Source organism: Schistocerca nitens, chromosome 9 (assembly GCF_023898315.1).
Source record: "Schistocerca nitens isolate TAMUIC-IGC-003100 chromosome 9, iqSchNite1.1, whole genome shotgun sequence".
In the NCBI taxonomy this organism is placed as follows: Eukaryota; Metazoa; Arthropoda; class Insecta; order Orthoptera; family Acrididae; genus Schistocerca; species Schistocerca nitens.
In genome coordinates this window covers 135,882,666-136,026,844 of record NC_064622.1, presented here as the reverse complement: position 1 = coordinate 136,026,844, position 144,179 = coordinate 135,882,666, and the positions used below count along the sequence as shown (strand labels likewise).

Genomic DNA, 144,179 nt, shown 5'->3' with positions numbered 1-144,179 from the left:
TGTAAATTGCAGCTGGCGAGATATGTGCAGCGGAGGTGAGACATGGAAGCGGCACATGTGAATTGATGCAGCCACAAAAGTCAAAAGTTTGTGGTGATCCTAATAACTGCAGCCAGGTCAGAACGATTCACCATCCTGATTCTATGGGACATGTCAGTGGGAATACCCTGTAAGAAGACAATGAGGGCCCTATTCTCTGCTCCACACAAAGGGCCTGTACCAGCCTCTGTACTTCATGTCAGCTCATATATTTGTGCATTAACTTTCTGTATTCTGTCTAAGAAGGATTCCATTGATTCACTGGGATCAGGTGGATGGAATGCAATTTATTCTCTACCAGAGCCCTGAAATCAAGGTAATTACAGTGTGACACACCTGTTTGCTGGTCGTATCAAGGACCAATTTGGCTCACTTATATGACAGAGCGCACGAGGATACCAAACATCAAGACTAGTAAACCAAAAACAAATAAGTATGCCCTCGACAAACAAGCAGTACGAGACATTTGAAGTCACACTGTCAGTAAAGTAAGAACTTCACCACAGGCTCCTCAGTCTAAACTACTTGCAAGTAAAGTCAGTCTCAGGACAGGTCCCAAGTACCAAACACACATGCCAGAGCCTTGTCTAGAAGTGCTTACGTGCTTACCAGACCAAAGTCACTCATCCGAGTGCTTCGCACCTCTCAAAAAAAAAAAAAAAAAAAAAAAAAAAAAAAAAAAAAAAAAAAAAAAAAAAAAAAAAAAATTCAATTTTCTCCACAAAGCACACGAATGACGCCACCTTCACACCATATTGAGCCAATCACAGAGCTCTAGAGGCACTAAATCTCCCCTCCCACATGACAGCACAAACTCCTGTTGAACCAGGGCAAGAGTTAAGAAACCTGCATCTCAGGAAAAAAAGAAACCACCAATTACCACCTTTTTTAAGTTTTCATAGAGGGGGAAGATAATTTTTCTTCAAAGTCATGTCACTTCCCACGGCAACAAGTGAACAGATACAATCTCAAAGAACTTTATCTAAATCGCCTGTGCCTTGGAGTTTCTTAGTCCTAGCTATGAGGTGTAAAAAGATTCTATCTCCAATCGTTTCTCAGACGCCAGATTTTTCTTATACAACTGAGATGGCCAATGGAAGTGGTTCACAGGCCTATTTGCAGTATTGGTGAACATGAAAACAGGTGAATTTGTATTACACATGGCTCTGCACACAATGCCCAGCTTACGAGTCCACTGTGTAGATGCGTTGCTTCAGACCATCGCCCCCAGCCCAGGCTTTAGCTGGTGCCACGGCAGGTATTGCGGCATTGTTCTGCTGGAGACCTGTCTCGAAGAGGGGCCGCCCCGTCTGCCCTGAATGGCTGTGGGCCTGTCCAGGAAGATTTACTAAGGGATGGGCTCACCGCCAATTGCAATCGACTCCCAACATGCCATTTCTATGAGATAAGAACCACAAAAATACCTCATGCTTTTAGCGCCGTACCAGGCTCCATCAGTGTCTGCTCAGGCCATTAACTTCATAGAGTCTCACTCAAGGTGCGTCAGGTTGTAATGAAATCTTTAATAATTTTCCATATGTGAAAAATAGGTGAGAGAGTAACTTGTCCTCTCTCACTGCCCTCTACCTGCTGTTGATTTCTGCATGGGTAGTGTCTCACTTCAATATTGTTTAGAGTGACACAGACCAGAGGAAATCATTGAAAATATCAGGAGAATCTCATCCTTATAACCGATACATATGTGAAAAAGGTAACTTTGCCAACCAGGATTGCCCATGGCTAAAGCACATCCTAGCTTGACCTCATTCATTTCAGGGGTCATTCACTCACATGAAACTGAAAGCCAGCAAGAGTACATGAAAACATTGGTGTGAGTAGTATGAATTATGTTAGACCCAGGGGTCATTGCTACATCACAGACTTCTGTTAAACACTTGATAGGCAGTTAAAAGGCCTTGCAGCAAAGAAATATACCTATTCACATCATATCCTGAGGTCAGAGATGTCTAATATCCCTAATCATTTACAATGTTCTGGAGTATAAACTGTTCTTTGCTCATCGATTTACACCTGCTCTATCACTCATATGGTCTCAATCATTAAACACATACATTCTCAAATTCTCAATGAACAAGGAAATCACATGTGTAATCTGTTTGTCTTATTTCCTAAGTTGTGCAAATTTGTGTATTATTTTCTATGACATGAAAACAAATACAGGCACATAATCAGTGTCAAGAGCATTAATAAATGTGCAGAACAAACACAGCCCTCACAATCAAGACAGTTCAATTGATGGACACAGAAACACAAAAAATTACATAATGAGATTACAGAAAGGTATCCTGTTCCTCCCTCCACAAGCGTCCCTGGGGAGACACATTTTACAATTGAAAATGTCACACAAATTGACAACATGGCACTTATCCAAACGCATAAACTGTGACTGGTAGGACTGAAGAACAGCAATTTGCACCAGAGTGGAATGGCCTCTCACTCAGTGCATGACGTGGCGGAAGTGGTGACAGACGTCTCTGGCGTTCCCTCTTGTCTCAGGCAGCATCTGGTGTCGGGGCAGCAACCGGCATCTTGGACAGCTTACGGATCGCAGCTGGACCCTTGGCTTCATCCTGGTCAGGCAGCAGTCAGCCATCCGGGACTGGTGTGACAGCATTGTATTTAAAGTGCAACACACCCCCTGGTGTAGAAATCCATTCAGCGTTAGTGGGACATGGGACAGCTCTGCTCTCCCCGTTCACCTCTGCATTGGGATGCATGCCTGCCAACGTGGGACATTGGGCTAGCTCGCCTGTTTATGGGACACGTCACTCTTGGCACCCTACTTCAATGGTATGGTGGGATAAAGAGGTGCCTGCATTGCCATAGTGACGTGCTTTGACTTCTGGCAAGCTTTGCAGACAGCCAAAACCCTCCAGATTCTTCTGTCCATATTCTTGAAATAGCACAGTGTGAATAATTTTAAGTAGCACTTCCTGGGTCCAAAATGTGCGTAACTCAGGTGCTTGTGCCAGATGATCTTGTTTACCATTTCATCTGGAATGCAAACACGCCAGGGCGCTCCTTCTCCCTCACGTCAAAAGAATAGAATGCCTTTTTGTACTAAGTAAAACTGACTCGCTCTTGATTCTGTCTTGTCTTTCGCCCTCTGTTTTAGAGCAAATGGACCTGGATCCTTGTCCTGCTCCTTGATGATGTCCTCGAGGCTCGAGGTTACATAATTCTCAAATGCAATTTTCTTCATATAGAACAAGCTGAAGTGTCTATCTTCCAGTTGGCTGTCCTCAGTTGTTTCTAGCCCCACAGGTGAAGGTGACAGCGCATCCTCAGTGGTGTTCTCCTTCCCTAGTATGTGTGTGATCGACAAGTCATACTCCTGGGGCGAGAGTACCCATCTCGTTAGACGTTTGTTTCAGAGTTTCACTGTGGGTAGGAATTCCAAGGCTTTGTGGTCGGTGTACACTCTTGTTTTTCTCCTGCAGAAGAAACAACGAAATTTCTCGAAGTCGAAAACAACCACCAAAGCTTCTAATTCAGTAATCGAATAATTTCTTTCACACTTGCTGAGAACTCGGCTTCCTAAAGCAATTGCCTTGTTTTCCCCTTGCTGATATCGTTGGAAAATCACTACAGCAATCCTGTAGTAGGAGCTGTCTTACGCCATGCAAAAGTCCTCCTCCAGGTTGGAGTGCGAAAGAATTGGCGCGTTAATCAGTGCGGTCTTGAGGCCTTGGAATTCATCTTCCTTCACGTCGTCCCATTCCCACGGCGTCTTTTTTCCTGTGACGAATCGTTTATATAAATTTGCAATGCCAAGGAAGCCACGTAGTTGTTTCCTGGTTGTTGGCGTAGCATATTTCGTAATTGCCTCTATTTTGTCCGGGTCTGGTGCGATTCCTTCTGCGGTAATGATATGTCCGAGGAATTTTACTCGCTAGGTTCCTATGGATGATTTCGTGATATTGGCGGTTACACTGCATTGTTTGAAGATCTGTAGGACTTCTCTGAGGATCGCATTGTGTCCTCTCCACGTCGGTTTCGCTATCAAGAGGTCGTCCAAGTAGTTGGTGATCCTTTGCTTGATGGAATCCTTTAAGATGCTATCGAGTCTTCTGATGAAGGCTGTTGAAGACACGTTTAGCCCGAATGGTAGACGTTTAAATCGATAGCATTTCCTGAATGGAAGGAACGCCGTGTATTACCTGCAGTGTGGGTGGAGCATAATTTGCCAGAAACTGGACCGCAAGTCGAGAGATGAAAAAACCGTAACACCATGGAAATTCTGCAGGAGTTCCTCCAGCTTTTCCAGACGATCTGTCTCTGGCTCACTGATTGTATTGATTTGGCGCGAATCCAGGACCAAACGGATCGCGCCGTCAGCCTACTCTACCACTGTGAGTGGGTTGTTGTACGTGGAGCTTGCTGGTTCAATGATGTCCTCGTCAAGCATCCTCTTGATCTCGAGAGAAATTTTCTGTCTGTAGGCGTGTGGGATTTTGTAGGGGGGCACGAAGAATTTAGTGTGTTCCCACACCCGAAACGTATACATGAAATTTCGGATTGCTCCCGTTTTCGGTAGAAAGGCATCCAAGTTTTCCTTTAATATTCCCCCTAGCTCATCTTTTTCCTGCGTCGGGATCTTCACGAGATTCCCTAGCATTGATTCTCTCGTCGAATTTGCTCAACATCTTTAGTGTTGCGGCTACACTCATGGTGCCACGATTGATTTTTCTCTTGCCCTCTTTTTTCTGCATAGTTTAGACTGAGGCATTCGACAGGGTTTTCCGCACGTATTGCGTGGTCTGCAGAGGAAATCTTCATGGCACCGTGTTTATGTAAAGTCAGTTCTCCTCGTCCTACGCCCAATAAGGCGTGCTGTTGATTTAGAAAATCCATGCCAAATATTATCTCAATTGCCAAAGAAGGGACGATCAGAAAGTTCGCTTCTAAGGTGTGCCTCTGGCAGCTGAACGTCAACGTGGTTTGTAACTGCACTTCTATATGCTTCCCTCTCAGAGAGCCGGTGATTCTGGTTTTCTTCAGCGTGAGTGCCGCCCAAGGATGATTCGCAGTGCATTTCTTGTATGCCGAATCCGATATGGCCGTCAATTGGCTTCCACTGTCCACAATCCCGGTTAGATTGGCTTTGCAGACTGTGATGTAAATGATGGAGTGTAAATCGGGTTGTGTCGTGATCTCTTTCTCTTCCCGTAGCAGTTCTCTTGTATCTTCGTACTCTAACGGGTTGATATCGTTCGTTCCGTTAGTTTCTGCGGCATTGTTTTGAGCTGAGTCCGCGTCGGCTGTGTGTCAAATTCCTGTTTGAATTTTCTCTGCGTGACTCTTGCGATGGGTTAGGTGGCCTCAATTCCACAAAGACGCTGTCGGTCATTCCATTAGCGGCCTTTATACGGACAGTTCTGCCGGCGCGATTTGTGACACGCCATGCAGGTATGGACTCTGGTACCTCCGTCTACTCCAAGGGCTAAGCCGGTAGAAGGGGATTTGCCCACTCCGTTACTCAGCAGAGCTGCTGCGCCGATCGTCCACGTATTTACACGGGCGCACTTGCAGTTCAAAACCATGGCAGATTCACGCTGCTGGACGAAGGAATTCTTAACTGAATTTATTAACGCATACCGACAACATCCTTGTTTATGGCGCATCCGGAGTAGGGAGTTGTTGTGGTCTTCAGTCCTGAGATTGGTTTGATGAAGCTCTCCATGCTACACTGTCCTGTGCGGGCTTCTTCGTCTACCAGTACATACTGCAGCCTACATCCTCCTGAATCTGCTTGGTGTATTCATCTCTTGGTCTCCCTCTACGATTTTTACCCTCCACGCTGCCCTCTAGTACTAAACTGGTGATCCCTTGATGCCTCAGAACATGTCCTACCAACCGATCCCTTTTTCTAGTCAAGTTGTGCCACAAGTTCCTCTTCTCCCCAATTATATTCAATACCTCATCATTAGTTATGTGATCTACCCATCTAATCTTCAGCATTCTTCTGTAGCACCACATTTCGAAAGCTTCTATTTTCTTCTTGTCTAAACTATTTATCGTCCATGTTTCACTTCCATACATACTTTCAGAAACGACTTCCTGACACTTAAATCAATACTCGATGTTAACAAATTTCTCTTCTTCAGAAACGCTTTCCTTGCCATTGCCAGTCTACATTTTATATCCTTTCTACTTTGACCATCATCAGTTATTTTGCTCCCCAAATAGCAAAACTCCTTTACTACTTTAAGTGTCTCATTTCCTAATCTAATTCCCTCACCATCACCCGACTTAATTCGACTACATTCCATTATCCTCGTTTTGCTTTTGTTGATGTTCATCTTATACCCTCCTTTCAAGACACTATCCATTCTGTTCAACTGCTCTTCCAAGTCCTTTGCTGTCTCTGACAGAATTACAATGTCATCGGCGAACCTCAAAGTTTTTATTTCTTCTCCCTGGATTTTAATACCTACTGCGAACTTTTCTTTTGTTTCCTTTACTGCTTGCTCAATATGCAGATTGAATAGCATCGGGGATAGGCTACAACCCTGTCTCACTCCCTTCCCAACCACTGCTTCCCTGTCATGCCCCTCCACTCTTATAACTGCCATCTGATTTCTGTACAAACTGTGAATAACCTTTCACTCCCTGTTTTTACCCCTGCCACCTTCAGAATTTGAAAGAGAGTATTCCAGTCAGCATTGTCAAAAGCTTTCTCTAAGTCTACAAATGCTAGAAACGTAGGTTTGCCTTTCCTTAATCTTTCTTCTAAGATAAGTCGTAGGGTCAGTATTGCCTCACGTGTTCCTACATTTCTACGGAATCCAAACTGATCTTCCCTGAGGTCGGCTTCTACCAGTTTTTCCATTCGTCTGTAAAGAATTCGCGTTAGTAATTTGCAGCTGTGACTTATTAAACTGATAGTTCGGTAATTGAGTAGGGAGTATACGAACAAAAATCTAAAAAACGAAGCGTACGATAAACTAGTCTCTTTATGCAAACCAATTTTTAAAAATGCTGATAGAGATTTCGTAACCATAAAGAGTTTGCGTGGTTCCTTCAGAAAGGTAATGAAAAAGATTTTGGACAGCAATCGATCTGGTAGGTCGAGTGATGAAATTTATGTGCCGAACTCTTGGTATTATGATCTTCTCGAATCCATTATGGACCAGGAGCTTCCATCGTCAGCTACCTCAACTATGGATGCAGGAGACTGTGAAAAACATGCAGGTGCCACTGATGAGCGTGCTGTAAATCCAGAGCATCACGATAACGACAGTATTGGTGAGGAGGAGCTTCTCGCAATGGACAAGCAGCAGCGTATCCAAGGCAATGAACAGGTTAGCGTTAGAGTGTTTTTGACGAGGTGTAACATCAGATAATTAAAAAGAGTTGAAATTAAATTAACAATGGAAAGCAATAAATTAAATCTGAGTGCGTAATTATCTAAATAAAAAGTTTTAGGCTCTTCCTGATCTCAACCGTTCCTCCTGTCAAGGCACACTCCTTTCTGAAACAAAGTATTTCTTGTACGACTCTCTATTCTCTTTGGCATTTTCTTTTTTTGATTTCTAGATAACATATTTTGCAAACTATATAATTCGGTTGTTTGTCGCCAGTCTGCTTTGCGCAATGACAAGGTTTCGGTGTCTTCTGTATTCACAGCTGATGGTGTTAGATAGCCACGATTATTTTTCCTAAGTAAATTGTGCAAAACACAGATGGCCAAAACAACATAACATATTTTTGTGGTTTCATATTAATGGCCGTCTTTAGCACTCGAAAGTGTGAAGAAATAATTTAGAACGCATTTTCAACTACATTCCGAGCACGAGACAACCTATAATTAAAAATTCTTTTGTCATGGTCGAGTTCTCATTGCGAATATGATTTCAAAACATGTTCAGTCAACGGAAATGTTTCATCTCCAATGAAAACAAAATTCAAATTTTTTACGGTCTCATGATTTTCAGGCAAATGCAGCTGTCTTTTCCTTAATTTACTGTAAAACTGTGTGTGCTCAATTACTCCACCATCAGAAATTCGTCCAGTTTTTCCTACATCGGTCAGTACAAACTACACTCATGCTCATAAATTAAGCATAATGCTGATACATAGTGAAACAACGCTCTGGTGGGCGGTTTGCGGGTTTAAATCACCTCGGGGTATGACCATGCGGTGCATCTGACCTGCGGTCGTCGCACAATGGCGCTGGCAGCAGTCCACATATGCAGAGGTGTGTTGGTGCATATCAGAGTACGGTGCAGCGAGTAAGTGTGAATACGTTTTCAGACGTGCTAATGGTGACTGTGTGTTGAAAATGGCTCAAATGACACATATTGATGGCGTTATGAGGGGTAGAATACTAGGGCGACTGGAGGCTTGTCAAACACAGCAGGTTGTAGCACGGGCCCTCCGTGTGCCACAAAGCCTGATCTCAAGATTATGGCAACGATTCCAGCAGACAGGAAACGTGTCCAGGCGCTACAGTATGGGACGACCACTGTGTACAACACCACAAGAAGACCGATATCTCACCATCAGTGCCCGCAGAAGGCCATGGAGTACTACATGTAGCCTTGCTTGGGACCTTGCCACAGCCACTGGAACAGTTGTCTCCAGACACACAGTCTACAGACGACGGAACAGACATGGTTTATTCGCTCGGAGATCTGCAAGGTGCCTTCCACTGACTCCTGGTCACAGGAGAGCCCGTAAAGCCTGGTGTCAAGAACACAGTACATGGTCATTGGAACAGTGGTCGCAGGTTATGTTCACGGACGAGTCCAGGTATAGTTTGAACAGTGATTCTCGCCAGGTTTTCATCTGGCGTGGACCAGGAACCAGATACCAACCCATTAATGTCCTTGAAAGGGTCCTGTATGGAGGTCGTGGTTTGACGGTGTGGAGTGATATTATGATTGCTGCACGTACACCCCTGCATGTCTTTGACAGAGGAACTGTAACAGGTCAGGTGTACTGGGACATCATTTTGCACCAGTATGTCCGCATTTTCAGGGGTGCAGTGGGTCCCACCTTCCTCCTGATGGATGATAACGCACGGCCCCACTGAGCTGCCATTGTGGAGGAGTACCTTGAAACAGAGGATATCAGGCGAATGCAGTAGGCTGCCTGTTCTCCAGACCTAAGCCCCATCGAGCATGTCTGCGATGCTCTTGGTCGACATATCGCTGCCCGTCTTCAAACCCCTACGACACTTCTGGAGCTCCGACAGGCACTGGTGCAAGAATGGGAGGCTATACCCCAGCAGCTCCTCGACCACCTGATCCAGAGTATGCCAACCCGTTGTGCGCCTGTGTACGTGTGCATGGTGATCATATCTCATATTGATGTCGTGGTACATGCACAGGAAACAGTGGCGTTTTGTAGCACATGTGTATCGGGACGGTTTTCTCAACTTATCACCAATACCGTGGACTTACAGATCTGTGTCGTGTGTGTTCCCTGTGTGCCTATGCTATTAGCGCCAGTTTTGTGTAGTGCCACGTTGTGCGGCACCACATTCTGCGATTACCCTTAATTTATGAGCATGAGTGTAGCAATTCGCGTTTGCAATAGCCATTAAAATAATACTGTAAAAGTTTTTGTAGTTCTAGTACTGGGCTCCTGAATGAGGCGGAAGTACAATATCTATATTTTTTCCATCCACTGCTGGGCCACAGTTTATAAATTGCCATCTGTCTTGAAATCCCTTTGAAATTTCCGTCCATTCGTCTTTCGTTGTAGGAAACTAGAAAACAAAAAATACAACTAAGTTTTGTTTTAGAGATGGAGTTATCACAACAAAAACCAAAACAAGCTGCAGAGAAGGGAAGTAAACGGAAATTAGATCTAACAGGGGCTACATGTGACTTCATGACTATTTGCAGTCGTGCTTTAATTGAGTCCGGTTCCAAAGACACAATGGACGAATAGGATGCAACTGGAATAAGCGTTGCAAGAAAACTGAGGAAAATGGACCAGACACAAGCAATTAATGCAAACACTTTAATAGCTGCAATACTGGATCGAGGACTGTACAACAAATTGCACCCTCATATTGACGTGTGTAACAATAGGTGCAACATGCTGGTTCTATCTCTCCCCATCGACATCGACAAAGAGTCAGGAAGGCCATGAAAGTGGTGGGACTTGTTAAGACATACATTAAACGGTGGCGCATCCAAAAGATGTTTAACAAATAATAAAATTATTTCTGTACATATTTTTCTTTCTTTGAAAATCAAATAGATGTAGCACTAGAATTGTGGAAAATATGAAAATCGTTTTCACTTACTTTTGTGTAGTCTGACCTCAAAACATGATATATTGCTTTGCATGTCCCTGGAACAATATCACATACTGGTGGTACTGAAATTCCTGTGCTAAATTTCAAATCCTCAAATGAGCGAACTGTTACTGAAAACCTAAGCGTGGCTGTTGGGCGTTCCTCCGCTGAAATGCTTTTATTCATCACTGTATCTGTGTTGCTAATTTTATGCTTAATTAAATCCAGTAAAAAGTTGTACGAGGCACAGTCCATCCGTAAATACATTTTAAAATCGTCTGGGAAATTATCACGCAGTTCACTAATTAAAGGCAAATGACTATAACGGTGCCAATATTCTTTTACCCAAAGACTTCTTTCGGCTTGCTATAACTGCTACACACATCCCAGCTGCAGCAATCGCACGAACACGGTTTCGCTACACTTGCAACATGCTGACTTGGTATCGCGCCACGCAGAACTGTCAGACTGGAGCCACGCTCTTGCGCGGCGAACGAGATGTACCAGCGCGCGAGAGCCGGTTAGCCAACTTCCGGCGACGCGCCACGATTCTACGCGACGTTGCTGCCGGCCGGCAGGCGCGATCATTCAGGCGTGCCCGTGTAAGGGCCACTAATACACTACTGGCCATTAAAATTGCTGTACCAAGAAGAAATGCAGATGATAAACGGGTATTCATTGGACAAATATATTATACTAGAACTGACATGTGATTACATTTTCACGCAATTGGGATGCATAGATCCTGAGAAATCAGTACCCACAACAACCATATTTTGGGGTAACTCTTCAAGTCAAACAAAAGTTTTCAGAGTCCAAAAGCGTGTAATACGTATTATTTGTGGAGTAAATTCACGGACGTCCTGTAGAAACCTCTTCAAAGAACTGGGTATACTAACTACTGCCTCTCAGTATATTTACTCATTAATGAAATTTGTCCTAAATAATATATCTCTTTTTCCAACAAACAGCTCAGTTCATACACACAATACCAGGAACGAAATTGATCTGCACAAGGACTTGAAAGCACTTACTTTAGTTCAAAAAGGGGTCCACTACTCAGGAACACACATCTTCAATAATTTGCCAGTAAACATAAAAAATTTAATTACAAATAAAGATCAGTTTAAAAGGAGCCTGAAAGACTTACTAGTGGCCAACTCCTTCTACTCCACTGACGAATTTTTTAATAGAAACAAATGATGTATTGTATATATTCATACTATTAGTATTGTTATTTCAGCTTAAAAAAAATAATAAATTGACATGTTCCACATCCACGAGGATCTCCTCAGCACGGATCTATGGAACGAAAAACTAATCTAATCTAATCTAATCTCCATCTCTGGCCGCAATAACGGCCTTGACACGCCTGGGCATTGAGTCAAACAGAGCTTGGATGGCGTGTACAGGTACAGCTGCCCATGCAGCTTCAACACGATACCACAGTTCATCAAGAGTAGTGACTGGCGTATTGTGACGAGCCAGTTGCTCGGCCACCATTGACCAGACGTTTTCAGTTGGTGAGAGATCTGGAGAATGTGCTGGCCAGGGCAGCAGTCGAACATTTCCTGTATCCAGAAAGGCCCGTACAGGACCTGCAACATGCGGTCGTGCATTATCCTGCTGAAATGTAAGGTTTCGCAGGGATTGAATGAAGGGTAGATCCACGGATCGTAACACGTCTGAAATGTAACGTTCACTGTTCAAAGTGCCGTCAATGAGAACAAGAGGTGACCGAGACGTGTAACCAATGGCACTCCACACCATCACGCCAGGTGATACGGCAGTATGTCGATGACGAATACACGCTTCCAATGTGCACTCTTTCAGTGTCCACAAGAGTGCCCTAGTAAAAAACCGGCAATGATCTGATTATCAACGCTACTGTACAAACCGTGCCCGCCACCCTCTGCAGTGCATGGCACCTTATTGTGACATGAACACCGGCGATGAAGAAAACTGCTTCGAGAATCTGCTGAGGTGGATGACTCAGTACCTTCCAAGGCTGGGTGCTCCATCCGCTGCCCTCGCCACAGCCACAGAGAAGATGATTCAACTGTAATAATTAAGTCAAATAAATGTATATCTTACTAATGGTACTTCATTAGCCCACAGAGCACCAACTGGTCTTCACCATTATAATGCTTGCTACGCCGTCCTGAAACCACAAGGCTCCCAGTCGTCGCCCTTAAAACATGTGTATCGTGTCTCGTGATCCAGTGATTGCATGAATTTAGTTCTAGTTGTCCCGATCACGTCAGAAGTGCCACCTTGGAACATCGACAAAATCTGTAGAATTATTTAATTATTGTTGATGCAAATCCTGATTCAAATCACGTTGATCAGACAACGGTAATCCTACATTATATTTACTTCAATACTGAAATAGTGCAGCATCATCGTCATGACTGCTTTAGAATATCTACAGAATAGCGTGAGATCTCTTAAGGAAAAACTAAATAGTTAGGTGCAGAATCCCAGTGAATCAATGGAATCCTTCTTAGACAGAATACAGAAAGTTAATGCACAAATATATGAGCTGACATGAAGTACAGAGGCTGGTACAGGCCCCTTGTGTGGAGCAGAGAATAGGGCCCTCATTGTCTTCTTACAGGGTATTCCCACTGACATGTCACATAGAATCAGGATGGTGAATCGTTCTGACCTGGCTGCAGTTACTGGGATCCCCACAAAATTGGAAGAAATCGATATTGCTAATAAGGGTATAATGACTGTTGGTCTTTGCCACTGAAATAAAGTGCTACAGATGTGGGTGTATGAATCGTATGAGAGGCAGTGTCGGCAGCCAGAGAGTTATGAGTGTGGTCAAGTAAGTCATAAGAGCGCAGGGATAAAAAACAGAGGAAACATCACCAGAAAAAGATGTCATTAAATACAAATGGGAATGCGTCGCCCATCAAAAGGTATCCCCAGTGGACCAAACACTACTCATATGTATTCAGAGACGGAATGCTGCTTGTTAGTTGTAGCACAGGCAAAGGAACACAAGTTTTTAGTAGACACAGGTGCGCACATGTCAATCGTTAGTCTGGGTCTCTTAGACAAGAAGGGATTTACGTCTCTATGGTGCAGTTTATGTGGGCTAAGTGACAATGACGTGAAGTGATAATGGACAACACTGGTCGATTTCAAACGCTGGAGCTAAGAGTTTCTATGAGTACACTGAACTGTTGCCACATGTTGGTGAAGGTTATTCTGCAATTCTCAGAGTAGACTTCTTTGATAAACATCATGCTGTAATGGATACTTTGCAATATACAGTTGAACTCAGTGGAACTTTGTTTCAGCTGTTTCAGCTGGGAACAATGACTGCAAGCCAGGTAATGTCGCAGGTAAATCGATCATGAAGGTAGTTGTACTGAGAACACATACACTATAGATTAGTTCCCATGGTAACTTATCACCAGGTACGAGAAAGTTAGCTCGGATTTCTGTGGATAGTGATGCGCCACAAGAAATATTGTATGTGGTAGAATCACTACAAAGTAAGGAGGAGTTAGATAATAAAATGCACTGTTTTGTATGCAGAAGAATGGCGCGCAGTAACAGTATAAATGGAGAGTTCATGGCACCTGTCAGTGTTGTTAATTTTGGCACCTATGATCTGTTCTTCCACAATTCGTATCGTTTTTTCTTTATTTTCTCACAGAGTTGAACAGGAAGCTCAAGGTAGTAATTTTGATTAATAGTTTGATCTCCAGGAACCCTTACAAGATACACAGTTCAATGAGTATGATATTTGTGTGTGTGTGTTGTGTTACGATTTTTTGGAGGAACTTGTGGCATTGTCTACTGGAGAAACAAAATACTATTTCAGAACATCGTTTTAGGTTTTGACAGAAAATTAAACGTATATCTAATGGTGAAACTAAAATAACTAAAATAGGGTACCTACAGTGGTCACAGGTTCCTTTCACTGTCATTACACGTCACATGTATACTGTCATACACTCCTGGAAATTGAAATAAGAACACCGTGAATTCATTGTCCCAGGAAGGGGAAACTTTATTGACACATTCCTGGGGTCAGATACATCACATGATCACACTGACAGAACCACAGGCACATAGACACAGGCAACAGAGCATGCACAATGTCGGCACTAGTACAGTGTATATCCACCTTTCGCGGCAATGCAGGCTGCTATTCTCCCATGGAGACGATCGTAGAGATGCTGGATGTAGTCCTGTGGAACGGCTTGCCATGCCATTTCCACCTGGCGCCTCAGTTGGACCAGCGTTCGTGCTGGACGTGCAGACCGCGTGAGACGACGCTTCATCCAGTTCCAAACATGCTCAATGGGGGACAGATTCGGAGATATTGCTGGCCAGGGTAGTTGACTTACACCTTCTAGAGCACGTTGGGTGGCACGGGATACATGCGGACGTGCATTGTCCTGTTGGAACAGCAAGTTCCCTTGCCGGTCTAGGAATGGTAGAACGATGGGTTCGATGACGGTTTGGATGTACCGTGCACTATTCAGTGTCCCCTCGACGATCACCAGTGGTGTACGGCCAGTGTAGGAGATCGCTCCCCACACCATGATGCCGGGTGTTGGCCCTGTGTGCCTCGGTCGTATGCAGTCCTGATTGTGGCGCTCACCTGCACGGCGCCAAACACGCATACGACCATCATTGGCACCAAGGCAGAAGCGACTCTCATCGCTGAAGACGACACGTCTCCATTCGTCCCTCCATTCACGCCTGTCGCGACACCACTGGAGGCGGGCTGCACGATGTTGGGGTGTGAGCGGAAGACGGCCTAACGGTGTGCGGGACCGTAGCCCAGCTTCATGGAGACGGTTGCGAATGGTCCTCGCCGATACCCCAGGAGAAACAGTGTCCCTAATTTGCTGGGAAGTGGCGGTGCGGTCCCCTACGGCACTGCGTAGGATCCTACGGTCTTGGCGTGCATCCGTGCGTCGCTGCGGTCCGGTCCCAGGTCGACGGGCACGTGCACCTTCCGCCGACCACTGGCGACAACATCGATGTACTGTGGAGACCTCACGCCCCACGTGTTGAGCAATTCGGCGGTACGTCCACCCGGCCTCCCGCATGCCCACTATACGCCCTCGCTCAAAGTCCGTCAACTGCACATACGGTTCACGTCCACGCTGTCGCGGCATGCTACCAGTGTTAAAGACTGCGATGGAGCTCCGTATTCCACGGCAAACTGGCTGACACTGACGGCGGCGGTGCACAAATGCTGCGCAGCTAGCGCCATTCGACGGCCAACACCGCGGGTCCTGGTGTGTCCGCTGTGCCGTGCGTTTGATCATTGCTTGTACAGCCCTCTCGCAGTGTCCGGAGCAAATATGGTGGGTCTGACACACCGGTGTCAATGTGTTCTTTTTTCCATTTCCAGGAGTGTATTTTGTAAGCAAATATGGCGTCTGAAAAGTATTAAGGTGCAACGATCGTATAGCAGGAGAGAAAACTTTATTACAAAGTACAAAGAATATACATCGTAATAACATTATAACAGTATAAATTTTTAAAGGATTTTGGAGATGTTTGTTTTGAGGTGCCGAATGCATGTGTTGGAACAAAATATTTCAGGTGGTGAATAATCCAATTTCGACAAGTTAACATAGCTTAAACTTCATATCCGTTTACATAATGAGGTGGCATGTCACAAACTTTAAGTACAATAACTATGTTGGCTACGGAGGTAAAATTATACACAAATTTAACAATTTTGGTTGGGATTCACATTTAGGCTGGAGACATAGGGAGAGAAAGAGAAAGTGAGAGGGAGGGAGAGGGCGGAAGAAGTATTTGTGTGAGAGTAAACTTTACAAAGCAGGGGGTCTGAAGATTATATCTGTTACATGTAATAACTGCCTAAAGATTGGGGTAATACATTGGTCAGTGCTTTAAAATATGCAGATGGATGCACAATGTGTACCAGTACTTGATGTACATATAGTTTCAAGATGACAGGTGGTACAAGCTGTTGGGGTCATGATATATTTGTAAATGAGGTCAATCCCTTGAACGTTTGGGGGCTGTCATGGTAAAATAATGTAACGCGCCTACTGGCGGTACCCAACATCGAACTTACAACGACAATGGATCGTACTGTAACAACTTCCCTATGCCGTTAATGTATGGCTTCCTGCCGCGCAAAATACTTGGCGAACCAATCGACCACTACAGCTTTAATTAAGTACAGTTTTTAATTTCACAGTCGATGTCATGACTGCGGATCGCTATGTGATTTTAGAAGATTCCGGTCGTAGTGGAGCGCCTGGCGACTACTCGAAGTCTAGCTCGTACCGTGATCGCACTCTCAAGGAACAAATTGAAGACAGGTCACCCTTAGTATAATTACTACTGTGGCATCCTCAACCACTGATTATGCAGCCAGCTCGAATATCGAATAATGAAAGACAGCACCCTTACTTTACACAACGTCGAGATAGAACAATGACACGATTGCACTACGAATAGACACATCCAAACATTGTAATGACAATGATCATCAATATCAAGTAGTAATTACGAGATAGGCCAATTTAGATATCAACTCTCTTTATCTAAGCTACTAGTCGAATCCAAGCATCAAATTTCTTTAAATACAGTACCTGTTTATATTATGTCAAGGTAAATGCCCCATCTAGCTTTCAATTGTTCTCGCACACAACGAAATTCTCACAACACAGTACATTATCTCTGGAAAAGACTCGTAACTTTTTAATTACTTACAAAATTCCTATTCCATATACCGTCGTGTTATGACCAGTTTGTATTAAGACGCTTCCACCAATATCGATAAGAATTGAAATAGTTTATGCTACCACTAAATCTCTTTCCACTTCGCCCAGCGTTGCTATGTAAATAATACGATTCACATTCTTCACTGATTTACTAATCTTTGTCCTTGGTGTAATCGTTGACCTTTCTGCAATAAATTACAACTTCAATTCTGCTTGCATTTACTTAGACACTCTTTCCCGCAATGAAATCGTTTTAACTTTTTAGAATATCTACCCTCTGTAGGTTTATCGTGGTTCCACTCAATCAATTAACTTTTGATTAGGCAAACTTACAAATACCAGCGTATACTTGTGTCCTGCAACGCGGTAGTAAGATATGTGGGATTCACCCTTTTCTTTTCTCGTAAAATATATATACACACACCAGATACTAATTAAATACACGTAAGATTTATGTTAAGCCAAGAAAACTTGAATTTATTTTCTCTAGTTATTTCAATACAATTTCATTCACGTTAGTGAGCGAGTGCCATCAAAGACTACACCCCACAACACGGAAATTCAGTAATAAAAAATTAAACAAAAACCCTAAGTGCCACCGCCACTTGAAATCTAACTTTAAGTGACAATTTAAACAATTGTGAACCCCTTCAGATGTTGACAATACGCGACCCGCTAAGTTCCCTACTTGAATTCGACCACTCGTCACTTTGGTTAATCAAGTTTTTGTTTAGCTGTGTGCTGCTTGTAAAATGGTTCCTTTGTTTTCTTGTCGCTTATCCACTCTATCACAATCTAGTGAAACATTTGGTATTTATTCGAGCCAATTCTCTGTCAGCTGTAAGATAGTGGTATGTAAACAACAACTATGAACATGTTTTTGAGGGTTTCCCTTCTTGACACACACACCAACCACTACCAAACCACTTCAAAAAAACAGCTAACAACCCAATTACCTCTGGGCGAGCCGCGACCACTAATCGTACAACACGAACAGGTTAGCACTTACAATCTACTTCTCTCTCTAACCAGGCTCACGCTGGATTTACCACAGCAAACTTTACGGCCGAAATTGTCCACAAGACGACAATCAATTGATAGTTCGTGCACCTAAATTCGCCAAAACCATTGTATCACCAGCGACTCTTCAGAAAATCCCACGGAATATCTGTATATTCCGTTGCTCAGCGTTGGTAGGAAACAACCGTCAGAGCCACGTATATGAGCAGGGGCCTAACAGACGCCTAATAGCCACGCTGCCTCCACGAACTGTACCCAAATTGAAATACTGGTACTACCAATCAAAACTCCTTTCCCTCTCCCAAGCCTTAACCGCCAGCTGCGGTGCCTCACTACACCTCGCAGTTGGTCGCTCTATTATCAGACCTAGAAGCACACTGATATATCCACTTAGTCGGTGAGAGGTTGAAAGGTGGCTACACTGAGTCACAGCGCCAGAGATTGCGCCAAAGAGTATTATTCAGCCGCCTCCACTGGCAGTGCTTGTCAAGAAGTCATCGTGTAGAGTGCTTATTGAGAAGTGGGCAGTAGGAGTTCTGATGTAGCCGTGATTAGTTGTGAGCATGTTGTATGCAGTTGTTCTGATGGGCTAGACAGTCGATGCTGTTCGATTGCGGATGTTGTAATGATCAGAGTGTATGTTTCGTCAATATACAGGGTGATTAAAAAAGAATACCACAACTTTAAAAATGTGTATTTAATGAAAGAAACATAATATAACCTTCTGTTATACATCATTACAAAGAGTATTTAAAAAGGTTTTTTTTTTCACTCAAAAACAAGTTCAGAGATGTTCAATATGGCCCCCGCCAGACACACAAGCAATATCAACTCGATACTCCAACTCGTTCCACACTCTCTGTAGCATATCAGGCGTAACAGTTTGGATAGCTGCTGTTATTTCTCGTTTCAAATCATCAATGGTGGCTGGGAGAGGTGGCCGAAAAACCATATCCTTAACATACCCCCATAAGAAAAAATCGCAGGGGGTAAGATCAGGGCTTCTTGGAGGCCAGTAATGAAGTGCTCTGTCACGGGCTGCCTGGCGGCCGATCCATCGCCTCGGGTAGTTGACGTTCAGGTATCATAACTAACCTTTTTCGTAGGACTCTCCATACAGTTGATTGTGGAATTTGCAGCTCTCTGCTAGCTCTGCGAGTCGATTTTCCTGGGCTGCGAACAAATGCTTGCTGGATGCGTGCAACATTTTCATCACTCGTTCTCGGCCGTCCAGGACTTTTCCGTTTGCACAAACACCCATTCTCTGTAAACTGTTTATACCAACGTTTAATACACCACCTATCAGGAGGTTTAACACCATACTTCGTTCGAAATGCACGCTGAACAACTGTCGTCGATTCACTTCTGCCGTACTCAATAACACAAAAAGCTTTCTGTTGAGCGGTCGCCATCTTAGCATCAACTGACGCTGACGCCTAGTCAACAGCGCCTCACGCGAACAAATGTACAACTAAATGAAACTTTATACCTCCCTTAATTCGCCGACAGATAGTGCTTAGCTCTGCCTTTTGTCGTTGCAGAGTTTTAAATTCCTAAAGTTGTGGTATTCTTTTTGAATCACCCTGTATATGAAGGTAATAATTTTTTTTATTTTTATTTCAAATGTCTTAAACAATAAAGCCTCTTGGTCACAGGTTCAGTCAACAAAGCATCTGGCTTGTGTTTATGTATTAGAGTGTAATTCTGGTTTCTATGTGCAAGTATAGTATTTCAGTTTTATTTAATTAATTCAGTGTAATTGGTATTTAAAATATCTTGTCTTTTTGAGGAAGAACCGTGCCAGATGTGTACGTTGAATCACACTTCCACACACAGAACAGTTACACTTGTGCTTTGTTGTTCGTAGTTTTTGTTTCGTAGCTTTTATAGTTGCTGGGGACATAATTAATTAATTGCGTTAACGGAAATTTCCTTTCATTCTTGGTTGTTATTTTATGCAGTCAGATTGCGTACTAATACTAGTCAGGGCCAACCGTTTACGAGATTGCGTAATCGGACATACAGCGACTAAAATTAAAAGTATTTGCATAATAAATAATTAAGCCCCCATGCAAGGTCTATATGGGAGCTAACTAACTCTTTATGTCATACCATTAGGGACCATGTAAAAAGAACAAACACGCAGAGCAACGATAACTTTTGACAATTAATTAATTATTCTTTGCTGCTGTCGGTTCTCTACGACAGAGGCCGGCAGCTGCGCGTCGCTCAGGCGGCATCTCTGGACCCAGCGAAGGCGTGTTGTTGCATCGCTGAAGTCGCGCGCGTTCACCACCTGTTTTGTCGTCGACGTTCGCGTTGCATCTGCAACATATTTTTTTTTTCTTAATACATCATACACGTGTATTTACAGTAACCACCACGTGTTATTATTAAGTTATCGTGTAGGATGTTTAGCACCAGTAAGGGAGAACGTAACCTGTGCGTTTTGAGGCAGCACAATAACTAAATATTTGTGGTGAATATTAAGATGTGTGTGTGTGTGTGTGTGCACTGCAAATTTAATAACGTAGGCAACTGGTGAAAACAAAGATGATACTATTGTAATGTAAGGTGGATTCAGGTTGTTTTGTTGGGTGTTTGTATATTTGGAATGTTTCAAGGATGTCTAGTTTTTTGCCTTTTGGTTGTATGTGTAGGATGCTGATACTTCTGTTGTTCACATTGTGTCTTGTTTCATGCAACAGGGTTGCTATTGCTGATGTGTGGATTTTTTTGTTTTTTAGTGGTGCCACGTATTCTTTGAATCTGATCTCAAATAATATGCCTGTCTGGCCTATGCAGAAGCAGTCACAGTCTAAACATTCAATTTTGTACACTCCTGAATGGTTAAGTGGGTTTCGTGTGCTGATGTTGTAGCGTAACTTCTGTCCAATCTTGTTGTCTGTGGTAAAGGATATCCTTATGGCTTTTCGTTTGAAGACATTGGCAATCTGATATGAAATGTTCCCTAAAATGAGATTGTATAGAAGATGTTTTCTTTTAGTTTCTTGTGATGTGATTGCTTTGTCACTATTGAGTGTTTTAGGGTGTCTACTGTGGAGCTGTTATAACCATTTGTACTGGAAGTACTGTTTACAGTTATGTGTATTAATGCAGAATATAATTTGAAGTGAGTTATATGCTCTGAAGATAGTGTCTTGTAATTTATTATTGCGCCAGTGGGCCGTCTTCCCTAACCCATTGACGCTAGTGCAAGTCAGGATGTTTGACATCTAGTATGCATGTCTCTCTTGTTTACAATTCATTGGTTGAAGTGGTACTTGGTTGCACTGTGGAGACACGTGCACTGTCCAATACAATGATTGTTGACAAGTAAATTGCTCGCACTATCATGGTCAGCTGCCAAGTGGCGTTGTGACCGTCATAATTCACTGGTCTGCAGCAAGGTGGCGTAGCTATATGTAGTTCGAGGGTTTTGTCGCTGGAAGTCGAGCTTGCCCCCCACCCCCTGCTCCCAGTGAGCTCAACACTAAACTTGAGCTCACTGACTGTTCCCAACTTGCCATTTGTTGCCGTTGCTATCACCATCTGGTATGGCTCTTCTATGTTGCAGAATTCCTTGCATGTTTCGCTATAGCAGCATATGGAATCGCCTTGTTACCCACTACTCTTTGACTCAGTTGCTCCACGAGTCTGTGGGATGTTATTCAACGAACACATCATCGGAATTTGTGTACATATTGTAGTTTATAGGTCCCACATAAAATCAAATCAATTTTTGTCACTCAAAAGGCTATTTCGGACATAAAATCATTGGTAAGCACTGCACTGGTACTTTGATGGTGAATTTTTGGCTGGTTTCGTCTCCATGCCTTCCATTAGCATCTAGATTTCATAGCTTCTTGCACCAATTTCGCATTTTAGATACTGTTTGCTGATATCGTTTCTATTGCCTGGTATGGTGACAATAAGTTTATTCACAATATACAATATGTTGTTGCACTGTGAAATTAAAACTGTATTGTTCCTTCTGGCGGTTTCTAACTTAGCAAATTACGTTACGTTACACTCTCAAGAGTTCAGTATTCGTTACTGTTCAGTTTTACAAACAAACTCTAGCAACCATGGCGAAAATGGGCCCTGTGTATCGAATTGATATCCTTCACTGATGATCAGCTACACTTTCACATGAGCCAATATGAAATACACTACACTCTCACTAATCTGGCCATTCCTGGCACATATAGGGTGCTGGATTATTGGATGTCTGAAATTTGTCTTATTCATTTTGTAGTGTCGGCAGACTTGCCAACACTACGCACACTAATTGAAAGAGGCGGCCAAGATGCACGCGCTAACTCACGAAGGATGGAGTGAGGTCTGAAACAGGAGACTTAATGAATGTGATAAAGAAAATACGTATCTTTGGAATATACTTAACTTTTAATACATCCTTGTATACATCGTTCTTGATGAGACATCTGGAGATTGTGGCGATACAAGTGACTCTTTATATACAAGCTATTTAAGGCTAATGGCGCCTTGCTAAGTCGTAGCCATTAACTTAGCTGAAGGCTATTCTAACTGTCTCTCGGCAAATGAGAGAAATGGCTTCGTCCGTATAGTCGCTAGCAACGTCGCCGTACAACTGGGGCGAGTTCTCGTACGTCTCTCGAGACCTGCCGTGTGGTGGCGCTCGGTCTGCGATCACACAGTGGCGACACGCGGGTCCGACATGTACTAATGGACCGCGGCCGATTTAAGCTACCACCTAGCAAGTGTGGTGTCTGGCAGTGACACCACACATTTAATTTGTTTTTTATTTATTTTGGAAACATTGGGGATATAGAGTACTGTAATTTATTAAACTGAAGGACGCAATTTTAAAGCATAGAGGATATACATTATTAAATCCAAAAATACATTAATTTTCAGAGAAAAGTTAGTCCTTGAGTGTATACTGTACATAATTATACAGTCGTATCACTCGCTATGAAACAGGTCCCTAATTTTTAACTGTCGCAATGATTTTGCGCAACGGTGGCATGTTTTATCACACAACTGCTTTACAAGTATTACATCAGTACTGGAGGTATGTGGTTGTTGCATATTGTACTCCAGCAAGATGTCGGCAGCTTCAGCACCAGCAGTGTGAGGAACATTTATGCTGTCTCCTCCTGTGTCCTCTTCTTCATCACTTTCATCGTTACTTTCTTGCACGGTTTTGATTATGCCTTCATCTGTTAAAATTTGGTCCGTATTACAGTTTGCCTCATTCAGCCACATAGTAACATCTTCATCATCAATTTCTTCTCCTTCTGGAAGGTTGTGGAACATGTCAGTGTACAAAAAAAAAAGCACTCTGTCTTCAGTCCACGGGTTGCCTACCAGGACCATCCGACCGCTGTGTCATCCTCAGTGGAGGATGTGGATAGGAGGGGCGTGGGGTCAGCACACCGCTCCCCCAATCGTTATGATGGCATTCTTGACCGAAGCCGCAACTATTTGGTCGAGTAGCTCCTCAATTGGCATCTTGAGGCTGAGTGCACCCCGTAAAATGGCAACAGCGCATGGCGGCCTGGATGGTCACCCATCCAAGTGCCGGCCACCCCTGACAGTGCTTAACTTCGGTGATCTCACGGGGACCGGTGTATCCACTGCGGCAAGATCGTTGCCTTCAGTATACAAAGTAATTGATAATTCCGAATTGACTGGCTCATCGCTGTCACTCACAACTGGATCCATGGATCCAACTTGGAATCAATGGATGGCTACAATTTTCTCTTCATTATGGTAGCGCTCTCCACTTTATCCCATGCTTTTGGCTGCTTGGAAAACAACATCATGTATGTTAATTGCTTTCCACGCCTTCAGCATAGTCTCGATAGAGTCGTTTTCACCTTTGTACAGCAAGGTGACGAGAAGTGAATACCGGTAATGACGTGTAATTGATTCCAAAATTGCCTGGTCCATACGCTGAGTTAGGGCTGTCACATTGGGTAGGAGAGGGAGTGCTTGTATACCATCAGACTTAAGAGAAAGATCTGAAGGATGACTGGGAGCATTGCCAGTTATAACGATAGCTTTCAGTGGAAGCTTTTTCTTCTTTAGCTCTTTTCTCACTGTTGGTACAAAAGTTTCATTGAACAACCGAGAGAATATTTATCTGCCCATTCACGCTTTCTCATGAGCGCAATACTGCACTGGTACAGTATTTATGTCAAAGGGTTGAAAACAACGTGGATGTTGGGATTTTACAATCACCATAAGCGGTAGATTATGACTCCTAAGGAAGCATCTTGTGAAAGAGTCCTGTTTCATCAGCTTTATACAAGGCATCAGCAGTTAAATCTTCTTCCTCTATTATCTTCCATTTCTTGCTTACAAACTCATCAGTATCCTTATCGTTAGCTGAGCGACTTTCCCCACTGACTGTCAGCTGCCGAATGCTATGTCATTTTTTCCAGTTTGATAGCCAACCTTCGCTCACTGCAAACAAGTTACTGTCGCCAAGTTGTTTGTTAAATGCAGCTGCGTTTTCCTTTATAATCGGGCCACTGACTGGAATTCCTTTACTGCATTGTTGTATGAACCATCTATAAACAGCTACGTCCAGGTCCTTATTCTCACTCTTTTGCATAACCTTCCGTTTTCCCAACTCACTATCCATTTGTGGTGAGTACTGTCGAATAACATCTTCTTTCTTTTCGATGTCACAAATAGTTGCTCATCCAACAATGAATTCAGCAGCAATGGCTTTCTGCGAAGAACCTCGATTTAACTTATCTAAAATGTCGAGTATCTGCTTGATGTCTAGCGTAATGAGTTTCCTTTTAGAAGACATGATTCCGAACTGTAAAGAAAGCTACAATTTCAGATACAGTATATAAAGCATTGTTCAACTAAGTATTGTTGCCTACGATATTTCATTTTGCACTTATTTCTGGATGTGCGCTGGATTACAGAGAGGCCAGACTACTGAGGGCCTAAATGAAATGTTGCATTGTGTAGTCTATTCCTTGTCGAAAATTACAATTGTCCTATCATGGTCGTCAAGATGAAACACTCCCAGTTAAATTTCGGTGATTGTTAATAAACAAATAGCAGCCTGAGTGCTAATTTTTATGTGACTTAATGGATAAGTGCTGACCGGTTTTCGCTGTTTTGGGTGTCTTTTCTAATAAGAATGCTCTTGCTCAACAGTCTTAGACACAGTGATGAGGGATTTCTGCAGTGATCAATCTAAAGATATTTTACACTATTTGAGCGATATATTCTGGTTAGGCGCAATGTGTTGCAAACACTAGTTTCGTCCTAGGCTGGTAATAACGGCTCATCTCATTTCTATATCGCCACGTGCTATAACAGTAGTTAGCACACACAATCCTCACTGGAGTTCAATTTGTGACTGGCATGGTTGACGCAAACGCGTATTTTTCGCACTCCAGAAACTTTCTGAACACTTGTCAGTAATTTCACTTGTCACAATTCGGTATAATGTTTCACTCGGGGTCAACCTGTGGTGTCTGGAGCACTCTCAGCTGATATAACATTATGGGACACTTTCTCTCCCCCCCCCCCCCCACGTTCAAATCACGATATGCTCTCTGACTGATAAGCTACACTCTGACTACTATCGTATTTACCCATTTTGCCCACTTTGTGCTCGCTGCACTTGAGTGCGCCTACCATTGACCTATGTATTTATCTCTGGGCAAGGGATTGTGAAATCATTACAAACTCACATTAGATGGAAACAGTCAGTATATGCAGTATATGAGCAATTGATCACGCCAATCTGTAACTCCTTAGTATATGTAGAAATATAGTTGTAGTAAGTAGATCACATGAGATGTGTGGGGAAATTCCAGAGAAATATGTCTGCGGAGCCAGCTATTAAATGTAGCCCTACCAATAGATTAAAAATAGTAGATTATGGCATAATTCACCATTACCTTAAATGTTGTTGTTGTTGTGGTCTTCACTCCTGAGACTGGTTTGATGCAGCTCTCCATGCTACTCTATCCTGTGCAAGCTTCTTCATCTCCCAGTACTTACTGCAACCTACATCCTTCTGAATCTGCTTAGTGTATTCATCTCTTGGTCTCCCTCTACGATTTTTATCCTCCACACTGCCCTCCAATGCTAAATTTCTGATCCCCTGATGCCTCAGAACATGTCCTACCAACCGATCCTTTTTTCTAGTGAAGTTGTGCCACAAACTCCTCTTCTCACCAATTCTATTCAATACCTACTCATGAGTTATGTGATCTACCCATCTAATCTTCAGCATTCTTCTGTAGCACCACATTTCGAAAGCTTCTGTTCTCTTCTTGTCCAAACTATTTATCATCCATGTTTCACTTCCATACATGGCTATACTCCATTCAAATACTTTCAGAAATGACTTCCTGACACTTAAATCTATACTCGATGTTAACAAATTTCTCTTCTTCAGAAACGCTTTCCTTGCCATTGCCAGTCTACATTTTATATCCTCTCTACTTCGACCATCATCAGTTATTTTGCTCCCCAAATAGCAAAACTCCTTTACTACTTTAAGTGTCTCATTTCCTAATCTAATTCCCTCAGCGTCACCAGACTTAATTCGACTACATTCCATTATTCTCGTTTTGCTTTTGTTGATGTTCATCTTATATCCTCCTTTAAAGACACTGTCAATTCCGTTCAACTGCTCTTCCAAGTCCTTTGCTGTCTCTGACAGAATTACAATGTCATCGACGAACCTCAAAGTTTTTATTTCTTCTCCATGGATTTTAATGCCTACTCCGAACTTTTCTTTTGTTTCCCTTACTGCTTGCTCAATATACAGATTGAATAACATTGGGGAGAGGCTACAACCCTGTTTCACTCCCTACCCAACCACTGCTTCCCTTTCGTGCCCCTCGACTCTTATAACTGCCATCTGGTTTCTGTACAAATTGTAAATAGCCTTTCTCTCCCTATATTTTACCCCTGCCACCTTAAGAATTTGAAAGAGAGTATTCCAGTCAACATTGTCAAAAGCTTTCTCTAAGTCTACAAATGCTAGAAACGTAGGTTTGCCTTTCCTTAATCTTTCTTCTAAGATAACTCGTAAGGTCAGTATTGCGTCACCTGTTCCAACATTTCTACGGAATCCAAACTGATCTTCACCGAGGTCGGCTTCTACCAGTTTTTCCATTCGTCTGTAAAGAATTCGCGTTAGTATTTTGCAGCTGTGACTTATTAAACTGATAGTTCGGTAATTTTCGCATCTGTTAAAACCTGCTTTCTTTGGGATTGGAATTATTACATTCTTCTTGAAGTCTGAGGATATTTCGCCTGTCTCATACATCTTCCTCACCAGATGGTAGAGTTTTGTCAGGACTGGCTCTCCCAAGGCTGTCAGTAGTGCTAATGGAATGTTGTCTATTCCCGGGGCCTTGTTTCGACTCAGGTCTTTAAGTGCCCTGTCAAACTCTTCATGCAGTATCGTATCTCCCATTTCATCTTCATCTACATCCTCTTCCATTTCTATAATATTGTCCTCAAGTACATCGCCCTTGTGTAGACCCTCTACATACTCCTTCCACCTTTCTGTTTTCCCTTCTTTGCTTAGAACTGGGTTTCCATCTGAGCTCTTGATATTCATACAAGTGGCTCTCTTTTCTCCAAAGGTCTCTTTCATTTTCCTGTAGGCAGTATCTATCTTGCCCCTAGTGATATATGCCTCTACATCCTTACATTTGTTCTCTAGCCATCCCTGCTTAGCCATTTTGCACTTCCTGTCGATCTCATTTTGAGACATTTGTATTTCCTTTTGCCGGTTTCATTTACTGCATTTTTATATTTTCCCCTTTCATCAATGAAATTCATTATTTCTTCTGTTACCCAAGGATTTTTACTAGCCCTCGTCTTTTTACCTACTTGATCCTCTGCTGTCTTCACTACTTCATCCCTCAGAGCTACCCATTCTTCTTCTACTGTATTTCTTTCCCCCATTCCTGTCAATTGTTCCCTTATGCTCTCCCTGAGACTCTGTACAGCCTCTGGTTTAGTCAGTTTATCCAGGTCCCATCTCCTTAAATTCCCACCTTTTTGTAGTTTTTTCAGTTTTAATCTACAGAATAGATTGTAGTCAGAGTCCACATCTGCCCCTGGAAATGTCTTACAATTTAAAACCTGGTTCCTAAATCTCTCTGTTACCATTATATTATCTATCTGATACCTACTAGTATCTCCAGGATTCTTCCATGTATACAACCTTCTTTTATGATTCTTGAACCAAGTGTTAGCTATGATTAAGTTATGCTCTGTGCAAAATTCTACCAGATGGCTTCCTCTTTCATTTCTTAACCCCAACCCATATTCACCTACTATGTTTCCTTCTCTCCCTTTTCCTACTCTCGAATTCCAGTCACCCATGACTATTAAATTTTCGTCTCCCTTCACTACCTGAATAATTTCTTTTATCTCATCATACATTTCATCAATTTCTTCATCCTCTGCAGAGCTAGTTGGCATATAAACTTGTACTACTGTAGTTGGCATGGGCTTCGTGTCTATCTTGACCAAAATAATGTGTTTACTATGCTGTTTGTAGTAGCTTACCCGCACTCCTATTTTTTTTATTCATTATTAAACCTGTAACGCCGGAAATGCATATCCTCCTATTTCCATCTATTGTACTATAATTTTTTCCCTTGTTTTGTTACTTCAAGATATGACATTTCTGTGTCTTTCTATATTGTAATTGTTTTACTATTTGTATGTATATATTTATGCATTTATGTCGATGTATAATTGGTTTGTTTTGTAAAAATTATTTGTATTTTTACGCTGGGTCTGGCCTAGGGAAAACTATGCATTTATATTGAAAATTATTAGAATGAGTGAAGGCAACAATTACCAAAATTTGGTAGACTTGGAATACGGAACAATCGGTCGAACAGTGGGAAACGCGCACCGCGGTACCCATTGTTCAGGGCAGACGGCTAGCATGAAAGACGCGACCGCCGAAACGCAACAAAGAGCAGAAATGGAATTCCAAACTTTAGAAAATGTTTCGGAATCGGAAGTGAAAATCAAATGTGAATCCCTTGATGACGAATACGGGGGGACAAGTAAAGTGGAACCAGCTACGAAAGTAAAACCGGTAGTTTTCGGGAATTTAACTGATTTATTGAATGTTTTGATTAACGAATTCACGAGTCAGTCTGAAAAAATTGAACGGAAGCTAGACAATCAGAACAAAGCTATTAATGTTGTTAACAACAATGTTGGAGTTGTTAACACAAATGTTGATAAAATCAAAGAAGATATTGTGATTAATACCGAAATCGGTAATCTTAAACAGGAAATGATAGGCGTTCAGGCGGAAGTTGCGAGCATAAATACTCGGTTTTATTCCGAAATTAGCAGAATCGAGAAGAGTGTAGGAGAAGCAGTTGCTCCGATCATCGAGAATAAGGTGACGGAACAAATTCAATTAGTGAAAAAAAGAGGATCAAAAGAAGGTGGAAACTTTAAAGGCTTTAGTATCGGAAGTAGATACCAAAGTGACGAAGCAGGCTAATACCTGCGAAGAAAAAAAAAAGGGAAGTAGAAACGCTTGCGACAACCACTTGCCAAGTAATTACGAGAGTGTCGGAATTAGAAAAGAAACTTGACGAAAAACAGAGCTATGTGCCAATCTGTGCACATAGTTCGGAATTGTTGACGAAAGAGGAGCGGTTCGACCCCTTGAAAAAAGGCGGTATACACGCTACGGATTTCATTAAAAATTGTGAAAGAGTTTTACCCAGATCATGGACTAATGAGACAAAAATTAATGCAGTTATTGATGTGTTGACTGGTGATGCCAAGCGTTGGGGCTTAAACCTCAACATTACCAACCTGACTTTTGACGAGTTTAAAAATTTGTTTCTGGCTGAATACTGGTCAGAGCAAAAACAGCAAAGTGTCTGGCGCGAATTTGTCTTATCGAGGCCATTCGATGCGAATTCGCGCGGCTCGATGAAGGAGTTTTGTGAGGGCTGGATCCGCAATTTGGAATATTTGCGTGATCGCCGCACGGAATCCGAAATAGTCTGGGAACTCTACAAGAAGCTTCCAGATGATACAAAACGCTACATAGGAAGCAATTACAGGACAATCAATGATTTCCTGGAAAGAGTTGAGGACGAGGACAATTGGCGCAATAATCGCTATAGTGGTAGAGGCCGTGGTAACAACAACGGGTACCACAGCAACCACAACGATAACCATGGGAATAATGCATACCGCAACCATGGCAGCAATAACAATAATGGTTCGGACCGTAATAACAATCGGTACAATGCAAATAATAACAGGAATGACGGAAACCAGTATCATACTAACGTGATACGGGCTTCACAGGATAGTAATAACGCCAGAGGGTGCGATAAGCCGCCTCAGCAGCATCCGGGGAGCAGATCTGCTGGGACGCGACAGGGAAACCATTAGCCGCGCCGGTGAGGGGCCCACCGGGCGTGGAGAAATTTTGGAGGCCCAATAACAGGAGAAAACCCAGGTGTCGCCGTTATGAAAATTCCGTATGGAATATTCAACGGCGGTAGAGTGTGCCAGTGTTAAGAGAAAGGAGTGCGCCCACAAGTAGTAGATCAGCTGTAGACACGGCGGTAGAAAGTACATTCACTGTCAGTGAGAACAATTTAAGTAGTGTTGCGGAAATCGATTATAAAGTGGCAGCTGTAACACCCACAGCGGAAATGAAGATTGAGTTTAAGAATGATTCGCAATTGTTGAGAGAAGATCAGATGTCGGATAACACGTCCGTCATCTAGCGAGGGGATGCAGAGAGGGATGAGGTCTGGTAGAGGCAGTTCGGTCGCTTATACGACGAACTAAGAGATTATAGGGGCCTGTATGGGAGAAGTGTTTATGGGGAGCGCGGGCAGGATTTGCCGCGTCTCGTCCCGCAGGAAGGTAGTGTTTGTGAAGTGATAGAAAGTTCTGGCCATAACCGGCAGACTTTACCAGAAATAGTTGATGTTAATGGGGAGCACGAGCAAGATTCGTCGTGTTTCATACCGCAAGAGTTGGATGTTGAAGTAGTAACGGAAAGTTCTGGCCCTAACCGGCAGACCTTACCGAAAGCTGTAGTGGTATAAGTAGCCGACGCATCCGACGCAAACCTCCAGCTTAAGCATTGCGAGAGTATTAAGGAGAAAGATTACGAAAATTTTAGTGATAGCCGGACACGATTGGTAGAAAAGCACATAGATTACAGCGTGTATGAGGTTAGAGCTGACATTATACGGTCAGACGATAGCAGTGTGGGTTGCGCAGATCTAGAGGAAGTAATTGCAGATACTACTGGGCACATTTCTCCAGGTAGATTGGCAGATGAGATCAATCTGGCCAAAGAGGAATCAACGAAGGTGACAATTAGTGAATTGATAGCAAAGCAACACTCACTAGTTGACGAGTTACAGGAAAAGGTTTCGGTATTGGAGGCGAAGCTACAGACTAAGCCTCAGGACAAACGTGTTGAAATTAAAACGGTATGTGAACAGAGGCTGAAAAAGCCGCCAGATAAGCCGGATTTAGGATCAAAGCCGGATGGTTTTTTCTGGAATGACCTGGATATAGACGAGGATTTACTGTGGGAAAATAAAGAAACAGTCGAGGATAAGTGTAGACAGATAGTAGTGTCTGTTAATATGCACGACCTACAACTAAACGTGTTGATTGACACCGGTGCAGAATTGAGTGCTGTGTCTGGGAAAATATTTGAGTTGCTGAAAGACAGACCTGGCATCGTAGTTATGCCAGTAACAGGAGTGAAAATTATCGGTGCCACTGGGAAGGCCAGTAAACCGGTCACAAAACAGATTTTTGTCAACTTCGAGATATGTGGGGCACGATTTGAACAAGAGTTTGTCGTCGTGCCAGACTTAACTACGGAAGTAATTATCGGGTTAGATTGGCTTTAAAGTACCGTGCAGTGATTAATTGCGAAAGCAAAACTTTGACATGTACGTCACAAGATAAAACAATAGTAGTTAGTTTTCAGGAGGCAGGAGACGGTGTGCATAGTCAATACCAGCCTATACACATTGTTAACTGGCCAGATGGTATTGACACAGATATAAATTTGAACTACCGTAACGTGAGGAATCTCGGCATTGAAAAAAGTGTAGAAAGTGAATTGGAAGAGATAACCAAATTGCCTCCACGGATTGACATTAGTATTGGTGTGAAAAAAGATCGTTTGCGAGAAGTAATGAAGCTAAAAGCCGATGCTCGCATACGTCGTCATGACGCTAAAGCGCGTTTTGCTAAGTTTGCAATCGGAGACTTAGTACTTGTGAAAGCTCATGAGAAATCGAGCGAGATAGACAATGAAATCTCTAAATTTAAGTTTGTTTATAATGGACCATATAAAGTCATTGGTATACCTCACACAAATGCTTATTGCTTAGAGTATCCAAGCTCTGGGAAACTATTAGGTATACGGAACATTAGGGACTTGAAATTGTACCAACCTAGGGTTGATTAATACCACAGAATGGGTAATTTGTACAGTATGTAGATATAGAGTGTAAGATTTAAACGATTTGCTAGAGTGCCATGCTTTTTCCTGAGCAAGAGGACATTAAAGAAGTTGTAATTAATAAGTAATTAATTTTACTAAATGATTTAAGAGAGAGTGACTATTTGTCAATTGAAAAATCCAAGCTGCTAATTTAAGTTTCCAGCTGAGTCACAGTAGATTAAGGAATGTAAATATGGTTTAGTAACTAGCTGTAAGATTTCATAAATATGTGATTTACTAATCATTGCTGATGTACTTAGACGCTGTTTTAAGTTTCAGAAGTTTCAGGCTAGTACATGCGTGTGATGATGGACAGTGTTGAGTTATCCACTGTGATAGTGTTAATGGACTCCTTGAGATTACTCGGGAGTGAGTTTTTCCGAAAGAATTCAGTGAAACGGACGTTCTGGAAGTGCCGTTACAAGGGCGAGTGAGATCAAGCGTGCCGCACAGGCGGGCGCAACAATACTCGCGAGGCGGAGTCGCTGTCGGCTCTTGTGCCGCTGTCGGCATTCTTTGTACTTGCGGGTACGGAAGGTGGAGTTGTTTTTCTTCCCGGACAGCTGATGTGAAAAAATTCTGCTGTCAATATTTATGTTTTTTTTCGATCTGCTGAACATTATTTTCTTGTTTAGCGTTAAGTGGACTCTCATGACGAGAATATTAATTATGAAAAGGTTATATAAAAATGTGTATTCTATGTAATTAATTATTAATTTGCGTATTTTGATATACCTGTTTTTTTATGACCATGTACTCTGGTTAATTTTGTAAACAGAATTCCATTTCAAGATACTGTTAGGAATTTTGATCATTTTAGAATAGCTAAACCATTTTCTATGTTTTCTATGAATTTTAATATGTTGTCAACCTGTTTTTCTTTTGTGCAAGATGACAGAGTGGAATAAGGTTAGGAGTGTCTCCACTCAATTATTATGGTCTAAAAATTGATTTATGTTTAATCAGACGAATACTAAATTTTGTTGATGTTTTGAGCATATGCATTTCCGCTGTTGCTTTTTTGGGACATTTTCTGAGTCTGTTTAGGTTACACAAACATCCTCAGACAATGTGAGGCACGTGTAACGCCGGAAATGCATATCCTCCTATTTCCATCTATTGTACTATAATTTTTTCCCTTGTTTTGATACTTCAAGATATGACATTTCTGTGTCTTTATATATTGTAATTGTTTTACTATTTGTATATATATATATATTTATGCATTTATGTCGATGTATAATTGGTTTGTTTTGTAAATATTATTTGTATTTTTACGCTGGGTCTGGCCTAGGGAAAACTATGCTATCGAACGAATACATCGATAGGTCGTGTGGAGAACCAAAGTGTTTAGGATCTTTGGGAGTGTTAACTCTGTCGCGTGGAGAGCGGGCAGAGGGAGTCTGGCTGGGGTAGTGCAGTGGAGCAGGTGTGTTGTGTGACGCTCCCGCGAGTTGCCGCGCTTTCAGGGTTTGGCAGCATGTAATTGCGCTGGACTTGCTATGATAGTTTCTGACACGGTGTCGCGGACGGGAAGCATTAGCTGGCGGACATCAAGAGCCCGTTTCACCTGGTGACAGTGTCGAGAAGGAGGCGCGCCAACATCCAGTTTCTGCAACAGCGACAGCCGACAATGAGTGACTGTCGCCACCTCCTCGATCGACGGCTTCAAACCTTCAATCAACCAACAAGGAAGACTGGAAGCACGTAAAGTTTTAGAACTGTATGGCAGACCTCAGCTTTTAAAACTGTTCAAATCAAAAAATTACAGCAACGTAGCATGAACTTTTGTTGCTCATTGTCCCAATTGCATTACCAAGCAGGGTCCCTTCCTTTTCTGAAATGAACCCGAGTGTCATTGAAATTCAAACGCCAGCATCATTCGATTTCACTGCTTTAATTTCAAAGTTCAGTTAAGGTATTCATAGCTGGCTACAATATTTAGATTGCACAAGCACAAATTAAGAGTGCGAGTTTTGTTACCGTATTTTAGTTACCTGTGACTGCAGCTCAGCTTGGTACGTACTAAATTTTACTATTGTTAATTGTTCAGAATCATTTAATTCAAGTTCAAAGTTAAATCTCTTATTTCTAAATTGCGTAGATTCAAGTAGCTTTTGAAATGATTGTTGAGGTAGTCCAAGACTAACCGTATTTTACTGAATTTCGATGTGCTTCGGAAAGAAAGCTCACTATTAACTTCAGTCACTAAATTAACTTTCGATTTTCCTGTTTTATTAATTCTTTTGCTAAATTAAGTCAGAGTGTAGCGAAATTTATTACTTCTGACAAACTTTCAGTTTTCACACTACACGTGTCAACCTTCAGTTGCCACGCTTCTAGTGCTAATTATATGTGTAATAACCTTTCTTTTTCAGTTACTATAGTAATTGTCCTTAGGATTGGCGACCGTAATTTCCCCCAAATCTCGAATATCTAATTACCGCTAGTTAATTGTTAATGTAACGGCTGCACATTTACTTTCTTTATTAACTTTACCCCTTTTCAAAATTAATTTCCACCAGTTTCATTTGCATTTTTCCTTTCATTAAGATGTAACCCTTTCCTCCCTCTTTACCGACAGATTTACTTCGGTGACGATTGCTTTTCCCAAATTTCCATTAGGTACAAGCGGATTAATTTTTCACTGTCATTAAGGTCGATAAGTGAGGCGGAGGTTACAAACCTACTCTTGCATTACCTCTATTTGATTTTGTATTTGTAACCCTGTATTCACCTGACCAAAAGTCTTGTTCCTCCTGCCACTGAACTTCACTAATTCCCACTATATCTAACTTTAACCTATCCATTTCCCTTTTTAAATTTTCTAACCTACCTGCCCGATTAAGGGATCTGACATTCCACACTCCGATCCGTAGATCACCAGTTTTCTTTCTCCTGATAACGACGTCCTCTTGAGTAGTCCCCACCTGGAGATCTGAATGGGGGACTATTTTACCTCCGGAATATTTTACCCAAGAGGACACCATCATCATTTAGCCATACAGTAAAGCTGCATGCCCTCGGAAAAATTACGGCTGTAGTTTCCCCTTGCTTTCAGCCGTTCACAGTACCAGCACAGCAAGGCTGTTTTGGTTAGTGTTACAAGGCCAGATCAGTCAATCATCCAGACTGTTGCCCCTGCAACTACTGAAAAGGCTGCTGCCCCTCTTCAGGAACCACACGTTTGTCTGGCCTCTCAACAGATACCCCTCCATTGTGGTTGCACCTACAGTACAGCCATCTGTGTTGTTGAGGCACACAAGCCTCCCCACCAACGGCAAGGTCTATGGTTCATGGAGGGGTACCTTAAATACAGAATAGAATTTTGTAGCTGTGCTACTGATATACATTGTGTAGGATAGAGAGAATCCAGTCATGCTAATTTTTAGGATATAAATGTCTAATAATACATTCTTAGTATTTATATAAAGGAACAAGAAAGTCTAGGTATGTTCATGGCTGCAAAACTACACTCCTGGAAATGGAAAAAAGAACACATTGACACCGGTGTGTCAGACCCACCATACTTGCTCCGGACACTGCGAGAGGGCTGTACAAGCAATGATCACACGCACGGCACAGCGGACACACCAGGAACCGCGGTGTTGGCCGTTGAATGGCGCTAGCTGCACAGCATTTGTGCACCGCCGCCGGCAGTGTCAGCCAGTTTGCCGTGGCATACGGAGCTCCATCGCAGTCTTTAACACTGGTAGCATGCCGCGACAGCGTGGACGTGAACCGTATGTGCAGTTGACGGACTTTGAGCGAGGGCGTATAGTGGGCATGCGGGTGGCCGGGTGGACGTACCGCCGAATTGCTCAACACGTGGGGTGTGAGGTCTCCACAGTACATCGATGTTGTCGCCAGTGGTCGGCGGAAGGTGCACGTGCCCGTCTACCTGGGACCGGACCGCAGCGACGCACGGATGCACGCCAAGACCGTAGGATCCTACGCAGTGCCGTAGGGGACCGCACCGCCACTTCCCAGCAAATTAGGGACACTGTTGCTCCTGGGGTATCGGCGAGGACCATTCGCAACCGTCTCCATGAAGCTGGGCTACGGTCCCGCACACCGTTAGGCCGTCTTCCGCTATCGCCCCAACATCGTACAGCCCGCCTCCAGTGGTGTCGCGACAGGCGTGAATGGAGGGACGAATGGAGACGTGTCGTCTTCAGCGATGAGAGTCGCTTCTGCCTTGGTGCCAATGATGGTCGTATGCGTGTTTGGCGCCGTGCAGGTGAGCGCCACAATCAGGACTGCATACGACCGAGGCACACAGGGCCAACACCCGGCATCATGGTGTGGGGAGCGATCTCCTACACTGGCCGTACACCACTGGTGATCGTCGAGGGGACACTGAATAGTGCACGGTACATCCAAACCGTCATCGAACCCATCGTTCTACCATTCCTAGACCGGCAAGGGAACTTGCTGTTCCAACAGGACAATGCACGTCCGCATGTATCCCGTGCCACCCAACGTGCTCTAGAAGGTGTAAGTCAACTACCCTGGCCAGCAAGATCTCCGGATCTGTCCCCCATTGAGCATGTTTGGGACTGGATGAAGCGTCGTCTCACGCGGTCTGCACGTCCAGCACGAACGCTGGTCCAACTGAGGCGCCAGGTGGAAATGGCATGGCAAGCCGTTCCACAGGACTACATTCAGCATCTCTACGATCGTCTCCATGGGAGAATAGCAGCCTGCATTGTTGCGAAAGGTGGATATACACTGTACTAGTGCCGACATTGTGCATGCTCTGTTGCCTGTGTCTATGTGCCTGTGGTTCTGTCAGTGTGATCATGTGATGTATCTGACCCCAGGAATGTGTCAATAAAGTTTCCCCTTCCTGGGACAATGAATTCACGGTGTTCTTATTTCAATTTCCAGGAGTGTAGAAATGAGTTAAGAATAGCAGACTGTAGTTTATGTATATTTCGTCATATATGTTTTAACATGCCTCCATTCATAGTAAGAACATATGAATCCAAATTATTCAGAATAAAAGTAAAATATTTTATGGTAAAAAATGTATGTATTCATTGAAATACACAGTGAACTCCTTAAGTTGTATTACATCACTTAGTGTGTTTATAACTGCTTCATAACATTAATATTTTAATTATTAGTACTACAATTAGGAATTTATGTTCTATATACTACTGCCAACTTTTATTAAATCTGTATAATTAATTTTTCTCATCATTATTGTGCGCCAATTTAGTACTGTAATATCATTCTTCATCTAAGAATGATTTGTTTTTTCAAAAGTTTAATTGTAAAAAAAATGGAAATTATTCACTAGCTAGATGACACTGCACTACTAAAAAATTTTGCAAGACGTAACTTTGTATTGAGCAGTTTATACAAACTTTTATTTTTTTATTTTATGTGAGAATATATATATATATATATATATATATATATATATATATATATATATATATATATAAAGGAAATAAATCTAGTTTTTCAAATGTTTGTTGACATCATTGCATATTTATTCAGAATGTTTTCACGTGATGTTTATCCTCTGATGAAGTGAAAACTTATATAAAACGTGTCAAATACGTACTTGCCTTTAAAAAAGAGAAAAGCCGAAAAATGATAAATAACAATGAAGAAGGAGCTGGCATGAATCACTAGTTTTCTACAAATCATAGCTCCAGATTAAATGTTTCAATAATAACATGGTAATGCTTATTAATATTTTTTATAATAATGAAACAATAAAACACATTGAAATAGCATCAAAAGGAGTGGTTAATTTGGTAAATGGGCAAAGTGAGAGTGTCTGTGGTCTGTGTAGGTCCAGGAGAGATGGTAGAGGATAGACAGTAAAATTACAGAGGGGGTCCAAGGCTTGAATACTATAAGCAGGTTAAAATGCAAGTCAGCTGTAGTGGCTCTGCAGAGATCGAATGGCTAGACTAGTGTGGAGAGCTGCATCAAAATAGACACCACAACTTTTGGAAGTGGACATTACAGCAATAGACAGCATCAAACTCACAGGGCAATAGTTAATTAAGACACTTAGAATAATAGTGGGCTATCTTTTGAAATTACAACAGTACACTATAAATAATGAATTCCTCTATGTCACAGGATTGGTGGACAACTGAGCAGTCCATTTGATATTTTTTAAAATTCATTTTAGGAAGATCTTGTATATATATTCGAAGCTTATTGTGGCATTACCGTTTTATGAAACTTTTTCGTGAACACAGCACAATGTATTAGAAGAGAGACTCAGCAGCATGATCAAGTGTAGGTTTTTTTGTCTTTTTTGAGTCATGTGACTGGTTTGATAAGAGACACCACGAATTCCTCTCTAGTGCTAACCTCCTCATCTCAGAGTAGCGCTTGCTACGCATCCTCAATTATTTGGTCGATGTATTCCAGTCTTTAACAGTAGTAACAGGCAACATAAAACGTTGAGGTAGCTCACTCTTCTTCTCTCATAACAAAAATTAGTTATTTCTGAGCTGTGGTATTTGTCGCAAACAAGTGAGACTTCCTAGCATTTGCTTGTTCCAAACTTTTAGCAAAGTTTTTTCAATATATAAAATGCAAATTGTAGAGATGCCTGCAACGTTAATACACAGAATCCACAGTACATATTATACGTATTAATGGGCTTACCATACATATGGGATTATTTTGAAATTTTTTTGTTTATTTATAGATGCAATCACATTCTTATGACACAGTCATAACCAGTTTCGGCCATACAATGACCATCTTCGGATTCTATAAGAATACAAAAGAAAATTTATATTAAAATCTAAAAATAATTGCAATATTTAACCAGGCTTATTTGTAATCTACTGAATTTATGCGAAATACATATAGTTCATACCTAAAGGTGGCATACACTGAACATAGGTTCACATGTTGTCAAACTAGCTATAAAATGTAAAACCCCAGTGTTATATAGATATAAAAATTTGTTATGGGATTAGCCTGGACAGTCCTGCTTCTTGAGTGCTGTCTAGAGTAATATTTGTTGTTTGAGAATTTTACGACTGCGAGGTTTTTTAAAAAATTAGCCCTATACATTTGATGTCACGCTTTTAACCATTCTCTTACAGCCACACTTCTCTCAGCTGAGTTTGGAGCATCAATGGCAATGCATGACTACCAGTCCATCCACAACTTTTCACTTAGTAATATGGCAACACTACAGGGGCAGTGCACTTAAATTGCTTTCGTGTGTGAAGTAACTTGTCTGCACGTTTTTGGATCATTTTATTTCTGTTCATTTTTTTGTCTCATCGTTTCGCAATAGGGAAAAGGAAGCAAGTTTTGAATGTTAGGCTGTGACAGGAATACAAATTTATGAAATGTTAAGATGAATTCAGAACCTATCTTGTTGTGAATATTACTATGTAATAAACACGAAAAACCATTTCCTAAAAAGCCATGTCTAGTGAAAAATATAACTCAATAAATATCTACATCTACATCTACATCTATACTCTGCAAACGACTGTGATGTGCATAGCAGAGGGTACGTTCCTTTGCCCAGTTATTGGGGTTTCTTCCTGTTCCTTTCAGATATGGAGTGCGGGAAGAATGATTGTTTGAATGCTTCAGTGTGTGCTGTAAATATCCTAATCTTTTCCTCGTGATCCCTATGTGAGCGATATGAAGACATGGGAGCCTTTATATTTTATGAAGTAACAGCTTTTTCATGAGATGAGAAAACATTTTATTTTCCAAGCACAGATCAAAAACTGACAAGAATAAACAACTCGTAACCAAGCCGACTACGGCAAAGATAAATATCTATCAGCTGCAGCTTTCACCCGCTGTTTTTGGCGCAGTGCATAAATGACGTCGCCACATCAGCCCCCCTCCTTTTGAAACCGGGTGCACCAGGTATGTGGGGAAACTTGCACTTGATTTTTCTACCAGCTCTCGTGAAAACATCTGGTGCAGGCAATGGCTGCTCCTGTTCTGCACTTGCTGCTTCGTTGTCCTCTTCTGAAACCGAGGGCTCGGCGAGACTCTCTGCTGTTTCTTTGGCCTCCACGTTTGAGGGTAATTTTGCAGACCGAGAAAGGAGTGTAACCTCTTCGGTGTAAGCAGGTTTAAGCCGCTCAGTTGAGACTGTCTCTTCTTTACCATTCTTATCGATTTTGAAGCTGTGGCTTCCTCTTGTGATTACCCTGTATGGTCCAGAGTAAGGCGAAACAAGCGGCGGGCGCACCGTATCATCCCTAAGCCACACGTGGGACGTTGCTTGCAGGTCTTTATGTACACTCTCCGGTCTCCATGTCTGACAGGGTTAGTGGGTTTGATGTTTCTCATTCTAACACTGAGTTGTCTCGCGAATTGCGTGCATAGCTCAGGGGCGAACGACTGTGTAGATGCTGGAACGATAAATTCTCCAGGAACCCTCAATTGCTCGCCATAAACCAATTCTGCAGAAGAGCATTGTAAGTTCTCCTTCATGGCCGTTCTCAATCCGAGTAGGACCAGCGGTAGTGCTTCAGGCCATGAAGTGGAACTACACATTAATGCAGCTTTGAGCGTGCGGTGTAGTCGTTCCACCATTCCATTACTAGATGGATGATAGCTGGTGGTGCATAGGTGGTTGCACCCGCACAGTAGTAAAAGTTCATTGAAAAGTTGGCTTTCAAACTGCCTTCCGCGATCTGTTGTTATGTTTTGCGGAACGCCAAACCTGGAGAACCATGAATGCAACAGTGCTTTTGCAACCGTCTCTGCAGAAATGTCTTGTATTACAACTACTTCTGGCCACCTGGTAAAACGATCAATGATTGTGAGCAAATAGCGTTGTTCTGAAGAGCATGATAGAGGGTCCACAATGTCCACATATACACTCCTGGAAATGGAAAAAAGAACACATTGACACCGGTGTGTCAGACCCACCATACTTGCTCCGGACACTGCGAGAGGGCTGTACAAGCAATGATCACACGCACGGCACAGCGGACACACCAGGAACCGCGGTGTTGGCCGTCGAATGGCGCTAGCTGCGCAGCATTTGTGCACCGCCGCCGGCAGTGTCAGCCAGTTTGCCGTGGCATACGGAGCTCCATCGCAGTCTTTAACACTGGTAGCATGCCGCGACAGCGTGGACGTGAACCGTATGTGCAGTTGACGGACTTTGAGCGAGGGCGTATAGTGGGCATGCGGGAGGCCGGGTGGACGTACCGCCGAATTGCTCAACACGTGGGGCGTGAGGTCTCCACAGTACATCGATGTTGTCGCCAGTGGTCGGCGGAAGGTGCACGTGCCCGTCGACCTGGGACCGGACCGCAGCGACGCACGGATGCACGCCAAGACCGTAGGATCCTACGCAGTGCCGTAGGGGACCGCACCGCCACTTCCCAGCAAATTAGGGACACTGTTGCTCCTGGGGTATCGGCGAGGACCATTCGCAACCGTCTCCATGAAGCTGGGCTACAGTCCCGCACACCGTTAGGCCGTCTTCCGCTCACGCCCCAACATCGTGCAGCCCGCCTCCAGTGGTGTCGCGACAGGCGTGAATGGAGGGACGAATGGAGACGTGACGTCTTCGGCGATGAGAGTCGCTTCTGCCTTGGTGCCAATGATGGTCGTATGCGTGTTTGGCGCCGTGCAGGTGAGCGCCACAATCAGGACTGCATACGACCGAGGCACACAGGGCCAACACACGGCATCATGGTGTGGGGAGCGATCTCCTACACTGGCCGTACACCACTGGTGATCGTCGAGGGGACACTGAATAGTGCACGGTACATCCAAACCGTCATCGAACCCATCGTTCTACCATTCCTAGACCGGCAAGGGAACTTGCTGTTCCAACAGGACAATGCACGTCCGCATGTATCCCGTGCCACCCAACGTGCTCTAGAAGGTGTAAGTCAACTACCCTGGCCAGCAAGATCTCCGGATCTGTCCCCCATTGAGCATGTTTGGGACTGGATGAAGCGTCGTCTCACGCGGTCTGCACGTCCAGCACGAACGCTGGTCCAACTGAGGCGCCAGGTGGAAATGGCATGGCAAGCCGTTCCACAGGACTACATCCAGCATCTCTACGATCGTCTCCATGGGAGAAAAGCAGCCTGCATTGCTGCGAAAGGTGGATGTACACTGTACTAGTGCCGACATTGTGCATGCTCTGTTGCCTGTGTCTATGTGCCTGTGGTTCTGTCAGTGTGATCATGTGATGTATCTGACCCCAGGAATGTGTCAATAAAGTTTCCCCTTCCTGGGACAATGAATTCACGGTGTTCTTATTTCAATTTCCAGGAGTGTATATGTGAAAGTCTTGCAGATGGCGTTGGGAAGTCAGCAATAGGTGCAAAGACATGTCTGCTGATTTTATTACGCTGGCATGTTAGGCATGCACGCGCCCATGCACGACAATCTTTTTGTATTCCAGGCCACACTACTTTGGAGGAAACTAACTTGGCTGTAGCTCGTACTCCTGGATGTGATAGGTTATGTAGTGCACTATAAATCTCCCGACGATATTGTTCTGGTATGAAAAGGTCGCTCCTTTCCTTTTGCTACGTCACACCAAATTACGTCTGGAACATTCGGGACAGACAGACGTCTGAGCCGCAGCGCAGTTCTCTGTTCCTCTATTAGACGGCGCAAGAAAGGATCTTCTCGTTGTTTAGACGCTAACTCGGTCCAACGAATTGAATTTAAACTGGCACAATTCCTAGACAGGCAATCTGCGACCAGGTTCTCTTTTCCTGAAATGTGACGCACGTCAGTTGTGAACTGTGCAATGTACTCGACTTGCCTGCACTGACGTGGTGAATTGAGCTCTGTGTCTCGTTGAAATATAGCTACTAACGGCTTGTGATCGGTAAAAATTGCAAAGTGCCTCCCTTCGACAGACGTGCGAAAATGCTTTATGGCTAAGTAAATAGCAAGCAACTCACGGTCAATAGCACTCCATTTTTGCAGCTGTCGAGTCAGGTTTTTAGAGAAAAATGCGAGCGGCTGCCATCTGCCATCCACTTCTTGCTGTAGCGCTGCACCCACTGCTGTTTGGCTTGCATCAACCATGAGCGCTAAAGGAGCGCTCAGTCTTGGCTGTCCCAGTAGTGTTGCCCGAGAAAGACATTTCTTTAAGTCATGGAAAGCTGTTTCAGCATCTGAACTCCATGGAATTTTAGGATTTCCTGTTGTATTTTTACCTGCAAGTAACGTTCTGAGTGACTCTTGGGCGGCAGCTAATTTAGGTAAGTGACGTCTGTAATAGTTGAGCATGCCTAAAAATCTGCGAAGTCCTTTGTAAGCTGTGGGAAGGGGCATAATAATTATGCCATACTCTGTCAGACGGCGGAAAAGCTGCCGCAGATGTTCGACATGCTGATATACAGAACCAGAGAATACTAAAATATCGTCCATATAACAAAATACGAATGGTAATTCTCGAAGCACCTCATGCATGAATCTTTGCCATGTTTGGGCAGCGTTTCTGAGGCCAAATGGCATAAAATTGTACTCAAACAAACCGAATGGTGTGATAACTGCTGTTTTTTTTAATGTCAGATGGAGCCATGGGAATCTGGGAAAATGCTTTGGCGCAATCAATCACACTAAATATTTTGGCATTGCTAATCGTACTGTTAAAATGAATCACATTGGGTACTGGGTAGCGGTCGGGAATTGTGCGGGCATTGAGCGCCCTGTAGTCTCCACATACTCTCCATGAATTGTCTTTTTTACGGACCATGTGAATTGGAGATGCCCATGAACTATCAGACCTACTTACAATACCTGTTTTTAGAAGTCTGTCGAACTCAACTCGCGCCGCGAGCAGTTTCTCTGGGGGCAGACGCCGCGGAAGGCAATGGGTTGACCTTGTGTTGTGCGGATGTGGTGTTGAGTATTGTGTCTGCATTTCCTGGTTGCGTTGACGGGTTCGGTAAGTGCTGGAAAGTCTTGAAGCAGTTTACGAAAAAGTGATTCCTCCGACAGTGCTCTGATATTGCCTACAGCAGGGCTTCACAACATACGTGCTCGCGGAGCAAGCTGTGAGCAGCAAGGCGCGAGCACGGAGCAGTGCGAGCACGCTACCCCCACTACCGGACCAGAGTGGAGAGTGGGGAAAGTCACGTGGGGCACACAACAGCTGCCGCCATTCAATGTAAATCCGCGGCCACCTGCAGGGATATCACTCACGAATTATTACTGCGACAAATGAAACAAATAAAGGAGAATGTACATATGCCACATAATGTTATTAGCTTAGTGTATTCCTCTACATTCGCATTAATTTGTGAACTGTTACACAATAAAAGGTGTCACTGAAGTGTGGGATTCTCGGTTATCTTGTACTTTTTGCTCTTTACAATTGCGTCTGTGTTTGGAGTAATTGTTCTTGTGCATTTTAGGCGCAGCGTGCAGTTTAAATTTCGATCAGACAATGCTTTTCTCAGGCACGCCTTGTTACATTTCATTGCAGAGAACAGTTGTTCACAAACATACGTGGAACCGAACATTGATATTATTGTAGCCGCCAGTTTGTGGAAACGAGGAAATCTATCCTGGGGGAAGTGTCTGTAGAATTCCAAAATGTTTTTCTTGTTCTGAAATTTGTCTCTGTATTATCTGTCACACTGCACGTCAATAATTTCTTGCTGCAGCTCAGGACGAATCTCTTAAATATTCGCTGAATATGGAGAGAACAGGTCAAAATCACTGTCCAGTGCTGTCAGATCTTGAAAGCGCTGATTAACTAAACTATGTGAATAACGTTCACAGTCTTTGTGAACATCTTGCATGGATGATAATTTAGGAAAATGAGCTAGGTTTCCTGTTTCCAGCTGACTCACCCAAAGTGTCAATTTCATTTTAAAAACTCGTATTCGATCTATGAAATGAGTAATTAGCAGATCTTTACCTTGTAGTAAAATGTTCAAAGCATTCACATGGCTAGTTAAATTTGCTAAGAACGCGAGATCACATTCAAACGTGCGCGCGCATTTCCCCTCCCTCCCCTCCCTCCCTACTCTGCGACCTTGCACCTGCTCGCGAGCACGTGCCTGAGCAGACGCGAGTACTCGCGCTCAAAACCGGCCAGTTGTTAAGCCCTGGCCAACAGTATACGAATCGTTACGACTGTCGGGTGTCTTCTTGCGTGACGCACACGTATGCGCCCCGCTTAGTTGCGGGTACGACATCGTATCACAATATCCCGACGCGGATGATGCGGTAGAGGAGCCGGAAATCTTCGTGCGGAAAGACATGGGCACATCGCACTGCACTTGAACCAATGCGGAAGACGCAGTAGGCAATATCCCTTCTGTGGGAACTGTCACCAAACGACGGTTAACCAGGTCGGGCGTAAGTCGGTAGTTCCATAAAAAGTCCGCTCCAATTATAGGACTCGGCACATCAGCAACCACAAAAGTCCATTTTGGATGGAAGTTGGAATTCAGATGTAATGCCAACTGTTTCTCACCATAGGTAGATATTCTGGAATTGTTTGCCGCAGTCAGCACATGTTGCGTTGTTGTCGTGAGTATATCACCTCTCTTTCTTGGATACACACTGACTTCTGAACCTGTGTCAGTCAGAAACTTCTCACCTGAAGAGAGGTCCAACACGAACAATCGGTGTGATTGGTTGACTGCAGATACCGTGGCGTTTTTACCTCTTTGAATCACGCTATGACTCGGGCGCCTATGTTGTTGTTGACGAACGTTAGCGCCCTTTAACGCCCGCCTTTTAAGTTTGGGTAGCTGCAGGGTTGAATACATTGACGGGCAGTGTTTCCGAAGCGTCTGTGGTACCAGCACCATTGATCTGTCAAATCCTGTTGTATAGCATTTCTTCGTCTTTTCCAACTGCGACTTCGCAGCTGCTGGTGGAGTGAAGTTACTTGCACGTTGAGTTTTGCCACTTGTGCTGCCAGTTGCTGTATGGTGGGTTCGGTCGATGAGCACTGCTGTTGGGAATTATTATTGCATGTTCCTGGCTCACTGACGTCAGATTCCATCACACTACACGTTCTTGGGCTTCTATCCTGGCTGTAGTTGAATTCGGAACACGCAGAAACTTCGGTTAAGGTGTTTGCGATGGTGTCTGCCATTTTTGCTAAGACTTGCAATGGTAAGTCAGTTTCTGCTGCAATGACGGCATGGATGTTGGCAGGAAGTTTACGAAGTCATATTAGATGTAAAGACTCTTCAGGTAGGAGTTCCGGGCCGGCTAATGTGCGTAAGGCTTTGAGTACTTGTGACGGAGTCTTGTCGCCCAAATCTTCGTAAGCGAAAATTTTTTGTAGTCGAAAATCTGGTGACAACGTATAATGCTGTATGAGAGCTTCCTTTAGCACAAAGTAATTTTGTTGCGACAAGGTTTCTTCTACTTGCTCTATCACTTCTAAATTTAGATGTGAAATCACTATATTAAATTTGTCAATGTTGTTAGACACCCCACGCTACCGAAATATCCATTCAGCCTGTGTAAACCAAAGCTGGGGGAGCGACGGCGAGAACGCGGAAAGCTTAACATTTCCGTGTCGCGCGTATGTACTCCCATCTTTTGCGTTAACATCTGTCGTTCCGTTTTGTGGCGAATCAAAGGGCGTGGACTGCGATCCTTGGTCGAACAGACTGTAGTCTTCAATCTTGATTCCACTGCCCCATGCTTTTGTCTCTGAATTCATTATTCTCGTCGGTATATATATTTTCTTTATGCTTCTGCTACGATTTTTCGGGGTCACCACTATGGGAGCCTTTATATTTTATGAAGTAACAGCTTTTTCATGAGATGAGAAAACATTTTATTTTCCAATCACAGATCAAAAACTAACAAGAATAAACAACTCGTAACCAAGTCGACTATGGCAAAGATAAATATCTATCAGCTGCAGCTTTCACCCGCTGTTTTTGGCGCAGTGGATAAATGACGTCGCCACAAAGACGTTGCAGCATATTCCTAGAACCATCATTTAAAGCTGGTTCTCAAAGCTTTGTTAGTAAACTTTCTCGGGTTAATTTGGATCTGTCTTCAAGAGTCTGCCAGTTCAGTTTCTTCAACACCTCCGTGACACTCCCCATTGGTAAAAAAAAACTTGTGACCATTGATTGTACCCTTCTCAATGTACGTTTAATACCCCCTGTTAGTCCTATTTAGTATGGGTTCTACAGACTCGAGCAATACTCCAGAACTAGTCGCACGAGTGATTTCTATTAAGTCTCCTTTGTAGAGCAGTTGCATTTCCCCAATATTCTATCAATAAGCTAAAGTCTACCACCTGATTTACCCACGACTGAGCCTATGTTATCATTCCATTTCGTATTCCTACAAAGTGTTAAAGTTCAGTTAAGACTGTTAAGTAATTTCAAAAATATGTCCTGGGTTGGATAAAAAAAAATATACACATTTGTCCTAGGCTGGAGACAGAAAAATATGGTAAGTCTACCTGTGAAGGGGCTCTGCAGTCACAATGTAATGAAATTAAAATTTTTGAAGCGCTCTGTATGGTCAAACATAGAGTAACCAGGGTCGGAATGCACGTAGCGAAGGAAAGATTCTTTCCTGCACGTCCATATGTCCATTAAAGAGACGTTTCTACTCTACAGTTTACAACAAACCTAATTAGTTACGAAATTCACAAATTAGATGTGAACATGGACGCATTTGGTATAGCTCATTATGAACTGTTTTGGTTTAGCGATCGTTTGAAATCGGTCTGACACAATTGTTGCTGCGATGTATCCATGGTTCCTGTATTTTAACTTTAATTTAAGGAAATTAATGCAGCAGACACTTTCTATTTTAAATGGATGTCGTCGGTTTCCATTTATCACTATCGATTCAAATATATCGAAGGCATCGATGTAAACAAAAGAAGGGTTCTGGATATTTCAGTGCGGCGTGAGTGTTGTAGGCGTTTTGATTGTGGTTAATTCCTGAAATGGCTGCAATAAGTTTATTAAACCCAAAAGCTGAATTTGCCAGGGCAGCCCAAGCGTTGGCTGTAAATATTTCCGCAGCGAAGGGGATTCAGGATGTAATGAAAACTAATTTAGGGCCGAAAGGCACCATGAAAATGTAAGTGAAGTTTCGTTGATGGCCATGTGCCTTAGTAAAGCCATTGAAAAATGTAATGGCATTCAGGTAACGTTGTGTTCGTAATTAATTTGGGTAGCAAATATGTACAAGTTATAGTCTTCGTAATTTATCATTACATTTACAGAATTATTTTCTGGAAGCATTGGTTGATCTATTATTCAACAATATCGAAATAGTAAATTATCTATGTTCTAAACCACCTAGATTTGGTTTTGCAATCCGAACGTGTAAGGCCCCAAAAAACGACAAAGAGGAGCTGTTCTGCAGTTTCGCAGTACTCCGGCGAAGTCGATACCCAAAAACTCTTGATTACCAGGAAATGGGATAGTCACCATAACCCCATAACACTTCAAAAAGATGGTGTCTTTCCTCACGACTTATCGTGACAGATATCAGCCTGTTTTTCTGTCAGTAACTACCTATCAGGCTGGTTATAAACTTCAAAATTTAACAGCTTTACCAAAGAACAGAACGTCATGGGAGTAATATTTTTGCGCAATAGCTGAAATTGTTTTGTATACCGCCTTAAAGTTTTCATGATTGTCACATTGTGTCAGTTTTGGGGAAGCAGTCAGCCTGAAAGGTTTTGGAAAGGTTTAACATCATAGAGAGTTTTGGGTATGTATGTTTAGTGTACAATGCTGTTGACATACTAGTTAATTCCAGTTTGAAATACACCATATTTTGTGTTCGCTTAGTTTATGGAGAGTTGTGTTAATGTATTGCTATGGTATGTGCTGTGTTTTAAAGTAAGGAAACTGGTATCCCTCTTTACAAAGGATCCCAAGCATGATAACATTTAAAGTGTCAGAGGACAAAGTTAGAGGTTATCTCTTTTAGGATCCTAAGCTTCCTTCCAGATACTTCAACTATTTTTACAGTTTTCATGAATTTTCTGTAGAATGTCATGAGGAAAACTACACTGTTGGCTAGACAATGTCGCTGAGGGTGCTGGAATAACTGCAATAATGTGCTGTTCTGGAACCCAGCACGTCAGTCCTTGGTGCCCGATACTATGAAATTTCTGGGCCTTCTGAATTCATAAAGCTTACTAAAACATCCTTCAGTGGAAGTCCCAGATATTTCCAGTCACCAACTCTTTTTCACAAATGCATGCAGTGGATTATCGTGCCTGAAGCTCCAAACTTTTTCTGCACTGAGAGCGTTAATGGGATTAAATTTTGTTTCATCAGCAAAGAAGAAATGGAATGAAATAAAGTTACAGAAAGGGCGGATATTTTTTTAAAAAACATGGACATACTTTAATAGGAACTAAAGAAAACAGTGGTGTTTTGCAAGTTGCTGAAATAATAATTCATGTCAGCAGGTTTTCAAATGTCATATTTGTGGCCAAAATTACTCACAGTAGAAACCTGTACAAAAATTGAAGTAGCTTGAAGGAAACACAAGCTTAGGGTCTTAAGAGACCAGCTCTAGCTTTTGTCTTCTGACACTTACAGAAATATATCATGATGCTTGGAACAGAGACCCTTATCAGGCTTGGCAACATGTGTTAAAGAAACCCGCCAGTGGCTGCTGTTACACAGCAGTAGGGCGTGGCTGCTATGGTTATTGGGAGGGGTGGGGATGCTGGTTGTCTCACTTTAAAATAAACCAACAGTGGTTTTGCCACTGTGGATCATAGCAACACTTTGAAAGCACAACCTTCATGATTTACCTTCAATTAACCAACTCTTTGAATCATCCAACCCCTTGTCCAACCATCCGTATGCACTCTAAGCTGAATGGCATGCCATTGTTACCGAGTGAGTTTTTTCGTGTAACAGCAGGTGTCCATTTGAGTCATGTTGCTCATGCATGACCGACTACTGTACTGCCGGTCTGTTCACTGTACTGTATCCTTTAATCTGCTGCTTTATTTGTGTACTTTATAAATTTGTTACTGTATTCCTTTTAATATCTGCGTTGCAATTTAATTTCCAAGTTGTGATTAAGAAGTTCAGGGATTCTGAAAGATTAAAAAGTCTACAAATCAGAAAAGCTAAAGTGAAGTATGCATAATCAAACAGAAACTAAGTGTTTGACAAAGAGGTGACAAAGGTGAGTCAGTTATCAAAATAGCCTCTGAAATGGGTGTTGAAGTGACAACCATTAAAGACAGTAAAATGCTTTAAAAACTAGAAAAAAAAACATTGAAAAATCAGTACTTGAGTTCTTGGGAGATACTCCGTGGGTTTGGTTTTGTCAGGAAAGAAGTAAGAAGGCCCCATTTTTCAGGCACTATCATGAAAGAAAAAGCTATGCAGTTGCACTAAAACTTGGGGGGGGGGGGGGGGCATGGTGAAGAACATGGATTCCAAGCAAGCAGTGGTTTGCACTTCATCGGTGGGAAAATCATTGTTGTGCTATAGTTTCAGGTGGAAAAACTCTCTTCTAATGATGATGCAGTTAAGGAGTTTGTTTAAAAATCTGAAAAAGTATTCTCAGAAAATTAACTGGTAGCTCATTGATTATACAACATTGACAAGACTGTGCTAAATTATAAATTGGTCCCTCAAAACCCCTACCCAAAGAATGAAGCAGTCAAATGCATAAAACTAGCAAAGGACAAGCTGACAATTGCAAGATGCAACAATGCAAGTGGGGACCATAAGTTACTGTAGTATGTAATCTACAAATCTAAGAAACCAAGAGCCTTCAAAAACAAACACTTCAGCACTTCCTGTTTATTACAAAGCTCAAACAAAGTTTTTGGGGTGATTGGTAATTTGTTTAAAGTGTGGTTTTTTGATGCATTTATTGCAGCAGTTAAATACTTGAAATCAAAAAACCTACCACCCTGCGCAATGTTGTTGCTAGACAATACCTTCTCATTCTGAAATTCAATACAGTGACATAAAATCTAAATTTCTGCCCAAAGTGACTGTAATCCAGCTAATGGACCAAGGTGTACTAAGTTGTTAAAACGATGTTACAGGGGAAATAGGTCAGTGCTTTGTTAGAGAAAACAGTAGAGTTGTGGTCTTTTTGAAGCAATGAAGAACCTTCGCATAAAAGATGCAATTTACACAGTTGCTTGAGAACTTAAACAAAACCACTCTACAAAGATCATGGAAGTTTGTCCTAGCCTAACCTAAGAGCAACCACTTCCAGACTCGAAAGTGTCAGACACTGCAGTTTTAATTACTGATCCGCAAACTCTTCAGAATGGTATCCAGCATGCTGATATAGACTAATGGCTAACAGATGATGATGTTGCTGCTGTTACCGATAAAGAACTAGATGATGATCAGATCATCAACCTTGTTTTTAAACAGTATACTGTTGAGTAAGAGCAGTCAGATGCTCATGGAAAAGAAGTAGACGAAAAGATCTAATAGAAATGTGTTTTTTTAAGTTTGATTTTTTCATCTTTTGATCCCTGCAAATGGCTTGTTTCATTATTCTCTGATTACCTTACTTTTTTAGCATAAAAGTCAGGTACACTTTTATGAGTGTTACAATGTGTGTTGCAGCTGTTATGCAACAATTTTACCCCATGATGTCCAATTCTTTGGTAATGCACAGTTAAACTTGGAAGAAGTTTAATACCACATTGATTTTGTAGTTACCCCCCCCCCCCCCACCCAAAAAAAAAGGCTGATATTTCTAACGATGAGCCATGAGGAAAGACACCCCTTTTCTTGAAGTTTATTGAATTGTTCTGATTTCACTCCCTAGTCATCAGGAATTTAGACATTAACTTTTGCAGACCGAGCTAGGTGGCACAGTGGTAGCACACTGGACTCGCATTCGGGAGGACTACGGTTCAATCCCGCATCCAGCCATCCTGATTTAGGTTTTCCGTGACTTCCCTAAATCGCTCCAGGCAAATGCTGGGATGGTTCATTTGAAAGGGCACGGCCGATTTCCTTCCCCATCTTTCCCTAATCCGATGAGACCGATGACCTCGCTGTTTGGTCTCTTCCCCCAAACAACCCAACCCAATTAACTTTTGCAGAGTACTAAACAATTGATACATTCAGTTTTAAAGGGCCTTTACCAAATTTTGGCAAAATGAGTGGAGAGTGGTACCATATTCTATATATATGATACATCTTGTAAATGTTTTTTTGTGACTTAACAGTGATGTCAGTTTTTAAAGGCTTTACCAAAGGAATAACGCCTTTTCAATGATGATTATGTTTGCATGCCACCTGTCAAACACCTTATGCAGGACATGTTACGTTTCACATTTTGTAGTGCAACAGTGTTGCGAGATGTAAAATGGTGACAAGTATTGAGTTGGAACGCAGTGAAAGTACCAGGAATCTTCTGTTTCCAGAAATGTCTTTGGTTTTTAATTTTGAAAAGCCTTTCAGTGAACGAGTGACTAGTAACAGAAACAAAATGCAAGACGTATAACATTGTTGATTGTATTCTGCATGAATGTAGGTATTTTTATGATGATTTGATGAAATGGTCTGTATGTAACCATGCTGCTGCTGATAAGTGAAATTATTTTGTATGTACTTTGATTAAAGTTGCAATATTGTGAAAATGTGTGAGTAAAACAAAGCAACTTTAAACACTTCTAAAAATGTAACATGACCATGCGAATGAGCACTTTAAACGTTCAGTATCTTAAATGTCGGAAACCCCATCCACATGTTCATCTGCAAAATGTTTTGCTTGGTTAAATGCACTTTCACATTGTTGCTTTTTAGAGCTTTATATGTTTGCATTGTGAAACCAAATCTAGTTTTTCAAGTGGATTGGAATGTAGTCTTTTTGTAATAAAAATGCCTTATTATTATTATTATTTATATTTTTATTATTTATTTATTTATTTATTTATTTTATGGCCTTCATTGGACCACTGTAGTCAAAAATACAAAGTTCTAAACAAGTTGTTACACATGGATACAATTTGGTTCAACAATAACTTAATATATTTAGGTAATATAATTATTAGGGGCTATTCTTATATGAAAGGTGTTTTGCTCTTCTGTCTGCCCAATGTTTCTTCATTCTTTCAGATATTTTCTTTCTTTCTTCATCTGAGACAACTCTTCCTGTACTCCTTTTATTGATTTTCATTTGTAGTCTGGTTTGTGGGTCTTGCAGTATTCTGCTTTTCTCTGTCTTGTTTTTTAGGTCATCTACTGTAATTTGAAGTTCTTTTATATCTTCCTTAATTTCTGTGATCCATTTAATGTCGCTCTTGATGTTCCACAATTTTTGTATTATTTTTTTACTAATTCTGTTTTCTGGAGTTCTCATCAGATGTCCAAAGAATGAGATGCGTTTCTTCCTGATTGTGCTCATGACTGGTTCTATTTTCTTATATACTGTTTCATTTGATGCTATTCTCCAGTGTCCATTTATTTTATACTGTTTATTTATACATGTCCTAATTATTCTTCTTTCTATTTTTAGTATTCTGTCAATTTCTGCTGTATTAGTTGTTTTGTAGATAGTTTCAGCTGCATACGTTATTTCTGGTTGTGTAACTGTTTTATAGTGTTTTAATTTTGCATCTATAGATAGGCTTTTTTGTTGTATGTAGTTTTGGTAATGTAATTTGCATTGTTCAGTTTTTTATTCTATTTTGCCATGATGGCTTCTCATTTAGATTGTATGTTATTATTTCACCTAAATATTTAAATTTATCAACAATTTTGATTTCCTGTTCTCCTATTGTAATTTTGTTTGCAAGTGGTGGATCAGTTAGCATAATCTCCGTTTTTTCAAATGATATTCTAAGGCCTACTTTCTCTGCTATTTCTTGTAGTGATTTCACTTGTTGCGTGGCTTCTTGAACGGTGTTGGCTAGAAGAGCAAGATCATCAGCGAGTCCCAAGCAGTTTAAGCTAATATCATCTTTTGCACTTCCAATTCTTATCCGCTTTGGATTGTCCTTGTACCATTCTCTCATTATGTATTCCAGTGCACAGTTGAAAAGTAATGGTGATAGGCAGTCACCTCGTCTTTAGCCTGTTTTTATGAGGAATGGTTCCGAAATTTCTCCTCTAAACTTCACTTTTGATTTGGTGTTGGTTAGAGTGAGTTGTATTATTTTAATTAGTTTTGGATGGAGTCCTAGATTTCTTAAAATTTTTAATACTGAAGGTCTGTGGAGACAGTCATATGCCTTCTTAAAATCTACAAATGTTGTTGCCAGAGGTTTGTTCCGTTTCTTGTAGTATGCCATAATCAATTTTAAACTAATTATCTGCTCTGCACAGCTTCTCCATGGTCTGAAACCTCCTTGATATTCCCCTAACTCCTGTTCTAATTGCTCCTTGATTCTTTCATATAGGATCTTGGATAGAATTTTATATGTGCAATCTAGGAGAGAGATTCCTCTGTAGTTGTCTGGGTTGCTCTTATCTCCCTTTTTGTGTAGTGGGTGAATGATAGCTGTGGTCCAATGTTTGAGAAATTGTTCTGTTACCCAAATTTTTGTTAGAGCCATGTGTAAGGTGCTCTTGACTGTGTCACTTGCATATTTCCACATTTCAACAAAAACCTGATCTTCTCCACATGCCTTATTTTTTTGTTCTTTAAGAATTTCTTCTACTTCTTGGAAAGTTGGAGGGTCTAGTTTGCAGATTTTTTTCTGTAAAAGTGAGCTGAATATAGGCTTTTTTGGTGTTTTTACAGAAAGTGAAAACTTTGCAAACAATTTGTAAACTATTGGGAAGCAGTTGGAAAACGAAATTTTATATTCTAAAACCTTGTATTGGTAACTTACTATGAGCAAAGTTTCCTACAGTTACTTCCAGAGATATGAAAAGCTAAACTTCGCTTTTTTTTCCAAGTGTCTATTTTTATGCCCAACTTTGCATCAAATTATCCATATGAAAATTGCTCAATGAATCATCTTTCATTTAAGTGAACTCACAAAAATTGCTTTAAAAAAAAAAATTACCAGAGATACTCTTAAGTCTGTTTATAAAAACTTGCGGGTGCACTTCTGACATTTGCACTATGGGGTCAAACTAATGACTGTATATCTAGAATATTATATTGGTGTAAATAAAACTTACCAATGTTCATTGGGAGCATGTACTAAGGCTCACACAGAAGTTCAGTGAAATACGTGATGGTCATGCAGAAACTTTTTGCAAAATTAACCGCTTGGAATGAATGGCACTATTTTTGTTTTTTCTATATTTCATAGTGAAATTTTTTTTTCCTATGGTGTTGTTTTATAAGGCTTAGTCTTTCATCTCCTGCACACTTTGGGTCTAAACCCATGCCTCATGCAGGTCTGGGTGTTAGAATAGGTACGAGGTATTCCTGTGTGTCGTAAGAGGCGATTAAAAGGAGTCCCCTATAAGTTCAGATCCCATTTCATGGTTTGATCTGCCACTTTCCAAATTTTACAGAATTGCGGGCGATTTGGGGAAGGATGTCTTACCTGGTGCACGAGTTGCCCATAGTGCCCTTAGATTCAATCTCCTAAATCTCTTGTCATCATGGCTTTGCATCACTACCTGCAATTCAACTATTTGGGCGAGGGCACTTTCTGGGGTATGTCATCTTCTTCCGTTGTCTTCTGTCCTCTTTCGCTTCCATGACAATATTGGATTTGTCTGCGCCCAATACCCAGCACGGTAGCCAGTCCATTGTGGTAGGGCCGTCATGTTCCCATTTGGTGGTAGCCCCCGGACAACACAGGGATTGCACTGCTGATGCCTGAACTGTAAACTCCCCACGTATGCCAAGGAATAGATGCCCTTCTTTGTGGGGCATCCAGACTCCCAGGAACGGCCATCATGCCAGGTGGCCTTTGCTGTGGCTGGGTGGTGCCCGTGGGGAGAGCCTTTAATCGAAGTGGGTGGCATCAGGCGGGATGACCCGCAGTGAAGCGGACTAAATCATCTTTTGGTGGTGACCGAATGGCCCCAGCAGTCTCTAAGAAAGGAAAGGTTGATTTCAATGCTGACAGGTATGACCCTAAATGGTTCCCCTCCACTCCTCTTGGGAGGACTGTTGGGCTTCAGAGTGACAGGATCCATATTTGCCAAATTACTGAGTTTGGAGCAGAATTGATGGGTACTCAAGTCTGAAACGAAGAATCTGTTTTTTGTTGAGTGCCTGGAGGATAAGTTTGAGGAATGGACAGCACTGTCCAAAATGTGCAATGGGTCAGTTTTGATTCAGATGGCATCCCCAACCCAGTCATGGGTGTTACTCGTCTGTGACAAGGCGGGTGAATTCCTGTTCTGGTTACTCCCCACAAAAGCCTCAATATGGTCTAGGGAATTATTTTTCATCGTGACCTCCCGTTACAATCCGATGACGAGCTATGTGCCAATTTAGAATGGTAGAGGACTAATTTGCCTCCTTGATCACTCCATGCCACCCCAGATGACAGAAAGCGTCATTCTCCAGTGGAACTGCGGCAATTTTTTCTCCCACCTGCTGAGTTACGTCAGTTCTTAAGCAGCACACCTGCTTTTTGCATTGTCCTTCAAGAGACCTGGTTTCTTGCAATGTGGACAACTGCCCTTTGTGACTAACGGAGGCACCACAAAAACCGTCCTGCCTGTGACAGACTGTCAAGTGGAGTATGTATTTTCACCCTTACCTCTGTCTGTAGTGAACCTGTGTCCCTTCAAACACCTTTAGAAGTGGTGACAGTTAGGGTGAGGACAACACAAGAAATTACCGTCTGTAACATCTACCTCCCTGCAGGTGGTGAAGCACCAACCCATGTTGTGGCTGCACTCATTTTGTAACTCCCCCCACCTCTTCTCCTTCTGGGTGATTTTAACGTCCACAACCCTTTGTGAGGTGGAGCCAAGGTTAATGGCCGTGGCACAGATGTTGAGGACCTACTACCTCACCTCGGCCTTTGGCTCCTAAATGCAGGTGCCCTCAAACATTTCAATGTGGCGCATGGCACATATTCGGCCATTGGTCTCTCGGTTTGCAGTCCTGGCCTTCTCCCGTCTATCCACTGAAGAGCACGACGATTTGTGTGGTAGTGACCACTTTCCACTCTTTCTGTCCCTACTGCAGGGTCCCTCATCTCAACACTTGCCCAGGTGAGTTCTTCCTAAGGCTGACTGGAACACTTTCACATCCGCTACCAACATTGAGTATCTGTTGCATGCCACCATTGATGAAGTGATCTGTTGGGAATGCTATATCTCCACCGTTGGAACATGAACCTCCCCATCCCAGGTTTGGACCAAGCTCACATTTCGTCTCCTCAAATAGAGGACGGAGCGACAACACCTCTCTTTTTGCTCCACGCCACCCTGAGCCTTACAATGCTCCCTTCAGTGAGTTGGAATTTCTCAGTGCCCTTGCTGACTCTCCTGGCACATCCACTGGCCCAGGTCGCATCCATTTGCAAATGCTGAAACATCTGTCAGCAGATTCCCAATGCCACTTTCTTGCGGTCTTCAACCGCATTTGAAGTGGTGGCAAATTCCCATCACAATGGCGGTAAAGTTTGTCGTTCCAGTGCTAAAGCCCGGGAAGAATTCACTAAGTGTTGACAGCTATCGTCCCATCAGCCTCACCAACATTCTGTGCTATCTGTTTGAACATGTGGTGAGCCAGCGGTTGTGTTGGCTCCTTGAGTCTCAGGACCTTCTGGTTCCGTCCCAGGGCGGGTTTCACCAAGGACGCTCCACATTGACAACTAGGTGTACCTGGAGTCTGCCATTCGATCAGCCTTTTCCAGGTGACACCTTATTACCATTTTTTTCAATCTCGCGAAGGCATACAATACCACTTGGCGACACCACATCATCGCTACTCTGCATGAGTGGGGTCTACAGGGCCCACTCCAGATTTTTATACAGAACTTTTTGTCACACGGCACTTTCAGAGTTCGCGTCGGTGCTTCCCTTAGTGCACCCCATGTACAAGAGAATCGGGTCCCGCTGGCTCTGTCCTGAGTGACCCACTCTTTTTTGCCGTCAATGGTCTCACATTAGCAGTAGGATCGTCAGTCTCTCCCGTCCTATATGGTGACGATGTTTGTATTTAATTCTGGTGCTCTTGTAATTTTGAGGCTGAACACCACTACAGTCGTGGGCCCTCACTCACGGCTTTCAGTTTTTGGCTGCCAAAACTTGCATGATGCACTTCTGTCGTCGTCGTACTGTTCACACCCATCGAGAACTTTACCTCGATAACTGACTACTTGATGTAGTGGAGACTTACTGCTTTCTGGGACTGGTCTTCGACGTCCGTTTAAGTTGGCTACCCCATCTTCGTCAGCTTAAGGACAAATGCTGTGGTACCTTAATCTTATGTGATGCCTGAGCTACACCGACTGGGGTGTTGATCCTTTTACACTTCTGCAGCAGTACCGAGCCCTTGTACAGTCCCATGTTGATTATGGAAGTCGGGTGTGTGGTTCAGCAGCCCCCTCTGCACTGAATCTACTAGACCCTATCCACCACTGTGGAGTTTGCCTTGTGACGAGAGCCGCCTTGTGGAAGCTGGTGTTTCTCCATTGCGGCTCCGGCAGCAACTATTGCTCACAAATTATACCACCCACATACATAGTTCTCCTCGCCATCCAAATTGCCATCTTCTCTTCCGCATCACGGCCGTTCATCTCTCGCAATGGTGGCCCAGAACTGGGAATTCCTTTGCTGTCCGTGTCCAGTCACTTCTTCATGAACTCGACACTTCCCCCTTACCACCTTTTGTTGCAGGCCCACTTCCGTACACCTCCATGGTCCATACCTCAGCTACAGCTTTGGCTGGACCTATTGCAACACTCCAAAGTCTCAGTCCCACCTGAGGCCCTCTGCTGGCACTTCCTCTCTTCTTGGAGAGTTTGAGGGCTGAGAAATAATTTTCACAGATGGATCACTGGTTGACAGTGTTGTTGGCTTTGCTTACGCTCATATTGACCATGCCGAACAACACTCCTTGCTGGATGGCTGCAGCATTTTCACTGCAGAGTTGGTTGCCGTCTGTCGCACTCTTGATCTGCTCTGGTGAGTCCTTCTCATTTGTAGTGACTCCTTAAGCAGCCTACAAGCTCTCGACCATTGCTTCCGTAGGCATCCTTTGGTACTGTTAATCCAGGAGTCTCTTTATGCCCTCTGCACCAGTGGACACTCAGTGATCTTTATTTGGACCCCAGCACATGTCGGGATACCGGGCAATGAACTTGCTGACCGCCTGACCAAGCAGGTCACCATATCTGGAAATGGGCCTACTGGAGACTGATTTGCAAGCTATCTTCCGCTGCAAAGTTTTCGTGATCTGGGATACAGAATGACGCACCCTGAGTACACAAAATAAACTCTGTTCTATCAAGGAGATGACAAATGCGTAGCAGTCACCCATGCAAGCCACTCGCAGGAAATCTGTTGTCCTTTGCCAACTCCGCATTGGCCACATGTGGCTAACACATGGTTTCCTCCTCTGTCGCGAGGACCCACCTTGGTGTTGATGTGGCTCCCTTCGGGCTGTCATCCACATCTTGCTGAACTGCCCAGTTTTAGCTGCTCTGCGGCAGATTTTTAACCTTCCCAGCACCCTACCTTCGGTGTTGGGCGACAATACCTCAACAGCAGATTTAGTTTTACGTTTTATGCGTGAGGGGTTTTTTATCGTACCATCTAAAGGTGAGCATTTGGCCTTCACTTAGAGGTCTCCACCGTCCTGCAATTTTAACCCTATCACCCTTTATTTGCATTTGTTTGTCTTTGCATTCGTCTTTTCCCTACATGTGTTCATCTTGACTTGTCTTTTTGGGGTGGACATTTTAATGCGTTGCAGAGTGGCTGGCTCATTCTCTTTTATGTTTGTGATCATCCAGCCCAGACCATCTGCTCTATGGTTTTAATACCTTCGTCTACTTTTCCTAATGGTGTATGTTTTCCCCATTTTTGTCTGTTCCATTTGTTTTCTTTTTAGGTGTGGTTTCCCATTCCTTTTCCCCCTTTTAATTTCCCAAACACACTTTTGGTATTCTATCTTGAGCCTTGTTTGTGTCAGGAAAAAGGGGCTGATGACCCTGTAGTTTTTGGTCCCTTTGTACTGCAAACCAACCCATCTAAACCCATATGCTTTAGCGTACATGCTGACAGTGGAAAACTTTTTTATAATGGTTTATTCAACACTGGTTACGTTTCAGCGACATTGTCACCAGCTAGTGATGAATTGCTGCTGAGCATATTGTCACATAGGCTGTTGTTATAATGCAGTATTGGAGATGATTTTCTCATGTGGATGGTTATAGGAGTGTATAAGCTTCTTAAGTGTCCAGTACCTTTCATCTTATTTGTAAATATAAAGATTTCACTGAAAATTAAAATTTCATTGCTCGTTTGGTGAGTATAGGTCAGTTTAGTGTGTGTTCTATTACGGTAGTATAGTTTTGACGTTTCATTGTCCTTTGCAGACTATTTCTCTTAGTTATTGGTTATGTGAATCTTCGGAATGGAAATACTGGCAGAAGTCGACCTCAGGGAAGATCTCGGCATTCTGGGGAAGTGTGGGAACATGTGAGCCACTTCTGATCACATGACTTGCCTTAATAAATATATACTTTGTAATTCTGGAGGTAGCAGGGATGAAATACAGGAAGTGAAAGGTTATCTATAACTCACACATAACATTGATTGCTGTTTCAAGAATCAGTTCGTGGAGTCAGTTGTTGAAAAGGGAATCGGACAAGTTTACAGCCTATCCCTTATTGTATTCAGTATGTACATTGAGCAAGCTATGAAGGAAACGAGAAATTTGGAAAGAGAGTTAACATTGAGGGAGAAGAATTAAAATCTTGATGTTTGCTGATGACCGTAATTCAGTCACATTAAAGAACCAGGAAGAGTAGTAGAATGGAATGGATTGTCTTGAAAAGAGGTTATGAGATGAACAAGAACAAAAGTAAACAAGGTGCAGTGAGTTATATTACATCACGCAGTGAAATAAGACACTAATGGTAGTCAATGAGTTGCTATTTGGGCAACAAAATAATTAAAAACAGTATGACTAGAGAGGTTATAAAATGTAGACTGGCAATAGCAAGAAAAGTGTTCCTTAAAAAGAGAAAGATTCTAACATAAGACAATTTCATTGTCGGGAATCATTTTCTTAAAAGTATTTGTCTGGAATATAGCCTTTTAAGGAAGTGAAATATGGGTGGTGAACAGTACAGATAAGATTAAGTTTTTGAACTGTGGTGCTATGAAAGAATGCTGAAGATTATATGAGAATATTGAATATCTAATGAAGTACTGAATCAGGTTAGGGAGGGAAGAAATTTATGGCAGAGGACTCAGTTGATGGAACATACTGAGGCATCAGGGATTAGTGAATTTGTTATTGGAGGGAAGTGTGGTGGTAAAAATTCTAAAGTGAGGCTGAGACCAAGGCTTAAACACAGTAACCAGCACCACATGTATCTCATAGGTTCCTGTATCTATGCAGAGAGGAGGAGGAATGTGCAGGATAGACTACTGTGGAGGAACTGCATCAAAATAGGGTCTGTATTGAACACATGTGGTCTGTGCCATACACAAGCCCACCATTTACTTGTTATCTTGAATCTGTCAAACTGTGCAAATGTTGATATGCAGCATGTTATTACCTCAAAGGTGCTCATTAGTTCAGTGATGACATAGCTGACTACTGTTCTAAAGGCCGTTGATTAAATTTCCAGAATCCATATCAGATGTTTCTGTGGCGTAATGGTTTAGGGCAAAATATACTTAATATTCTACCAAATTTTGGCCTCCATGAATAAAGAAGCAGTAAGCTGTGCAGGTTGGGAAAGTTGAGAAAAGCTTAAATCTTTCTGCTCAATTACCGAACAAGGCAGAGGGACATCCATTTCATAAGATTAAGGCTGCAGCTGCGATTTTGGTACCGTTCCATAACTAGATTATAAAATAAGTACAGCATTTTAATGATCTAGATTATAGTTAATGGAACATTTTTCATCTGTGGTTTGGCAGTTGATTTGAATTGTGGACATCTGTATGATTGATCCCTCTGCCCCCCCCCCCCCCCCCCCCTTGCAGTACTACGGTAAAAGTGCAGTTACGTTATTGGTGGCCTTTCTGTTGTTACTGTTTCGCATGATGAATCTTGGGAAATCAGCACAAGGAATCGCAAGTCAGAGATTCAATGAGATTTTCATTCATAATTTCCTATGATTTATAAGTAAAATTATCTGGTATTTTGTTCTATTCAGTTAGAATTTAACAGAATTATCTGAAGTTTTGGCAAATCCAGAAATGATGTAAAAGGAGTTTATTGCAGTGACGAATGTAATTTACATCTTGGCCTACAATACACATCACACTCCTTTAGCAGTTGTATTTTCATGTTGAGGTTCATTGGTTTTGGCAATTCATAAGAAAATTATCATATTCCAACCTAACCTAGGCTTCAGACTTCACTACAGATCAGTCTGTCCGGACTTCGTTTTCTTTAGTCACCAAATAAATACAAAAATCGGCAAGCAACCATAAAATTAATAATAATCAGATTAATAAAAGTTATTCAGGCACCCTCCATATCGAAAAAAATACAGTAAATTCGTATCTTCTGCCAAAAGAAATCATTAGATTTAGTGATCCTCACTGACTAGCGTATATCATCACTTGACTGGCTATGAACAGCGTCAAGGCTTGGCAGCATCAGCACACAGTTAAAGATCCCCAACACTGTAAGTGCAGAGTATTGCAGACAGCTGTAGGCTGGAGGTGATAGAGTTCCAAATTTCTCTTGGTTAACTAGCTAAGAATGTTTGTGATTGCTCACATTTAACCCATGAATCAAATTACCACAGTAATAGTAAAACTCCCATATTTTTCTCTGTAGGAGTTCCTACTTTATCATTGGCAGAAGCTAACATGTTTGCACATTTTTTGTTTTGTCAGTTTACTCAATTTTGTCAGTAGTGTTTGTCGTAGTTGCTTGTCTGTGGTTATTTCACCATCCAATATTCCTTCCCCCACCCAATCATCAGAGTCCATTAATGTGTGGAGATGTTTCCTTAACAGAAGGAGCCTAAGTTGAAAAATTTCTGATCGATAGTGCCCAGGAAAGAATAAATATGAATAGTTAAAGACAAGAAACATCAGAAGTCCAGAAAGTGAAAGTACCAGTTAAATGCAGTGTAATTTCCTATATGGTTTTTACTTTAAAAATAAAAAAAATTAGTATAGGATATAAAAGTAATGTCTTCTTTTGATGAGGAGCATCTCTGTAATTTAAATCATTCATTGTTTCAGGTTGGTCTCAGGTGCTGGAGATATTAAGATTACGAAAGATGGAAATGTTCTTTTGCATGACATGGTAAGTTGAGTAGTTACTTCCTGTTCTATGTCTATAAAATATCAAGTTGTTGCAAATAAAGTGTGATAAAAAAATTGAGATATCCCATGTTATAGCAAATACAGCATCCTACAGCGACACTTATTGCACGTGCATCAACAGCACAAGATGATATGACTGGTGATGGAACTACATCAACAGTACTCATGATTGGAGAACTTCTGAAACAGGCAGATTTATATATTGCTGAGGTATGTGACGGTATCATTCTAATAGTAGTAACTATTGAACACTGAAATAATTTCCTTGTCTCTTGACACCGAATTGATAGAGCATGCCCAAAATCTCCCCAGAGGGCTCACCACTCTTTGGTGGGTTCGTGTTTGGCTCCCACGGGGCCCCAGCCATTGCAGCCTTGTTTCCCTTACATACTGCCTGTCCATCCTGTTGCTATTCCTTTCCCCTCCCCTGGGAACAAGTCTTGGATGTTTTTGGAAATGTGTTCTGCATTTTCAGGAGCCACTATGAGATCAGTCTCTCCACTGTTTTTCATTCCTTTATCCTTTCTTTATTCCCATTTTCCTATCCTTCCTCCGCTTTGGCGTTTAAGGTTCCTCTTTTTCCTCCCTATGCACTCCTGAAGGCCAGTCCACGCATCAGACATGCAACAAATGACTGGGTAATGCATAATTCTCCGCTCTAGGTTGACAGATATGGTTCGCACGTATCCGCAGGTACACGCCAGGCTCAGGGCATGGTGATTGCCTGAGCTGCCACCTTCCCAAATTGCCGATTAGTCCCTCTGTCAGGTGTTAGGGTGGCATGACCTGAGGTGTGAACAATCACCTAAGGCAGGTGTGCCCCCCTCTGAAGGGGGCCCCAAGTTGGAAGTAGTACAGTGCCATCATGGGGCATTTTCTCGCAGTGAGCCAATTATCTTCTTCACAGTCAATATCTACTAAACATAAATGGAATGAGGCTAACAATTCAAAGACCACCACGGTTCCTTGTGGTTTCTTGTACTGAAGACAGTCAGTCCTTTGCTTCGGTAAATCCGTTTATTATTCAGAAAGGTGTTGATGCAGTTGCTGGCCCTGTGATATGCTGCTCTTGTTTATGCAATGGCACTTTGCTTTTGGAAATTACTTCTGATTCTCAAGCACAACTACTGCTCGCAGCCTCGCTCCTCCGCCACTATTCTGTTCATGTCCAGGCCCATCAAACGCTAAATTCTTCTCGTGGTGTTATTTACACTAGGTGGTTCGATGGTCTGATTGAGGAAGAAATCCAAACAAACCTCTCTGATAAGTATGTCATTGCTTCCATTGGGTAATAAAAAATATAGAAGCCTCCTTAGTGCCCGCAGGCACTCTTTTTATCACTTTTGATAGAGTGGTGCTTCTATCAAAGATCAGAACAGTCTAGAAGTTATCACAGTCAACCCATACATTCTGTACCTGATGCACTGCTACCGGTGTCACTGTTAGTGTCACTGTTAAACACACACTCGTATGCCCTTTCGAAAACCAGCAAAATGCGTAACCTGTGGTATGGATGCTCACAAGGGTGATGGTCGCCACCTCCTCCCCACTGTATCAGGTGCAATGGCAATGATGTTGGCTCTTCCAGAGATTGTCTGGTGTATCTTGATGAACAGGCTGTCCAGGAGATCCTGCGGAAGGCAAAAGTGTCTTACACGGTCACTCACAAGTAATTGGCTAGTCAGAAACCCTGTGTTTCTACCATTCAGCACTTACAGTACTGGTCTTGCTGTCATAGTAGCATCACTGACTCCTTGTCCCATCTGTGTAACAAGCCACCAAAGTTTCACCTCACAGGGCGAAGTCACCTGCTACACAACCAGCAGGCTGGAAAGGACAGAAGGAATACTCCTGCGAAGACTTCCTGCATCCCTCCAGTCAACAAACATCTCAGTCTTCCTCTGCCAACTGCAAAGGCTCCAAGAAGTGAAACAAAGGCAAACGGTCTTCTCCTTAGCTGATTCAGATATCCTCTTTGATGGTGTCGCCACATGATAACATTCGTCCGGCTGACCTCTGTATCGCCGGTGTGCACTGCCATCCGTTTCTCTGTCCTGGGTTCTGCAGACAGAAGGAGAATGTCAATGCCTCCTGCTCCAACCTCTGTGTCCTGTAGCAGTGAGTCTCCGAAGGCTGGCACTTGACAACCGATGAGATGGCACCCCTTGATTTTTCCCTCTTCCTCTTTCCTTGTTGTTACTCTACTCCAGTGGAACATTCGCGGCCTTTGATCCAATAAAGAGGACCTATGGATGCTCTTAGAATAACAGCATCTGCTTGTTCTCTGCCTCCAGGAAACAAAATTGCGTCCTCACGACAACTTCTAGCTCTGCATTTCTTTCTGGTCCACTTTGACGTTACCCCCCCCCTCCCCCTTCCCCACCCCTGAGGATGTCATTCTGTCTCATGTAGGTGTTATGCTGCTTATCCGAGATGACGTTCATTGTCAACCCATCTCCCTAACAACCCGGCTTCAAGTTGTTGCAGTCCACATTTTCCTTCCTCACTTCCTTTTGTACCGTTTACGTCCCTCTGTCTTTCCGTGTCACCAGGGCAGACTTCCTCCAGCTTATTGGGCAACTCCATCACCCCTTTCTGCTGCTCAGTGACTTTGATGCACATAATCTCCTTTGGTTTTCTTCTGGAACCTGTCAGAGAAGTGCCCTCTTGGCTGACCTTCATAATCAACTTAACTTCATCTGCCACAACATGGGAGCACCCACATTCTTTTCAACTCCAGACACACCTATTCCCATATGGACCTATCCTTCTGCACTACTCAGCTTGCCCATCATCTTGAGTGGTCCATTCTGACACGCACTCAAGCCACCATTTCCCATGTGCTATCCGATTGCTGACTCCTGCACCACCAATGTGCACACCCAAATGGCAGCTTTCTAAAGCTGACTAGAGGCTTTACTTGTCCCTGATTAGCTTCAACGAACCACATTTCCCCAGTTGTTATGACCAGTTACAAACACTATCCTTACCGCCGCAGAATGTTCCATCCTTTGCACTTCATCTTTACCGTGCTGTGTCCTTTGATCGACTGAGGCATGTTGCGACGCGATTCACATGCAGAGATGTGCCCTCCACATTTTTAACTGTCGTCCTACGATGGCAAACTGCATTTGTTATAAACAATTGTATGCACAGTGTCATCTGTTCTTTGGGAAAGTAAAAAAAGATAGTTGTATTTCATTTACTAATTCTTTTAACAGTTCCAATGCCTCTTCTGTCATGTGGGCCAACCTCCAACGGATCTCTGGGATCAAGGTCTATTCCCCAATTGCCAGCCTGACTGTAGCAGATGATGTCATAGTAGATCCTATTGCTATCTCTCAACACCTTGGGCCACTATTTGCTGATATTTCAAGCTCCTTTCGCTGTCATCCTGCTGTCCTCCATCGGAAACGAGTGGAGGTGGCTCAGACAATACCCTTCTCTTCTCAGAATAGTGAGTACTACAATGCTGTCTTTACTAAGAGGAGCTAGATCGTGCTCTAACTTCATACCGATCCTCCTCCCCAGGGCCGGACGATGTTAACATTCAGATGTTGCAGAAACTTTCTCTTGCAGGCAAGCACATTCTCCTTCATACGTACAATCTCATCTGGGAAGAGGGTACATTTCCCCAGATGCTGATGTGAAGCCACTGTCATGCCCTTACCTAAGCCCAGTAAGGACAAACATCTTCCTTCTAGTTATTGCTCCATTTCTCTCACCAGCTGTGTTTGCAAGGTGATGGAATGTATAATTCTTACCCGGTTGGTATGGTGGCTTGAGTCTCGCTATTTACTGCCCACTGCACAGTGTGGATTTAGAGCATGTTGTTCTGTAGTTTACCATCTCATCACTTTGTCAACCCATGTCATGAATGGTTTTTTGCAGAAATATCAGGCTGTGGTTGTATTTTTCAATTTGGTGAAAGCCTACGTCACTTGCAGGACGACTGATATCTTCCATGCTCTCTACACATAGGGCTTCTGTGGCTGCATGGCCCGTTTCCTACAGGAATTGCTAAAAGACAAAGATTTCGAGGTACGTGTGGGTTCTGTCCTGAGTGTCATCCTCTTTGCTATCACCATTAACCGTATTATGATCTGTCTCCCGCCAGACGTATCCGGCTCCCTTTTCATTGATAATTTTATGAGCTATTCCAGTTCTCCATGGATTGTCTCCTTGAATGGTGTATTCAGCAATGTCTCGGTCATCTTTACTCACGGAGCGTTGACAGTGGCTTTCACTTTTCCACAGACAAAACTATGAATTACTGGTGTCGCAATTGGTTTCTTGCACTGTCTGTATGTCTAGGGCCTGTTGCTCTTCCGTTCATTGAAACTATGAAATTCTGGGGGGTCACGATCAATAGGAAACTTTCTTAGTCCTCCAATGTGTCGTACCTGGCTGCCCGCTGTATGTGGTCCCTATATGTCCTATGTGTCCTCAGCAGTACTTTCAGGGGTGCGGATTGGACCATCCTCCTCCATTTATAATGGTCCCTTGTCCGTTCGAAACTAGACTATGGGTGTTTTATTTACGCATCTGCACCTTAACGCCATTTCAATACAATCGACCATCGTGACATCTGTTTGGCCACTGGCGCCTTTTATGCTAGCCTGGTTGAGAGTCTCTTTGCAGAAGTTGCCGAACTACCACTGTCATACTGCTGCGACTTCCTCCTCAGCAGATACACATGCTGTTTGTCTACCATGCCAGGCCACTCATCCTATACTGCCTCCTTTGATCACCAGTATGAGACACGTCCCTGTTACCTCCTGGAGTTCGCTTTCGGATCTTCCTCCAGTACCTCAACCTCACAGTCCTTGCCAGTTTCCCATTGGGTATAAACCCGTCATCACCTTGGCTTCATGTGGCAGCACATGTTCACCTTGGCCTTCATTCGCTTCCTAGGGACACAACTCCATCCTTGCGCTATCGCCGTAAGTTTATTGACGTTGTCATGGAACTTTACGATAGTACCTTTGTGTACACTGATGCCTCTGGGACTGACTATGATGCCAGGTGTGCCTTTGTCATTGGCACCAACGTTTTTCGGTATTGGCTTCCGGAACATTGCTCAGTATTTACAGTAGAGTTCTTCGCCCGGTATCAGGCTACGCAGTACATCCAGACACACAAACTTCCCAATTGCATCATCTGCTCCGACTCTCTGTGCCCTTCAGAGCCTCTGTGCACTGTACACCATCCATCCGTTAGGACAACAGATCCAGGAAAGCTGTTACGTGTTCACCCTTGATGGAAGACTGCAGTCCTGATGCCTCAGTGCGCTAGTTCTTCCATTCCCTCCGATGATCTTTGTGTTGCCGTCTGTCAGCAGGTGCTGTCACATTGGCATCACCACTGGTCCTCCCTCCATGGGAACAAGCTCCAGGAAATTAAGCCTGTCCCATCGGCTTGGATGATCTCCTCTTGCCCCTCTTGCTGTGAAGAGAGCATTTTAGCTAGATTGAGTATTGGGCACTGTTCTTTTACCCATTGCCATTTGTTAATTGGTGCTCCTCCATCTCTTTGTGCTCATTGCCCTCAACCTTTGACTGTTCACCATTTCCTTATGGAATGACTTTTTTCAACCACTTACATTCCTATTTGTTTGCCATCGGAGTTATCGGCTGTTTTAGCATACGACGCATGGTCTGTGGACTGCGTTTTACTTTTTATCCATCGTAGCAATATGGCGACGGGCATATAATCATCAGTTCTGGACATCTGTTTCTCTACGGCGTATTTTATGGACCTTTCTCCAAGTACCTGTTTTTAGCTGTTCCCTTCTGTTGATTGGGCTTAATGTGTAGTCGCTGTTAACTCCTTTTTTGTCTTCAAGTTCTATGTTTCTGACGTGGGTGCATATGACCCTAGTTGTTTTTGTGCCCTGAAACAAAACAAAAAATACAAAATATAGGTCATTTAAATCTTACCTGCTTTTTGCTTCACTTAGTCACTCATAACTACAGTATTGGGAGATGCAGTCGAAAGACACTGAACTCCCATTTGAGAGGAATGAGGTTGAAATACCTACTGATTCATTCAGGTTGGGGTTTAATCTGGCTTCCCTGCATCGCTTCATATGAATGTGAGGCAGGTTTTTTTAAGTAGACCATTACCAACATATCTTTGTCTACTATGTCCTTGTATTTTTTTCTCTGCGAACTCAGCATTGACTGGATATTAATTCCTAACCTTCCTTCTTGTCTGCCTCTGGTAGCTGAGTGGTCAGTGCGACACAGTGTCAATCCTAAGGGCCCGGGCTCGATTCCTGGCTGGGTCGGTGATTTTCTCCACTCAGGGACTGGTGTTGTTGTCCTAATCATAATTATTTCATCCCCTTCGACACGCAAGTCGCCGAAGTGGCGTCAAATCGAAAGACTTGCACCTGGCGAACCGTCTACCTGACAGGAGGTCCTAGTCACACGACATTTACATTTACCTACCTTCCTCCCTTCCTTTCACATCATATAACATGTGACGCTATCACTGTGTGACACTGTCACTGCCAGTTTAATATCTTATCTATTACATGAAGGTATTTGTTCAACAAGAGTTGCGTGTAAATTGTATATTAGGCAAATGATACGTTCTGGAAGTGGTGAAGAACATATCAGTCATCTTTGACCAGTGACACTACATAATTACTGATGATTTTGACATCATACAATCACAGATATTTTAACTATGTCTTATGATCCCCTCAATGAAATGGGAACTTTGGGTGAGGATGTTTATCACTGTCACCACATAGCAAAAAATTGAAAATGCGGACCATAGTCAAAAAATGGAAGGTTTTCAGTATGAACAGAAGTATTACTAAGTTGATGATAATAATAATAATAATAATAATAATAATAAATTTATTATTGTTACTGACATACATTTGTTACATTTGCCAACTCGGAGCCAAATTATCACATTCCAACCTAACATTAATCTATAGCAATGTCTGTGATATGTACGTCACCACAACTTACCGTATTTACTCGAATCTAAGCCGCACTTTTTTCCGGTTTTTGTAATCAAAAAACCCACCTGCGGCTTAGAATCAAGTGCAAAGTAAACGGAAGTTTTGAAAAATGTTGGTAGGTGCCGCCACAACTAACTTCTGCCGTCGAAAATATGTAGCGTTACACAGGCATGCTTTGCAGGCACAAAGATAAATACTGGTGCCAAATCCTCTGCATCAGTAAAAAAAAAATTAAAAAAAAAGGTGGAAGACAGGCTTTTTCCTCCGCCCTGAGTTTCAACCACTGCATGTAGCAGCATTTCAATGTACTACGAAAATCCGACTGGCAAGACTGTTTGGGTATGTTTGCCAATATGGCCAACTCTACATTCTGAATTTTTTCCTTTCTGTGAGAAGAGATGGTTGCTAATAGGAACTTTTATGAATTGTGAATCACATGCAGTTTTCTCTTCGCCATAAGAATAATACGAATATAAAAATTTTGCCATGTATTCTTTAGTGTTTGCTGCTACGTCATTTAAATCCTGTCTGCCTAATAAACTACGAAACTTGTGTGAGACAACAGCAAACGCGGAAGAATATACATATCATGTCATGTTTATATTCGTATTATTCTTATGCCTAATAGTGATACAGCCAGAAATGAAGCACGGCAATTGACTAGATTTTTAAATCTAAGATGACTCTAATTTATGTGCAGTATGTAATGTACAAAAGAGGCGTCTGCAAAGATTTTCAAACGGAGAAAAATTTTAGCTAAACTCTCGTTCAGAACGTCTTCTATCGTACACAGTCTATTATTTGGTTCTTGTTGATCATTATCAAAGAAAGTAGCAGTGTAAGTAACAACAAATAGCAGTCTCTTGCCATTGTTTCGCTAATGAGACAATTCTTCTTTTTTTTTTATTGTAAGCGGCGGTAGGGTGCACAAAAGCAAGCCATGCCGCGAGCGGCGACAGGTCGTAAACACACATCATCAGAATGCGACAAACAATGCATGACACAGTACAATAATGCATTTTCAGCTAGAGTGACGTAAACACCCATAACAAAGAGAACGGCACTTATCAGAACAAAGAAAAATAAGAAATCGATTCAAACCAGATGAATCATGTGAAAAAGGAAGGGTACCTGTATAAATACGGACGGAGCGCCTGACGCATAGCAATGGCTACCTGGTAATGCTAAGCTTACGACTCGAACCAAACTACTGTAGCTGTATCATCACTCATTCAACCTAAATTGTGTCTCATATTAGAATGAACCAGCTTTGTTTCGATTTGGAGGTGCGGTTTAAAACTTTTCTCTTCCCTTGAATTTCGAGCCTCAAATTTCAGGTTCGGCTTAGATTCGAGTGCGGCTTAGATGCGAGTAAATACGGTACATCTTGGGGAAAATAGTGTCGATAATGATGTCACTGATCACAGCAGAAATATTCTATCCTGAACTCTAGTACATCCATATTTTACTACTCGACATCGGTTGAGGCGAGTGTACATTATGCTGAGGAGTATACATTGAACTTTTATAGCTATGCTATTTCACTTACTTTGACAACTGTATTGCACAGCCCATTATGATGATTAATTTTAAATGAAACAGCTTAAATGTCAACAAGGAATGATTCAAGCCTAAATCAAGAAAACCAATCCCAAACCAAGACAGTGCCTCCCCCAGAACATCATTGTGATCACAATAAGCTCTGGTAATTACTATTGGCCAGAATCATGTCAGATTTACACACATCAGTCTCAGTGCTACATTACTCTCCAAAATTTTCTTCCATTGCCCCAGAGTGTGTTCTTTACACCCCTCTAAGTGATGCTATCATTCATTTGCACAGTGCAGTCTTGGTAGCAATATGACTGTGAAAACTATCCTGTCATTTCTGTCAAAGAATTGGTGCTGCTAGCCCCTTACCCAAATTGCAGTGAAGGTCTTCTGCAGGAATTAACAAAAATGTGTGTTCAGCAAGACAATACTCGCTGCTATAAATTTTAAGCTTTGGCTTACAAGTAGGCTACTGGTAGCAGGCAGAACAGTTTTGAGACCTTTTTCGTGGTAGTTGTGGGTTTAACAAGATTATTGTAACAAACATTGTGTTTGGAGGCCACTGAACTTAGTATTACATATCACAATTACTGTATTTTCGTTTGCCTAATGATGGAACAAATTTTAATTAGCAGGACCAAATGGAGATGAAAAGTTAGAAGCTGGTTGTTGTTGTGAGTGCAGTGTCAGTTCAGTCATTTTAAACAAGCTTGCATGGGATTTTGAGGGTATTGTAATAGTAGAGTGTGAATCTGTTTGTGTCAGAGCCTTGAGGATGATGATCCTGAGTTGTAAAATGGTTCTAGTGGCACTTGTGACTTCACCAGCATGCTACCATCCTTGATAGAAAAATAATTGGCCTATGTGTTTTGATCACGGCTGAACGATAATACTGAAATTATGTGCTATTACTATGAAGTGTTGCTCCAAGTGCATAACACTGTCTTCTCAGGAGTGCCAAACTGCTATTTCTAATTTCACGAAGAACTCTTTCGCTAAAAAAACTTCAGGAACAATGAGATAGTTAGGTGTACTTGGGGGTTCATGGGGATAGTTTCTGGCACTTACTATAAAGATCAGCCAGTTGCACATTAGTATACCAGTATGAGACTGGTACAGTTATCACAGGCAGTGCTGCCACTGACTGAGCTGTTCAGGTATGATTGATGAGCTAGCTCACAAGTTTTTTGGGAAAATAAGTGATTTGTAGGAAGAAGAAATCAACTTTCAATTCAGATTGAGAGTGTTTGTTGTTGTGTAATAAGAACTTCCCATGTCACACATTTTCATCTCCACAGTCAAACTTTCAGGGATATTTAGTGAAGATGACCTTTTTCAAAAGCAAAAACCCTTAATTCATATTGTTAAAGGATAATTTACGCTGATGTGAAAAGTTGTAGGATACCTCTTAATATGTCGGAAGTTCTTTTTGACAGTGTAGTGCAGTAATTCAATCTAGTGTGGACTCAACAAGTCATTTAGAGTCCTCTGCAAAAAGTATTGAGAGCCATGCTGCCTCTCTAGCCATCCATAATTGCGAAAGTCTGTTGGTGCAGGATTTTGTGCACAATGTGACCTGTCGATTGTGCACCATAAATTTTCGTGGGATACATGTTGCGCAGTCAGGGAGGCCAAATCATTTGCTTGAATCGTTCAGAATGTTCTCCCAACCAGTCGCGAACAGCTGTGGTCCGGTGATGTGATGCATTGTCATCCATAAAATTTCCACCATTGTTTGGGAACATGAAGTCCATGCTTGGCTGCAAATGATCCCAGAGTAGCCGAATGTAACCATTCCCAGTCAGTGAACAGTTCGGTTGGACCAAAGGACACAGTTCCTACCATGTAAATAGACCCCACAACATTATGGAGCCACCACCAGCTTGCACAGTGCCTTATTGACAGCTTGGGTCTATGGCTTCATGCAGTCTGTGACACACTCGAACCCTGCCATCAGTTCTTACCAACTGAAATTGAGATTTATCTTAAGAGGCCATGGTTTTCCAGTTGTTGGGTCCAACTGCACTGATAACTCTATGCAAATGTTGCTGCTTTGTCATTAAGTGAAGGCTGTTGGCCACTGCGTTGTCTGTGTTGAGAGGTAATGCCTGAAATTTGGTTTTCGTGATACACTCTTGATGCTGTGGATCTCTGAATATTGAATTCCCTGATGATCTCCTAAATGGAATGTCCCATAAATGTTTTGGACTTGATTATGGCCCACCAATGGGATCTCCTAAATGGAATGTCCCATGTGTCTAGCTCCACCTACCATATCACATTCAAAGTGTTAATTTCCATTGTTGGGCCATAATAAAGTCAGAAACTTTTTCAAATGACTCAACTTAGTACAAATGACACCTCCTCCAATGTACTGTCGTTTATATCTTCTGCACGTGTTATTACCGCCACCTGTATTTGTGCATATTGCTATCCTGGGGACTCTTACCACCTCACTGCATGTTGCTTTAAACACTAAAAGTTGTACTAAGATTTTTTTTGTGTGTGTGTGTGATGATGTATAGGGTTTGCATCCAAGAGTCATCACAGAAGGATTCGAGCTAGCCCGTGCACGAACACTGGAAATGCTGGAGAAAATAAAAGTGAAGATAGAACCCACCCGAGAAAACCTTCTTAATGTAGCACGTACTGCTCTATTGACGAAAGTCCATAAACAACTAGCTGAACTGCTTACAGAGGTATGTACAAATTACAGATTAAATGTCGCTTTATCAATAATAAAAGTTTTGTAGTGTATAGTTCACACAATTGCTATAACTGATACTAAAATTGTGCTGTTGGATATGTAGCGTTACACACCCCTTCTCCGAACCCTGTCCTTACGATATATTTAACTTTAGCAACTCTTTGAAATATTCCACCTAGTTTGACTTAGTAGTGTTTGGCATTGTGAAGCAAGCATCATTGAATATTTGTTTTGTGATTACAGTATTGAGTAGCATTATGGAGCTCCCTGAAGTGTGTGTAGTCCACTACATATCAGTGCTGGTTTAACTAAAAGCTGTTATCCAGTTCCTCTTGTGCTCAACATGGATGCTTTTTCCCTTTGCTCTTTTGCAGTTTTTCTCTTTCAAAGTGTGTCTGTAGAAATGAAGGAAAAACTGTGGTAAAGGGTAATTTGTAAAGCATCAATTTATCATTCAGTAGCTTTTTGTTTACTTTAGCAGACTGAAAACTTAATTTCAGTCAATTACTTATTGAGGATCAAAAAAGGACCTTGATGTAAAGGAAAGTGTTAGTAATATTTCCTGTATATTAGTTCTTCCTTGTCGTTTGTTGACAAATTTTTTGAACTATCTCCTCTGATGTCTTTCTGTTTTTTTTTAAGTACTTCACAGGAAAATCACTATCTCAGGGCATGTTCACTCTGTTCTTGAGTTTGAAAATATAACTCGAATTCATTCAAAATATAATACTCTCTTCTGTATTAAAAGTTCAAATTGTAGTTTCAGTAATCTGTTGTAATTTCAACTACAGCATCACAAATGCAAGTATCCACCTCAGTGCAAAATAGCTAACTTTGACATTGCTCTTATATACAGGTCAAGTAATACAGTTTTTCTTTGATTTATTTTTTATTTATTTTTTTATGCAACAAAGAGCAGTATCACAGTGGGCCAAAGTGATTCGCTTGCGACTTCAAACCCACACTGCTCTATCATCTAACAGCTAGCCCCAAAGACCATCCATGATTTTTAATGGATGGTCTTTGCTCAGCCATGTCATTTGGTGAATGGTGAATCATAAAGAACCACAAAATGAAATTCGTTCTTACACTTCAGAAATTAATACCTATACAAAATACACGTTCTTTGCTCTCATTACTGTGTTGCAGAAGTGATAGAAGTGCCGTACTGTGCTTTTGTGACGCTGCAGTTGGTTTGCAAACAGTTTATAATTCATTTGCACTGGTTCAACAGAATTGATTCTGCACTTCATAACTGTTGTATTCAAATATACAGTGTCTGACAAAAAATAAATGAAACTGCTCCCATTACTAATGAACTGTTTTAGCATATTAGTTTATTAATGCTGCTTGCCCTTGAACTTTGTTCTAAATTGTGACTAGTTTCAACTTGTTGCTTCAACTTAGTGGCAGTGAATGATCAGTATGCTACAGGTGTGCTGTGGTCCTCCAATTGAAGGCAAAAACATCCGTCTCATAGACGACATGCAAGGTTTTTGGGCAGAGGAAGGATCCAGTGCAGTTATGAGTGGACACTAATGTATCTTGCTACATTGGCACTCTGTTTATACATATTTAGTAAGTCCACAAATATGTATCATCAGTATTAGTTCTCTTGTGTCAGTCCTCATAGATGATATTTTCTGTTGAGGCTCAAACATGTCTGTAGTAACAGCTCACCCACAGTGACTGAGTTGATCCAGCAATTCGAAACCTATCACAGAGTAAGGACACAATTCAAGATTGAAAATTAATCTTGCACTAATACCTTACTATAACCATTTCCTTAATTTATGGAGTTTTTTTCTGTTGACCTCATAGTGTCAGCTGCGTGGTACCTTTAAAGTAATATGTGTATATGATTAACATTTAATGTATGATACCCATGTATTTTCTAATTGACTCAAACATTTGTCCATTTGTGAATTTTTTGTTTCTGTGACAGATTTTCAATATCATCTTTCACCAATTTGTGTTTACAATTTCACTGGATGCTATACATTTTTTTTCTAATTTTAGTGTTTTTATTTCTAGAATTTTAAGAACGTTGTTATTTCAGGTGTGTGTGGACGCAGTTCTAGCAATACGGCAGGAAGGAAAGGAGATTGATTTGCATATGATAGAGTTGATGGAGATGCAGCACAAAACAGAAACAGAGACAACTCTTGTTCATGGACTTGTCCTAGACCATGGATCAAGGCACCCAGACATGCCAAAACGTGTGGAAAATGCTTATATTCTTTCTTGTAATGTAAGCATGGAATATGAGAAAAGGTATTTTTTAAAAGTGGTAATGATTTCTTTAATTATTTTGGATTGTCTTAATGTTAAAGTATTTATTTATAACTATTGTGTTTTTACTTCTGTTGGCTTTGTGTGGTTATTGAGAAGTAGTGCCACTCTGGGGCAAATTATTTTGCTTTTCCAGTAATGTTAGCTTACTTACATAGCAGGTAAACTGTAGAGGGTCAGATCTTGGGAAAGAAGGGATGGGATATGTAAAATCACTGAAGACATTAATTAGGCACAAATGACAGCCCTTATTACCCGTTTTACATTCATGTGTACTTATGCATATTCACGCCACTATACAGTCTGGGAACATTTTAGGGATTCGATTCATAATTTCATTTCGAATTTTTTCCTGTCATTCTTTTAAGCAGTTTGCTGGAGCAATTTCATTTTGTCCTATGTGCTCGGCAGACCTGTGGAATCTGCAGATGCCACCATTCCTGGTGCATCCCCCTGCGGACCCCAGAGGTTAAAATAGGCCCAAGTTATTCCTGCTCGTCGTAAGAGGCTACTAAAAGGAGTCGCACACCTTTCAGCCTTTATGTGATGGTCACCTGTTGGGTTTGACCTCCATTTTTAAAACTTTCCCCGAATAGCGAGCCAATTGGGGAAGGCCACCTTACATGGTGCATCATGTCCATTGTGCAGTGAGATCTTTAGCCCACTTTCTCGTTGCATTGCAGTCCTGCTCATACTTCATCTCTTGGGTGAGGACACCTTCCTGGGTGCATTTTCCACCATGCAGTATGCAGTGTCGCTTTCTGTGCCAACGATGACCATGGACTTCTTAGCACCTCATATCCAGCATGGTAGCCAGTTCGTTGTGGTAGGACTGCCATATACCCTGTTGGTTGTAGCCCCCTGTGACAACACAGGGATCGCTCTGCTGATGCCTGCACTGTTAACTCCCCACATACGCCATGGAGTAGATGCCCATCTCCCTACGGCATTGGGACTCCTGGCAATGGCCATCCTATCAGGTGGCCCTTGCTGAGGCTGGGTGGTGCCTCTGGGGAGGCCCCCCTGGTCAGAGTGGGTGGCATCAGGTTGGATGACACGCCATGAAACATAATACGTCATCTCTTCCTGGTGGTCTGCTGCCAGCAGTCTCTAAGTGGGCAAAGTGCTAAGAAAGATGACCCCCAAATCGTTCCCCTCCCTGGCCACACCATGGGAGGAACGCCAGGCTAAGGATGGCAGTGAAACTTTTTCACCTGGTACTTCATATGTAAGAGTGTTGATGGGGAATCGTTCATGTCCATGAAGTCTCAGTTTTTTGTGGAACATTTGGAGGACAAGTTTGGGGAGGTGGAGGGCTTGTCCAAAATGCACTCTGTGTCAGTCTTGATAAAAACAGCATCCTCTGCCCAGTCACGGGCATTACTCGCTTGTGAAAAGTTTGGGGATGTTTCTGTTACCATCACACCCCGTAAGAGCTTTAATATGGTCCAGGGTATTATATTCCACCAGCATCTTCTTTTGCAGTCTTACGACGAGCTGCACACCGATTTAGAGCGGCGAGGTGTTCATTTGGTCCAGCGCGTCCATCGGAGTCAGAGGGATAATCAGGTTGCCGCTGGTGCCTTCATCTTGGCCATCGATGATGACACATTGCCTGAGCAGGTCAAGGTGATGGTCTACCGCTGTGACGTCAAGCCATATATCTCTCCCTGGATGCAGTGCTTTGTGCTGAAAATTCGGCTATATATCTCCCCGCTGTACTTCCAACGTCACGTGTCGAGATTGTAGATGTCCATCACATTCCAATACTCCATGTCCCCCACCTCCCGTCTGTCAGCTGCGGAGAGCGTCATTCACCTTTCTTGCCAGACTGCAGGATTTTACAGCGAGAAAGGAAAATTGTGGAATACAAGACCTTGGACCGACTGACCTACACCGAGGCCAAGAGGAAATTTGAGTACCTGCGTCCTGTGGCTATCCTTCTCTTAGGGTCAGTCCATACCAAGTGGTCGCTTGACCATATCAGAAAAAAATTATATTTGGTGACCATATTTGTTCTAGGCAGCATGCATTTTTTCGTATTTGCAAGCATCTACATTTTTACAATTATTCAGTTGTGGATTGTCCTAAGCCTTTCAGATAAAATGCTTTTAGTTCAACACACTCTGGGCTCCAAATTAACATCATTATCACTTAGCTGATTGTATTCTTTAATATATTTTTAAGAGTTCAAAGTTATCAGCCACAAATTAAAAAAAACTGAATTTTTGAACAGTAGTTTTCCAAAGAAAGATTAATTTCTCACCTTTAATATATTTTCTGCTATTACACTGTAAGTATAGTTACTTTTTATTGAGTATCAAGGCTGAGCAGCTTACACTTAAAAAAATACACTATTTTAAAAAATAGATTTATTTTTCCATCTTGTGGCCTGCAGTATTTTTGTTGGGGGACCAGGTAAAAATCTGAAAATTTCACATTTAATAGACCTTTATGATATCAAACTTCAATATACATTTCAACTTTGAGATTCAATTGGAAGTTATGGAAAAAAATTACAAAGGTGAGTCAAAAATACGTTTTTTAACATCTGTGATATGTAGGCTTATGGAATAAAATATCAGTTACAGTATATAATTTAATCATATCTATAATTACTTACTTTTTTATTGAAAATAAGCCTACTAATTACATTATATTGTTCTTGTTATTTATTTTTAGTACATCACTCGTTGAACATTTGATAAATTTGTTCACTCAGTTTGTGCGTTAGATTTTGCCCAGTCACAGTTGTAAATTCCATGGGAGACAGCTTCCTTGGTACATAAAGTGACATCCAGACTTGATCCTTCTCAGTTTTTTAAAAAGATGTCCTTGCTCCTGGAGGGTGATAAAATACAACACGTACATCTTGGTTTTGACAGTCAGTAGTATTAACTTCGCCAGTCCACCACTGTTCACCGTAAACACAAGCCACTATGTCTTTATTTTGAAGAACCAGTTGTACAAGTTTTCCACGCTGATGAAGTTCACTATCATGCGAAGTTAATGTGATCTTACACTTCAGTAACTTGTGTGAATGGGGTACAAAACAGTGAAAAGATAGTGCTTTTAATATTCGGACAAGTGTTGTACCTTTCCTTCAAGACACTGTCATTTCCTCACATTGTACAAAAACATGGGTAATTCCTTTGATATGTTTTTTACAGAATTCAAACATTTCGTGAGGTGTTAAGATATGACTGTCATCGGTCTGCCACAGACTTGCTTTTGTGACAGCTCACTTTGCTGTACCCCCAACACCATCACAAGCATTCTTCCCATGGCATAAAGCGAAATAGTGCCATTCTACATCAAACCCGAAACCTTTATGAAAGGAGATGTTAATAAAATTAGTTTTTATATTGACTTGCTGCCCTATCCGAAAAGTAAATCAGTTTTTTTTTTTTTTAAGGTTGATGATGTTTAATGTAGTTTGTTAATTTTAGTTGAAAAATGTGCACTGCTGTGGTGTTGTGTTCCAGGTAGTCTCTTATGACACAAAAGCTGTTGCTCATTAGTTTATATTCATCTTTATAATGGAATGCAAATGGATGAACTGTGGCCTGTTTGTTTACCCAGTACTTCCCTTGTACTTCACCTGGAGCAACAAAGGAATAATTTTCCGAAATGTCAGCAAGAACTAAGCATTCATCAGCTGCCAAAGTTTGCTTTTTGACTTTCAAACATTCGCTTTGAGCTTTTGCAATAAAATGATGCATTTTCAGATTTTCAAGGTTAGCCACCAACACTTCAAAAAACTCTTCTTGTGATTTTATGACTGTCACCATTTCAGTTCTGTCTTGTCACCTATTGTTTGTATTTTATATTGTCAGGCATAAAATTGTTTTCTTCGGATTCTTCAAACGTGTCAAGTAAGGCTGGTTTGCCTGCACAATCTTCACATTTTCCCTCAATCATACAATTGTAACTGTCAATATTGCATACCATAACTTCCAAAAGATCTTTATAGTCAACTCTATCACCTGTATCATCTTTATGTTCTGATGATACAAACGAACACATACATTATGGGTGCCAGATGCCCCTACAACAAAACACCATCTTGGTCTCAACTCGCAACACTTTGATCTTCCAATTTTAATGTCAGGATTTTCTTTTTTATATTCAGTGAATAGTTCATTTAAATTACACAATATTAACTTTTTTTGTCTTTGAATCTTAGAACTGTTTTCTTTCACAGAAACAGTCTTTTTGGCCAGACATCATAATAATTAATAACTTTATTGTGTCTTTATCTAGCAAATTAGATGCACTCTTCTTTTGTAATGCTGGTAAAATTCCTTGTTCTTTTACTAATTGCCTTGTTAACTTAACAAGACATTCTGACACATTAAATTCATCACTAACTTTTGCCCGACTCCAAGAATTCGGCACTAAACTGATAATCTTAATTTTATCCTCTTTGTTTGAAGTACTGCCTTTAGTTTTTAGTTTTTCTATCAAATCATCATATTCGGTTGGTGAAGCTTTAGAACTTCCATCTGTTTTAGTACAAATTGTATTTTGAAATGAAACTTCCAAATTCTTTTTGACTGTAGCTACCACTTTCTCAATTTTTATATTCAAGGCACTTGGTCTTTTATCTTGACTTAGTTTTCTAATTTTACTAGCAGGTGATATACCCAGGATTTCACAAGCTGTATCTCCTTTTTTAATTGTTGAAACTTCCTAACATATTAAAACTGTGTGCCAGACCAAGACTCGAACTCGGGCAAGTGAGGACGGATCATGAGTTGTGCTTGGGTAGAGCACTTGCCCGCGAAAGGCAAGGGTCCAGAGTTAGTCTCGGTCCAGCACACGGTTTTAATCTGTCAGGAAGTTTCATATGGGCGCATACTCCACTACAGAGTGAAAATCTCATTCTTTTTTAATTGTTGCTGATAAGTCACAAAATTCTGTGTCTGAGGTTTCACTATCCTTTCGCTTGTGGATTACAAATATCTTACAATAACATGTTGGACACAATGATTTTCCTGGTATGAGACTCACAAAAGGGCTTTTATTTTTAGAATAATGATCAAATGTTATTTCTCGCAGACCTTTTGTTATAGGTTTCATAGGTTTCTCAAAAGGATTCATGCAAGACTGACCAAAAAGGTGATGCAATTTTTTTAAGTGTTTCATTTCATGGTACTTGCATGTTGATTTGACCTCTGGGTAGACTCTTAAGTAAAACAACACTTTTTCCTCTTCACTGTAACTCCAATTAAAGTAATGTTTTTAATATACACTCCAGACACACTTTTATGACATGCTTCATTAATAATAACACCAACAGAACACCGAGACACCATTTTTCAACTGCACACATCAAGAACTTCTAGCTAAATAAGTGTGAGTAGACAATTTTTGGTGTAAGAGGGAAGACAACAATTGGACTTGTATAGGCTTGCAGATGCAATTGTTAGCCTGCTGAAACAATTACCACAGCATTGTTTCAACAAATGATCATTAGCTAGTGTATTGTGGTGTGTTACATTATGCAATTGGTATACTTTCTTTGATTATCTAGCCTACCAGATATTGCAGATGTTAAAAAATGTATTTTTTACTTGTTTGTATTTTTTTTTAATCTGATTTGAGGTTTATACTGAAGTTGATATCAAAAAGGTCTATTAAATGTGAAATTTTCAGATTTTTGTTTGGTCCCACAACAAAGATATTGCAGGCCACAAAATGGAAAAATATCCATTTTTTAAAATAGTGTATTTTTTAAGTGTAAGCAACTCACCATTGATACTCTATAAAAAGTAACTATACTATACAGTGTAATAGCAGAAAATATATTAAAGCTGAGAAATTAATCTTTCTTTGGAAAACTACTGTTCAAAAATTGAGTTTTTTAATTTGTGGCTGATAAATTTGAACTATTAAAAATGTAGTAAAGAATACGATCAGCTAAGTGATAATGATGTTAATTTGTAGCCCAGAGTGTGTTAAACTAAATGCATTTTATCTGAAAGGCTTAGGACAATCTGCTACTGAATAATTGTAAAAAATGTAGATGCTTGCAAATATGAAAAAATGCATGCTGCCTGGAACAAATATGGCCACCATTTCAAAATAATAAACAATAAATTTTTTGAAATATTTTTGTGACTACTAAACTTTGGGGAATTAACCCAGCAAATATAAAATTTTTCTGGGATGGTCAAGCAACTGGTGCTGGACCACTTGGTATGAATTGACCCGTTGTGCTGCCGCTATGAAAACAGTTGTAGCCCCATCAGTTCCGCGAGTTCCAGTTGGCTCTCAGAGCCGGAAGACTACACATGCCCCTTATCCTGTCCACCCTCTGGTCCACTGGATTCAGGACTGCCTCCACTTACTCCACTTGAGGGGCATCTCTGTGGCATTCCTCGGATCCCAGGGCATGTTGGTATCTGCGGAGATAAGGCAGCCGATATAGCAGCCAACGCTGCAGTCTCACTTCCTCGGCCTGCTGTTCGCATGGTTCCCTTCGCCGATCTACAGTGTGTTTTATGTTGTTGTGTTGCTCTTTTATGGCACGCACATTGGTCTACACTTCCTGATAATAAATTGCGAGATGTGAAACCCCTTCCCCGTGCTTGGACCTTTTCCTCCCGACCTCATCGTCGGGAGGAGGTAATTTTAACTAGATTCCAGTTAGGGCACTGTCTTTTTGGCTATGGACATCTTTTAAGTGGCGATCCTCCCCCACTTTGTCCCCACTGCTCTCAACCATGGATGGTGAGACACCTTTTACTTCAGTGCCCCTATTTTACTCCACTATGCACCCGTTTACAGCTGTTGCATGATATATCTTCCATTTTAGCAGATGAAACACACTCAGCCGATTGCGTCCTAGAGTTTATCAGCGTCAGTGAGATGACATTGGTCATTTGAAGCTCTTTTTTGGGGAAAACAACCCTCACCCCACCCCCCTCCTTCTATGGTAGTTTCCTAAGATTTCCTTCTGTTTTTAGTTTCCCCCTTTTTGAGTTTCGCTCCTATTGCTGCTGATTTCCCATTTGGTTTTTTACCCTTTCCTAATCCGCAGAACGGGTGCTTGTGACCGGAGCAGTTTTGCACCCTAAAACCATAACAAAAAACTACACCTGCCCCTTTGATGGAGAGCCCTTCCCTCTCTGTTGCTCCCACACCACCTATCTCGGGGACACTGTCTCCCCAACCATCAGGGACACGAGCCCCCACTTCTCAGCCAGAGAAGCATACATCTTCTTCGGCTCCTCTCACTAGGAAGGGGTCCCTTGGGTCACTGCCTTCACAGGTTTCTGCTAGTGGGAAAGTTGACACCCGCCAGTGACTGAAGTGCCCAAAAGCAGCTGGTCATAGGGCTTTACAATCATCCTCTATCTCAGAGACTGAATCAGTGAAGCCCTCACATCCAGAGAAACCTAAGGATCTGCGAGAGAAATCCAGAAAGGAGACCCCAAGACCAAGGGAATTGTGGTGGCATCAATACCACCGCTGCCTACAAGCTCTGCATCTGAGGATGAGGTGAAGATTCTGGCATCCACTGTGGACGTAGACCTCGCAAGACCCTCACACACACCATGAATGTAGCCTGTTCAGGAAATAAGTCGGTGACAGCAGGTGACTCTGAGGCATAGAGTGCCTCAGTCAGTGTTTCATGACTTCCCAGTCTCATGATGTCATCCTCCAGTGGAAGTGCGGCGGTTTTTTCCACCATCTGGCTGAGCTATGGTAACTGTTAAGCCTTACACCTGCTTTCTGCATTGCCCTGCAGGAAACCTGGTTCCCAGCAGTGCAGACTCCCACCCTTCGCGGCTACAGGGGATATTACAAGAACTGTAGTGAATATAATAGTGTGTCAGGTGGAGTTTGTGGATGTCCTGAACTCGGTATGTAGTGAACCTGTGCCCTTTCAAACTCCTCTTGAAGCTGTGGCTGTCACGATACAGACAACACAGGAAATAACTGTGTGCAGTGTGTATCTCCCTCCAGATGATGCACTGGTTGATCAGCTCCCTTAACCTTTCTAGTTTTGGGAGATTTTAACACCCATAACCCCTTGTGGGGTATCACCATGCTTACTGGCCGTGGCAGAGATGACAATGTTTCTCTTCCAACTTGACCTATGCCTCTTAAATACTGGGGCTGCCACACATTTTAGTGTGGCTCATGGTAGTTACTCGGCCATTGATTTATCAGTTTGCAGCCCAGGACTTCTCCCATCTATCCACTGGAAAGCACATGATGACCTCTGTTGTAGTGACCACTTCCCCATCTTCCTGTCACTCCCCAGGTGTCATGCCCACGGACGCCGACCCAGATAGGGCTTTAAACAAGGCAGACTGGGTAGCCTTCATCTCTGCTGTCACTGTTGAATCTCCCCATGTTGTGCCATCAATGTCGTGACTAAGCAGGTCACTACAGTGATAATTTTTGCCGCGGAAAATGTGATCCCTGGTTATCTAGGGTGCCCCCTGTGAAAGACAGTCCCTTGATGGTCGCTGGAAGTTGCTAAAGCAATTAAAGTGTGTTGGCGAACTCTACACCGACGTAAATGGCCATCTTTCCTGGAGCACCTAATAGCCTTTAAGCAGCTCCGTGTCTGTTTGCCTGCTTATAAAACGATGGAAAGGAGTGTTGGGAGAGTTAAGTGTCGACCATTGGGTGCCACACGTCACCTTCCCAAGTCTGGACAAAGATCAGACGTCTTTTTGGGTACCAGACCCCAACAGGTGTCCATTGCATTAACATAAATGGCGTGCGCTCTAACAACGCAGACGCGATTGCCAAGCACTTTCCTGAGCACTATGCTTGAGTCTCTGCATCGGAGAACTACCCTCCAGCCTTTCGCACCCTCAAGCGGTGGATGGAAAGGAAAGTGCTCTCGTTCACTACACCCCACAGTGAACCCTATAACGACTTATTTACAGAGTGGGAGCTCCTCGCTCTTGCACATTGCCCCGACACAACTCCTGCGCTGGATCGGATCCAGTCAGATGATTAAGCATCCCTCGTCTGTCTACACCTGTCTTCGTCATCTTCAGCCGGATCTGGTGCGATGGTATCTTTCTGTCGCAGTGCTGGGAGTGCACCATCATTTTGGTGCTGAAACCCGGTAAAAATACGCTTGATGTGGATAGCTATCGGCACATCAGCATCACCAACATTCTCTGTAAGCTGCTGGAACGTATGGTGTGTCGGCAGTTGGGTTGGTTCCTGGAGTCATGGGGTGTACTGGCTCCGTGTCAAGGAGGCTTCCGCCAGGGTCGCTGTACCACTGATAATCTTGTGTCCCTCGAGTCTGCCGTCCAAACAGCCTTTTCCAGATGCCAACACCTGGTTGCCATCTTTTTTGACATACGTAAAGCATACAATGTGACCTGGCGACAACATATCCCAGCCACATTGTATGAGTGGGGTCTCCGTGGCTCGCTCCCGATTTTTATCCAAATCTTCCTGTCGCTCTGTACTTTCCGTGTCCAAGTTGGTGCCTCCCATAGTTGTTCCCCCCATATTAAGTAGAATGGCATTCCGCAGGGCTACGTATTGAGTGTATCTCTCTTTTTATTGGCCATTAACGGTGTAGCGGCAACTGTAGGGCTGCCAGTCTCCCCTTCTTTGTATGTGGATGACTTCTGCATTTTGTATTGGTCCACCACTACTGGAGTTGATGAGCGGCACCTACAGGGAGCCATTCACAAGGCATAGTCATGGGCTCTAGTTTTCAGCTGTGAAGTCATGCGTCATGAACTTCTGTTGGTGTTGTACCATTCATCTGGAACCTCAACTTTATCTTAATGATGATCCACTCACTGTAGTGGAGACATATCGATTCTTAGGACTGGTTTTCGATGCCCAATTGACTTAGCTGCCTCACCTTCGTCAGCTTGAGTGGGAGTGCTGGCAGCACCTCAATGATCTCCGCTGCCTGAGCAACACTAGCTGGGGTGCAGATCGCTTTATGCTGCCGCAGCTCTACAGAGCCCATGTTCAATCCCGCCTTGCCTATGGGAGTCGGGTTTAATGGTTCGACAGCGCCACAGCGTTGCGTTTACTTGACTAGTGCACCACTGTGGAATTCGCCTAGCGATGGGACCTTTTAGAAAGAGTCCGGTGACCAGTGTCCTGGTGTAGGCCGGAGTCCCTCCATTGTGGATCTGACATTTGCAACTGCTCGCCAGTTATCTTGCACACATTCATAGCTCTCTTGAGCATCCAAATTAGTCTCCTTTTCCCATGCGCAGCAGGTCATCTCCCGCACCAGTGGCTCAGTCAGGGCTCACGATTGTGGTTCGTGGCAATCCCTTCTCTCCAAACTGGAGTCTCTCTTTAACAACTCTACTTGAGGTCCATTCGCGTACACCTCCATGGTGTACACCTCAGTCGAAGCTTCGTCTGGACCTTTTGCGTGGCCCTGAGGACTCCCTTGACCCTGCCACTCTCCACTGTCACTTCCTCTCGATTCTTGATGTGTTCCGGCTGGTGGTAATGTTGGTTTTGCCAATGTCCACAGAGGCCATTTTGAACAGCATTCTTTGTTGGCTGACTGCAGTTTATTCACTGCTGAGCTTTTGGCTATATCTCATGCACTTCAGTACATCCATTCCTGTTCTTGTGAGTCAGTTCTTCTGTTCAGACTCACTGAGCAGGTTACAAGCTATTGACCATTGCTACCCTTGCCGTACTTTGGTAGTGAACATCTCTGCCCTAGAATGGTCCAGTCATTCAGTAGTGTTTGTGTGGACCACAGGACATGTCGGAATCCCAGGCAACGAACTTGCTGACAGGCTGGCCAAACAGGCTACACGGAAACCGCTCCTGGAGATAGGCATCTCTGAAACTGACGTGCACTCTGTCTTACGCCGCAAGGTTTTTCAGCTTTGGGAGACGGAGTGGCATAACAGTATGCGCAACAAACTGCGTGTCATTGAGGAGACTGTGAATGTGTAGAAGTCTTCCCTGCAGGCTTCTCGCAGGGAATCAGTTGTCCTTTGTCGGCTCCCCATTGGCCAATGTGGCTCGCACATGGTTACCTCCTCCATTGCGAGGACCCACATCAGTGTTGCTGTGGCTCGGAAATGGCGGTCGTCCACCTCTTGCTGGGCTGCCCACTTTTAGCCGCTCTGCAGTGAACTTTCAACTTTGCCAGTACCCTATCTTCAGTGTTGGGTGACAATGCTTAAACAGCAGCTTTAGTTTTACGTTTAATTTGTGAGGGTGGGTTTTATCATTTGATCTGAATTTTAGCGCATGTCCTTTGCCCCTGTGTCCTCCATCCTAGACTTTTAGGGTTGAGGTTTTAATGTGTTGCAGAGTGGCTGGCTTCTCCTTGTTTGTTGTCCTGTCGTTCTTCTGGTTTCTCCTTTCTCCTGTTATTGTGCCATACATCTTCGTTTTCTGCTTTCCCTTGGGTAATTTTTCTACTGGGAACAAGGAACTGATGACCTTGCAGTTTGGTCCCTTCCCCTCCCCCCCTCCCCACCCCCCCCTTTTTAAACAAACCAACCAACCAACCAACCAACCAACCAACCAACCAACCATTCTTGGTGCTCTGCTGAATAAACCAGCTACATGTGCCACCATTGCTGAGCAGTAGGTGGCATGACAAAGGATTCACATGGTAGTTGGTGGCCATGACTTGGAGGGTAGAGCATAGCCAAGTCTCTCTCTCTCTCTCTCTCTCTCTCTCTCTCTCTCTCTCTCTGATATCCATGATATCCAGCTTTCAGGCAGAACAAACACACTATTGCGCTATTGGGATCGACCATTCAGATTGGGCTGATGGCTTCCTGCCTTCTGCATTTGTCTTTGTCCTTTCTTCTAGCTCTCTAGAGAGCAGGTGGCTTAACTTGTCTGGCTGTGGCTACATGCTTCTGGATCAACCAACAGCCGATTTAAACATCAACTATCTTCTCTCCCTCTTCCTATTCCATGATTCAAACTGTCTTCCAGAGTGGCCCTGAGCACTATGGGACTTAACTTCTGAGGTCATCAGTCTGTCATCCAGAGTGGCAGATGCCCTTACAATCTGGCCTGGATGAGCCCTCATGTATCATCACTATCAAGATATACGAAAATTTATTTGAATAAATTCTTTTATTTCAAAAACCTCCTGTCCAATGTCCTCGTCTCCCATCCTGTGTAGGCTCCAACACAATGCCTGTATGATACTTGTTTTGCAATTTTCTCACCTGCTGCATATCGTGAGTTTTCGAACTGTTTGTTCAAGTTGCATCATATTAATTTGAAGAATGCAGTCTTCTGAAGTAAATCCTGTAGTTATGCGAACCTAATGTGTCACCAAATGTAATGCACACCCCAATTGTAAAAATTAAAATCATAAAGAGTTTGTTGTCACATCACTGGTAGCTAAATTTATTGTACACAATAACTGATGTATACATGAATCTTCAATGTCCCATTGTTAAGTGACAGTTATTATTAAAAAAAGAATGTGTAACTTGATTGTCTCATGAAATAAGCCTCAAATGAAAAACTACAAAGAACGAAACTTGTCTAGCTTGAAGGGGGAAACCAGATGGCGCTATGGTTGGCCCGCTAGATGGTGCTGCCATAGGTCAAACGGATATCAACTGCGTTTTTTTAAATAGGAACCCCCATTTTTTATTACATATTCGTGCAGTATGTAAAGAAATATGAATGTTTTACTTGGACCACTTTTTTCGCTTCGTGATAGATGGCGCTATAATAGTCTCAAACAAATGGCTCACAATTTTAGACGAACAGTTGGTAACAGGTAGGTTTTTTAAGTTAAAATACAGAACGTGGGTACGTTTGAACATTTTATTTCGGTTGTTCCAATGTGATACATGTACCTTTGTGAACTTATCATTTCTGAGAACGCATGCTGTTACAGTGTGATTACCTGTAAAATACCACATTAATGCAATAAATGCTCAAAATGATGTTCCTCAATCTCAACGCATTTGGCAATACGTCTAACGACATGCCTCTCAACGGCGAGTAGTTCGCCTTCTGTAATGTTCGCACATGCATTGACAATGCGCTGACGCATGTTGTCAGGCATTGTTGGTGGATCACGATAGCAAATATCCTTCAACTTTCCCCACAGAAAGAAATCCGGGGGTGTCTGATCCGGTGAACATGCGGGCTACGATATGGTGCTTCGACGACCAATCCACCTGTCATGAAATATGCTATTCAATACCGTTTCAACCGCACGCGAGCTACACTGCTGGCCACCGTAAATGCAACACCCTGAAGGAAGCATCCGAATCAAGTGAAATTTACACCATGGATTTGCAGCGATGAGATATGCAACTGATTAGAATTTCAGCGCAGACGCACATCACGCGCGCCTGTGGCGCCACCTCATAGCGCCATTTAAGGCTTGGCGATTTCGACGAGTGTACGTTCGGCACGTGTGTTTACCTTGTGGTTGTTTCACAAGACGATCAGTTATGCCTCGTAGACAACAGCGAACATCTTTTGATCAAGTATCCGAGTTCGACAGAGGAAGGATAGTGGCTTACCGAGATTGTGGATTATCATACAGAGAAATCGCTAGTCGTGTTGGACGAAACCAAACAACTGTAATGCGGATATGTGACCGTTGGATGCAGGAGGGTACGACGGACCGACGTGGTCGATCGCATTCACCTCGGTGCACCACTGCACGTGCTGATAGGCAAATTGTGCACATGGCAGTGACGGATCGCTCAGTGACATTCCGAACCATAGCACAGCACATTGCGTCTGTAACGCATCATCCAGTGTCTGCGCGTACCATTCGACGCCGTTTACAGCAGAGTGGTCTGTCTGCAAGACGTCCATTGCTTCGTTTACCATTGACGCAGAACCACAGACGTCTCCGTCGCCAATGGTGTGATGACAGACGGATGTGGACGGCAGAATGGAATGACGTTGTCTTTACTGACGAGGCACGCTTCTGTCTGCAGCACCACGATGGTCGGATTAGTGTGGAGACACCGTGGAGAGAGGATGCTGGACAGCTGCATTATGCACCGCCACACTGGTCTTGCACCGGGTATTATGGTATGGGGCGGTATTGGCTATTACTCTCGCACGCCTCTAGTGCGCATTGCCGGTACTTTAAATAGCCGGCGCTACATATCCGAGGTGCTGGAGCCAGTTGTCCTTCCTTACCTTCAGGGCTCGGCCACAGCCATATTTCAACAGGATAATGCTCGACCACACGTGGCACGCATTGTCCAAAGGTTCTTCGTCAATAACCAGATTGAATTGCTTCCCTGGCCGGCTCGCTCTCCGGATCTTTCGCCGATAGAAAACATGTGGTCCATGGTTGCTCAACGAGTGACCCAGATTACATCCCCAGCTGCCACACCAGATGATCTTTGGCAACGTGTGGAAGCTGCTTGGGCTGCTGTACCCCAGGAACACATCCAACGTCTCTTTGACTCAATGCCGAGACGTGTGGCAGCGGTGATCTCCAACAATGGCGGCTACTCTGGCTACTGATTCTGGCAGGAACCACATGTCACAGACGTCTATAAACGTAATCATTTGATACTTGGTCAACATGTTATCTACAAAATAAATTTTGTTGTGCTACCTCTTGTCTTTCTTGGTGTTGCATTTACGGTGGCCAGCAGTGTATGTGCCAGACATCCATAATGTTAGAAGTACATCGCCATTCTGCCATGCAATGAAACATCTTGTAGTGACATCGGTAGAACATTACATAGGAAATCAGCATACATTGCACCATTTAGATTGCCATCGATAAAATGGGGGCCAATTATCCTTCCTTCCATAATGCCGCACCATACATTAACCTGCCAAGATCGCTGATGTTCCACTTGTCGTAGCCATCGTGGATTTTCCGTTGCCCAGTAGTGCATATTATGCCAGTTTACATTACCGCTGTTGGTGAATGACGCTTCGTCGCTAAATAGAACAAGTGCAAAAAACCTGTCATCGTCCCGTAATTTCTCTTGTGCCCAGTTGCAGAACTGCACATGACATTCAAAGTCGTCACCATGCAATTCCTGGAGCATAGAAATATGGTACGGGTGTAATCGATGTTGATGTAGCATTCTCAACACAGACGTTTTTGAGATTCCCGACTCTCGCGCATTTTGTCCGCTACTGATGTGCGGATGAGCCACGACAGCAGCTGAAACACCTACTTGGGCATCATAATTTTTTGCAGGTGGTGGTTGATGTTTCACATGTGGCTGAACACTTCCTGTTTCCTTAAATAACATTATTACAGCACCATCTATCACAAAGCGAAAAAAGTGGTCCAGCTGAAACATTCCTATTTCTTTACGTACTACACGATTCTGTAATAAAAAATGGAGGTTCCTATTTAAAAAAAACGCAGTTGATATCCGTTTGACCTATGGCAGCTGCCATCTAGCAGGCCAACCGTAGCGCAATCTGGTTTCCCCCTTCAAGCTAGACAAGTTTCGTTCTTTGTAGTTGTTTTGTTTGATGCTTATTTCGTGAGATATTTGGCACACTCACTATCAATGGACCCCACTGTATATAATGTGCTAACAAACATACCAAAATTGCAGGCAACAGTGAAACCCTTGTTGTACATTTTCGTGTGATCCACACTTAAACGCAAAATTGAGAAAAATGCAGAATCGAGGAAAATGTTAAAACCCTCAAAATAAGAGCAGAGACTTGTGTAATGGGCATATATGATTAAAAATTGTAATACTCTCCAATTCATTTTATAAAATCTGTGTAAGTGAAGGAAATTAAATGTGTAATACAATATTTATACAGTTATTTGTGGTGATGAATTTCGTTAGTTCTTAGAAAATCACAATGTGGAACAACAAATAAAATATCATCAAAAAATTGAAATTGGCATCTGTGTACAAGGTAATAGAGATATTTTCCAACATGCTATGACCACAAATTGTACATCAAAACACGCATTTTTATGAGATCTTTCCTTTGTGCTCACTCCAAAAATGCAAAAATTGATGAAATTCTGAATTAAACAGAAAATTGCGAAGTATGTTGAAAGGCATCGGAATTTAACATGTGGGGTTGTGTGTTTTCCGTCTGTAGCCGAGAGTAGTGCAACATACCAAGATGACGCAAGCGCAGTGACCTCTAGTGTGTTGCTTGTAATCTTTGTTCATTGTGTTGAGTGGCTGAAGTGAAGGTTTCTTCAGTGTTGTAAAGGTGCACTGTTTGCACTTCAAACTTGTCATTTGCTGTAGTGTAAACACAGTAGGTTTTGTGAAAGCACATATATACAAGCAAGGTTTCCTCCACGTGTGGTACTTACTTATTGGTATAAATTTCTGCTAAACGTGTCCTGTTAATTGTGGTGCCACGCAGAGTGTAAGGAGTAGCCTGTTGGCTGTCATCTGTAGTGGCATGATACATTTCAGATACTGTCTACAGGCTCTGAACAGAACTACTGTAAGTAAAATTAATGCATGGCAGTGAGGGCATACAAGGTATAACTACATAAACAAACACAAGTTGAAGCCACGGCCACTCCATTTGCTATACACCGATCAAATCAGCCAAATGTTGGAACAAGCCGCCAAGCAAGCTTGCTGTTTATCACTCTGTTGCTAGAAGCCATTGCATTTGCCTGACATCACCATGCTGTACAGTTATCGGCTGCAGGCAGAAAACAAATGTCTGAGATGTTGCAATCCAGCAGTTTTCACCATATTTCTTAGTTTTCAGTTTATTTCACCATGTAGGTTGTAAATTTTCACCATTTTCAAGGCAAACCTGAAATGAAAGAACCCCCAAAATTGCATGTTTAGAGGTATAATTTCTGGCAGTAGTGTGTACGCAAATGGCGCCATTAGCAAAAGTGATAAGTCTTTTCAGTTACCTCCTCTGTAGCATTGCTAGTGACAAAACCCACTTTTTTCCTAATGGGTCTATTATATGATGTATAATTTTGAAATTCCTTTCTTGTTTGTTTATGGATTTGTGATTTGGTGAAGTCATTCAACATAGATAGTTGGTAAAATTGCTGCCTTGAAGGAGAAGAATGAAATTCTTGCAGTCGCTTCGATTTTACTTCGGAGCCTGTTTATATGCCATAATCCAGTACTCTGACATTTTGAATGTGTTGTAGGCTAAGGTCTGTAAAATTACTATGTAGTGAGCTAAGCAAAGTGGGTTTGTCTGGCATGAAGTGGCACGTGTGCACGCCGTCAAAGTGTTATTCTGGGCTTGATGAGAGAAAGAGGGACTTGAAAAAATGAGTTTACTTCCCCACTTGACATTAAAAGCGTATTAGAAATCGGCCCAGTGAGTATCTGTAAACTGTGTAAAATATAAATTTAAAAGAAAGCTCACACACTACGGTTTCCCTTCATGCCTTCTATCACTAGTGCCGGTCTTTAGGACCTACAGTGTGTGGTGCCAAGTGCATACATAAGTAGTTTATGTAGTTATTGCAACTTTGTGTCAGATTTGAACATGAAAGTCTTTAAAATGCGCTATTGCAAAACCCGTGTTCTGTTCCCATGTGGCATTTCTGCCATATCATATGATGTGCATGAAAAGTATGTTTTCAGCTACAGGTATTTACAAAATGCTTTCATTCCTACCTGCACCCCTGCTGTTGAAGGGCTGCTCTCCCTCTCCACACATCCAGCAGGCGAACTCATTTTGCGTGTGTGTGTGTGTGTGTGTGTGTGTGTTTTGGTGGCTGCGGCGGCTGTTTAGTGATGTAACAAGTCGCCAGCCAACAAGAGCTCACCAGCTTGAAATGGCTGATGTTTCCTTAATTCTGACTAAAAGATTCAGTGTTTGAATTTAAAAGGGTCTTTCTGTTGTGCTATTATAACTCGTTCAGTGTCATCAGATGTCAATAGGAAGAAAATGGATTGTAGTCAAATGGATTGTAGTCAAATGAGATGTCAAGTAAGAATGTAGATTTGAAGTAAATCTTACTAGGAAGAAAAGTAAAATTTGTGAATTTTTAGCATTGATCTTATGGGTTTTTCACAGGGGTTACGAATTTATGGTGTAGAACTGTGAAAAACTTAAAATCGGAGAACATAAAACTGAAGTTCCATTGTATTCATTAATGTCATCATTACTGGTATCCTTCAAGCAGTGTACACCAGAAACATTCATTATCACTTTTCACATCATCCTTTGTGTCATTCCAGAACACATTACCTTCACCGCTGTCCAGAGTATTTGAAATGCAGCATTTGTTGAATCATTTTACGATCATTGGTGCTTCATATGCTTCTCCAGGGAACTGAATCCCAGTGTGCAATACTGTGGGGTGCAACAGTTTAATTTTTCCTATTTGGTTCAGTTCACAGTTTGGTTCGCAAAACCAGTTGGTACTGTTCCTCAATATAATCTTTGAAATGTTTATTTATACTAATACCCAGGGTTTGTACCACAGAAGTCATTCCTCCAGGAATAATTACTGGCTAGGCTGTGGATCTTCTTTTTACGTCGTCAGTGAATGACCACTAAATGGATTAAGGCAAACCATTGATATTGGTTTGGAGAGGCCACCAGGACAGAATTCGGAACCAACCGAGCATTAAAATTTGTCATCCACCTTTCTCTTGATTCTGAATGACAACGTTATCAGGAAGAGTTTTAAAGTTTTAAGTGTCTTGGGGCCTGTTTCGTGCTTGAAGATCAAGAAAGGGGAAATTTGTGCCATTCTGCTGTGATTGCCAGCATTATAGTTACATGCTGGTTTTCACACCCTGATGTTTTGATGGTAACTTTTTTGTCCGCTTCTCATCAATTGTATAATTACATGGCATCTCATCAACATTGCCTATTTGGTCTGTTGAAAAATTATTCTTTTTGTGAAGTGTCATGATGTAATGCTGCAGGACCCCATTCTCTTTTATATTGGGGGCATTATGGGGAGCACAGACGCGAACTCCTAAAAGTGCGGTGTGACAAAAAGCTCTTCTCATTATTACCCTGCCTTCCTCCATCAGAAATAAGCGGAGGTGGCTGAGGCAATACCCTTCTCTTCTCAGAATCAAGAGTGCTACAATGCTGCCTTTACTATGAGGGAGCTGGATCATCCTCTCAGTTCATCCTGATCCTCCGCCCCAGGGCCAGACACTGTCCTCATTCAGATGTTGTAGCATCTTTCTCCTGCTGGCAAGCACTTTCTGCTTACTACATACAATTGCATCTGGGCAGAGGACACATTTCCCAGACATTGGTGTGAAGCCACCATCATACCCATACCTAAGCCCAGTAATGACAAAAACCTTCCTTCTAGCTAACACCCAATCTCTCTAAACAGCTGTGCTTGCAAGGTGCTGAACATAAGATTCCTGTCTGGCTGGTATTGTGGCCAGAGTCTCGCAGTTTACTGATGACTGCACAGTGTGGATTTCAAGTGCGGTGTTCTGCAGTTGACCATCTCATTACTTTGTCCACCCATGACATGAATGGTTCTGCGGAAATCCCAGACTGGCCATGTTTTTCGATTTGGAGAAAGCCTACAACACCTGCTGGAGAACTGGTATCCTCTGTACTCTTGACAGGTGGAGCTTCCATAGCCGCCTGCCCTGTTTCCGTCAGGAATTTGTGAAAGACGAGGGTTTTCAAGTTGTGTGTGCGTTCCTACCTTGTCAGATGGTTTTATGCAGGAAACCAGTGTGCCTCAGGGTTCCGTCTTGAATATCGTCCTCTTCGCTATCGCCTTTAACCCTATAATGGCCTGTCTCTGACCAGGTGTCTTTGGCTCCCATTTTGTTTACGATTTTGCCATCTCTTGCAGTTCTCCATGGACCTCACCTTCAGTAATGTCTTAGTCGTCTTTACTCCTGGGCATCAACAATGGCTTTTTTTTTTTTCCACCGACAGAACTGTCTGTGTGAATTTCTGGCAGCACCATTTGATTCTCCCACCACCTTCACATCTTGGACCTGTTGTTCTTCAGTTGATGGAAACTACGAAATTCCTGGGGCTCATGCTCAATAGGAAACACTCTTGGTCCTCCCATGTGTCTTACCTGGCAGCCCACTGTATGTGGTCCCTCAGTGTCCTATGTTTCCTCAGCGGTACTTCCTAGGGTGCAGATTGAACCACCTTCCTCGGGTGCTATCAGACCCATGTCAATACTAGACTAGACTATGGGTCTTTCTTGATGCATCCCTCTTACGCCATCTCAACACTGGCCATCATCGTGGCATCCATTTGGCCACTGGTGCCTTTATCTTATGTTTGTTGGGATTGACATAAAGTCGTTTTTAACTTCTCTCTATCTTCAGGTTCTATAGTTTCGACTTAGGTGCTTATGACCCCAGTTGTTTTTACATCTTAAAAAAAAAAAAAAAAAAAAAAAAAAAAAACCACACACACACACACACACACACACACGCACACGCACACGCACAAAAGTACCAAGCATTACTGTAGAAATCTTCTTCTTCTTTTTTTTCCAGAAGTTAATAGTGGCATACAGTTAATATGAATGCATTTATTTAAGCAGTAAAGCTACAAAGAAAATAACAGGAAGTTAGTAATGTAGGTCACTTTCAAATTGATGAAAAAATCTCAAGCATGTTGATAAACACTCATCACATTTCTCCAACCTTCTGGTGACCTAGCTTTGGCCTTAAAAAATTCCTAAGGTTGTAAGCTTTCTAATAAAATAAAAATATTAATGAGCTTTTCTGAATGGACACAAATGGTAAATCAGAAAACTTTTTACTGTGATGAAAATGAAAATGAGCCACTCCAATAAGTTCATCCAGGTCTGACACCCACAGCCTCAGATGCTGGGCTCTCAAGTTAGCATATTTAAATATCAATAATTATAGTTGGACAAATTAATCTTAAGTGTGAAAAATTTCATTTTATTAATTGATTCTTGAAAGAGTGTAATATATTGTATTTATTTGTGCAGCTAACCACCAGCTCAAAGTGGTAACACTCTGTGTGTTTGCAGTAGCTTGCTTGAAACCTGAACATAAATGAAAATACTGCAACAATCACCATCATCTATTGCTGACCATCACTTACACACAACACTAAATCTGTTTGGCATCATTTGCACTTCTTTCTATGAGACTGGTCATATTTGTTGGTGGTGCAACCATTTGTCATTCTGATTGTAGTATGTGTTTTTAACTGAAGTAGTGCTCAGTTACCTAATTGAAAATATGAATTCATGTAGGGGCAGAAAATCTTAAGATGCCAGTTCATTTGACAATATACACCTCTCATTTGACAATATACACCTCTTCAAAAATTTCACAGCTGAGTGATGACTAACAAGATTCATTAGTGTTATGGTCCAATATAAACTTTCCAGATGATCAAGAAAGAACAGTTTGTTGGCTTCACAGTTACTTTTGCTTGAAAATTTTTGAAAGCCACCAAAGAACTTCTTTTTATCCTTCCAGAATACACAGGCAGATGGTTTTAAAAAATCCTTCTGGTCAGTAATTTTACCTTTGTCTAAATCATTGCTAGGAGAATCAATGGGGGACTAGGCAATAAACTGTGTACAACATGTGACATTTGTGAACAAAAACTGAAATCAATGATGGAAATGAGTGACTTCAGTGACCTGGAGGTGACATTTCGTGAGTCAGTGCTAAAAAGTCGAAGTATCAAGGATGCAAATAAAACTTCAGATGGAAAAAGTGAAATGTGTTTGGAAGAGAAAGTCTATCAGGCATTGGATTGTAGTGTTGAAATTTGACAATAGGCAGGATAAAAATGAATGATGAAATTGTTACAAAGACCAAAGAGTTCGATGCCATGAAATTGTTAATGAAAGAAGAAGCTGGTGTAATGAGATCTGAAAAAATCAGAGCTTTAACTTTAGCTGCTCCCTTTTGGTCAAAAGAAAAAAAAATTAGAATTCAGTGTTAGTTTGATAGGCAAGGAAACTGAAAAGAGAGAGTAGTATTTTATCAGTTCCGAAGACAAAAATAAGTTAAATGAATACTGATGAAGCATTATTGTTTGTCACTTATTTTTACCGAAATGATGAATATACTCTAATGTTACCAGGAACAAAAGACATAGTTAGCATTCAGAAGAATGTTTATATGCAAAAAAGACTCAGTCCCTGCAATTTTTGGGAACCGTTCTCTTGTTCTATATGAGAGAACCCCAACATTAACATTAGTTTTCCTAAATTTTGTTCACTAAGTTATTTTAGTTGGTATTGCATGCATTAATTCAGTGTATCACTAAAATGTAAAACTGTTTTTGGATGTGAAACATATAAGGAAATTACAATTTTTCTTGTGTGTGACTCGGAAAACTATGACTGTATGCGTAATCACTGCCATGATTGTCCCAGTGACGACAAGTTGTTGCAATTTTTTAGAAAAAAATTATCTTACGAAGATGCTGATGATGAAGTTGGCACAGCCAATGGGGTAACATAGTCCATCATATTGAATTGATAAAGCAACCTGCAACTGCTGATGAATGCCCTGATTTGTTGGTAACAAAATTACAAGCACTTAAACCACATTCATTTGTGTGTCGGGCAAGGACCCTAAAAAATTTGGAAATAGTCTAATCCCAGAAAAAGCAATTCTGTTAATGGACTTTGTTGAAAAATACCACTGGACAATAAGTAGGCTATCCTGCCCATCCTGTTTGTATTTGTGATAAATGATGAAAATAAATTGATAATAGCAAACGATTGCTTTATAAGTGATATGTATCACGATGTAGGATGTGTGAATGCTGTTCAGAAAGAAATGGTCAAGTGGTTGGCTGAACACCGTGTGTCAAGAAACTACATTATTTCACTGATGGATGTGCTGCTCAGTAGATTTTTCCTTTGACATTGAACATTTATTTTTTGCTACAAGCAACTATAGATCTGTGTGTGAAGGATTGGGAGGAACTGTAAAAGTGTCGAGAAAAGCTAGTTTTCAATTAGATGATGATGTACAAGGCTAATATTGATATATTTTTTTATTTTTTTTTAATTTCTTAGAGAAAATAAATCCAGATCTTTTTGACAACCTGCACAATATGTCGTACCTGGACTTTTCACAATTACAAACCACTTTCCTGTGATTCATTGGAAATAATGTTCTGAAAAGTCTTGATTTTTCTCATTCAGTGAAAATTCCAACAGTTGACACGTATTCATCAACAACACTCTTCTGTGGCAGGTGTATGTGATGACAGGTAGTAATTTGCCTTTGTCAAGACTGCATGTGATTGAGGAGGGGACAGTGAACTACTGTTTCTACACCCACCTTGACTGTCAGTGTCACTCTTTTGGCCAGAAAAGGAAGACTTCTATTTTTTGCATTTGGAAAACATTTTATGTACTGTTGGTATATCTGAATCTTGACACATTAGGAAGAATGTACTAATAGAATAAATAGATATGAAGTCAACAGAATCCAATTTCTCACTGGGGATTCAAAACACACTAAACATGCAAGTTTTTAATTTAAAACATTTGTGTGCGTAGAATAAGTGTCATTTAAATATGCTCATTCGGTACCCCTAAATAAAGTTTGATATTATTACTGAAAATGTTTCAATTAAAATTATAACTTTTGGTTCTGTACTTATATTATTTTATCAAAATGTGAGACATGTACTAAAGCAAAGTAAGTGGCCTGATGTAACAGCTCTGCCTAAAAAAGGTTTTTGAATATTTAGGAAATCATTGTTTGCGCCATAACAGTTTTAAGTTGATTATCTGTACTACCAGATGTTAAGCAGAGTTACTAAATATTTTTCCCCATAAAGATCCATTATTTTTCTGGTATCTGGAAAAATGACAGTAATTTGTTGAAAACTGGCTAATTTCTGGTTTTTTCCTAAAATAATCCAATCCAAATGGAAACCTTCAGGCAGAGTGTAAGCTTTTTGAAAACTTTACAGTATTTTTCATTCAAAAATTGTATGAAGTATATGGAAGAAATTTGGCACTGGTTATTACCATGGCAAAAGTAAAAAATCATGTTGTAAATCGGTGGCAGTGGGTTTTGGGTCCGGATGAGTTTAAGTTGGGAATTACCCATTTTTGATCACAGTAAAAAGTCTTTTTGATTACTACTTTATTTGTATATCCTTTCACAGATAAACCGTTAATATTTTTATTTTAGTTGAAAGCCTACAACCTTATTTAAGACCAAAAGAACCCAGCAGGTTGGAGAAATGTGATATAAGTATTTTTCAACATCCCTGTAATTTTTCTAGAAATTTGACCTACGTTAATATCATTTTGTAATTTTTTTTTTGTAACTTATGCCTTAAAAAATGTGTGCTTGTTAACTATATGCCTCTCTTAACTTGGAAAAAATTCCAAATCAAAAGCTTCATACACATCTGAGTTAAGAGTATTTCTGTAGATAACTACCATTTTGTGTGAACATTCTGGAAGAACCAAATAATCAGAAAATCACTACACTAAAAATTCAATATAAAAAAGTTTAAGACCAAAAAGAATTTCCAGAAGTTCTTGTTGTTATAAGCAAATATACAGTGTCTCATGAAAATCTGAGGTGGTGGGTGCCATGTTCTGGGTGAATTGACATGGAATTACACTAATTTGCCATAGGTGGGACAAAGACTCAGTCTTTTATGTAACCCCCCTCTCCCCACATCTCTCCCCACATCTCTCCCCACATCTCTCCCCACATCTCTCCCCACATCTCTCCCCACATCTCTCCCCACACCTCTCCCCACACCTCTCCCCACACCTCTCCCCACACCTCTCCCCACACCTCTCCCCACACCTCTCCCCACACCTCTCCCCACACCTCTCCCCACACCTCTCCCCACACCTCTCCCCACACCTCTCCCCACACCTCTCCCCACACCTCTCCCCACACCTCTCCCCACACCTCTCCCCACACCTCTCCCCACACCTCTCCCCACACCTCTCCCCACACCTCTCCCCACACCTCTCCCCACACCTCTCCCCACACCTCTCCCCACACCTCTCCCCACACCTCTCCCCACACCTCTCCCCACACCTCTCCCCACACCTCTCCCCACACCTCTCCCCACACCTCTCCCCACACCTCTCCCCACACCTCTCCCCACACCTCTCCCCACACCTCTCCCCACACCTCTCCCCACACCTCTCCCCACACCTCTCCCCACACCTCTCCCCACACCTCTCCCCTTTCCACATGCAACGAAGACCAAAGAATTTTGTATGTGTCATAAATCTGCTTGTGCAGAGGCAGCATCTCGCTGAATCAATTGTGAAATGCATGTTGCATTTTGTGAATGTATTGCAGGTACCCTTCACATTGTTACTGGATGCGCATGGCTGACCAGTGCTCTTCCCTTTCCACATGCAACGAAGTCCAAAGAATTTTGTATGTGTCATGAATCTGCTTGTGCAGAGGCAGCATCTCGCTGAATCAATTGTGAAATGCATATTGCACTTGAAAAATGGAGTGACTTGGTGCAAATTCCAACACAAAATAATTTCTCTTGTGGTGTTGTCACCATGTTACTAAAACAACAGTGTAGCTGTACCAAAACTTTGTTCCAACATCTGTCCAGTGACGTGCAATTTGTTTCTATCTTTTTACAGTTTGTCTGTAATAAACAATTTAAACCTGTTCTTTCTTTTCGAATTTCCTGGTATTACTTAATGTATTTTCTTTTCATATTGAGAATAGAGAGTGTTTGTTACCACACTTTGTAAAATATATACAATTTAATGATTCTAAAATAAATAGTCAGGTTTTAATGTCTTGCTTTCGTGAAAGCACTGCTCTGCTTTTGATAATTTTGTCTTTGTCTGCAATGTGCAAAAATATGGCATGTAATAAGGAAGCTCATAAAGAGTTAGTATTGGGCAAATGCTAAAATGGAGAACAAAATGTAGAGGCTGGGAGTCTGAAATTGGCTTTCAGATTCATCCTTGACAGCTTTGGGATTAAGTGTTGGGTTACATCCTCTTTGAACACATTTTATATACTTTAGTTATCAGAGGAGAGAGGTACAAACAGAACAGAAGTGCTAGGATACACTTATAACTAAATGTCGTATGAGAGGTGGTTTGGTATGCACTAATATAAGTAAAAACAGTTTTATATTTCATATCATTATCAATATTACAGGTGAATGTGACCTGCCATAAGTTACATGCTGTTAAACCTAAAACAAAATTTTTTTTCTCAACATTTGTTTCCAGCCTTATATATCTTAATTAAATGCCATCTCTTGAAGGGATATAGTTTGTCCACATAATTTAGTTTTAATAATATTATGAAAAGAGTAGATTGCTACTCACTGTACATGTGATGTGGTGAGCTGCAGCAGACAGGCACAGCAAAAAGGGCTCTTACATGCTGAGATTTCAGCCAAAGCTTTCATCAGAAAAGAAAAGAAAACACCTCTCCCCCCTCTCCCCCCTCTCCCCCCTCTCCCCCCTCTCCCCCCTCTCCCCCCTCTCCCCCCTCTCCCCCCTCTCCCCCCTCTCCCCCCTCTCCCCCCTCTCCCCCCTCTGCCCCCTCTGCCCCCTCTGCCCCCTCTGCCCCCTCTGCCCCCTCTCCCCCCTCTGCCCCCTCTCCACCCTCTCCCCCTCTCACACCTCTCCCCTCCTCTCCCCCCCCCCTCTCCCCTCCTCTCCCCCCCCCCCCCGCCTTTTTCTCTCCCCCCCCGCCTCTGGTCTTCGTGACTGGAGAGAGCAGTGTGAGTAACAGTCTGTTCTTTCCATAATATTTTTGATATTCCAGCCTGAATGTTCCATTATTTAATTTTAATGTTTTCTCCTCATTAAATGTGCTTTCCAATTACAAAAATGATTTCTTATGTTGACAGTGAAGTGAACTCTGGATTTTTCTACAAATCTGCTGAAGAACGTGAGAAATTAGTGGCAGCAGAAAGAGAATTCATAGAGCAGAGAGTTAAAAAGGTTGTAGAGCTTAAGAAAAAGCTCTGTGATAATACTGACAAAAATTTTGTAGTTATTAATCAGAAGGTAAGTTCCAGTACCTGTGTGGCTTTGCCACATTTATAGCATAATACTTAAATTGTTGTGTGCAGCTTAGTGTTGCATAAGTAAGTCATATTACTAACACCCATTTTGGTAATAATGTAGACCAGTGCCAAACATTCTCGAACTTGTCAAAGTAGTAAGATCAATTGGAAAGTCTTAACTACTATTAGCAATCATCCTCATATGTCCATGTACCCTGGGGGGGGGGGGGGGGCGGCATCCTCTCAAGTGCAAGTGTTGGCGTATGAATTCAGTCTAAGAAAACTCGCATATGCCAATGGGACTTTGTTTTGTTGTTTTAATTCACTTGAACATATATGTTTGGTTTCATCAGTTTCTTTTTGTAAAGCTTGTTTTGTTCTGAACACTTGTTGTTGATCAAATCGGATATGGGGTTTTGAGGTTTTAGTGGGTATCAGTTATTGTTGCTGGTTTGTTGTGAAATACCATTTGTGTTGGAGGTCTGCTTCAGGAAGAATATTGCCTTTCAGGGAATTGACCCTATGTCATTAGATATGCTCGCAAAGGAACACATCATTGGACTGAGACGAGCTAAAAGGCGAAATATGGAACGACTGGCATTGGCCTGTGGAGGAGTTGCTGTGAACAGTGTTGATGATTTAACTGAAGAAAGTCTTGGATTTGCTGGACTTGTATATGAGCACGTATTGGTAAGCAAATATTTTTATACTGCTTTGGTCTAAGTCTTACTTTTGTGTAAGAGAAATTATAACAATACTTTATAGGGCAGTTTATAATTGTAGAATGTCCATACAAAATAAACATTCTTTGATAGCTATTTTATCCAATTTCTAGGGCGAAAACAAATTCACATTCGTCGAGGAATGCAAAGGACCAAGAAGTGTCACCATACTGATTAAAGGTCCCAATAAACACACACTTACACAGATAAAAGATGCAGTTAGGGATGGGTTACGTGCCATCAAAAATGCTATAGATGATGGTAAGTTAGTATCTTCAGCTTTACGTTTGCATTGAATATCAAAGCATGTAGTGTTCTTTTATGGTGTAACAGAATTACTTGTATGCAGGTCAGTGCTGTGACTGCCTGATTTTGGCAGTATATATGTCATTACCCAAGAATTGTCTTGCGTGTAGATTTTATGCACTTTGTTACACTATTCTGAAATCTGGAAGTACTTTTTTCTCCACTTTTACTGTAACTTTGGTGCATAAAAGTTTGTTCCTTTTCCATGAATTGCATTTGACAGCTTTAATGTTCAGAACATGTAAATGTTTATTCCATTGGAAGGGAAGAGAGACCTCGCCAACCACAAACCCCCAAGGGGCTCGCCACTCTTTGGCGGCTTTGTGCTTAGCTACTATGGGGCCCTGGCCTTTGCAGCATTTTTTCCCTTCAATGCTTCATGTCTATCCTCTGGATTTTCTATTTCCCTTCCCTTGGGGAACATGTCTGGGATATTATTGGGAATGGCCTGCATTCTGTCGACGTGCGAACAATCTCCCCTCTGTTTTTCACTCTGTTTTCCTTTTGTTTCCCTACTTCTCTCGTTCTTCCACTTCAGCGTTTGAGGATAGTCTTCTTTCCTTCGTCCTCCCTGTGCGCTCCTGAAGGCCGACCAATGTGTCTGATGCGTAACAGGTGACTGGGTAACACACAATTCCCAGCCCCTGGTCAACAGGTAGGGCTTGCACGTATCCCCTGATACAGGCCAGGCATAGGGAGGGATGATTGCCTGAGCTGTAACCTTCCCAAATGGCCAATTGGTCCCTCAGTCAGGTGTTCGGGAGGTGTGAACAATCACATAAGGCGGGTGCACCCCCTTGTGAAGGGGCCCCCCAATTGGAAGGAGTGTGCCATTGGAGATGCGGGCAATCATGGGGGATTTCCTCGCAATGAGTCAATTATCTTCCCACTTAACATCTACCAAATGTAAACGCAATGGGGCTTCCCGCATGCCACGGATTCCTCGTGGTCTCGCATACTGAAGATGGTCAGTACTTCGCCACAGTAAATCAGTTTATTACTAAGAAAGGTGTAGATGCAATTGCTGGCCCTGTGAAAACCTGCTCTCGTTTACAGACTGGCACTTTGCTTTTGGAGACCACTTCTGATCCCCAAGCACAACTGCTTGCTGCCTCACTTCTCCACGGTTACCGTGTTCATGTTGAGGCCCATAGGACTTTGAATTCTTCCCGTGGTGTAATTTACACCAGGCTGGTAGACGGTCTAACCGAGGCCAAAATACAATCTTACCTCTCTGATCAGGGTGTCATTGTCATTCATCGCGTCATGAAAAAGGTAGATTCCACCTTAGTGCCCACCCACACTCCCTTACTCAACTTTGATAGTGGTGCTTCCGTCCAAGCTCAAAGCAGGCTATGAAATTCACTGTTAGGCCATACATTCCGAACCAGACGTGCGACTGCCAGTGTCATCGTTTCACCACACTAGAACGTCTTGTCAACACCCAACCAAATGTGTCACATGTGGTAGGGATGCGCATGATGGTGATTGTCTACCTCCTTGTCCCCGGTGTGTCAACTGCAATGGTGGCCATGCTACCGCCTCTCGCGAGTGTTCAATGTATCGTGATGAGCGGGCTGTTCAAAATATGTGGGTAAAGGAAAAGGTGCCTTATCAAGTCGCTCACATGTTACTGGCTAGTCACAAACCCTGCTTTCTCCCATCTGGTACCTATAGTTCTGTTCTTGTTACCCCCTCACTCAATGAAGAACATGGCCATGCAGGCCATCCGACCTCCAATTCAGGTTGTGAAATCGTCAGATGTCAAGGTCGCATCACCATCCCCTCATCCAGCTGTGCAACAAGCAATCAAACTCTCGCCTCAAGGGGCGAAGCCACAAGCTTCAGAACCGGTTGGCTGGAAAGGACAGGAGGAGTACTCCCGTGAAGACGTCCTCCATTCCTCCAGCTAAACAACACCCGAGTCTTCATCTAACCAGAAAAGCTCGAAGAACTTCACCAAAAGCAAATGGCCTTCTCCGTCGCCACCTCGAACATTCCTCTTCAATGGTGTCAACCCATGATACCTTAGCCTGGCCAGCCTCTGTGTCGCCGGTGTGTATCAACAGCCGCTTTTCGGCGTTGAACTCCACAGACCAACCGCACAAGCAAGCTGGTGTTTTTGTGGACCCCATGGATCAAAATCATTCTGCTTCTGTGCTCTGTAGTAGTGCCTCTACCCCAGCTGTCACTCGGCAGCTGCTGAAGTGACACCTCTACATCTCTTCATCATGACTCTCCTCCCATGGGACATTCGTGGCCTTCGGTCCCACGAAGAGGATTTATGGCTTCTTTTACTGTCACAACGTCCCCTTGTATTCTGCCTTCAGGATATGAAATTGCACCCTCATGACCGCTTTGAACTTTCACATTTCTTACCGATTCGTTTTGAACTTCCCCCTGAGGTTGGCATTCCCCCTCATGGGGGTGTCGTGTTGCTCATGCGGGATGACATTCATATTCAACCCATCTCCTGTTCTACCTATTTTCAAGCTGTTGCAATTCGCCTTTTCTTTCCCCACCTGACTTTTTCCCTCTTTACCATATATGTCCCTCTATCATTTGCTGTCACCAGGGCAGACTTCTTTCAACTTACTGGGCAGCTACCTCCCCCATTTTTGCTACTCGGTGACTTTAATGCACATCATCCCTTTTGGGGTTCTCCCAGGACCTGTCAGAGAGGTGCCCTCTTGGATGACCACATTAACCAACTTAACCTCTTCTGCCTTAATACTGGGGCACCCACTTTCCTTCCTGACTCCTCGCACACCTAGTCCCATTTGGACCTATCCTTCTGCATTGCCCAGCTTGTCTGTTGTTTTGAGTGGTCTGTTCTTTCTGACATTTACTCAAGCGGCAATTTTCTGTGTGCTATCTGTTTGCTGACTCCTACCCCATCTGCGTGAACGCCTAAATGGCAGCTTTCTAAGGCTGACTGGCAGCTTTACTCCTCCCTGGTAACCTTCGAAGAACAGGATTACCCCAGTTGTTATGACAAGGTGGAATATCTCACTAACGTTATCCTTACTGCTGCAGAACATTCCATCCCCTGCACTTCCTCTACCACGTTGTGTCCCAGTCCCTTGATGGACTGAGGCATGCCATGACAAAATTCGTGCACGTAGACAAGCTCTCCACGTTTTTAACCGCCACCCTATGCTGGCGAACCGCATTCATTATAAAAATATGCGTGCAAAGTGTCGTCGCGTTCTTCGGGATAGGAAGAGCTAGCTGGCTTTCATTCACTAGTCCTTTTAACAGTTCCACACTTCCTCTGTCATGTGGGCCAACCTCCAATGGCTCTCTGGAATATTCAACCCATCTCCCGGACTACCTGTTTTCAAGTTGTTGCAGTTCGCCTTTTCCTGCCCCACCTGACTTTTTCCCTCTGTACCATATATGTCCCTCCATCATTCGCTGTCACTGATGTCATCGTGGACCCTATTGGTATCTCAAACACCTTGGGCCGCCATTTTGTGGAAGTTTCGAGCTCTTCCCACTATCACCTTGCCTTCCTCCATCAGAAATGGAGTGTAGGAGGCTCTGGCGATACCCTTCTCTTCTCCGAATAGTTAGTGCTACAATACTGCCTTTACTATGAGAGAGCTATATCATGCTCTCAGTTCATCCCGATCCTCTGCCCCAGGGCCAGACACCATCCACATTCAGATGTTGCAGCACCTTTCTCTTGCGGGCAACACGTACAACTGCATCTGGGCCGAGGGCACATTTCCTGGATGCTCGCTTGAAGCCACAGTCCTACTCATAACTAAGCCTGATAAGGACAAAAACCTTCGTTCTAGCTACCGTCCCATCTCTCTTACCAGCTGCGTTAGCAAGGTCATGGAACGTATGATTCATGCCCAGCTGGTGTGGTGGCTCAAGTCTTGCCATTAACTAACGAATGCACAGTGTGCATTTAGAGTGCGGCATTCTGCAGTTGACCATGTCGTTACTTCATCCACCCATGTCATGAACGGTTTTCTGCGGAAGTCCCAGACTGTGGCTATGTTTTTAAATTTGGAGAAGGCCTAAAACACCTGCTGGAGAACTGGTATCATCCGTACTCTTTACATGTGAGGCTTCCGTGGGCGCCTGCTCTGTTTTCTTCAGGCATTTTTACAAGACCAAGTTTTCAAGGTGTGTGTGTGTGAGAGGTCTACCATGTTGGACACCTTTATCCAGGAATACGGTGTGCCTCAGGGTTCTGTCCTGAGCATCGTCCTCATTGATCGTGATTAGACCTATAATGGCCTGTCTCCCACCTGTCGTCTCTTTCTCTCTTTTTGTTGGCGATTTTGCTATCTATTGCAGTTCATCACAGACCTGTCTCAATGAGGGGCATCTTCAGCACTGTCTTGATTGTCTTTACTCCTGGAGCATCGACAATGGCTTTTGCTTTTCCATAGACAAAACAGTCTGTATGAATTTCTGTCAGTGCGAATGGTTTCTCCCACCATCTCTACATCTTGGGATTGTTGCCCTTCCTTTCTTTGAAACTACGAAATTTCTGAGGCTAATGCTCGATAGGAAACTCTCTTGGTCTTCCCACGTGTCTTACCAGGCAACCTGCTATACACTGTCCCTCTGTCTCCTACATGTCCTCAGCAATACTTCCTGGGATGCCGATAAAACCACCCTCCTCCATTTGTACCTGTCCTTTGTCCGTTTGAAACTCTACCATGGGCGCTTTGTGTATGCGTCTGCATACCCTTTCCTCTACACCATCGCAACACTATCCACCATCATGGCATCCGTTTGGCCACAGGTGCTTTTTACACCAGCCCAGTTGAGAGTTTGTATGCTGAAGCTGCTGAACTACCACTGTCCTACCGCCGTAACTTTCTCCTCAGCAGGTATTCATGCCGTTGGTCTGCCATGCGTGGCCACCCCTCCTGTGCCTCCTCCTTTGATGATTCCTTTGATTGTCAGTATGGGATTGGTCCCTCTTCTTTGTTACCTAATGGAGTCCACTTTCGCCACTTGATGTGGCAGCCTAACTTCACACTATTTGCAACTTTACCTGTGGCTGTGAACCCTTCACCACCTTGGCTTCGTGAAGCAGCCCATGTTAACCTTGGCTTTCATTCGCTTCCTAAGGACACCACTCCAGCCTCGGTCTATCGCCTACAGTTTCACGACCTTCGCATGGGACTTCGCAGTAGTACACTGATGGCTCTCGGTCTGACCATGGGGTCGTGTGTGCCTTAGTCATTGGCACCGTGTCTTTCGATATCAACTTCGGCACACTCCTCAGTATTTACAGCCAAGCTCTTCACCTTGTATCAGGCCATGGAGTACATCCAGTGACCCAGCCTTTTCAATTGTGTCCTCTGCTCACACACACTCAGTGCCCTTCAAAGTCTATGTGCACTGTACACCGCCCATCCGTCAGTGCAGTGGGTCCAGGAAAACTGTCACTTCCTCACTCTTGGTGGAGCCAGTGTCCTATTTCTCTGGGTCCCTGGTCACGGCGGTCTGCCATGAAATGAAGCTGCTGCCAAGGTTGCAATCCCTGTACCTTAGCCTGCAAGTACCTATATTCCCTCCGATGTCTGCATTGCCATCTGTCAGGGGGGGTGACCCTTTGGCATCACCAATGGTCCTCCCTTCATTGGAATAAGCTTCAGCTTATTAAGCCGCTCCTAGCACCTTGGACACTACCTCTCTGCCCTCCTGCCAGGAGGAGATTATTTTAACTCGGCTGCGTATGTGGCACTGCCTTTTTAGCAATTTTCATTTGCTAAGTGGCACTACCCCACCACTTTGTACATATTGTGCCAAAATTTTAACTGTCTGCCACTTCGTGTTGGAATGCCCTTTTTTAAACCATTATTTTCCAACTTGGATTTTCCGCCTGCTTTATCAGCAGTTTTAGTGAGTGACACAAGGGCTGTCAACCACGTTTTACTTTTTATCCACCGAAGCAATATGGCAAGGGCTATTTAATTTTGAGTTTTGGACCTCCATTCCTGTATGGTTTTTTTAGCCCTTTTTCCACATGCCTGTTTTTAGCTGTCTACTATTCTGTCCATTGGGACTGATGTACACTCGTTTAACTCCTCTTTGTGTTCATGTTCCATACTTTTGACTTGGGCTCTTATGACCCCAGTTGTTTTTTGCACCCTAAAGCAAAACAAACAAACAACCACAAGTCTGGAGGCAAAAAGTATTGGAATGATATCTGTAATAGCAGTCGGCTAACAGCTGGTACTCAAATTCTGGAGTACCCACATAGTTTGTGCTTGAACTTGCACTTTAACAGCTTAACATATTTTAATTTTATTTATTTATTTATTTTATGAAAGGGGAGTGAAGGTTTAGGAACTATATTTGCTTTTAAGTAAATTGGAACTGCCTTTCCTTTGAACATTGCTGGTCAGGCTGGGGAAAAGAATCCAATTGACTACAAACAAGGCCCTCTTACATACCAGTCCAAGTAGTGGTAACTATAGTGGCCATCACAAAATTTTATTGTGTATTTGTGTGTGCTTTCAGTCTTTTGTGGTATGGTGCATTGATGAGTGAGTGTTTGGTAGTGGTGGAAATGCAGGAGCAAGGGCCGATGCGTATTGCTACTCTAGTCGATGTGTGTAAAGGGCAAAAAACATTCGAAAACAATCTTAAATTGTCTTATTGAATGTATTGAAATTTTTTTTTACTGATCTAGCTAACACTGAAGAAGCCAGGAATAACTTAAATTTTGCGTAAGTTCATAAAATGACAAAATCTTTGCAGTATTTCTGAATGTTTTGCATTCCTTATGAACAGTATAGTAACAGTAGCAGAATGTTTTGATTCTCCAAGAAATTGATATAAATGAAAACAGTAATTGCAGTCTTTGATGATTTTGACAAAAAGTTAGTGTCTAGACCTGTACTTGAGAGTACAACAGAGGAGAGCATTCAGCGGCTAAAAATACAAGGTGTTTCAGAAAGGACTTTACAACTTTAAAAATTCCTATAAATTTATTGAAAGAAGGTCTAGTGTTATTTTGTAGGGAAACATAGTCTTTTTTACTTTAAACTATAAGATGATGTATGTGGCTTTCGTTGGTTATTCTTCACACATCCTGTCGGAAGTCAGTTTCTTCCCAAAGTCGTAGCATTGCAGGTGTAACTTGCCTAGTGGCAGTGTAAATTCTTGCTCTAAGTTCAGGTAGAGAAGGCAGCACAAGAGGTACAAACATGATATCCTTGATAAATCCCCCCCAAAAAAATCGAGTGGTGTCAAGTCTGGGAAATGTGGGGACCTTGCAATTGGTGCATCATTGCCAGTCCATTGACCTGGAAAGTGGTCGCTGAGAAAATCCCGGATATCAGCCAGGTAATGGGGTGGTGCACCATCTTGCATGAAGTAAACATTTCGTTCTTGGTCATCCTCATCAATCCATGGTATCAAAAATTGTGTAACATATCCAGGTACACTATCCCATTGATAGTTCTCTCACAGAAAGAAAGGGGCTGTATGCTTTGTTCTTGCTCAGTGCACAAAAAAATTCAGTTTAGGGCTATCACGAACATGTTGCAATGTGTGATTGGATTTTCACTGCCCCAAATGCTACAATTTCGTGTGTTTACCTTGCCACATTAGTTGAAAGTTGAACTCGTGAGAAAATATGATTTTGTTCAAAAAATATTCATGTTTATGTAATCAATTTAACGTATCTCCAAAGAAATTCTTGTGAGCAGTTTTATCAGTATGTTATGGCTTGTACGATTGTCAATCTGTACAGTTTTCAAATGTAAATGGTTTCTCAACACACGCCAAACAATTGTATGTGGGATTTGCAATTTGTGAGATGCACGCAGTGTTGATTTCGTAGGGGCTGTTGATAAAATGTTGTCCCACTTGCTCAACAACGTTGTCAGATGTGCTTGGATTACCTGATAATTTCCCATGTATTAGGGAGCACCCTGTTTCTACAAAACAGTTGTGGCACTCATAAGTCGTAGGCCTACTAGGAGGATCTTTAGCGTACTTGGTGTGGAAATTATGCTGAACTTTTGTTGCCGACTTTGGTTCTTCAAACCAAAACACACAGCTAGCATGCTCAGGTCCAGTGAAGGCAGCCATCTTTAACGCAACTGCTGCTAGCGCTCCTTACGATGTGATTTGGCACTAGCGAACTACGTGAGACAAAACTTGATGTATTTCCCTACAAATTTACACTACAATCACCTCTATAGATACTGTGAATTAATTTATATAAATTTTCAAGGTTGTAAAGTCCTGTTTGAAACACCCTGTATGCAGGGTGACCTCTGTGAAAAAATTAATTATTCTGACACCGAGATCTCAGTTCTTTCTCTTCTCCGTACACTTGATTTTTGATTCAGAAAGTATAATGCTGTACAAAAATTTTTCATGGCATTGCAGCAGCAACAATGTAGTTTTGTGTAAAGTGCACTTACTGTGCATGGAGAACGGAACAATAGTCTTTTAGTATGCTTCAATAAAAGGTGGGTTTCACAAAACCACGTGCAAAAATTTATTTTACTAGCCTTTAACTGCAATATTGGCCTGAAAGTACCTACAGTTTCTTTAGTATAGTGTGTATTAGGGATTTAGGTAATGAGTGAATTGACAAAGGGTCAGTAAGAGCTGCATTTAAATTTCTGGAGGTAGGAAATATTCTTCATCCTATCAAGGTGAGTCATTGGAACTACAATTCTGGCGGCAACACACAAGGACTCGCGCACTCTCTTTCATTAATAAAATGCATTTGTACATGACACAGTACCATATTGGTATGTGAGATTTGCTATGTTGTAGTTCTCTTAACTTTTTCACTCGGAATTCCTATGAGATCAAACAGAACACAAATTCATCGGTGAAGACACTTTCCATTACAAAGGCGGAACAGTTTCACACACTACAGGAGAGATTTCTCCTGCAGTTCTGTGAAGAACAGTGAGTACAGAAGGGATGCTGAATCAAGTCCTATCTTGAACTCGATGCTACTTAGGGCGCTTATATGTAGTGCATGCCGATGGTTCAGTCAGTTAAGGCATAGACTGACAAGTTAGTAAGGGTATGGGCAAGAGCAGCATTTTAATGGAAAGTTTTTGCTTCTCAAACATGTGATGGACTCTTTCACGTGTGTTTGGAGGAGGTTAAGGTATAAAACACGTATGATTTTAAAATTTGCATTCTTTACAAGCGAAGAAAGAACAAAGTGACTGTGAAATTGTTGTTGATATACTCCTTTCCACCTGTTTTTAGTGAATGGTTGAGTTACAGAATGCATGTGAACATGGACTACTGTGTTATTCTGTTGGAGTTTGCATGGACAGCAGTGAAAGGTACTTTGCTGGATAGTTTAATTATGCACAGCTGGACCCTCTTTAACCCTCAAGTGCGTGTGCCTGTGTCTAAAGTGCGCTACCAAAAATAAAATGATTTTGTGCAGTTCTGTTGTTTCACAATTGCAAACCTATACCTATTCCTTCATTATGTGCTTCATGTAAAACAGCAATAAATTGTGTTGTCATGCGTCCAAGTGAGCAATAGTAATTTAAAATACAAAGCGAGCTAGACGAGAAAAAAAATTTGATCCGTGCAAAAAAAGACCCCGCTTCTGAACTAGCAGCATTATCCCACATTGAGGGAGTTGTTTAAGAGATCATTGGTGATCGAATAAGCAACTGGCTGGGATCTGGTGCAACTGCATGGCTTAATGCTTTGAGTGGGTCATTACTGTCTCTCTAACACCCATTCTTGGCAACAGAGTGCTATAGTCAAAATTTATTTCATTATTGTGTAATAAAACAGAGGTCTAGCCATATTATGTAAGCTTATTTTCTTGTTTTTTGAGTAAACTAAGATTGAACTCTGATTTTATCATACTTGACTTACCTGGGTAACAGAGAGAAAGCTATTCATTACATGTGTACAAAGTGCACCGCGCACACACTCGAGGGTTAAAGATAGCATTGTCGATTTTTCTCTATATAGTCAGGACCTCACAGAAGCACCATGCTGAATCAACAGTCTTTTATTATATAAACGACTGGTTTCAGAACACTTAAGTTCCATCTTCTGGTGTAAAGTCTAATAATGAAAATATTATGTTAGAAGGCAATGGGAATGAATCCTCGTCCCATTGTCATGAAACAGGTGTTCCATGTCACAATGATAAAAGTGGCACTTAGAAAAATCTGAAAAAACCAACAAAACGGCCGGATACCAAGTCATCAGTATATGGAAACATGTAAAATGCAATAAAGAGGAGAAGAAAAATCACATATTGCTTGGAATTACATAAATTGCATAAAAAGAATTCCCCTTGCTTCCTGATCAGGAACACTAACAGGAAAACTATGTAATAGTAAATACTACTCATGGGTACAGAGGTCACACATGACCCATAGTGCAGGTGTAGTATGAAACATATGTGATTGCTGAACTGTTTAAGTTGGAAAAGCAGGCAGAAACAGCAGAAGAAATGGAAACATCACAACATAAAAAGAAAAGGCCATAATCAACTAAAATCTTTATGTAATACAGGTCAGTGCTTCCATTAATTTTATCGAGAGAATGGGAATGAAGTCTCCTTAAGATTTCAGTTTATTTCAGGACATTTAATATCCAACCTTTCTCTAGAGTGTGTATAAAAAAAAAAAAGAAGCACTCCGTCTTCAAGCCACAAGTGGCACATCGGGACCATCCGACCGCTGTGTCATTCTCATGGAGGATGCGGATAGGAGGGGCGTGTGGTCAGCACACCGCTCTCCTGGTCGTTATGATGGTTTTCTTTGACCGGTGTCACTACTATTCGGTCGAGTAGCTCCTCAATTGGCATCACGAGGCTGAGTGCTCCCCGAAAAATGGCAACAGCGCATGGCAGCTGGTCACGCCCGACACACTTAACTTCGGTGATCTCACAGGAACCGGTGTATCCACTGTGGCAAGGCCGTTGCCCTAGAGTGTGTAAGACACTTAAATAATCGCTAACCTGCTGCAGCTGATGCTGATTGTCAAGTCAAATGCATTGTCAAAGCTGACCTGGAATTGGACAGGTCTTTGTGTTTTTTAAACCTTGTATGAAAATTCCTGCCCATCTGACTAATGTATCTGCTATTTCACTACTGGCTTGTATTGCATTCAGCAAGATACATGCCAGTGTCCCCCTAAGCTACTGCCAAATTTTCTGGTGTAAAAAATGCTGGAGCTATGTTTGCTGACATCAGTTTCTCTCCAATCCTTTCAGATACCTATCCATGATACGGAATCTTAGAAAAGTTTTTCTTTTTCTTGACTGGGCTCAGAATGGTTCCCTCCCATGCTCTCCAAGCCTTCACTAGTATTTTTTTATTCAAATTCTCAATCGTATGATTGGAAAGAAACTTACATCAACTTACATCATAGCTGCACAATAAGGAGAACTCTTTGTTTAAAAGTTCCAAACTTCCACATACATCCAAGAACATACATCCAAGAATGTATCATTGAATCTCTTTTTATTTGAAGGAAAAGGACCCATAATGACAGCTAATTTGTGATCCTAAGCCAACAAGCAGCACACTTCTGTACGTACTTAGAAAGATACCAGTGTATAATTCAAGAAGTGTAGCTTCCACAAAGTGAAGCCAACAGCTCACATCGTTCAAAAACGTTTCCCTAGATAAAATTAACCAAGTTGTACTTGCATGTTCATGACATTGAGAGACTTTGTGTACCAGCTGAAGGTATGATGATGCACAGTGGGTTGTAAATCTTTGATGGCATTTGTTGTACATGCTGGCCCATGACAGAGCCTGCAATCAAAATTGGTGCTAGTAATAAATGGAAAAAAAGTTCCCCTTCTTGGCAGTGACACTTAAGAGTATCATACTTACTTAGAGTATCTCCTGAATCATATTTTAAAGATTATCTGCCAAAGAAGTTTTTGTTAAGTGTAGATTGCCAGGCAAATCTCTAAAGTCAGTGAGTAGACATGCTCAAGTTCCCTACCTGCTCCTAATTTTTTTCCCCCAAATCACAAGCAACACAGCTGAAGTATCAAGTTGATTTATTCATTCCAGATTTTCAGAACACCTCAAAGTGATGGAAATAGTAAGTTTTGGGGATCTGAAAAAGGTGTATCACCCTCCTCCTTACTGCAGCAGAGATTGTATGGATCTATTTTAGTGCTATCCCATTAATGTGATGACAACATGTAAGTACTAAATAATCTGGGGGAAGAATATGGGTTGCTTGTTGTGGTAAGTTGCTATTATGAAACCAGCAACTGGAGGGGGTGGGGGGGTGGGGTGCATGCTTGGCATTATTAAATCGCAAGGGCTAGTCCTTGTTCAATCTGGAAAAATACATACAGTAAAACTGAATTTTTACTTCCCTGCATTTTATGTTTTCCTGGTTTTTAGGTTCATTTTTTATCAGTCCAATCAGAAGTGCTATTCTCTAAATACAGTGCTTTCCCATCGTTAATGATTCTGTGTTACAGTATTTCCCACATTTTAAGTTTTCTTTGACATTATTATTAACTTCAACATTGATTTTTATGCAGATCACTGCAAAAAGTGCATTGTATTCCTGCTTAAAGTCAGCCTTGTAACAAAGAAAACACAGACTATACACAGTTATTGATCATGTAACTAGCTTTAGCATAAGCGAAATTTTTATTATTGTCGTGTTGGGTCTTGGCCGCCTGTATTACATCTTTACAATGCTTGGGAAGCTGGGGAAGTATGCTGAGTCGCTGTCTTAATTATGATCGAGCTCTGACGATAGTGATTCTAGTAGCAATCTTACGAGCTGATATCAGACGCGAACTTTCCTCCTCAAGGCACTCAGTAATATGACGACAATTTCCGCCCTCTTTTTCACGTAGGACATCCCTGAATAGAGTGACGTCTTTGTTGGCAATAAGCTGTGGATTTTGTGCCTACTGTTTATGAAGATTGGCAACTTCAGTCTTTTGACGAATACTGTTTTACATGTTTTATTTACCATAATTTTATGATGATTATCAATAACAAGTCTCATTAGAACATGAATATCTGTTTGTGGTTTCAGGAAAGTCTTTAGCTTCCATGTTTTATTTACGCCATCGGACATGATTGTAACATTTTGAGGCAGTTCATTGGTTGTGCATCAGGTGACAGCGATGAAGGGTTCAATGCTTTTTATTCTGTGGAGAGACAAGTAGAGTTACTTGCTGTTAGAAAGAAACAAAAACAATTATTTTGGATTTTTGTAAATAAGAAAAATTGTTTTAATTTCATATTTTGAACAGTATAAAGAGAATGACGCCAAGGGTAATTTATTCATTTTTGCTTGGTGTGTTTCTTATGCTTTCCTTTATTTTCCTACACATTCTTTTTCCTGCATTTTACACTTTTTTTGGGACAGTCTGAAGAAAAGTGTAAAAAGGGAGTTGTACTGTATAATGTGTTTTCTTCATGTGTCTTGCTTTACAAATACTGAAATGGTAGGAGTGACAAAAATTATATTGCAAGAGAACCAGATGAAATCATTGAATGAGGTGTAGGTCTTTGATAGTGAAAGACGTACCAGTATGATTGTATACAGCAATATGTTCAGGTGTTTTACATAGAAAGTAATTTCTCAACAAAAAATTTTCACTTGTTTTGCTGTATCTCGAGTGCGAGACATTTTTTTCCAGTCTGTATATATACTTGTATTGATTTATTGTGTACTCGAAAATTTCAGGTTGTGTGGTTCCTGGTGCAGGAGCATTTGAAATATCTGCGTACCAGGAACTTTCTCGCTATAAGGATGAAGTAAAAGGAAAAATGCGATTAGGTGTCCAAGCGTATGCTGAAGCTTTACTTGTTATTCCAAAGACATTATGTAAGTGTAGTTGGTAATTACATATGAATATTATAAGTAAAAACAAGTGGTCTGTGTGTAAAAATATGCGCAGAAATAATTTTTCTGAAGGTAATGAGAATAGGTAGAATATTTTATGTTGAGTCGTCGTTAGGTTTGCAAAACTGTAAAAGTATTGATGTTTTCAGAAAGAGTATAGGAATGAATTCTGCTTGTATTCAGAAACACAAATTCTTCTTAATTTCTTGGTGCAGATGTGTTTCAGCACACATGTTCTATAATTTTTATGACAAATATTAATTACTAGTACAGTGTGAATTTTAAATCCAGTAGAGACTGCATAAAATACTGTGGCTGACAGATATGCGGAGAGCGGTAGTGTGGGGGTTACGCCCAGACGCTGTAGGGGAAATACTGAGCACTGGAGGGGAAGTGCTGTTTTAAACTGAAGCTCACATTTTTTCAAATATTAACTGGAGCCTCTCCACCCCGACAATCACACATGCAAGGCCACCATTCAAAAAGGTCTGTCACCTCTTCTTTGTTTAGTATCTAAAAAGAATTCCCCTGAAAATGCGATTTGTTTTTACTAGGTTTGTTAACCATTTGTAACTTTCAGAGAAACTTCGTGCGTGCCGAACTTTGAGAAAAACCTACACATTTCGCTTGTTACCATGTTAAAAATTGCTTCTTTTGCCGAAACATAGCAAAGTTTGCAAAATGTGTTGTGCAGACACAATTGAGAGAGACTTCTAAAACAGCGGTTTATTAAATTTATTAATTGAGAAAAAGTAAGATCAGTAGATTATGTAAAAGCACATCCTAAGTACAAAATTTTTCATTTCGAACCTTTTCGAATTTCTTGTATGTGTTACTTCAATGTAAATATCACAAATTGCAGGATATGTGCCCCGATTCTGTCATCGCTGATGGCCCAAAAGGCAGCGCATGCTGTCGTCCTTCCCTTCTGAACAAATGAATGAATTCTCCCAGTTCTTTGGACAAAAATTGGTCATTGCGCATCAGCCACTGTGCCCTCTGCAGGCCCTACTTTCGGTAGTTTATAAAACTGATGTGTAGTGTTCTTATGCTTCAGTCTTCATGTGAAAAACATGTACATGAGGATAAGAATGTTAGAACAAATCGTAACAGGCTATACAACTGTTAATATTCCACGAAGTCTGTACTCAGATTAAAATTTCCTCATGATTAGTGTTTCAGCAAGTCAAATGGTAGGGGACAGCTGCCATACAGTCATAGTCACATGCTTGCTGTATTGCCTCTTTTGTACCTACATAAAGCACCTTGTGACGTATGGCTGGCTGCACACTTGCAACGCTACCACCACCACCACAACTGCAATTTGTCAATCACAAAGTAATTTTAAGTGGGCTATAGCCCATTAGTGGGTAGAAAGCAAAACATATTCCAGTAACTTTCACATACGTATTTCTGTTCAATAACTACTAAACTGGTACACACAAGTTATAAAGTTAATCTGAAATTGTTGTTAAGTCATCAGTTGCAACCAGCAGTAATGTTTTAAATTCTCATAACTATCTGATACCATCATTGGTGCAATAGCTTCTCTTCAGTGATGTATCTGCCAGTGGCTTATAAATGCTTATGCTCGTCACTTTTATTAAACATTGGTATACTGGAGCCAGTAGTAAAACGTCACAGTTTTGGCTACTATAAGTCAAACAATATCTCCCTTATTATTTACAGCTGTGAACAGTGGTTTTGATACCCAAGAAGTCATTGTAAAATTACAAGAAGAAGCAAGAATAGCAGGGGAGCCTGTTGGACTTGACATAAACTCTGGTGAAGCCTTGAAACCAATGGACCATGGCATTGTTGATAATTATATTGTGAAAAAGCAGATACTGAACTCATGGTATGTTTTAAATATATGTAAATGTAAAGAAGAGAATCAATCCTTCCTCTCTCTCTCTCTCTCTCTCTCTCTCTCTCTCTCTCTCTCTCTCTGTGTGTGTGTGTGTGTGTGTGTGTGTGTGTGTGTGTGTAATTAAAATTTCACTTCTCACTTAAGCTCAGTTCCAAGTTTGAGAACTTAATAGGATTAACAGCATTCCAATGATTAAGTTTAGAAGAAAGGGAAAACCACCTACTTATAAAATAGTTACAGTGTGGATCCTAGTTCTTACATAAACCAATTCACAACATACTGTTATCTATGAGATATAATATTTGCAACTTAACATGCCGTGAAGAATTACATTTATCTACAAACAGTTTTCGTTTTGAGACACTCATTATAGTATCTTTAAACAATTCACAACATGTTGAGCCACAAAAAAAAATTCATATAAAGGCTCTTCTTCATTTTGTTCTTTGTCAGTTTGTTGATGGAAAATTGATTTTAAATGGCTACAAAGAAATTTGATAATTAACAAGGCTAACAAACCCACACAATAAGATTTTTAGTAGCTTAATCCTCACATAAGCTTTCCTGCCATTTTCTTTTGCATCTACAGGCATGCTCTGCAAACATCCATTTGAGATGTGTCTGTTGTGCAACCCCATAATTCAATGCCATAGTTAAGAAGAGAGATACATAGTCCTATCCAACTATTAAAAATTTTATTATAGTTAATCTTCTTTGATATGGCTAGTCTTCAATAGCCATTAAGGAGATAAAAACATTACTGGTTTTCCTATGTTGCTGTACTCTTTTACCTGACAAATGTCTTTGTTATACAGTGTTTTGTATGGAGCATAAATCACAATAAACGTAATTTCAAATTATTAGTATTTTCATTAACTTTTCCAGTTAAAATTCATATCCACATGCTTATAGTATTTTAAAATATGACACTGTTCCTTATTGTATGTTATCTCTGTTTTCAGCACAGTGATTGCAAGCAACTTACTTCTTGTTGATGAAATCATGAGAGCAGGAATGTCTTCACTGAAAGGATGAAATCAGAATTTTTGAAGCTCCCAACTGTCACATTATACTTATTTTGCTATTTATAACATCTTTTAACTTATGCATTTTGTCAGTGAAAGTTATGGTGCATTCCACAATATTTCACACACTACAGACTTGTTACATTATTGAATAAAAACTTTAACAGCTTACTGTTACTTATCAGACAGATGTATTTAACTTTTTTACGAATACATGGCAGTTTATAATTTCACCAAAAGATTAACTGTGTTGTTTCTGTAACCCGCAATAAACTAGTTGAAAGTAATTTAAGATATTGTTTTAATAAGACCAAAAAGCCAATATTGCTACTTAAAGAAATATTAAGTGATACAAATTTATAAAAACCAATGTATAATCTTAAGTTCCAATTATATCTGAATGATGCTAGAATCTGTTAAAACTTGTACTTGTCCCGATTATGAGTGGGTCAGTGCCATCCAAAATTTATGAAACTATACACTGGAGTAATCTGCTCCCTTCTGTACAATACATGTTAACAGATGTGCAGAACAAAAATTGACCTGTGGAGTCTTCAATAGTGTGGCACGCTTGAGTATATAAGATATGTAGTTTACATTGTTTGGATAGATGAAAAATCTATTTACCAAGCAGTGGCAGGGGGAAACACACAAAAGATATGGAAATGAGTGAGATTTGAGTCTTTGACGACTCCTGGCAGAAGGGTTGAAGGGAAAGGAAGAGTGATGAAAGAAAGAGAAGGAAAAGACCATTTTCTTTGCCACTCTTCCTTTTTCTTCAACCCTTATGACAGGAACCGCCACTGGATCCGAAAGCTCCCATGTTTTCGTGTTTTCATGATTTCTCCTGCCACCAAATGATGATAGATTCTTTATCTATCCATATTATATTTTCAAACATTGTGAACTACATCACCAAAAATGAGCATTGTCATGTCTGGGATATTGACCACATGTTTCTGCCTTTAGTTGCTTCTTAAGTGGTTTTGTGGTCTTTTTCTTTCTTTCTTTCATGTTTCCTGTGTATGTTCTGGGATAAAGCATGCTGGTTGTTATGCATTTTTTAGTTCTTGTAATAACCATGTTGTCTGTGTAATATGTGAACTTCATATGAGTTACAGCAGATTTGGAAGTATGTCAGATATCAACTAAGGTATTGATTTGTCTAGGCTAGTACTGTCGATATTTTTAAAAATATCAAAATCTGATATATCAGTATTTTAAAAAATAAAATTATCGGCTGTTGTATCGAAAAAAATTGTCAACATATTGACGGAAAAAATATCAGTGTACCGGCCAAAAAAAATACTGGCTGCACATTGTAGATATACTGCCAGTTTCAGAGCTGTACATTTAAGTATTGATTTAGTGTCTTAACAACCCTACCACAACAAAGGTCAAAATTTAATGATGATTGTGGTGTTGCTCACACTGCTAAATACTGCATTTTCGGACAACAACAAAGTTATTATGTGGCAGGTGTCATTAGAGCACAGTTAATAGTCATTTCATGTAATAATGAATAAACTAGGCACTCATCTTTTCGTGTTTCCCACACTGGTCTCATTGTAAAATCATGGCTCAATCGTCGAAAATCTAGATGGTGATGATTCCAAGCTCGGATGCAAAGAGGCCTAGGTTTTATTATGCGATATTCAAAAGTTTTGTAGATGCGCTTCACAAACTATTCTTGAAGATTACACTTTTGCAGGACAATGGTGATGTAAAATAAGTAATCAGCACTCCGAATTTAAGTTACACTTCATTTTTATTGCTTTTGTTGCATTATCACGTAACACACAAAACATCACTTCACAATACAAAACATACTTGAAAACATCTTCCTCACTGTTAAAGTTCACATTTTATAAGCTGACTACGTTATGCGTCTTTCCAACATTACGTCCAAGACTTGACTTTCTTAAGGTCCGATACTCTAACAACTAACTAATAATCGCTTACGCCCCCACAAATCAGAGTTAAAAGTACGTCAGAGATCATAGTGACAAAAGAAAGAATACACATAAGAATAATATCATTGCAACATAAACATATCGATTTATCAAAGTATCTCTACATTAATGAAATCAAATCTGAATGTTGTCTCAGAAATATGTCAACTACTTTACAGAAATACAGTAGAATTGCTGGTATCAAGAGATTCAGGTGAGCTGCGTAATGGTTACGTAATTCAAGTACCATTACAAGTGTTAAATATTCTGTACGTCAGCAAGCTTGCAGCCTGCTTATCCTCCTCAGATCAAGAACTGAAAGGAAAACAGTGCACATTCACGCTTGGCAATAACCAGTTTTTAGGTAAGTGGCACATTAAAAGGACATGTTGTTCGCTTTTGTTAGGTATCATATTTATCTGGAACACTTCATGTCGACTTCCATGATTTTTCATTTCTGCAAATGCGAGCAACCTCGCAGTTCTAATGTCATGTCAGAATTGCGTGGCGAAGTTAAACATTGCAGTTTCTGTTGGTAGCACCAAGTGCTAATTACATCAGCATTTCCCTTCACTTGTCTCCACCAACTGCAAAGACCAACTTTGTCATTTAGATTTTTGTTAGTCAGTTTCAGCAACTGTTTTTGAAAAATGCAGAAGTGAAGAAATAGCACACTTGTTGTATTAAAAATTGTTATTTAACGCAACTGGTGTACTATTTCTTCACATCGAATATCTCTGTTGTTTCATTTACATTTTCGATATTTCTGATAAAATGACCACAAGTCTAAACAAGTCAGTAAGAAAACTGCCCAGGAAATTGATGTTAGTGTCGGAACGGCCCACACAGCTGTACAGAAAAAATTAGAACTTTTCCCCTACAAAGTGACAGTCGTGCTAGAACTGAAAAATACTGATCGTGGCAAGGAACTGCATTATGGTCAATGGTTCAAAAATTATGTCCAACAAAATGGAAGGGATATTCTTAATGAAATGTTTTTTACTGATGAGGCGTGGTTTCATTTATCCAGGTACATGAACTTGCAAACTTCTCATATGTGGCATACTGCAAATCCTTTGTGTATTCATGAGGAACCACTTCATTGTGTGAAAATAGGTGTTTGGATTGCAATTTCTAGACATCGGATTGTGGGTCCCATATTTTTCAACAAACAAACACACAATGATACTGCAGTGATCTTCTGTACCCATTCATAGGAGAACTTGTGTTAAGTGAGATAGTGAATGGTTATTTTCAACAATATGGTGCAACTACGCATACAGCTCATGTTTCAATGTCGCTGCTTGCTGATGTTTTTGGTGATCGCATAATTTCACAGGGACTTTGGCCTCCACGATTGCTTTACCTAACACACCTGACGTTTTCTTCTGGGGTGCAGCGAAAGTAACTGTCTATAAAAACCGTCCAAAATCCATCGATGAATTGAAAACTGCAATATCCACTTTCACTGCTTCTGTTACAGAAGAAATGTCACAGCTTGTGTTTGGAAACGATTAGACGAATTGAATCGTGTTATTCAGCAACTGGGAAGACGCCTTCAACATTTAATGTGAAAATTTTTAAGTAAAAATGAATAATCAATAAATTAATAACTTGTATTTCACTAAGTTTCAATTTGGTATATTCACTGCAATCGTACGGCACTGCGGAGAGACTTTTTGAACACCCCTGTACAATCCCACCAATCTCAAGATTACAATTACCTAATATGTTTTTGCCAAAGGATTTAAATAATATATGTGGAGAAAATGAACAGAGTCTACAACTTAACGTACGAGTGATGAAGCCTTCTTTCGCCTTAGTGGTAGTCAACAAATAGAACTTTCAAATTGGTGTGGTGAAAACCCACATTGTCTCCATGAAACTCTTCTCCATTCAGAAATTGGGTGCACAGTGTAAATTCAAGCAATAATGCAGTCAGACATTACAGGGTGTTAAACAAAATGAAATACATGTTACAAAGTATTATGTTGTTAAAGAGCTACAATTTGGTTCTCAGAGGAATGAATACATTGTCTAGTTCATATCCATTGTTGCTAGATTTTGGCTGCTCTCTGTTTGCTTGGTTACTGTCAGGAGCAAAATGGCTAATTTGAACCAGAAATAATTTTTTGTCAAGTTTGCGAACTGTAATCCCGTGATTACAGTGCAAAGACGTTTCATATTGAGGTACCAAAATTGATTCTCCAAATGGAGGACGGACTATTCACAGATGTTATCTGCAGTTTGTAGACACAGGATATGTATGTAAAGGTAAGAGTCCTAGCTGCCTTCATGTTTCTGACAAAAATGTCGCATGAATTCAAACAGTTTTCAAACATCGTCCTACAAAATCAACTTGTCATACCAATTAGAAGTTACAACTGCTTACAACAATAATTTGGTGGGTTTTGGTACACTGGTTGTTTATGAAGCTGTGTGAATTACAGCTGATACAGGCTCTACATCGTGACGTCAAACGTGTGTGGGTTTGTTTTTTTTTTTTCCTCCTTCGCACTCTTCAGAATGCTATTGACCGTAACACTTTTGCACAATGCATTGTTTTCAGTGGTGAAGTGACTTTCCACCTTCGTGGGAAAACATAAAAAGAAAAAAACACTTTTGATTTTGGGGCTTACAGAACCCACATGCACACACTGAACGTGTAAAAGATTCACCCAAAGTCAATGTGTTGTGAAATATCCCACTCATCTGTTTACAGCCCATTCTTCTTTGATGGATACATGGTTAACTGTTGGCAATATCTTGCTGTGTTACAAATTTGACTTCTTGAGCCTGTATCAGAGACTTATGAAGCTGGATAAGTTCTTGCCTTCTTAATGAGATGCTGAGACCATAGCATAAGTCATTTGTGGGGTTTGCTGTGTGCATAATGCCAAAGTTCTCCACCACATCACAAGAACCAGGTAGGACTTTTTAAGAGATAGGATCCAGTTCACACAGCAGGGACTGGACACAACATGTAACGAATGCTTCATTTCAAGATGCTCTCCTTATTGACGCCTGATTCTTGGAAGAGTGCTGACTGATCTCAATGAAATGTTGAAATCAAACAGGTCTCAAAATTCGAACATCTGGAAACGAGAGAACAGCTGCAAGAAGAGCAGTGAACTATAGTCTTAACGAGGAGGAGATAAACATCACAGAGAATTCAGTTCTTGATGAGGCGCTTAATTTTGCATCGACGCCGGCTGCTAGACTTGTTGCAGATTTCATAACTGATGTAGAGCAAGCCATCACAGCTGTCTCCAGTGATGATATGGGAGAAGTACATTGGGAAAAGTGCCGTTTGATTACCAGAGCTGTTCCACTAAAGCAGAGCCACTGGACGACTTCCATTGTCTGAATGCAGTTGCAAAAATGCAGCACTAAATGATCCAGCATACAGGAAATTAAAAGTATATCTGGCCAACAGCTGGACATGAAGACCATTGTACTTCTACACCAGTCTCTCCCAAAGGAAACCTTGAAAAAGCTATGACCACATCTGCTGCACCGTGAATGCTCTGTCTTACCTGAAATTTACAAACTATGTTCTTGTATTACCTATTGTGAGGAACAATGGGCACATCTACATATACCAGCTGGCCAGAACAGCAGTTTCAAACCCCTACATTGGTAAATGTCAGCACCACATCAGAAACTCTGTTCATTAAATTTGAAGGCTGCAAGAACTATGCCTTTGTAACCAGGACCTTATCATGCACTTCGATATGATCTCCCTCTTGACCAAGATGCCTCTTTCTGATTACTTGAAGTTGTTTAGAGAGAAATTCATTGCCAAAATTATGAGCGTCATTGAATTTGTACTCATATCTATTTTCTCTCTTTTCACTAGAGATTATTATGAACTAACAGATGGTGTTGTGATGGAATGTGCTGTCACTAATTGCGGTGAACTTATTCATGGAGTAATGGGAAGAGAAAGCTCTGGAAATAGCCCACATTGTTCTTTAGGTATGTTGATGACACTTGTGGTGTGGCCACGTGGCTGTGAAAGGCTTCAGGAGGTTCTCACACATCTTGACACACTGCACCCTAGTATCGAATTCACCATGGAGGTGGAAGAGAACGATGAACTCCCCTTCTTCACTGTCCTGGTAAAGCTTAAAATGGACAGTAATGTGGGACACAGTGTGTACAGGAAAGCCACTCACACTGATTGGTACCTGCATGGCACCAGCTGCCATCATTCCTCTCAGTGCGAGGGTGTGTTATATACACAGGGCCCTTGCAGTATCTGACACAAAAAGCCACCTTAAGGATGTATTCAAGAAGTCCAGTTATGGATAAGACAAGTCTGACGTGCTTTCAGGCAGACTTTAAAGCCCCAATAAACAGAACACGCGTGAGAATAAGGCAATGATGGCCTACCATAATTTGACTAAGTATCGAATGAAATTGGCAGAATCCTTGCTGGACGTAACACTGAATTTGTTTTCTGTCCACATCTTAAATACAGGCATTATTGGTAATGATGAAAAGTGACTTGGATCTCCATAAAATGGATGTCTATAATATTCCATGCAAATAAGGTAACACACATAGGGTAGAGTGCATGGACATTTGAAGAAAACCAATAACACAAGAGAGTCACCAAACCCAACCAATTCACAAAATTTGTATTTACAGAACACATACCTCCCCCTGCGGGTCCGGGGTAAGAATAGGCCCGAGGTATTCCTGCCTGTCGTAAGAGGCGACTAAAAGGAGTTTCCACCGTTTCGGCCTTCCATGTGATGGTCCCCCTTGGGGTTTGACCTCCATTTTTCAAAATTCTACAGAAGTACGAGCCTTTCGGGGAAGGACACCTTACGTGGTGTACCACTGGTCCTAAGTGCACTAAGACCTTGGCACTCAGCATTGCACCGGCGTTGTAACCATACCCACTATTCCTCAAATTGGGCCTAAACGCCTGATGGGTTGTCCAAGTTACGCCCATAGTGCATCTCCATCTGCACCAGCGATCATGATGGACTTTCCATGGCACCAGAAATCCAGCACGGTAGCCAGCCCGTTGTGGTGGGGTCGTCATGTACCCTCTAGGTTGTAGCCCCCTGACAACACAGGGATCGTACTGCCGATACCTGAGCTGCACCCTCCCCACGTCGGCCAAGGAGTAGATGCCCTTCTCCTTGGGGCATCAGGACTCCCGGCAATGGTCATCCTGCCAGGTGGCCCTTGCTGCGGCTGGGTGGCGCCCGTGGGGAGAGCCCCTGGTCGGAGTGGGTGGTATCGGGGCGGACGTTTCGCAGATGAAACGTCAACACGTATCGGGTCGCTCTGCGGCCGAGTCTTTCAAAAGAAAAGGTACCGTTTCTAGTTCTGGTTCTCCTGCCCTTTCCCCCTTGGCCACTCCATGGGAGGAGGGACAGGCCCGCCGGCTTGGGGCGAAGTACTTCCCCCGCTATTTGGTCTGTTCTCGAACCGATGGGGGGACATTCGCCACCTCCAAGCCCATGTTCTTTGTTGAGCATATTGAGGACATCTTTGGGGAAATCGAGGCTCTCAGCAAGATGCGTTCAGGGTCCGTTCTTATCAAGACCACCTCCGCCACACAGTCGGCGGCGCTCCAGGCGTGCGACCGCCTAGGGGACATCCCAGTATCCATTGTCCCACATCTGGCACTAAATAGAACGCAGGGGGTTATTTTTCATCGTGACCTCCTGCTACAATCTGATGAGGAGCTCAGGGCCAACCTGGAGCGCCGAGGCGTGCATTTCGTCCGGCGAGTCCAGCGTGGCCCCAAAGACCGTCGCATCGACACTGGGGCCTTTATCCTCGCCTTCGAGGGAGACGTTCTCCCAGAGAAGGTAAAGGTGATGTGCTACCGGTGTGACGTGCGACCTTACGTCCCGCCTCCTATGCGCTGTTTTAGTGTTTGCGCTTTGGGCACATGTCGTCACGGTGTGAGGCTGAGCCCTTTTGTGGCGATTGTGGACGTCCTCTTCGTGAGGAACATACATGCACCCCACCACCTCGGTGCGTTAATTGTCCTGGCGTCCACTCGCCTAGATCCTCAGACTGCCCCGCATATCAGAAGGTGAAGAAGATACAAGAAATCAAAACTTTGGATCGGCTCTCTTATTCTGAGGCCAGGAAGAAGTATGACCGCCTCCATCCCGTGCCATTGACCACTTCGTTTGCCTCAGTTGTGTCCACTCCTTCCGCAGTATCCTCACCCCTATCCTGTCCCCCCTCCGCCTCCTCCGCCCATCAGGGGGCTCTGCCTCCGCCTCCCAAATCCCTCCCTTCCAAATCCTCCTCCCCCGTGGCCCCCACCCCCTCTGCCCCAGGGGCCACCCTTCCTCCTCCTCCTGCCCCCACGCCACCTGAGAAGCGATCCTCTTCTCAGGCGTCCATCAGGGAAACGTTCCGGACCCCAGCTTCCGAGGTCCGGCGTTCCAAAATGGACCCCGCGCGTGAGGACCTTCTTCGGGTCCAGCCCACCATCCCTGTGCCTCCTCGGACTTCCAAGAAGGCCTCCAAGAAGAAGTCTCTATCCCCCTCTCCACCCCGGCGCGTTTCGTCTGACGCTCCATCCATGAGTCGCTGCTCCCGGCCGTCCTCAGTTTCGCCGGGACGCTCTGCTGCCAGGCGCTCAGCTGTCCTTTCGTCGGCAAATGATGCTGCCCCTCCTACACAACCAGGGACAGCGGCCGCAGCTGGCGACGAGTCGATGGAACCGGATCCGCCTCCCGTCGGTTGTAGCGTTGTTCCCTCGCAACCTGGCCCTCCGCGGCCGTCGAGGTGACCAGCTCTTCCCCCGTCTCGTTCCCCCAACTTTTTGACTAGCGATGGCGTTGTTTCATTGGAACATAAGAGGTATTCGATCTAATCGGGAGGAATTACAACTGCTCCTCCGCCTGCGCTGTCCGCTCGTCCTTGGTCTCCAGGAAACCAAGTTGCGTCCGACTGACCGTATTGCCTTTACCCACTATACCTCGGAGCGGTATGACCTCACCCCTGTGGACGGTGTCCCAGCTCATGGTGGGGTCATGTTGCTCGTTCGGGACGATGTCTATTACCATCCCATCCCCTTGACCACCCCACTCCAAGCAATAGCTGTCCGCATTACTCTTTCTGCTTTTACTTTTTCAGTTTGTACCATCTACACTCCACCGTCATCTGCTGTTAGTCGGGCTGACATGATGCACCTGATCGTTCAGCTTCCCCCGCCGTTTTTATTGTTTGGCGACTTCAATGCCCATCATCCCCTTTGGGGCTCTCCTGCATCCTGTCAAAGAGGCTCACTCTTGGCGGATGTCTTCAACCATCTCAATCTTGTCTGCCTCAATACTGGCGCCCCGACTTTCCTCTCGGACTCTACTCATACCTACTCCCACTTGGACCTCTCGATCTGTTCTACCACTCTTGCCCGTCGGTTCGAGTGGTATGTCCTTTCTGACACCTATTCGAGCGACCACTTCCCCTGTGTCGTTCGTCTCCTGCACCACACCCCATCCCCACGTCCTTCGAGCTGGAACATACTGAAAGCTGACTGGGGACTTTACTCCTCCCTGGCGACCTTTCCGGACCACGATTTTCCCAGTTGTGACAGTCAGGTCGAATACCTCACGGCCGTTATCATCAATGCTGCCGAACATTCCATTCCTCGTACTGCCTCTTCTTCACGTCGCGTTTCCGTCCCCTGGTGGAACGAGGCTTGTAGGGACGCTATCCATGCTCGACGACGTGTTTTACGCACCTTTCGCCGCCATCCTACGTTGGCGAATTGTATTGAATACAAACGACTCCGAGCGCAATGCCGTAGAGTCATCAAAGACAGCAAAAAAGCTTGTTGGGCCTCTTTCACCAGCTCCTTTAACAGTTTTACTCCCTCTTCGGTCGTTTGGGGTAGCCTGCGCCGGCTGTCAGGCATTAAGGCCCGCTCCTCGGTACCTGGCCTGACCTCAGGTAATGAGGTCCTTGTTGACCCTGTGGCTGTCTCCAACGCCTTTAGCCGCTTTTTCGCGGAGGTTTCAAGCTCCGCCCATTACCATCCTGCCTTCCTTCCCAGGAAAGAGGCAGAAGAGGCTCGGCGACCTTCCTTCCACTCGCTGAATCTGGAAACTTATAATGCCCCCTTTACTATGCGGGAACTCGAACGTGCGCTTGCACTGTCCCGGCCCTCTGCTCCGGGGCCAGATGCCATCCACGTTCAGATGCTGGCCCACCTTTCTCCGGCGGGCAAAAGCTTCCTTCTTCGTACCTACAATCGCATCTGGACCGAAGGTCAAGTCCCCATGCGTAGGCGTGACGCCGTTGTTGTTCCTATACCCAAACCTGGGAAGGATAGACACCTTCCTTCTAGTTACCGCCCCATTTCTCTTACAAGCTGTGTCTGTAAGATGATGGAGCGCATGGTTAATGCTCGGTTAGTCTGGATTCTTGAATCTCGACGGCTACTTACTAATGTCCAATGCGGCTTTCGTCGCCGCCGCTCCGCTGTTGACCACCTTATGACCTTGTCGACATTCATCATGAACAACTTTTTGCGAAGGCGCCAAACGGTAGCCGTGTTCTTCGACTTGGAGAAGGCTTATGATACCTGTTGGAGAGGAGGTATCCTCCGCACTATGCACAGGTGGGGCCTACGCGGTCGCCTGCCCCTTTTTATTGATTCCTTTTTAATTGATCGAAAGTTTAGGGTACGTGTGGGTTCCGTATTGTCCGACGTCTTCCTCCAGGAGAACGGAGTGCCTCAGGGCTCCGTCTTAAGCGTAGCCCTTTTTGCCATCGCGATCAATCCAATTATGGATTGCATTCCACCTAATGTCTCAGGCTCTCTCTTTGTCGATGACTTCGCGATCTACTGCAGTGCCCAGAGAACATGCCTCCTGGAGCGCTGCCTTCAGCGTTGTCTAGACAGCCTCTACTCATGGAGCGTGGCAAATGGCTTTCGGTTCTCTGAAGAGAAGACGGTTTGTATCAACTTTTGGCGATATAAAGCGCTCCTTCCGCCATCCTTACATCTCGGTCCCGTTGTTCTCCCATTCGTGGACACAACTAAGTTTCTAGGGCTCAAGTTGGACAGGAAACTGTGTTGGTCTCCACATGTCTCTTATTTGGCGGCCCGTTGTACACGTTCCCTTAATGTCCTCAGAGTTCTTAGCGGTTCATCTTGGGGAGCGGATCGCACTGTCCTGCTTCGCTTATATCGGTCCATAGTCCGATCGAAGCTGGATTATGGGAGCTTCGTCTACTCGTCCGCTCGGCCATCCCTCTTACGCCGGCTCAACTCCATCCACCATCGGGGGATACGTCTTGCGACCGGAGCCTTCTACACTAGTCCTGTCGAGAGTCTTTATGCTGAAGCTGCCGAGTTACCATTGACCTACCGGCGCGAGGTACTGCTGTGTCGGTATGCCTGCCGGCTGTTGTCTATGCCCGACCACCCCTCTTACAAGTCCTTCTTCGCCAATTCTCTCGACCGTCAGTACGGGTTGTATGTGTCTGCCCTGCTGCCCCCCGGAGTCCGCTTCCGTCGCCTGCTTCGACAATTGGATTTTGCCCTCCCTACCACCTTCAGAGAGGGTGAGAGCCCGACACCACCTTGGCTCCAGGCTCCGGTTCATATTTATCTCGACCTCAGCTCACTCCCGAAGGAGGGTACTCCGGCTGCAGTGTATTGCTCACGGTTTGTCGAACTTCGTGCTCGACTTGCCGGTCACACCTTTATTTACACCGATGGCTCCAAAACTGACGATGGTGTCGGCTGTGCCTTTGTCGTCGGGGCCGCCACCTTTAAATACCGGCTCCTCGACCAATGTTCCAGCTTTACGGCCGAGCTTTTTGCTCTCCATCAGGCCGTTCAGTATGCCCGCCGCCACCGCCATTCATCGTATGTACTCTGCTCTGACTCACTCAGTGCTCTTCAGAGCCTTGGAGCTCCCTATCCGGTCCATCCCTTGATTGAACGGATACAGCAGTCCCTCCATTCTTTCGCTGATAATGGTGGTTCTGTCTGCTTTCTGTGGGTTCCCGGACATGTAGGAGTGCCTGGGAATGAGGCTGCGGATGCTGCAGCCAAGGCTGCAGTCCTCCTGCCTCGGCCAGCCTCCCATTGTGTCCCGTCATCTGACGTTCGTGGGGCTGTATGTAAGAGGCTTGTGTGGTTGTGGTGGGATGCTTGGTCATCCCTCCAAGGAAACAGGCTCCGGGCAGTAAAACCGCTCCCAACTGCTTGGACAACATCCTCCCGACCATTTCGGCGCGAGGAGGTCCTTCTGACCAGGTTGCGGATTGGGCATTGCCGGTTTAGCCACCGCTACCTGCTCTCCGGTGACCCAGCCCCGCAGTGCCCTTGTGGTCAGGCATTAACAGTGCGCCATGTTTTATTGTCGTGTCCCCGTTTTAGTCAATTTCGTGTTGTCCTGTCTCTGCCATCTACTTTACCGGATGTTTTAGCTGACGCTCGAGCAGCTGCTCGTATTCTGCGTTTTATAACTTTAGCTGGCTTGTCCAAAGACATTTAACCTTTTTACTTATTTTATCTGCATCTTTGTCAGGTCCTTCTGGTGTCCCCCCCATCCCCTTGAGTTTTACCAGATTCCATGTGCTCTCACAACAGTGACTGGGCGCTAATGACCTCAGCAGTTGAGCGCCCTTAAACCCAAACAAAAAAAAAAAAAAAAAAAAAAAAAAAGGAACACATACCTGAAGGAGACTTCATGAAATGTGAATGAACAATAGTGATAAGACATACCTCATTGTGTCAACTGAATCCACGGTGTCATTGAAGATTGACTTCCATGTCCAATGGTGGTGGCAGAGGCACTGATGGATACAGGTTCAAGCCGATTATCCAACAATCACGACCCCCAGTTAACACTTCCACAGCAGTGGCATATAGCCAGGCAGTGGGGAGGGATAAGAGTATAAATGAGTCGAACATAGCAAAAATGTTTATTCTACAGGAATCACCCGAAAATGATGGCAAGGTATAGTTGAAAAATCACTTTTTTTTTTCCTCTCTTCAGTGGCTCCACCCAGCTGGACACCTGAGAGCTATACAAGCAGTTGAGTCACCATAAAGCTTATAATCACATACACAAAACTGTTGATTACAAATAGACAAAACTATAATGATTTATTTATGTAAAGAAGAACAATACTAAATTTTTTGGAGAAACATGAAACACATGTGGGACAATTTTATGACATGAAAAGAGCGTTGTGATAAGCGGCCAACTAGGAGACAAAAAGTGACCAGTGAGAGTGAAACAATGCAGCTCAGCAGGATGCCAGGTATGTTACAACAGCTTATGAGGTCACTATACACAAAATTGTTGATTACAAATAGACAAAACTATAATGATTTATTTATGTAAAGAAGCACAATGCTAAATTTTTTGGAGAAACATGAAACACACATGGGATAATTTTATGAAATGAAAAGAGCGTTGTGATAAGCGGCCAACTAGGAGACAAAAAGGGATCAGTGAGAGAGAAACGATGCTGCTCAGCAGGATGCCAGGTATGTTACATCAGCTTATAAGGCCACCATTTGTTATAGACATGGCAGACTGTCCTTTCAGAGATTCCATCGAAAATTCAGAATATCTAAAGCTCGTGTCACCTGCGGTAATAGTGATCAGACAGGTGTTTGTTTTGAAGGTAATGATGGCTGCCATTTGCACAAGAGTGTAGAGCACAAGTGCTCAACATATCAGTCACGTTCAACCATTCAATCACCATGACTTTATGTATGAGTCAATCTTTTGAAACCTTTATCCAAAAATCTGTTTAAATGAGCTGTTTTTGTAAAATACTAGTTTGCTGACAATGAGTATTTGTAGGCAGTAAATCTGACACCACCATTCCTGTCTCTTTTGTCTCCACCTGCTTTTCACCATCCTTAATGCTCGCTCCTTCAAATTATTTACCAGATTGCAATAAACTTGCCAATGATATGCAAAACCAAGTATCTCACTAAACTTTTTTCAATGTTTATGATGGTGTATATTTTAATTTTTTACACGTGTATAATATCTTGAAAACTGACCAGTAGGCCTACAACTCTTTATGGAGAGAAAATTACCTTTTATAGTTTTGTGCAATTAAAATGATTAATTTTGACCACAATGTTGTGTTGTGTTTAAAGCTTTATGGTCGCATTCTCTCTTCCCGAGCACGGGGTCCCGGGTTCGACACCCAGTGCACTCAGAGATTTTCACCTGCCTCAAGATGACTGGGTGTTTGTATTGTCCTCATCATTTCATCATCATTCATGAAAGCGGCAAGATTGGACTGAGCAAAGGTTAGAAATTTGTGCAGGAGCTGATAACCCCACAGTTGAGCCCCCCAGAAACCAAACGTCATCACTGCCGTGTAAAACTTTATGATTTTTAAGTCAGTATATCTCTAAATGGACTAAATTGCATGTAGTAGATCTCAAGTCTAAAAGAGTTGAACACGCCTGCTATAGAGGAAGGACGCCACTACCATATTTGAAACTACTTAAATTTATGAAAGACATATTATCTGTTACCTTCTGTCTCAGGTTCTTTGGCTGTCACTTGTTTGATGATTTTTATGATGTTTCACCAGCATGAGTAGCTGGCATTGTCAAAGCTTCACCCTTCATTGCTGGTGGCAGACCATCAGCTGCAGTGGAGGCTAAGGCTTTAATAGGGCCAGCCACTTGTGCTGACGAAACACCAGAAAAATCGTCAAACAAATCCTGACCAAAGTACTCAAAACAGAAGTCAACAGGTAATATGTCAATGAGAGATCAGAAAAACCTCAACAATTTTATCAAAGACATTAATTTCTGGAGAATGTTTTAACTGCTCATAGCTGTATAAAGCACAGTGAAGGGTACGTTGTACCACTACTAATCATTCGCTTGCTTGTTTCACTTTCAAGCAGAACGAAAGAGAGTAATACTGTCTATGGGGCTCCATACAAGTCCTACTCTCTTATTTTGTTTTCATGGTCCTTGGTAATCAGCTGCAAATGATGGTTCTCTAAATATTCTCTCTAGCATTACACAAAAAGAACATCATTTTTCGTCCTGGGATTCCAAATCAGAATTCTCATCTAAAATTTCTCAATAGTGTTTCACAAACAGAACATCCAGGGAGCCCCAATTATGTTCATGAAGTGTCTTTGGAATACCTACCTGTTGATCAAAGCTGCAAGTAACAATTTGAGCAGAATGTGTCTGAATTGATTCAATGTCTTCCTTCAATCCAATCTGGTGGGGATCCCAAACACTCAAACAGTATTCAAGAATGGGTTGTACAAGTATTCTGTACATCCTGTTTCCTTTCATAGATTCTCCCAGTAAACTAAAATCAACCATGTGTCTTCCCTACTACGAAGCTTACATGCTCATTCTGTATCATATTGCTTTGCAATGTTATGCCCAGATATTTAATCAATATGACTGTCAAGAAGCACACTACCAATACTCCTAGATTTCTGGGAATCATTTGACACAGTGCCACACTGCAGACACTTAACAAAGGTCCAAACATGCATAATAAGTTCCCAGATATGTGAGTGGCTCAAAGACTTATTAAGTAAAAAACCAGTGCGTTGTCCTGGATTGCAAGTATGTGTCAGGGTATCATCAAGACTGCCTCAGGGCACTACAATAGGACTGATCTTGGTCTCTCCATACATGAATGATCTGAAAGATAGAGTGAGCGTCAGTCTGTAACTGTTTACTGATGACACTGTAGTGTATGGAAAAATGCCATCATTTTAGTTACTGTAGGAGGATACACGATACTTAGAAAGAATTTCTATTTGCCGTGATGAATGGTAGCTTGTTGTAAATATAGAAAACTAAGTTAATGTAGATGAGTTGGATAACAATCCTGTAATATTGAAATATATTGTAGGATTGTTTTTGCCACTCTTGTCTGTGACATGAACTAACTGACAAGGATTCTGCACCAAACTGGTGCCAACAGAGGTGCCACAAGTTCTGGAAACACCGGAAAATCTTGTTTTTAGCTCAATGGTTTGCTGATGGAGACATCACGCATCATCGCTGGCTGGGTGCAGCAGAATAGTTGCTGGGTGTCGTCAGCCCTTTCCTTACTCCATTCTGCTTACCAGTTCTCCTCTCCCCACAGCTCTCCTCAGCTTGCAGTCACTGCCACCAATAACCGAGCAGCTGCAGTATTGTCAGACCTACTCTTTCTGCAGCAGATTTTCTGTTTCTAAAACACATACTGCTCTACCGCTAAAAAGCAAATAAAAGGGCAAATCTTGTGTTTTTTTAATCACATTCGTGACTGTTCTTCAAAGTAATTTTCATTTTTGTGAATATTGGTACACTAGTTAATTAACTTTATTTCTTGAGATACAATGTGTGTTTAAAAGTATCTGAACACTTGGCTGAAAATGACTTACAAGTTCGTTGTGCCCTCCATCAGTAATCATGGAATTCAATATGATGGTTGCCCACCCTTAGCTTTGATGACAGCTTCCACTCTCGCAGGCATATGTTCAATCAGGTGGTGGAAGGTTTCATGGGGAATGGCAGCCCATTCCTCATGGAGTGCTGCTCTGAGAAGTATCGATGTCGGTCTGTGAGGCCAGGCACGAAGTTGGCGTTCCAAAACACCCCAAAGGTTTTCTATAGGATTCAGGTCAGGACTCTGTGCGGGCTAGTTCATTATAGGGATGTTATTGTTGTGTAACCACTCCACCACAGGCCGTACATTATGAACAGGTGCTCGACCGTGTTGAAAGATGGAATAGTCATCCCCGATTTGCTCTTCAATAGTGGGAAGCAAGAAGTGCTTAAACAATCAATGTAGGCCTGTGCTGTGATAGTGCCATGCAAAACAGTAAGGGGTGCAAGCCCCCTCCATGAAAAACATGACCATACCATAACACCACTGTCTCCGAATTTTGCTGTTGGCACTATACATGCTGGCAGATGATGTTCACCAGGCATTCACCATACCCACACCCTGCCATCGGATTGCCACATTGTGTAGAGTGATTTGTCACTCCACACAACATGTTTCCACTGTTCAATCGACCAATGTGTACACTCCTTCGAAGCGAGCAGCATTTACCGGCATGATGTGTAGCTTATGAGCAGCTTCTCGACCATTAAATCCAAATTTTCTCACCTCCCGCCTAACTGTTATAGACTTGTATTGGATCCTGATGCAGTTTGGAATTCCTGTGTGATACTCTGGATAGATGTCTGCCTTTTACAAATTACGACCCTCTTCAACTGTCGGCAGTGTCTGTCAGTCAACAGATGAGGTCGGCTTGTACACTTTTGAACTGTATGTGTCCCTTCACATTTCCACTTCACTATCATATCGGAAACAGTGGACCTAGAGATCTTTAGGATTGTGGAAATCTTGCATACAGGCGTACGACACAAGTGACAGCCAAGTACCTGACCAAGTTCATTGCCCATGAGTTTTGCGTAGTGCCCCATTCTGCTCTCACGATGTCTAATGACTACTGAGGTCGCTGATATGGAGTACCTGGCAGTAGGTGGCAGCTAATGCACCTGATATGAAGAACGTATGTTTCTGGGGGTGTCATGATACTTTAGATCACATAGTACTCTAATTAAATTTTGGATATCCCTTCTGTGAATTGATCACCCCAGAGACTTTTCCCTTACCATCTCTAAGCCCTGAGTCAAGATGCTCACAGTTTATTCTGTTATTTAAAACCTCTGTTTATGTGTTTATAATATGTGCCTGTTGAACAATACACAGTCTATGCCTGACTGCAAGAAGGTCAACAGATTCTTATTGTGTAATGTAATGACTCATAACAATTCCAGCTGAAAATAAAATGTCTTATCATTTATTTCCATGTAATGTTGTCAAAATACGTCTGCTGTTACCCCTTCATTATTTATTCCAAGAAAGTGAAACTGTTCACATATCCCCATTTTCACAGTGAAATGGAACTACATTCTCATCCTTACCTAAAATTCCTTCCTCATGTCAACATTCTCTGAAGAGATCATTTTCGTATTGAATTTTTAACTTCCTGGACTTTCTACTGTTATATCTATACCCATTTCCAGTAGTAAACTGATCTTTACAAATAGAGTACAAATGAGTTAACTATCTCACCAGCAAAGTACTTGGGCTCGAACAAACAGATCTGCATGAACGTTTGGTTACAAGACCATTATGTACCTCTGAATGTGCTGGTGGGTGTCGTTTTTCTGCAAAACTTTTCAGTCATGCTCTAGATATCACTGTAGACGCCATACGCAATGCAGCAATCTTAACCATGAATGTAAATGCGGAATGTTAATAAAATGCTCCGAGCAATACGAATGACTGCAAAACGCACAGTGAAGAAATGAAAGTTGATGGCATCGCACATTCTATATCAGTGTTGAACGCCACGTCAATGACACTTTTGAAGTTGTCCACTGATTCACCAATATCGTAGCCAGCGTTCTGCCACACCTATAACGAAGCATTGGTCTGTATACTCCCGCAGATAACTGATTGTAAATGACAGAATGTATATTCATGATAAAGAATCTGTCGTGCAATTTCGGCTGCATATTGCTGGAACGTAGTTTAATGAAGTCTGTTATTCTCTTGGCATATATTTTATATTGCCTGAAGAAATACACATCCAGAGGTTGTGTATATTTTGTAGTTTTAGGCGGAATGATTTTTAAATCTACATGGTTTCCGCCAGATGCTTCCAGTAGTACTCGTTCATCCTTATGTCCAGACCAGGAGTCACAAAGTACTAATGACTTTCTCGACAAATATGGATTCAAAACTGACAGAAAAAACGTCTTCAGATGTTGTTTCGTCGTCTTCCCACGCACACGTGCATCGACGACGACATTTGGAGGGCACCGCGTTTCTATTTCCCTTGACACGCGGGGTCCAAACTTTCCACTGTCTGCCAATCGTCCGTCCATTGATATAGCAACATCGATCGTGTAACTATGTGTTGCATAGTTAACTGATTGCAACGTCGCGACAGTGTTTCTCTCCCCTTTCACGGATAGTGTTCTGTCACAAGAAAGTTCATAGTTGAACTGACTCTGATCACAGTTCCATACAGAAATAATATCGATGTTTTCACTCGTGATACGCTCATTGACGTCAGCAACAACCGTTTGAGCTCTTTCAATCAGCTCTTCTTCGTTATCCTTATCTTTTCGTGCTTGGAGCATAGTGATGCGGCGTGATGTTATCCTAAACTCCTTTTTCAAATTAGTAATAAATCCTAGTGAAGCTGTAAAGTTTGTACACCCGAGATTTCTGGCTACGTCCAATGCCCAATGTTGTAAATGCCAATAATGAACGGCGGAACCGGATTCTCGCGCTTCATCGAATTTCGCCATTACATGCTCCTTGATGGTCTTGAACAGCAGTGTACGATTTCCTTTGAAAACTGTATTTCCCGCTCTTTTCTTTGCCACGTAATCCAGTATGTTTTTAACATTGCTTTTAGACATCAGTTTAGGGTATCTTTTCAGAAGCTTGTCGTATGTGTCGAAACCTCTCACGTAATAATCATCGTACATGTTCTCCAGTGTGTTGTCATCAAACGCCGTGATGATACCTGCAACTTTAACCTTCTTCTTGGGAGATGGTTTGTATTCACTGTCACTGCTTCCATCACCTCTTCCCGCACTTGCCGTAGCACTACCGTTTGCAATGAGTTGTTCGTCATTATCATCCCTATCATCATCATGTGTTAGTGTTACAACAGTATCTGTTTCTAACTTATGCTCATATTTCTGCACTATAATAGATACCAGAAAACATGCGAATGATTCGTCTTCTACACCAATACCATCTTCACAAAGAAGGGTTATTCGTAGCTTCATCTCAACCAAATGCAATACATTAGCAGGATTGATTACCAATCGCCGAGCCATCTGACGCTTCAATACACAAATAATGTCACAAAACGCAACTTCAGAGGCACACTGCACCGTCCCTACTGGTCGCGACTGGCGTACCGGCAGGTCAGTGTGCAGTGCGGCATGGCATGCACAGAGGCCTCTAACGGACGACTGCAGAGTTTTGCAGATGCGGGAGTATCACTAGTGCAATAAGAGACCTTTACATTATTTCTCACACGATTTTGGTGTATTCGTGTTTTTCGAGCCCAAGTACTTTCCTGGTCAGATAAATTTTCACATTCATATGTTACGTGATCTAGATTAGCAACTAAGGGGAATAAGCCGTTTGTTAATTTCAGCTTTGAAATTTCGTGAAATAAATTGTGCATTCAAGTTGCACCACATATTCTTGAAAATTTACTTCTCTCCTATTTCCATCTTTTATTGCAAGTAGTTTGTTTATAATTAGCTAAAATGTAATTTCAATTGTTGCTCTGCAAAACTCGCTGAAATGGTATAGGAGATTAAATAAACTCTTCCAAATTGCATATCAGAACATGTAGGGCACTACGTGGCCCATTTTTTGATGTAGGTAAGGAAATCATCTAATGACTTTTGATTGTTATTTTGTAAATTTTACATTTAACAATGTATTCAGTTGTTTGTTTTTATATAAAAGAAAGTGGCACATGAGCCACACAAGTAGTAGGAGTCAATCTGTAGTGACAGAGTCAGTGAGTCAGTCTGCATTATTATCTTTCGGAAGCTGTTTGTGTGAGACACTTTCGGAGGCTGTCAGACGATAAAATGTATCTACCATCAATGTAAATACTAATCGGTTATAATACAAAGGACGAAAAAATGATATGTTCTATGTGTTTATTTAAAAATTAGTTCTAGTACATCAGCAATTGTCAACTCTGGGACTTTCTGAAGCAGCATCCACCGAGGATATAATCATATGGAGCAGCTAAGTTATTATGTGAACCTTCCCACTCACAGGTCTAAGTTATATGCACAAACCCCAGAATATATGGGCATGAAAATCTACAACATGCTAAAAAAGAAACAAATAAACAGCATGGAGCTAGGACAACTGAAACCAAAGTTGAACAAGTTATTAATGGAGAAATGTTATTACTCCATAGAAGAATTTATGAATGATGATGTGGAAGTCTCAGCAAGGAAACATCACCTGTAAATTAAGCTTGGCAGTTTTGTGTCAAATAAATGATTGTAAAAATATGTTCACTATGTAAATGCTGTTGTTATATATTATTTTGCAATACATGTAAACTGGACTGTTGATATATTGTTTTTGTAATACTGTATATACAAATCGTAATGTAAATGTAATGTTGACAAGCCCCAGTACATCAGATCTGTGATTTGACTTTGTATGTTATGGGATAGTAAAAATTCTGATTCTGATTAACTGTGATTGAAATTTTCTAGTTTTCACTCATCTACAAACTTGTGAATGGTGGAGGCCCAAACTATTAAATTGTTCCAATGGTGTAATTGACAATTCACTATTACCACTGAAAGAACTGTGTATTTTATTGTCACTCAGCATCAGTAATAATTAAAATGCTTCCCTTCTCTCACACATTTAAGAGTGTCATTTTAACAGATGAATTTTTCCGAAAAACGTGGATAACAATGAGTGACATATTTGCAAAATTGTGGTGTGAAAGCATTATAAAGTAATGATGATAGTGAGATATGTCACTTGGTGTCAGCTGGAATGGTATGAGTGAAGGGTTTGAAAACGAAAATGATGTATTCAGTAGTTATCACTGTGCATATTACTAACAATTACTGGTTTACTGCTTTTCGTTGTTGAATTTAATATGCATCAATTCACTGTTAGTTCAAAACTACAAAAGTGAGTGGGAGAGTGATACTACATTAAGTGTTGGAAATAATATAGTAAAAATAGGGATAATTTTAGATACTGTAAATTTTTTGTGAAACCACTGAGTAGTAAGCAATTTTCTAATTTCGTATGAGTTTTGTATATATGTTGTGTTTATTCGCTTATAATAATGGAGATTAGGCTGACTGGCATCTACTGCTATTTCCTGCTTTTTCGAGTTTCATTCCCCTGATTTCGAGATTGTTACATCGGGCAACAATGAACAGCTGGTGAGGGGAGTAGTAGGGAGGTATGGAAAATGGAAACGATCATTTGGCATCATTGGCCGGGAGGCCCCTTGCGGGGCAGGCCCGGCCGCCTTGGTGCAGGTCTTATTACATTCGACGCCACATTGGGTGACCT

General features: G+C 42.1%; 1 protein-coding gene across 1 annotated transcript; it reads left to right on the top strand.

Annotated features, from left to right (window-relative positions):
• The first annotated feature begins 48,431 nt into the window (after positions 1–48,431).
• Positions 48,432–122,365, top strand: LOC126203264 (T-complex protein 1 subunit zeta). Its single transcript, XM_049937519.1, has 11 exons — positions 48,432–48,640; positions 63,838–63,901; positions 63,997–64,131; positions 74,977–75,150; positions 77,218–77,432; positions 104,178–104,337; positions 104,847–105,026; positions 105,172–105,319; positions 119,042–119,182; positions 120,890–121,058; positions 122,033–122,365. Exons 1-11 carry the CDS (start codon positions 48,504–48,506, stop codon positions 122,103–122,105), a joined length of 1,596 nt encoding a protein of 531 aa, XP_049793476.1. The 5' UTR covers positions 48,432–48,503; the 3' UTR covers positions 122,106–122,365.
• The last annotated feature ends 21,814 nt before the right edge of the window (positions 122,366–144,179 follow it).

Coding starts and splice junctions, on each gene's coding strand:
- LOC126203264 (XM_049937519.1), top strand. CDS start 48,504: ATGGCTGCAATAAGTTTATTAAACCCAAAAGCTGAATTTGCCAGGGCA. Junction 64,132..74,976: donor CAGATTTATATATTGCTGAG/GTATGTGACGGT, acceptor GATGATGTATAG/GGTTTGCATCCAAGAGTCAT. Junction 119,183..120,889: donor TGTTATTCCAAAGACATTAT/GTAAGTGTAGTT, acceptor TATTATTTACAG/CTGTGAACAGTGGTTTTGAT.